The sequence below is a fragment of the Lissotriton vulgaris genome, chromosome 1_1, assembly GCF_964263255.1.
Source record: "Lissotriton vulgaris chromosome 1_1, aLisVul1.2, whole genome shotgun sequence".
NCBI lineage: Eukaryota > Metazoa > Chordata > Amphibia > Caudata > Salamandridae > Lissotriton > Lissotriton vulgaris.
The window spans coordinates 1,921,830,562-1,921,974,740 of NC_141685.1; positions in this window are offsets into that span (position 1 = coordinate 1,921,830,562).

Below are 144,179 nucleotides of genomic sequence, written 5' to 3' on the forward strand. Positions count from 1 at the left end.
TAAATCTGGGCCATGTAGCGTTGTTGTGTTTTCCTGGAAGCGTAAGCGGAGTGGCCTGGCCTGACGTATGCCAGGGCTGCACAAAGCTGTGAACAATGACTCCGGAGCTATGGGTATGGCTCAGTCGTGAACTATATGAGAAATCAACTGATTCAGGTATCTGTCTTGTAGTGCTACCATCACCGGGGTCTTAAATGCAAATGTGTCATTATGTCTGTGAAGTCTCACAACATGGCCAACATGGAAGTTATGGGGAATCACTGATCCTACTTTTATCCATAGTTCCACACATAAAAGAAGGTGGACATGACGCATTTCTTCGAATATGAATGTTTGTTGTACATTCAGTGGAGTGTGGTAGCTGTAGTAATACAGTCCTATGAAAGCTTTAGGTTGCAGTTTTTAGCACATGAAGGGCAGCTAATATATATACTTATGTGGTGATTCGGGTATACTGTAAAACCTGGTGCTGGAATTCTGTGTTCGAGCTTCAGAGTCGCATCTACATCCTGTTATTGTAGACAAATCATGTAATTTACGCGAGCCTGAAAATGTACTGTAAATACGGTGCACAAGTAAATCGCTGACATAGTTTTGGGTCAACCTTGCATTATATAAATATGCTACAATAAAAAAACTTGAGCCATAGCATACACTTATAAATTTACTATACACTTTGCTTGCAGTATTGTAATGTTCCAGTTTCTACGTTCGTATTTGTAGAATGAGCGAGAGAAAGTTATATAACCAAAGTTTTTGTTACTGCCCAAGGTAAGATTGTTGCATACACTGTTTACAGCACAATATAACGTGGTAGGGCCCAGGGGCAGAATTTTACAAACATAATGAATACATAGACACAGATAGATAGTTGAAGTTGGTACGGGCATATGCGCTTAACTCCATTTTATTACGTTGGTGTTGGTAACAAGTACAATAGTAATCATCATATCACACAAATATTCCATTATAAACGGTTTATGACTTCTGCTGTACAAAGGTAGGAGCCCTACATGTGAAATAATACACAGAAGATTCTATCGTAAAAGGTTCATAAGTTGTGGTGCACTGAGGTAGGGGAAGTTTGTGTGAAGCCTGCGATGATGCGTGGTCCAGGCAGACCGCACTTGCAACAATGTCTTTTGACTACTGAATTTTGCCTTAATAAGGCCACATGGCGTTTATTTATCGTTTATTGAGTTAGTGTTACGTCTGGTGCTCAGCGTGTGCTCACCCTGCGATGATGCGTGGTCCAAACGGGCTGCACTGGAAGCATTGTCTATTTTGTTATTCAACTAAACCTAGAACTGATATTAAAGAAGTTTTTGAAGGAAGGCTACTAAAGGAATTTTGTGTAGGTTTGAGGGGCGTTATACTTTGTTTGGTACAGCACTCTGCAAATAATGAATGAAGAGTCTATTTAATTGTGAGCTCTGATGACCGCAGTGTAGGCAGGAGGCAGCGGATAGCAAGGGCCCACAACCATGTGGCGTTGAGGAGAGGTGCACAGTATTGGTATTTTAGCGTGTGTGCAGCCAGCGATGATAACACTGAGTTAGTGGCACTTGAAGTAAGGGTCAGTGGAGCCTGCGATGATGCGTGGTCCAGGCAGTTTGCACTGGTAGCAATGTTTTTTGCCTTGTAAATTCTTTCTGAATAATGCCACGTGAAGATGACTTGTGGTGCAGTGAGTTAGTGGTACTTGAAAAACTCAGCGTGTGCGTACCCTGCGATGATTCGTGGTTCGGACGGGTCGCACTGGTACAATGTTTCTTGCTTACTGGAATGCGTCCTGTGCAATCGCCATTCCACCTGAATCGTGAGCCCTCACAATGTAGATCGAAGGCAGTACTCAGTACAGACATTGAGGAATGTTTTTTGTCACATCCTTTAACAAAATATGAGGACATTGAGTACAATTGTCTCTGCCTTAAAGAAGCAACTCTGAATTTCATGCTGTCTCTTGTGTAGATCCAAAGCTGAATTCAAGTTGTGAACCCTGCTGTCCACAGTGTAGATCGAAGGCAGTAGTCAGCACAAACATTGAGGAATGCTTTTTTGTAAGATCTTTTAACAAAATCTGAAGACATATAGTACAATTGTCTCTGCATTAAATAAACCAAGGCTGAATTTCATGCTGTCCGTAGTGTAGATCCAAAGCTGAATTCAAGTTGTGAAACCTGCTGTCCGCAGTGTAGATCGAAGGCAGTAGTCCGCACAGACATTGAGGAATGCTTTTTGTAACATCCTTTAACAAAATCTGAAGACATGTAGTACAGTTGTCTCTGCATTAAATAAAGCAAGGTTTGATTCAATGTTGTCCGTAGTGTAGATTCAAAGCTGGATTCAAGTTGTGAACCCTGCTGTCCGCAGTGTAGATCAAAGGCAGTAGTCAATACAGACATAAGTCTGCGGTGCTGTGGCGCTGAGTTCAGAATGGGCCTAAAATCAAGGAGGCACGTGGTCATGGCGGCAGCCACCTGGCAGGGTGAAGACCTTCGCTGTGCCACAGTCTTTTGTATTTGCACAAGTGAACCACGCTCATGGCGTAGCCTAATTCTTTATACTCCTACGCTGGAGTTGCATACTTTGGACCAGCCCATTCCGCTTCTGCTTCAAGGGTGGGGGACAACACAGCTACATGACCAAGATATTCCCCAGTGTCTGAGATAATATGGTTGTGTCCACTGTGCAGTACACTACATGTATCAATACTATATCTCTGTGTTAACAACAAGGACCCCCTGATATGGATCAAGATCCTGGGACAGGGTAAACAATGTATGCAAAGTAACGCTCCCAGGTACACAAACAAGATATTGGCACACTAGAATTGGCAAACAAACTATAATTAATAATAAACAACTAGTTCAATTTACGAAAATAAATTTTTAATACGATAAAGAGAAATGATAAAAATCATCAATACATTGATCAAAATCGATAAAATAACATTATATTAATACATATGTTTTCACAGTAAAAGAAGAAATATATCTTAAAAAATTAGATGGTTTCCTGTCGACGCGTTTCGACATAAAGACTATGTCTTCATCAGGACTTTACCATCATGATGCTGTGAAAGAGATTATAAAAATATTTTACTATTTGGTCTCTTGATATTAAAACAATTCAACAGAACTAGTTAACGTTTGCCACAAAATTCTATTGCCAAATAATTATCAAAAACCATGATATACCTCTTTATATTCAAATACATATACTAACGTCAAAAACCTATGTACTCTTAGTTCTCTTGGGCTGATATGAATAAAACACAAGTGTCTTTATCTTGCAGTTGCAAGTAATACAGTACAATACAAAGGTGTGATTCTTTTTTTGTTAATACAGAATGAGATTAACATTTCCTGCGTATTCATATTATTGATTACACCATTTGGTACAAAGGTCATTATATATCTGTCTTTTGTCCATAACATAAATCTTTGACATTTAATATCTCAGTTTCAGTTTGCAACAAAGAATCATGAATGTAAGATATTTTGCTAAGGGTAAAGAAATTTTAGCAGAAAAACCTACAGAGAAACAATTAGAAAAGAGAGAAAGAAGATAAAAAAAAGTAGTTCAGAGTTACTATTCTTAAGTTCTTTAAATTTTGTCACTAATAGCTAGACAAAGATTCAGCATCTTTAAACATTCATAATTCGGTACCTGTTTAGTTCAGTTCAAATGGATTTTAATATTCACTTTCCCTGCCGATTTTATACTCACTTCAAAATAGATGGTTTAATACCTAAAATTAAGAATATACCATATTATGGGGATCTATTTTCGAAGAGTTAATTTAACCTTATTGTTTGACTGTTTCATGCTCTTACCTTTCTGATATTATTTAGCCTGTCGGTATGACCTGACATATAGTTGAATATTCCAATTTCAAATTTCAAGTGGTCAACTATCTGCAAATGAAACATGTATTGTATTATTTCAAATACTTGACCCCAAATCCGATGGATTTCAGCTCTACATTCTGGCTCAAAGTACATATGGATGTTTAATATGGTAGTTCTCACCTTAATTAGATAGCTATACTTCGTCTCTAGATATCAAATTTGTTTTTGAAAGCATGGAGTGATTGAAATCCACTAGAAGACGAATCCCTATAGACAAGAAAACACCTTTTTATTAGTAATTTTTCTAATTTTCTTATATTAGTTTTTAAATATATACCGTGCACACAAACTCGGATCGTATCTTACCCTTAAATGAGAACGTTATTATTCTACGAGTTAATGCTCCGTGAGGCTTGACACAGCGGTATCTTGATATTCAGTTTTCGGATAACTCTTATCTATAGAGATAGAGCAATAGGCAATTTGAACTAAAATACACGAGGGACATTGGCTGCATGTTTTTTAGCATAGCTTGCTCTTACCTAAGACGCGTAGCTGTGTGCCATAATGGTCCAGGGACAAACTTGTAATTTGATTCTCTTTAAGAAATTAGGTAACTGTTTTGACCAATGGGAATCTTCCTTATATAAAGAGTTCCAAACAGCAGCGCGAGGTTGTTCGTTCTGAAAACCGACACGCTGAGCAGTATATCCTGACACGCCGTTTTACCTCCTGCTTACTGGTAAGGGACTGCCACGTTTCATAACTGAACCCAGTTAAACAAGGGTAATTTGATACTAATATATAGGGTTTTTCCTCTGAAATAGATGTATCGTGCGCACGGCTTTAAAACAGTGTGCAAGTCATCAATATATCCCCACACCTTCGCTGAATACGTTTAAATCAAATTACAAGTTTGTCCCTGGACCGTTATGGCACACAGCTACGCGTCTTAGGTAAGAGCAAGCTATGCTAAAAAACATGCAGCCATGCAGTTCTGTTCGTGGTGGAGAATGCCCTGTGTAGTTTCAAACTGATGTTAAGATGCAGGTGTCTTATACCTCTAACATGGCTGACACTGACCACTGCTGCTGCAGCGGGGTTTAGTGGGTGCATTCTAGTGGCTAGGGCCTGGCTGGAACCCTCCAAACAATGTATCAACTTAGCCTGCCAGCCTGCCCACAGGTAGAATGGTGGAACCTCCTAGAACCCCCTGGAACCGTCTGGAACAGGTGAGGTGACATCACCTGCCACTGCCAACTGTCAACTGGCACTGTATAAGGAAAGGAAGGTAAACTTTCCTGTCAGAGTGACTGAGGGGAAGACCTGGGGAAGAACCTACGCAGGAGGATAGGCAGTGAGGGTCAGGACAGGGACTTATGACACTGGAAGAGACAGGGCCTAGGAGCTGCCTTTCAAGTGTTGAGGTATCCTGTACCACCCCCTCTGACCGAGCCCCGTGGCAGGGAACCCCCAGGGACCACTTGAGGGGATTGGCTGAGGAGATCTAACACCAGCCACCAACTTAACCCCCTTCAAGGAAACAAGAAACCAAAGGGCGCAAGAAACATCACGCCAACAAGAAACTAAGCTTCTATTTACAAGGGCGCAAGAAACATCACGCCAAGAAGAAACTAAGCCTCTATTTACACGGGCGCAAGAAACCTAAAGCGCTAAGAAGAAATTAAATCATCACAGGACTTTTGAAGAAGCAAACAGGTATTGGTGCGGTACTGACCCTGCGTTTCCTGATGTCACCTGGGGTCTCCCTTGCTAACCTGCTACTGGGGTGTCACCTGTCCTGTATATCTAGGGCTGCCCTTGCTGACCCTGTGAAGAGCGCTGAAGTAATGGAGGGGGTTGCTGCCTTCTGAAGCGCTATATTTGCCTGAACTGCAGCACCCTGAACTGAATGTTATTAGACCTGCTGGTCTTGCCCCCACCTCGTGTGGGCCAAAGCGCTATAGCCTGCACCCTGCTGTCTGTGAAGCGCTAGAATCCTGGGCGTGATTCCTGCCTGAAGCGCTATATTCTGTGGTGCCCTTCAGCAGCGCTACCTGGAATGAACTGTCTGCCGAGCGCTACCTCTGCTGTGAATTGCTGCTATATCGTAGCGCTGTGAATCCTGAAAAGCGCTATCCCCCGGAAGCGCTGTGTCACCAAGAACTTCTGTGGCTCTAGAAGTTGCTGCCTTCTGAAGCGCTGACTCCCTGCTCCCCCAACGCTCCTTTGCTGTCCCTGTGAAGAGTGCTGAGGTACTGAAGGGGGTTGCTGCCTTGTGAAGTGCTGTACCTGCAGGGTGCTATTATCTAAACCTGATTGCCTGCTGAAGCGCTGTCCCCAGCATTGCCTTTGGCCAAGCGCTGTCATGTGAGGAACTGAGGTAGTGCCCAGGGAAGCGCTGTAATTTCACTCCAAGCGCTTTCTTGAATGTCCCATAGAAGCGCTGTAATTGTGCCTCCAAGCGCTCTCTTGTAGGCCCCAGAGAAACGCTGTATTTTTGACCTTAAGTGCTCACCTGTTGGCCCCTGTGTGCCTCTAGTGACGTGGCGGCCATTAAGTTACTGTTTATGCCTGAGGACAGGCTTGCCATTCATTAACTGTTTGGGCCCTGGTTCCGGCGTAGGCCTAAAGACATACTGAGTTCACCTGCGATGGCTTAGCCCTGCATAGGGGAGTCCAAGGCATAGTAAAATGCTCATTGAGAATGCTTTACTGAATTGCTTATTGAAATGTTCACCTTAATTAACAGAAATGTTTTACTAGTCTAAAGCAAGGCCTGTGCTTGCTTAATGAGATGTTGCTCTCTAGCAATGAGTAATGTTCTATTTATAAGTTACTTAATGAAATGCCTATGCATGATTCCTTCCCTGTAATGTTTACTCCTGATTAGGGGGATGTTACCTATGATTGGGGAAGAGTTTTGAAGTGGTTATTCCTGCTTGGAACCAGGATTATTCTGAACTATAGAGGTTTTATTACACCCCTGCCCCAGTGTTATAACCTCTACTTATTTACAGGATTACTCTTGGGTGCTGAAAGGTTTATGCCTGCTTAATGTATGAATTAGAATGTTGATTCTGGCCTGGGGGTGGAAACGCCAACAGCTGCATAATGAACTGTGCCTGCTGACTAATGAAACATTTATTCATGTTGGTTGAAAGGTGGAGCACATGCCCACAGTTATGGAGTGAGGTGCTCCTTGCTTTAAAGAAATGTTTACATTTACTAAAAGGCGTTACATGCATAAACCAAGTCTTCTAAGCTCAGGCTTGCCTGTTAAAAATGGTTATCTCTGCCTTGAAGAGTTGTTAACTGTTGATTGCTGAGTAGGGGAACGTTAATACTATAAGGATATAGTTACACTGCCTAATGAGATGCTTTATCCGCAGTGGCGTGTTTTTATTCCTGCCATAGGAGTTTCATTCCTGCCTAAGGAAATGGTTAATGAAATGTTTTACCCTCAGTGAAGTGTTTTACTTCTGCTAAACTGATCATCTCTATTGCAGGAAATGTTTTACCTGTAAGCTCCTGATTACTAGGGGGAAGGCCCTGCCTGTTCAGGCATCAGGTAATGGGGATGGTGTGTGATGCCTAAAGAAATACTTTATGCCTAATGAAAGGTGTTGTCCTCATTTGAGGCAATGTTTACTCCTGCCCAGGGAAGGGTCTCATACCCCGGCTATAACAGAGATCTACTTACACCTGCTCAATGTAGGGATTTCTACTTCCCTGATGGAATGTTGGTGTAGCCCTGATACAGTTAAACCTGCACAAGGGGATGGTTACCTAGATTGCAATGTTTTCTCCTAGTTAGTGCTGGCTAATGCAATGGTTAGCTGGGCCCAATGAGAAGTTCTCCCAAAGGGATGCCCAACCTTGTTATATGGAATAATTATTCTTAATGAAATGTTTAATTCCTATTACAGGAGGAGAGTTACGTCCACATACTTTTGTGGCAAATGAAATGTTTCATATTTAAGGAAATGTTTGAACTACACTTAACGAATTGTTTATTCCTACAGCGGGGAGATGTTTCTGCTATGGAACTGTCCCTTTGTTTACCTGAGGAAATGGATATTGGTGCTTAATGCAGTGTTCTTCTTATGACTTTGAGATGTATTCCTTTCAGGTACTGACCAAGAAGCAAGGCGTAGGTCGGGCCTGTGTCCCACTAAAAATGTATTTAACTGTTTATTGATCCAATATTTATTATTTATTGCAGAACGGTTATTTATTCATCCAATATTCATTGCAAGTCTTGAGACACATGTATTTTAAATGCATTTATGATTTCCCTGATCCTGCTCTATCTACCTGATTATTTATCTTAATACAAATCACTTGTTTTTATACAAGCTCTGGAGTGGAGTCATTTATTGCGTGCCCAGGTTTCTGTCTCAGTGTGAGTGTGTGCTGCATGATCGCTTAACACATGTGCTTTCGGATGCCTACCCGCTCGTGCCATGCTACCCTAGGGGACTGGTGATCCCAGTTCCAACACTGCTACACTCGGTTATGAAACCGAGACCCTAAACCGTGAGCTCATTGCTGTAAAGTGATGTGCTCTGGTCTTTGTAGCATATGTGTGCAAGTAGTGTTAGTAGGCATTTATACCATACAGGGAGTGGGAAGCGAACTACTGACCGCTATTGTGCGTTTATACTATACCAGAAGTGGGAAGCGAAGTACTCACGCCTACCGGTGTGAAGACTTGGGGACCAAACCAAGGTGATTGCTGTAAAGGGGATGGGCTCTGGGCGCTGTAGTATACCTGTGCAAGTAGTGTTAGTAGGTGTTTATACCATACAGGGAGTGGGAAGCGAACTACTGACCGCTACCGTGTGTTTATACTATACTGGAAGCGAAGTACTCACGCCTACCGGTGTGAAGTCTCGGGGATGAAACCAAGCTGATTGCTGTAAATTGATTGGCTCTGGGCGCTGTAGGATACTAGCCGCTGTAGTATAACTGTGTAAGTAGTGTTAGTTTGTGTTTACGGTATATAGGGAGTGGGTAGCGAACCACTTTCGCCTACTGATCTAAAGACTCGGGTATTAAACCGTGATCCTAAATCGGGAACTCATTGCTGTAAAGTGATGTGCTCTGGGAGCTGTAGTATACCCTTGGAAGTAGTGTTAGTTTGCATTTATATAATACAGGGAGTGGAAAGCGAACTACTCACCCCTACCGGTCTGAAGACTCCTGGATGAAACCATGAGCTCATTGCTGTAAAGTCATGTGCTCTGTGTAGTATTCCAGTGTAAGATATAGCAGAATGTTAGTATGTAATTCTACTAGAATTTAAGTATGTAGTGTTAGAATGTAGGGCTGTCATGAGGGGAACCTTGGGGAGTTTGTGCATGGTGCTGGAGAAGACGGTTGCCTTGCTGTCTGCTCCTGTTGGTGGGTGTTTAAGGTGTCTTATTTTCCTGCAATAAATCTACTTATCGGATCCACTGCTGTTTGCCTCTTCACTACATACATTTTGCGACGAGCGGGAGAATGTAAAAAGAAGGCAGCAGTCACCAATATTTCAAAGTTGTTTGCATTTTCTTTCAGAAGCTATTTCTACTCATCCCAGGGTTGTCGGCTCATTGAACTATGTCATCCAACCTCTGGTAGGATTTATATTTTTAGAATTTGCGCTTCCTCTGCCTCTTCACTATACTCTGGTCACTGTACTACATGTGTGTAAGTAGTGTTAGTATGCGTTTATACTAACCAATGCATCGTGGTCCTAGGGAGCGTGACCTCCCAGGCGCAGCTCAAGCAATGTCATTTATGTTTGCTATTAGAGGGTGGGTGCATGGCTTCCACTCTGTGATAGCAAATCTTGTTTGACTAGTTGAAACGAGGGGAGGAAAACCTTGTATCGCTTTAATAGAGCGGATCAGGATGGTAAAAATTGAGAAAAAAGAAAGCGGGGTCTCACTCGTTGATTTAAATGAAGCTCCTGGTGAGTAATGGTCCGTGGTTAATCCTATTATTATATTGCGGGGTCCCTGTAGGACTGGGGATGTTAATGTCACATGTAAATTTAGTGCGGAAGGGCACAGAGATGTTTCGCAGCCTAGGGGATCGCCACCTTCCCGGGTATTGTTTACTAATTGTTCGGGGGCCTTCGTGGCCAACGGAAGTCTGGGGATCGCCTCCCCCTGGGTTTTACTTAAAAATGAAGGGTGGGCCTCGCCAGTTCCTGAAGCTCGGTGGTCCTAGACAGTGCCTTATTGGTTCTGGAATTACACAGGCAGTACTCATGGTGTTATAAAGTGATACACGCATAGAACCCTTGCAGTTGTAGAATTACACAGGCTTCATTTATGTAATAGTCTATTGGTTTATACTTGGTAGGTGCACCGCAAAATTACAAATGTTTTCCTTCATAACCTCCTATAAACAGACGGTTTTCACAATAAACTGCAGACAAGTGTTGTCAGAAAAAGAAAACGTATACACTCACTTATTTATTGGGAAAAAAAATATCTTTATTAAAACAACACAAATAAATGGAAACGCAAGTTTATTAAACAACAACAGTATAACATGAAATACGTGGATGGGATTCCCCGGAAGCAGCGTACAAAACCTGAAAGACAAAAGTGAAACATAAGTATGTGTGCCATGTGGAAGAGGAAAAGAAAAGTAGTCCGTATGAAAGGAAGATAGTGAGAATGGGAGGGAGAGGGAGTGGGTGGAAGGGAGAAGGGGAGGGAGAGTCAAAAGAACAGAGGGAGGAGGAGACAGAGTGCCGGCCTACTTTACCCAGCCCTCAGTGTTTACATCCCGTCACCCGTTTGTCCAGGACACTGGAGTCCGCGAGAAAGAGTGTGGTTCAGCAAGTCCTTAAATTGAAACATATGAATGAGGCCGGAGATTACATTATTAGCTACAGGAACATCGCTTGCCTGCACCTCTGCATGCAGGGTGCTGCACCCCAGCAACTTTCCCCGCACTGTGTTCAATTGTAGGTCCTGCTCACCGAAGCTTTACTGCTCACCTGACACCACTGGTGTGTCCAATGACGTGCCGGTACCTTTGTAGGGTGAGAGAGCAGGTCTCCGGTTGGGACGGCGTCTTGGTACAACGATGAAAGGTGTCAGAATGCCAAGGGCATCATGACGGGGTAAGGACCCGCTCCGCCCATTTTGGCTCAATCAATCAATTCAGATTCTGAAAGGGGATAAATAATTTAATGGTGGAAACATATGGAGGTACAGGCCATATCACCTGAGGCAGTGTGGAAGAACTGGGACATGTGACGTAGTCTTTATCCTAGTCGCTATCCTATTTATACGTACCCAAAGTGGGCTGGGCTTGCTCATGCCAGGCCAGCGTAGGGGTATGAATAACTGTTCTGGGGATCTGGGTGTTGTTCAGTTCCTGCCTGGCCAGGAAGTGTACTTATGTGTGTTTCTTTTGCAATTATGACATCACAGAATGTGCAATTTTCATTAATGTAGCCTGTATCGGGAGGGTGGCAACTATCGCTAATGAGATGCTGTCATATGTGATCTAGGATGTGCACTCTGCCCGTGGCTGATGATACTTCTTAAAGCCACCCATACCCAGGCCTAAAGGCAGCACAATAATGTGCCCACACACACACCAGGGGCATCGTGTAGCACACATTTGTTTTTTGATGTAATGTTTGAGATGCAGGGCCATCACACGTGGAAGGCTAATGTACAGGTCATGAATATATTGAACAAGATGATCGTTGCATGTTGTGTGTAGTATAAGATATGTGTATGCAGCAAACAACTTTTCAAAAAAGCTGTTTAAGGTGAAGAGGTGTCTTTCATCAAACGATGTAGAGAGAATTACTAAAATGGGTGGAGTCGTCCAACTGTTACAATGGGAAATGTTATGAAGCAATCAAATGCTTTTTTTTAAGGTCACATGGCAATTGCACACCGAGCATGCAAGGAGGTTACACCCGGCGCGATTTTGAGAAAATGTATTTATCATAATATAAGTTTATTACAGTTAAAAATATATAAATGTTTAAAATATTTGAGATTATTGCTTGCTGTCATATACTGTTTAAAGTTTTTTAGATATACTTTTGAGACAAAAAAAAGAAGGAATGGCATACCCGGCACAACACCATACCTCTGTGACGTAACACAGGGCCTGGCAGCGTGCACTCGTCGCATACGCAACGCGCAGCGGGCGTGACCCCATACATACATGACATAACGCGTGGCTTGGTACTGCGTACCAGTTGGATACCAAAGTAGCAGCTGGGGCGACTTCTTGCGTATATGATATTATGCGGGATGCAGTGTCACATACCCGTCTGATACGAAATGCGCATCATTTCCGAGTTTAGCAATATGGGTATAGGAGTGCAGTTTTCTCAAAAAAAAACAAAAGAGAGATACATATTTTTGGGGTAAGATATAAAACATTACATAATTTTTAAAGTTAAAAAAAGAAGTATAATAAAGTTACAAAATATTTTAAAATATAATAGATAAAATATAGGCTTTATAAACATTAAAATATGAAATTAACGTTTCAAAAACCTTTGAAATTCGCTGAAAAAACCATAGGTTTCACAGAATTTATAGTTAGGAATTAGCATTTAAAAAACCTTAGAAATTCACTAAAAAGAACATAGGTTTCAGGGACGTTATAGTTGAACATTTGACTCATATAAAACAAGAGAAATTCGCCTGTTATAGTTTGTTGAGATAACTATAACACGCGCGCCCGCAAAGCACTGGTGATGACGTCACATATTACATCACTCATGACATTGTCAGTGACATCACTGATGACATCACTGAAGACATCTCAAATGACATCACTGATGACATCATCCGTGTGAAAATCTGATGCATATACTGATGCCCTAATATAAAGTTTGATACACGCACTCTAAAATACAGACTTCTATTTTTGAAACCATACACACAACAATATCAGATAGTACATACCAACCACTATTTCCTAGGTCTACACACACATTCAGTCACTTATACATGCAGTTACTCATTAATACAGTACTGTAATATGCATTCATACACCAATACATACAGTAACACTCTGCTACCTAGTCAGTCATGCAAAGAATCAATCACAAAAAATTTGGAAAATACTTGCAAGTCACACAGCAAAAGACAACAGCTTGCATAGAAGTTTGCAGTTTGCAGAAGCCATGCCTACTTAGTTTGCAAACTAGAAAGTGCTTAGAACAGCATGATATTGTTTGTGAAGGTATGTCCTCCCACTGGAAGTCCTCTAGGCCCTTACTACTAAACTGTCCCATGCTGCTGTCAAGTGAGCCCAGAGCTGCAGCTCTGTTTAATGTAATGTGGGGGCTTGCAGCCATCCTTTCTCAGTGGTGAATTTGAGCAAGTCGTTGCAGGTAAGGCCATTTAGGGCTCAAGTTCAAGTTACCTGAGATAACGATAACTTGGGGAATTTCAGCGCTTATATTAGTTTAAAGCATTTTGCTTTTAGTGACATTTTCACCTAATTATAATGTCCCTTTAGCCCTTATTTTTCTGAGGTAATATAAATGTGTTTGTGTGTGTGTGTGTGTATATATATGTATATATATATATATATATATATATATATATATATATATATATATATATATATATATATATATATATATATATATATATATATATTACCTACTGGCGGTCGCCAGTAGGTAGTTATAGTTAGGATTTTTTTCAATGTTAAATCTCAAAATTCTATTTGGAATAACTTTGGCGCCGGTTGACGAATCTGCCTGAAAATTTCCTCAAAATGGCCTTGCGGCGTTCCGGTCCCTCCCTGAAAGTTTGGGGGGAAATCGTCAAGCGGGGGCCGAGATAAAAGGGGGGTCCCAAAACGCGTTTTCCCCATGTTAATTTCCATAGGGCGGTCGATTTCACTTTTAGCCCGAACGGCTGAATGGATTTCCACCAAACTTGGCAAAATTGTAGGGACTGGTAGCCCGATGTGCCTTTGCTATGTCTCAAGATATGTGCTCCAGTGGATTTTGAGTAATTAAGGTTCAAAAAAATATATATATCTATAGCAGCGCTCCGGTACGCGCACCGGTACGCGCACCGGGCGCGCCACGCGACTTGCGCGCAGAAAGCTGATTGGCTCTGGGGTGTCTGTAAACATTCTAAACAGTCCGGAGCGGCCGCCATCTTGTGTCTCGGTAGGATCGAGACACGAGAGGTGGCCAAAACAAAGAGGGAAATGACCATAAGGGGGCAGAGTAGACCCCCCCTTGACCCCCTAGGTTTGATGTGGGGGCCATAAAAGGGCCCCGTGGGGCAAAAAAATATATATTTTTTTTTGATTTTTGCGGGGGGAGCGCCCGGTACGCGTACCGGGGAGCGTACCATGGGGAAAAAGAATGACAGTTTTAAAAGTAGCTGTTTAGAAAAAAAAATGTTTAGTTGTTTTTTTTATACATACACATACATATATATAAATGCATATGCACATATATATATGCATATATGTCTATATGTGTGCGTGTAGAGAGAGGTAGAGGTGTAGAGGTAGAGAGGTAGAGAGGTAGCGGTAGAGAGGTAGAGATTAGTAGAGAGAGAAGAAGAAAGAGGTAGAGAGGTAGAGAGTAGAGAGTGAGTAATAGAGAGTAGAGAGTGAGTAGTAGAGAGTAGTAGAGAGCAGTAGGGAGAGTAGCAGAGTGAGTAGTAGAGAGTAGTAGAGTGAATAGTAGAGTGAGTAGTAGAGAGTAGTAGAGAGTGAGTAGTAGAGAGTGAGTAGTAGAGAGTAAGTAGTAGAGTGAGTAGTAGAGAGCAGTAGAGAGTGAGTAGTAGAGAGTAGGAGAGAGTAAGTAGTAGAGAGTAGTGGAGAATATTCCAAAGTTTGGCACAGCACCACTTTCACAATGAGTCCAATCAAATCATATCACTTAGAGTACTTATTGAAGCGCTGAATCTTGGTGTATATTCAAATGCTTTTATTTTCCTTAAGTTTATGTACCACAGCCAGCCGAAACGTTTCGTTCTGTACAACAGAACTTCTTCAGGGCGTTCTTATTTCCTTCAAGTTATGTCGGTATCCCGTTGTCATATAACTAGATATTTCTTCCAAATGTTAGACGAGACATAAGTATATTCTTATTAAAAGTGACTAGGTATCAATTTTACCCACACAATTCGGGCAGACTTGAGTAATTTATAGCATCCTCAAAGTCAGTCTTTCAAAAATTCCAAAGTATAGGACATGATAATCCAAATCCAAATGTTTCTCAAGAAAAGTCATTTACAATCGTTCGGAATATCGGTGTTTGGGCAGATATGATCCAGGGACCCCCAGTATGCAAGGGGAATTAGTCCCCCCTCTGCAAACGCGCCAGTGGCCTGCATTGCAGAGAGGTGTAACAAGGGTGTGGCCTCATTATCCTTCTCTGCAATGCAGCTCCCTCACGCATACTGGAGGCTCCTGGTGGACTAGTTGACCCCAGGGACCCCCAGTATGCAAGGGGAATTAGTTCCCCCTCTGCAAACGCGGCAGTGGGCTGCGTTGCAGAGAGGTGTAACAAGGGGCATAGTCTCATTACACCTCTGCAATGCAGCCCCAGGCGCATACTGGAGGTTCCAGGTGGGCTAATTGGCCCCCAGGGGCCCCCAGTATGCAAGGGGAATTAGTTTCCCCTCTTCAAACATGCACGGGGGCTGCGTTGCAGAGAGGTGTAAAAAGGGTTGTGGCTTCATTACACCTCTCTGCAATGCAGTCCCCTGGTGCATACTGGAGATTCCTGGTGGGCTTTCAGGTCTTATATAGTTAGGAATTAGCATTAAAAAAACCTTTGAAATTCACTGAAAAAACCATAGGTTTCACACCAGTTATAGTTAGGAATTAGCATTTAAAAAACCTTTGAAATTCACTGAAAAAACCATAGGTTTCACACCAGTTATAGTTAGGAATTAGCATTTAAAAAACCTATTAAATTCACTGACAAAACCAGTTATAGTTAGCTGGAAATTTTACTGACATAAAACCATTGAAATTCCCACGTTATAGTTAGTTGGACTCACTATAACTTGCGCGCCTGCAATGCACTGCTGATGACGTCACATATTACATCACTCATGACATGGTCAGTGACATCACTCATGACATCACTGATGACACCATCCTTGTGACAGAGTGACAGACCTAATTTCAGTGTAAAGTAACGCTTGAAACACATATTCAAAAATAGAAACAAACATTTTCAAAAACATGGAGATACCCAAACCAGTAACAACAACCAATTCAGTAATTCCACCATCTATATACTCATCCACTCATTCACCAACAGTTCTATATAGTCACTCATATATATGCTCACTCATCATATGTAGTGATACACCTATACATCCTGTTACACATCAGCAGTCATCCAAAAGTTACTCACACACATACTCACACATGCACATAAACTATTGAACATCCATTTATTTGCATATACATGTATACACACACTACCACCTTACTTCTAAGGGAACTTACACATACTTACTCTCTTAAACAATCACTTATAGAAACACATACTTATTTAAACAGGAACTCCTACAATCTCTCACTATATATACTATACTCACTTATATACATCAATACTCACATATACTAGATTAAAACATATGTCGTTACTAATGAAGACACTAGTGAGACAGTCATTCACTCACTAACACACACATATACACACTCGTCCACCCATACAGTCCTGCACATATGCTGTCTTCAAAACACATACAAACAGTGAGTCAGTCACCAACCCCTGCAGCCACGTATACACAAAGAGAAACACTGATACAAACATTTAAATATTTAAACAATACTCGCTAATATATGTATTCACTAAGATACACTTAATAAGCCAGTTAACTAACCAATTTTTTTTTTAAAAAACATCCATTTACACACTTATTTAAACATTTATTCTTCCATCGACCTTTACAAATACATATATAAAACAAATTTATTTTTCAGAAAGACACACATTCACTGGATGGTGTCATCAGTGATGTCATGAGTGATGTCACTGACCATGTCATGAGTGATGTAATATGTGACGTCATCAGCAGTGCATTGCAGGCGCGCAAGTTATAGTGAGTCCAACTAACTATAACGTGGGAATTTCAATGGTTTTATGTCAGTAAAATTTCCAGCTAACTATAACTGGTTTTGTCAGTGAATTTAATAGGTTTTTTAAATGCTAATTCCTAACTATAACTGGTGTGAAACCTATGGTTTTTTCAGTGAATTTCAAAGGTTTTTTAAATGCTAATTCCTAACTATAACTGGTGTAAAACCTATGGTTTTTTCAGTGAATATATATATATACACACACACTAACAACAAGTAGAAGGAAAACAGTTGTTATAACTGTTTTCTTCCCACTGCAGCTAACATTGGGTACTGATTGGCATTTGAACAATTGAGATTGTGTTTCCTTTTCAAGAAGAGATTGTTGATAAAATATTGATGGTCTACAGATAGAACTGCAATTTTCCAATTCTTCTGCTGTGTTTTTATCAAAATTGATAAATTATCCACATTTGCCACTTAAGTTGCCATATTCCATAGATTTTCTTTTTAAAATATATTCTTTCTATCTCTAATGAATAAAAATCATACTGCTAGATAAGGTAGCAAACAATGCTGAATAATTAGATTTTTAGTTCTTCATGATTTAAATAACGCTGTGATGAGGACAGGAATGTCCCCTACATAGTAAAAAATGTGTTTTGTGCATACAACTGCAAGTGAATCTGCTACCCTTACTTTCCTTTGGTGCACCATCTACACAACTCTGTGTGTCCGCTGTAATTTACTCGGAACCTCATTGCCTGCCTCTGAGGCTGAAAGGGGAGCATCAAAAGCGTGAGTGGTGGTGATGTCATACTATTTTAAAATACTTAGCATAAGGATAGGCCTATTTTCTATTCCTTAAACGGCCCACTCAAATAAAGTTCCTCTAGTATATAATGCCCAGACCCTGCACTGATATGCCCTCATGTATGTCACTGCGTTTTAAGGGTCTGATGCCTGCTAGCAAGAACCAATGTTGGTTGTGAATGTAGGTAAGCTGTAGCCAATACGATCCATATTACATTTCCCTTGGTTCTGAAATGGGGCACATTTTAGGTGATGATACAGCCTCCTAAGACTGTGGAAGTGTACTGCCTGCATTTGTATGCTGGAGGGTGTAGCTCCTGATATAGAGGTGTGAGGGAAAATAGACAGGGCAGCATACAAAGACCTATTTAATAGCGAATTGATGATTAGTTCTTCCCAAGCACTAGCATTTGGGTGAAGGTGGGGAAATGCGGACGAGTCAGTAAATTCAGTTGTTTTATAGCAAATGTTATAAGGCTGTACTTGGGGGTCTTTTGTCTGCACTTGTGTGGAACGTCCAGACTGATGAAATCCAGGTGCAGAGGTTCACACCTATTGTGCTAGCATTGTATACTACTACTTGGACAACAAGTAGATGATGGAATGGTTAAATCAATCTCAGCCGCTGGTAATCACTCAGGGTCATGTTCCAGTCCATATTTATTTCGCCCACTAGGCCATTCTAGACATAGGCCCAACTTATGCAACTCAGTACCAACCCTGCTCCTCATAGGAACAGTTTGTCCTGGTTGCCAGGTAAAGCCCCCTCGAGAAGGAATTAGAAGCAACCCCAGACCAGTTTTATCTTAATTGGGGCTCATCTGTAGGGTGTGGCTAGAGTCCGATGGCACAGTGAGCACGGCAACTGCATCTAGGCATAACCGCCACACCTAGGGTGTTTTGTATACTCATGCTTGGAGCCAGCATCATCACCATCTACTAAGACAGACAGCCACCACCTTACACAAAATGTGTTCTACTCTGCAGAAAGAAGACAAAGTAATGAAAAGGAAACCCCCCTAAATCGGTTCCTGAACTGTAGGCAGTGGATGCACATCACCTGTCAAGAAACTCTGTGTACAAATGGGACTGAAACCTTCCCACTGCTGCCACGATAGCCAGTCTCCAAGAGGCAAGGGGATGTCATTTTGAAAGCTCAACATATTGCTGGAAAAGCTATGGGTCTTCCTGAGACCCGGGAGAGTGCCTGCGTTGTGAGAGGGGAGAAGGAGAGCGCCTTATCCATCAGAAGTCCAACCTTCATGTCCAGGAAATAAATTGACCCAAGAAGCAGCAGTTTTGCCAAGGCAGTGTCTGGAGAAAAGCTGCCTGAACCAGAGGGTTGCCCAACATTTCCACCAAAGTAGAGACTGAGTTTGTCAATGACCAGTCACTTCAGTGCCTGCTACTGCACCAGTCACAGAGGAAGACTGAGAACCTGTGCCGATTCCGTCTACACCATACCCAAGGACTTCACCCCGGCAGCCCGCATTGGAGGAAATGAATTCCCCACTGCGTGCACTGGAGCGATGTGTCCAAAGTGCCTTTGTGAAGTCTCTGCATCCTTCATTGGCAGATGTGTAAAGGAGGAGTCTGTTTGCTGAACTGAGTCTTGGTGACCATGAGGCATCTGCTCACTTGTATAGATAGCAGCTGTGCATCAGCGCTTGAAGATGCAAACGTGTGTAACAACCAGACAGCACCAATCCCTCAAGGTCATTGACTGGGATTGGTTAAACAGATCTTTTTGGGGTGGCGTTTCGAGTTATATAGGTAACTGTTAAACAGAGTTGCCGAATCAAATGTTACTCAGTGACCTGCAGGTCACAAATGAGAAGAAAACTGTTCAACTGCTGCCATAATGAGCCTGCACCAGCACTAGTTCTAAGACTTTCTGTTCTCCTGTATAGTATATCCTTTAGAACCCATAGTGAACATCCCAGTAGTGCTGCTACTACTTTATGTATCACAGTACATTTTGGTGTGATTAAAATACTATTTTCTTAAATGAAAAGCACTGAGCTGGTCATTCTCTAATAGTATCAATTGTGTTGTTGTTAACTTCTGATAGATTACCCACCATACTCTCTCCCTTCCTTGTACTGCTCACCCTCACTATCTTGAGAGAGTGTTAGGGGTGCACACGGCCCAGGTTTCAGTCCCATACCTATGGGCAACAGGACAGCAGTGGTAAATGTCTCGAACCTCCACAGTTGAGGCCCAGTAATGCCTGCTTGGACTGTGACCCCCCTCCCTCCAACAGGTTTCTGACACCCTGCCAGGTAACTCGCACCTCCATTGCCAAATAATCCTAGTGCACCTGGCAACAGAAAATCTTTGCAGATAAGTTTAGGGGCTGTTATTGTGATGATAAAACCTTTATTTCACAGATGCCAACTAATTGTTTTCCATATTTTGTATGTATACCAGGGAAATATCGGTTTTATACCATTACGTTTTGTGCAATAAAATATCCAAACGTGCCATATGAATTTCAACTACAATATTGTACACTTGTGCTTTTAGAGAACAAAACAAGGGGATAAGCCAAGGGGTTGAGATTTGTGTTGGAGTTGTGGGATTTTGATGTTGATTATGCTTTCACAAGTAAGTGTTGGTCTTTTAGAATGAGAATGATGGGATATGATTATTTGTTATGTTATTAATAATTTAGTGTTTTAGACTTTTACATGCAAAATTGATTCAGCTACTCCAGTTTAAAATAAACGGAAGAAAAATTGTAATTAAGTTGGTAGCCAAGGGGTTATAGATAATGGTGGGAGTAGGAAATAGGTAGCTTCAAAGAGCAGAAAGATTATCTAGCTAAATATACTCACAGATTAGTATAATCCAGGTACTTTTTTCTACTCTCCCTGGCATTTCTTATCAGGGTCCATTTCTTTTATCATTTCTTGATGTGCTGTCAAGTAAAAATGCAGTACCCAATGCCAAGAAGAGAAAGAGCAATAACATGAAAAATACATTAAGGGGCAAGAAGATGTGACTGCATGATTGAGGGAAAGGTATGTTGAGCTTGCTTTTATGGTGGCATTCATTTTCCTATTCTATGTCATAGGTTGTCTTGAGTCGACAACTGATGTGAGACGATATTTTTGTTACTTTTAATCAGATACACGTTTGATGAGATGCACAGATATTATGTGAAAAGCTTTATTGCAAATTTCAGCCTATTTTGGGAAGTCCAGATAGAATAGCATTATTACTTTTGAGATGTGAACCCCAGAACCAGATACAATGATCTGTGGTGTGTGTAGGATGGGTTTCTGAAGAAAGTAGTTGGAAGGATGATGTTTTCATGAATATGGATATATAAAGTAACATTGACAGGTATTTGTCAATGACCTTGCCCATTTCACCATGTGGGATCCATATAATTTGGCCAGATGCCTAAGTACTATATAACAACTTGAGCCTCTTGAGCAACATTATCAACGAAACGATTGATTCATCAAATTTGGGAATCACAATAGAGGGAAATCCCTAGAGGATTACCCCACTTTGTAGTCTACCTTTAATCATAGAATTCAAACAAAGTCATGCTCATGATGCACTAAAGCTGTTTGTTGGTGTGGATTGATGCATGAAGAAGTGTACATTTTCGAATTACATCTATTTACATTGTAGTCATGTCAGCTACAACTAGGATTTGTAATCTAATTAGTCTACTACCCTGCTACCTCAATGGTTTTGCATGGAAGTTGCTTATTGACCCTCTTAAACAAAAGACACACAAATGATGGACAGAATGTGGAACAAATCAAACATTCACACCCCAGTCAAGAGATCTGGGTTAAATCCATTGTTCTTTTGATCCCCATGCCACCCCAGTTTAGACCCAGTCATATGCAAATCAGTCTTGACCCTGCTACTCATGGGAATAGTCCAGCCTAAACTGCCAAGCCAGGTCCTCCGTGGATCACACCCAAGATTTCTGGAGCCAGTTTCGAGGTATCACCCCTCATCATCCAGGCTGGCTTGAATCCAGTTGAATAGTGAGCCTAGGACCCACGTCTGGGCATGCCTAATACACTAAGGGCGGGATAGCAAAGGCACACAAATGATCAACAGAATGCAGAACAAATCAAGCATCAACCCACCAGGCAAGAGATCTGGATTAAATCTGTTGTTATTTTGCTCACCATTCCACCCCACTTTTTTGAGTATCTGTTTCATTATTCCTGCACCTCATATCACACTACAGCCATTCTTCATTTTGCAGACTTATGTGTAAATATACCTTTGTTTATGCATTGGAACTCTATATTTTGTTGAAAATAGTGCTGTAGCACAGGCCCCTGCATTACTCGCTCTGCAGAGGGGACCTCAGCTCCTGGCAGGCCTTCAGCCAACTCTTACATGGATAGATTGTCTTTTATGAAAATTGTTGACCACTGCAGTGCTCGTTGTCCACTGTGCAGTATTTATTAAAGAATGAAAATCAAACCATTGTCGAACAGGCAATATGTGTTTGCCATTTCATCAGATTAGATTTCTGCAACATTTATGCATGATCTTCAATGTGAGTTTTTTTGTTTTCTATTGGTAAAAATAAATAACTTTTAAGTAAGATAATTATTCTGAAGAATAGTTTAGGTATTTACAGTTGTGTTGTTTGGTATTGTGTGCTTACTGTCAGAATCTGCCTCTCATGTAAAATTCCATTCATGGCATTTCAAATAATTTAGAGGATAGAAAATATCAAGTATGGCATATATTTATTTTCAAGATATGATTTATGCAGCATCACTAGAGCAGGATCAGTACAATGGCTTAGATTAGAAAAAGAGTAAATACAATAATCTGCTGTTCAAAAGCCTGCGGAAACAGTCTCTGATCCAAATTAAGCAATGCAGAGCATCAAAGCTGCTCCTCCAAAATGGTCCTTCAAAGTTAAAAATTATGTCTGACTGGAAGTTAATAACTAACATCTCTATAATAATGGATATTAAAGTTCAAAGTCCAAATCCATTCAAACAATATATGGCATCATGTCTGAGATTGTGTGGTCCAAATCCAATTGTCCTGATTCCTAAAGCAGATTCCAAAGATCAAAATAAGAGTAGGAAGGCTCCAGTGGGAACTGAAAAGTGACTCTTAGAAATACATAGATGTCAAAATGTTTAACTGTGGGGAATGTTTTCAACATTTTCAATACATTACGAAGGATGACTATATGTGGAACTTGTTCAATTAATTAGTTGATGTAGGAATGTGTATACTTTACAGGTATATGTAAGATATTTACATATAAATATTGGTCGGAAAGTATTTTAGACTGAGATCTATTTCTCTTGTTTTTTTCATACTAACATTTTTGTATATTGTGCTTAAACTGTGTTCCCCAGCATGAGTAGTATGAAACTCCAGCACGTTTGAGTGGTTTATGGACCTAGTCTGTGCAGTAGAAAACGGTTTGCATAGAAATGTCTTGCAGGATCACTTACTCAATGGCGCTGCAGCGTACGGACAGCATATAGACATTTTAGTGTCATTTTTATTTGTTAAAATATATTCTATTTTGCTAAATTCGTTATGGATTTTTCTTGTGCTGTGTTTTCACTTGGTAAATGTTTGAGTGCTGCATATATACTTTACACATTGCCTCCAAGTTAAATCTGATTGCTTTTGTGCAAAGCTACCAGAGGGTTAAGCACAGGTTAATTTAGCTGCTTTTATGGTTCACCCTCACAAGTAGTGTGTATATTACTTAAGTGGGTCTCCCTCACCTCTCAACTACTAAAACAATTTCTTACATTCCTGTATTTACAATTGTATTGAGTAGACACACCACTGCCACTGTATTTCCTGGCAGGTGGTGTTGAATCAACCTTAGAGACTGACCTTCCAGAAAAGAATCTTCTTCTTCTTCTCATATCCCTGGTAATATCTGTAAGGTTTCGTTTTAGGTTTGAACTCCTTGACTGGATCTGTTTGCATGCAACACTAATGCTATTGCTCTTTGCTCTTTCTCTTTTGCTTCCCAGCGAATAAGGCGTTAGCAGTGGACTGTATTCTTTTTTCATTATTTTGTTATTGTACACTTGGTAATACAGTCTGGGCGAAGGTACATACCCATTATTACTGATTTAAAGCCCCGTTAGAGCAAACAACTGTAAGGTCATCATTAAACCTTTGCATAAGGTCTGCCATTGTGCACCATCGCATTTCGGAGCTTTTTTTCGGAGCTATTTTTTTAAATCTAGAGTTAGAAGCAGTTTTGGGTCAAATCTGCAAATTACTCAACAGGTAATGAATTATGTGGCAAATACTGAACATGTATAACTATGCAGTGCACAGTGTGGCCACTGCATGGCTTTATTTCAATGGCCGTTCTCTTAGGTTGTAATGTAAGTGACACTCTGCTACTCAACTTCCCTGCAAAGAACATGTTATCAGACGTATTTCAGCTTTTCTCAACAGTTTTTGTGTTTTTCTCATGCAATGTATTTTTGATCTGATGAGCATTCAAATATTTATGTACAGGTACTCATGTTTGAACCTCTACATGTATGAATACTCGTGAAATGGTTGCGGTAATACAATACTTTCCAGAGTAACATATGGTGCGTGCATGTGCAATACATTATGTGAAACCATTTTGATAGGTTTTTTTGGGGGGGGGGGAGTTTTATACAGTGCAAACCAGACCCGAAGTTATCTGAGTGCTTTACATGAGCACCAGTTGTGTTACAGAGGGACACATTCATTTTGTTAGGCACGGGGAGATTAAGTGTTTTCCCCAGAATCACAGGATGTTGAGTGCCCCTTCCCAGAATCAAACCGGGTTTCCCGGCTTCGAGGTCGAACACTCTACCCGTTAGGCCAGGCAGTATCCTGTCCTCATCATGGTTGCACTGCTTGTGTAGAAGGTAAGAAAAAGAATAACTATATATAAGGTTTGCAAGAGGCATTCCTTCCTCTAAAGCCTGTTATTTTGAAAAAAACAAGTATTGACATCTAAAAAATTGCATAATTTGATGCCAGGCAAGGAGTTCCCTCACTCCGAAAATGGTCAAATCTTTACCTCGTATTTTTCTGTTTCATATGGTGACTGAGGGAGCCCAAAGTCAGCTAAGAAAAGTTTTGTTTTTGCCAATACGCTGAATAGGCTGCATGTGTGTCCTCTCGCTCCACCGTGCTCTCAGTAACATTTAGACATTTATTAATGAAGGTTGTAGCTTTAGCCTTTAAAGAATACAGCATTTTGTAAACAAAATAGTCAAATCTCTGATATAACCTTGCAAATGCCTCGTTCTCAAAGACCAGTTCGTGTTTTAAAGCAACCCTACTCCTTTTTGGGTTCCAGAGTAGCATGCTTCATCAGGGGTAGCTAGCGCTATATAAATGCAAACCCTTTCCTCCTCTATCCCTCTACTATCTTTTTCAATATAAATAACAGACTAACATATCCACTGCTCAAATTCATTTCATATTTTACTATACTAATTCACCACTAATCTTATTTGGGTTCCGGAGTAGCATGCTACTCACCGAAAAAGCGCTTTGATGCCTCCTCAGTAGTAAGCATTATATAACTGCAATTACAATTACACATATCGCCTTTGATCTCAACAAGGCAAAGTCTAGAATATTATCACCCCTCAGCAGGCCTTACATTTGATGAAAGATTGCAGTTTTCCTGTCCCAGAGATATTTGCACTTATGCATTTTCGAGGTGTAAACACTGCCCTACATAGTTCATATATTTCCTTTGCCTGATCCTTGGCCGTAGCTCTGGTTGTTGAGTTGAGGATGTCCCCCTTTAACATGAATAGTGCATCTACACTTGGAGACAGACCTAGTTTGCTATATGCAGAGAGATTGTCTTTTCCCTTATCACAAGAAACATGCAATACATGACAAGCTGTAATAAATCTTCCACACATACACACTTACAGATTCTAGATCATTTGGTTGAGCTTCTGCCATACAGATGTAGACCTATTCTTCAATTCTCTCTGCTTTATTCCCATTACAGCATATAGTCACAGTGCCACTTGAATTATGCAATTGTGCTGTAGCTGTGATTTTCGCATAACACTAACTTTGCCACATTTGCGCAATAATGCATCATCTGCTACATAATCTGCGGGTTTCAACAAACAAAAATGTATTTCTATCTCAAACAGTTCAAAAGTTACTAAAAGCACTGCTGCACGTGTTGCAGTGTAGTGAAAGGCCTTTTGCAAAGGTGAACTGGACACCTTTCTTTTGCTTATTGCTATGTTTGGCTATTAAACGGGTACTAATTTGGTGCACCCAATGCCCAGATAATAATAAGAAGTGTAAAAAGTGCAAAAGAATGAAATAATACTATTTAAAAATATGCCACATTATGCTGTATAATTGCTGCTTCTTGCTGCATAATTTACTAAACCCTGTCACATAATTTGGCCCTCTCCTGCTGCATAATACCAGTGGCCTGCATGTAGAGGAGAAGCGTGGCTTCACGGCTCAGTAACGCAATCGGTCAAGACCAGTGGCAGTCAGGTCTCGTCTGTTTTCCCCCATCATCAGATCCTCGAGACCTAAGTGGGAAGAAGACGGAAAACAGAGTTTAAGGGGACAGGAATGTGGTGGATGTTTTTATGTGTATATGTATATATACTTTTGTTTGGCACCTATTTTTTTATGCTGTCAAAAAATAAAGCTCAATGTTTTTTCTGCATCGGCGTTTCGAAGTGCACATAACAATGAGTCCAAATAAGGGATAAGGAGTAGAACAATTATTGAAAAGATTATGATGGGTAAAATTGAGGGTCGTTAACTAGTACAAAGCTGTATTGAATAGTATATCACCCCATCTGGCCAAGCCCCCCTTCCTTCTACAAAAATGTGTCTACCCCGGAAGCGCAGCGGACGAGCGCAGTGGGCGCGCCGAAGGCGCGCCTAAGGCAAGCCCGTCTGCGCCCGTCCGCGACCGGACCGCGTCCGGCGCCGGCCACGCTGCCAGTGGCCAGTCCCACCCAAGAAGGATAGTCTGGTCTAGAAGCGAACTTCTAGCATTTAACCCTGCCAATCATTGTCAGGCACCCAGGCTCGACCTTTCCACCCCGGACCTCCCCCCCTCCTGCTCACGGTGCAACAAGCCTCTGTGTGACGTTTCAGTCTCAGCAAACTCCTACAAAAAAACATTGATCAATCGCTCAGCCAACATTCCCACCTCCCCCTTCAAAGCTGGGCTACTGAACTGCAGATCCCTTCCTAAACATGCAGAAGACATCTATCTGCTGCTAGCTGACTCCGAGTGGGACGCCCTATTTCTTACCGAAACGTGGCTCAACGAAGATAACCTTGCCTCCATTGCTTTAGCTGTTCCGCTCGGTTTCACTTTAAGCCTCTCTAATAGAGAGAAAAACAGAAGAGGTGGCGGAGTGGCTCTTATCTTTAAAGATAAATACACCTTGTCCTCTTCCACTCCTACCACCCTCGCCGGCATAGAGGGGCTACACTTCTGCCTACAAATCAACCCTCAAACATCCCTAGCTGGCCTGATAATATGCAGACCCCCGGACTGTTCTCCGTCCCATACTCATGAACTTATGGACTTCATAGTCCAAAACACTCTCTCTCACCCACACTATATAGTAGTCGGTGACTTTAACGTTCATGCAGACAGATCTGATTGTCTTCTGGCTTCCCAACTTATTAACACACTTCAATCAGCAAATCTAGCCCTAATTACCTCCGGTACCACGCACCAGGCAGGTCATATGTTGGACCTCATTTTCTCTAACATACTGGACACTACAACTAAACCCCCGCTACCACTTCTATGGACAAATCATTTCCTTGTCCCCGTCCTAATCTCTTTCCCTGCTTGCTCTCGAACAACAGGGAAACGCACATATGTGCGAAGGAATTGGGATAACTTATCTACCGAGACCCCATGCCCCGCGCTCGCAGCTGCCCCCCCTTTACTATCAGCAGATGTGAACTCTGATGCAATACTACTGAATCACTGGATTAGCAGCACAGTAGACTCTATTGCTCCGCCCAAAATTGCCACTTCACGAAGAGAATCCCCGTCTGCTCCCTGGTTCTCTGCAGAACTGATAGCTGAAAAAAGCAAATGCAAAAGACTAGAACGTCAGTGGTGGGCAAGCTACTCCGAACCTGCAAAAATCTGCTACAAAAAAGCCCTGCACAGCCTTCATCACTCCATAAAAAAAGCAAAAAAACTGTTCTTTGTTTCCTCTATTCAACAAGCGGAACAACCCAGCAAAGAAATTTTTAAAATAGTTCAGTCCTTCTTCAAACCCAAGGCCATCGAAACAGAAATTATTCCCTCTAACAAACTTTGTGAGGATATCTCGGATTTCTTCGACAAAAAAATCCTGAAGGTCTATGACTCCTTCACCCCGTCTGAGCCAACAATTATGGCAGACCATGATATCATTGAGATGCCTACCCCTCCCCTAACTCTGTTCCTCCCAATCACCCACGAGGATGCATTGAAAGAACTACACAAATGCAAATCAGGAGCTCCTGATGATCCCTGCCCCCCCAAACTGTGGAAAATGATGTCAGATGCTACGGTGGGACCACTCCTACACATCTGGAACATGTCCATCGAGACTGGCATGTTCCCCGACTGCTGGAAACATGCCACTCTTCTCCCATTGAAAAAAAAACCAATGGCGCTCCCGATGATCTGAGCAATCTCCGCCCCATCTCCCTACTAGCAGCCCCGGGAAAAATGCTCGAAAAACTTATCCAACGCCAACTCAATAGTTTTATCGAAAAAAGAGGCATACTACACAAAACACAGTCTGGTTTCAGGGCCGGCTTCAGCACTGAAACTGCCCTCATTGAGGTGGCTGAGTCAATCAGGTGGTCGCTGGATTCAGGAGCATCGGCCATGCTGGTGCTCCTGGATCTATCTGCCGCCTTCGATACTGTGGATCACGGTAGAATGCTGCTCAGATTGAAGGATATTGGCTTAGAGGACAAGGCACTGACCTGGTTGCACTCCTATCTTACGAACTGCTCTCAGAAAGTAGCACTGGGCGCTTTCTCCTCTGAACCCAAACGGCTGTGGTGTGGCGTCCCGCAAGGGTCCGCACTCAGCCCGCTACTTTTTAATGTTTATCTGGCCCCTCTTTTTACCTTAATCGCCAAATGGGGGGTCAAGGCGATTTCGTATGCGGATGACATGCAACTAGTCTTCCCATACGTTGAGGTGTCAGAAGCAGCGTTTAGCAAAATAAAAGGCTGTCTTAGTGACGTAGCCAGATGGATGAACACTAACAAGCTAAAATTGAATGCTAGCAAAACCGAGGTAGTATTCTTTGGGAAAAGTACTCCACCTTCCCCTGACCTCTGGTGGCCCACCGAAATGGGTCCTGCTCCCACCCCTGGCACCAATGCAAACAAGCATTAGAAATGCAATAGGTCTCGCAGCATTAGAGTTAGTGCTTTTAGAATTGTTAATGGTTTTTTTTGTAAATCTTTAGCATGAGGGTGAGGGTGAGTGAGGGTGAGTGAGGGTGAGTGAGGGTGGGTGAGTGTGAGTGTGAGTGAGGGTGAGTGAGGGTGAGTGGGGGTGAGTGGGGGTGAGTGTGGGTGAGTGTGGGTGAGTGTGAGGGATTGAGGGTGAGGGGTTGAGGGTGAGTGAGGGTGAGGGGTTGAGGGTGAGTGAGGGTGAGGGGTTGAGGGTGAGTGAGGGTGAGGGGTTGAGGGTGAGTGAGGGTGAGGGGTTGAGGGTGAGTGAGGGTGAGGGGTTGAGGGTGAGGGGTTGAGGGTGAGTGGGGGTGAGTGAGGGTGAGGGGTTGAAGGTGAGTGAGGGTGAAGGTGAGTGTGGGTGAGTGTGGGTGAGTGTGGGTGAGTGTGGGTGAGTGTGGGTGAGTGTGGGTGAGTGTGGGTGAGTGTGGGTGAGGGATTGAGGGTGAGGGGTTGAGGGTGAGGGGTTGAGGGTGGGTGAGGGGTTGAGGGTGAGTGAGGGTGAGTGAGGGGTTGAGGGTGAGGGGTTGAGGGTGAGTGGGGGTGAGTGAGGGTGAGGGGTTGACGGTGAGTGAGGGTGAGGGGTTGAGGGTGAGTGAGGATGAGGGGTTGAGGGTGGGTGGGGGTGAGTGTGAGTGAGGGTGAGTGAGGGTGAGGGTGAGTGAGGGTGGGTGAGGGTGAGGGGTTGAGGGTGATTGAGGGTGAGGCGTTGAGGGTGAGTGAGGGTGAGGGGTTGAGGGTGAGTGAAGGTGAGGGTGAGTGAGGGTGAGGGGTTGAGGGTGAGTGAAGGTGAGGGTGAGTGAGGGTGAGGGGTTGAGGGTGAGTGAGGGTGAGTGAGGGTGAGGGGTTGAGGGTGAGTGAGGATGAGTGAGAGTGAGGGTGAGTGAGGGGTTGAGGGTGAGGGGTTGAGGGTGAGTGAGGGTGAGGGGTTGAGGGTGAGTGAGGGTGAGGTGTTGAGGGTGAGTGAGGGTGAGGGTGAGTGAGGGTGAGGATGAGGGGTTGAGGGTGAGTGAGGGTGAGGGTGAGGGTAGGTGAGGGGTTGAGGGTGAGTGAGGGTGAGTGAGGGGTTGAGGGTGAGTGAGGGGTTGAGGGTGAGTGAGGGTGAGGGTGAGTGAGGGTGAGGGTGAGTGTGGGTGAGGGTGAGTGTGGGTGAGGGTGAGTGTGGGTGAGGGTGAGTGAGGGTGAGGGTGAGTGAGGGTGAGTGAGGGTGAGGGTGAGGGATTGAGGGTGAGGGGTTGAGGGTGGGTGAGGGGTTGAGGGTGAGTGAGGGGTTGAGGGTGAGTGAGGGTGAGGGTGAGTGAGGGTGAGGGGTTGAGGGTGAGGGGGTAGGTATTTTGGGATGCGAGGTGACACCGCCACGAGACCTTGTCATAAATGCATAAAAACATATCCCTATAAAAAGAAAACAAAACACGAGATAAACAACATCCCTTAAGGAAAGTTACGTGCTGTGAGCCGCGGGGAGGGCTGTCGGAAACACCTACGGAACTGACATTTTAGAAACGCGTGGGCTGCAGGATTAGTACCTAGCACCTCTGATCACGTCCCCTGAGCAAAGGCTCATACGTACACGCTCAGCCGAATCTGGCTAAATGGATTTAATTTAACCATGCCTGCCAACTAAGTCTTAAAAAAACCAACAACAAAAACACACACTTCATCACCACCTGCCCAAGATGCCCATTTGCTACAAATACGAGGATGCTTCAAGGCTTCGGGGGAAGTTTACTTCACTAGAACCAAGGATGAATGAGCAGTTACAGATCAAAACCATTAGCTCTTAACAACGATGGCCGAAGTACTGACCTGTAGGCCCTGGTCCAACGTTGCACGTAAAGGTCCTATTTGTTTACTTACTGAAACACCGGGAAGGACCAAACTGCCAACATGCAGCAGATACTCTATTAGAAAACAAGTAAACGAAATGACAAGGTAATTGTAGAAAAAGACACTCCAGATGTGTGGGTAAACAAAATAATGTTGAATCTGAAAGGGAGATCAATCAAAGGGATGAGAATACATTCAGCTGTATAAAACGTGAAAAGTCAATAGGGCTATGTGTGATATCACTAGTAGCGAAAGCTGATGTGCCGGGACGTGCTAAGATTGTTAAAGAAAAAGAATTATTGCGTGTAGTGCGCGCAAAATATTATGCCAAAACATTATTAATCTTACCAGTTGCCTCCACGGAGAAACGGTATAGACGGAGGGTCAGTAGTGATCAGGAAGACAACGTCCTAGGAACATAAAAAGGGGTCGAACGTCTAAGACACATACAATAACTTAATGGAGGCGGCATAAACAAAGGCTGCAGAGTTACGGGTGGGCAAGGACTCCAACTTACTTAGAAAACAAGACGGACGGAAGACAGGGGAGGGGGAGGAGAAATGCGACACGGAGGGAAGGGGAGGGGGCGGAGCGGGGAGGGGGCGGAGAGGGGAGAGGTTATGCCAAAACATTATTAATCTTACCAGTTGCCAACGTGAGCAAATAAATCGTGAAATATGACGTAAGTGGAGTAAAGTGCGTGATAAAGTGTTGACTGCTCACATGTCTAAAAATGCAATAACATCCGGCAACGAAAATATAGCGCCTAATGTCTATTTGTTAATCAGAAAGAGTAGTTGTGCGTAAATCTGGGTGGAACGAAGGCCGGAGCGGTGATATGCCGTCAAAGTTGGCTAGGCGTGAGTGACACGTTCCAAAAGGTTCAATGGAGGTGAATCATGAAATATAATTTCAGGGGCACGTACTTACTCAAGGTAGAATAATTGCCTCCACGGAGAAACGGTATAGACGGAGGGTCAGTAGTGATCAGGAAGAAAACGTCCTAGGAACATAAAAAGGGGTCGAACGTCTAAGACACATACAATAACTTAATGGAGGCGGCATAAACAAAGGCTGCAGAGTTACGGGTGGGCAAGGACTCCAACTTACTTAGAAAACAAGACGGACGGACGGAAGACAGGGGAGGGGGGAGGAGAAATGCGACACGGAGGGAAGGGGAGGGGGCGGAGCGGGGAGGGGGCGGAGAGGGGAGAGGTTATGCCAAAACATTATTAATCTTACCAGTTGCCAACGTGAGCAAATAAATCGTGAAATATGACGTAAGTGGAGTAAAGTGCGTGATAAAGTGTTGACTGCTCACATGTCTAAAAATGCAATAACATCCGGCAACGAAAATATAGCGCCTAATGTCTATTTGTTAATCAGAAAGAGTAGTTGTGCGTAAATCTGGGTGGAACGAAGGCCGGAGCGGTGATATGCCGTCAACGTTGGCTAGGCGTGAGTGACACGTTCCAAAAGGTTCAATGGAGGTGAATCATGAAATATAATTTCAGGGGCACGTACTTACTCAAGGTAGAATAATTGCCTCCACGGAGAAACGGTATAGACGGAGGGTCAGTAGTGATCAGGAAGAAAACGTCCTAGGAACATAAAAAGGGGTCGAACGTCTAAGACACATACAATAACTTAATGGAGGCGGCATAAACAAAGGCTGCAGAGTTACGGGTGGGCAAGGACTCCAACTTACTTAGAAAACAAGACGGACGGACGGAAGACAGGGGAGGGGGGAGGAGAAATGCGACACGGAGGGAAGGGGAGGGGGCGGAGCGGGGAGGGGGCGGAGAGGGGAGAGGTGTGACACGGAAGAGAGGGGAGGGGGAGGAGAAATGCGACACGGCGGGAGGGGGCGGAGCGGGTAAACAAAGAAGGACGTGCTCGCGCACGCGCTTTTAAGGTCAATGCACATGCGCATAAGCTTAATGCGCATGCGCATTGACCTTAAAAGTCACGGGCACTGCAAGGAATCGCCACGATTCCTTGCAGTTAGATAAAGAGTTGATGAGCCCCTATAGTCTCGCTTGCTCGATGCGCATGCGCATCGACAGGCGAGACCTAAAAATGTGGGTGTATGGTGGGACGAGACGCTTTCCTTCTCCTCTCACATACAACAAGTCACTTCTAGCTGCCACTATAAACTCCGCAACCTCCGTAAATTCCTCTCTCTTCTACCAACTGACTGTCGAAAAACGGTGGTCCATGCGACAGTCACATCCAGACTGGATTACTCTAATGGCCTCTATCTTGGCCTCCCGAAATATCTGATACAACGCCTGCAGAGCGTGCAGAATGCGGCTGCGAGATTGATAAAACACGTGCCTTTTAAACATCATATCTCTCCGCATCTTCACAAGCTGCACTGGCTCCCAGTGGCGAGCAGAGTAAAATTCAAAGCGCTCACCCTAGCGTACAGAGCACATAAAGGGACTTGTCCCAATTATCTTAAACTCAGACTCCCCCGCTACCATCAAGAGAGACACCTGCGATCGAACTCTCAGATCCTACTGGCTGTACCACGAGCGAGAAGGGCGAGACTCGGAGGTAGATCTTTCTCGGCAGGCAATGCGAAGCTCTGGAACTCCCTCCCCTCTGCCATCCAATCTGCCTCGTCGGAAGTCAATTTTAAGAAACTCCTAAAGACTTGGCTCTTCGCTCAGAAAGCCTAGTACCTCTCCCTGCATTCCTCTCTGATGCTGCGGTTTCTTTTCAGCGCCGGGACACCTCCTCGCGAGGTAGCTGTTCGCGCTATACAAGAATCAGTATTATTATTATTATATCACCTAACATTAGGGAAAATGCAACTTAATCAAAATTATTTGATGGAGAAATTGATCTTTTTCGTTTGTTCAAATAAAATTATATCCTACGCCGACGACATGCAGCTGCTGTTTACCTACGAGAAAAATGCTGTGTTGAGGGGAGATGATATTAACAATTGCCTGTCCAAGGTGTTTTTCTGGTTCAGGCAAAACCAACTGTTATGCAACTCCGATAAGTCTGAAATCACTTGTTTCGGGCTACGGAAAATGATGAGGAATTTTCTCCCTCTCCTCTCGGTTTCTCATAGGAAAACTGTGGTTCCAGTCTTGATAACATCTAGGCTTGACTATACCAATGTTCTGTACCTCTGCTTCCATGACTACCTACTGGGACTCTTGCAGGTGGTACAGAACACAGCAGCAAAGGCCGTCCTGTTGGTTGACCTCAGAACTCATATGACTCCTCTTTTGTTGTCCCTGCACTGACATCCAGTGTGTAAAAGTGTGATTTTCAAGGCCTTGGTACTAGTCTTCAAAGCCTTTTACAATGTTGGAGCCCTTACATTAGGAGCAGAATTCAGCCCTATGCTCCTATCAGAACCCTGCGATCCTCTAACCAGAAGCTGTCGGTTGTGCCAACATTTGCACAGTCTCAGCTGAGCAGACGTTCATTCCAGGTGACTGCTTCCAAGCTTTGGAATAGCCTGCCTCCTCTCCTGAGACAGGAACAAGTTCTCCACAGCTTTAGGAGAAAGCTAAAAACCTGGCTGTTTCAATAAGAGTTGAGGCTCCAGTAGCCGCTTCCAACTGTTCTGTCAATAGGGTTAAGTCAGCGCCAGGACACTCTCAGGAGTAGCCATGTGCTTTACAAATCTTAACATAACATAAAGAAAATTGAATTCACCCCTATTCATTCAGATAAAAGGTAAAACAGGCAGGGCAAATAGATGCAGGGTATGCTGATTCTTTTTTTTTATTGCCCACATTTTTTATTAAAATATAGGTATGCAAATCAGCAGATACAGAGTATGCAAAAAAGAAAGACAAAGAGGGGGGGGGGTATGTACGGGATGGGCAGACTTGCCACCAGGTTATGTATCATATATTCCCTGGTTTAACATTCCTTTGTGCGCGATGTCCCCCCGACCGAAAGAAGAAAGGAGAGAGGGGGGGTCAGGCTTGTTCGAGATATGCATTGAGGGCTTCCCACATGCCGTTTTTGGCATTGTGTTCTTTCGAGTATTTGCCTGTGATGTTGTCCGCGCCTCTGAGGAAGGTGACCCAGTTAATCCAGTTTTTGAAGGTGGCTTTGGCAGTGTTTTTCCAGTTTGTTAATATGATTTTAACTGCCGCTGTTATTAGGATGTCAACTAGGTTTCTTTCCTCTTTGTTTTCCAGGCTGTGTGTCATGAACCCTGTGTCCAGATCAGCGAAGGTGATTGGTATGTCTTTGCCTAACACGTCATTGGCGAAGTTGTTTACCTTCTTCCAGAAGTTCCTGACTTTTTGGCATTCGAAGATGAGGTGTTCCAGGCTACCGTTCTCCTTTTCGCAGTTCCAGCATGTTCCTGTGTCTCTTATGTCTGTTTTGTGGAGCCTCGCGGGGGTCCAGTAGGCTCTGTGGAGGAGCCAAAATTTCGTTTGCGCCAGTTGTGGTGTGACTTTGTTGGTGATTGCTGATTTCCATAGTATGCTTTTTTCTTCGTCATTCAGGTGTCTTTTCGCTAGATCCTCCCAGGTGTTCATCACTTTTTTATTCAGCGTGGATTTTTGGGGGCTTAGTAGTTTGTATATTTTTGCTGTGTGGTGGCCTGTGGCATTGAGGTTGTCCATGTATTTGATTATCGTTGGTGGTGTTTTGCTTAGGTACGTCCTTGTTATGGCCGTCTTTATTTTTAGGAATGTGTACAGGTCTATATCTGGGAGGCTGTGGAGCTGTTGGAGGTTCTGAAAGGTGAGTGGGGCGTTCTTCGTTTCTAGCTGGTTTGGGGTTGTGATTCCACTCTTTATCCATAGTTCGTTGTCGAGGACTTTGGTCTGGTAGAGTATCTTCGAGTTGTGCCAGATTGACTACCAGTTTGTTCTTCTGATGCGTTGACCCATACGTTTGTCTACCTTCACAAGGGCCTCTTTGGTGTGTCTGATGATAGGGTTTAGTCTGAGGGGGTGTTTGTTTGCAGTGAGTAGTGTTATCGGGTTTAGTCCTCCCAAGATGTTCCTCTCTACCTTCAGCCACTCTGGTTCGTAGTCTTGGGTGTTTGTGATCCAGAAGAGACCTTGTTTGGCCGGGCAGGCTGTTTGGAAGTGTGTGAAGTTCATTAAGTTCAGTCCACCCAGGTTTTTTGTCAGTCTCAGTTACTGTAGGCTTATTCTTGGTCTTTTGTCTCTCCATAGGAATTTGTTCAATAATTTGTCGAGCTTCTTGTGGAAGTATTCCGTCATGGCTAGGGGGAGCATGCTGAGTGTATAGTTTACCACCGGCGTTACCATCATCTTAATTGTTTCCACCCTGCACCACCAGCTGATGTATTTGGGCGACCAGAGGTCTAGTCTCTCTTTTATTTTCTTCAAGGTTGCTTCCTCGTTGTGCTCTATGGTGTCTTTTAGGTCCCTCCCAAACAGTAGCCCTAGGTATTTGAGTGGTTTTGTTTGCCATGCTAGGCCTGATTGCCCCAGTACAGTTCTTGTGGTGTGTACGTTCATTGGCTTGCACTCAGGTTTGTCCTTGTTGAGCTTGTATCCTGAGGCGGCTGCATATTCTCCTATGGTGTCCATTAGGGCTGAGATTGATGTCTTGGGTTTTGTGGTGGTGATGAGGATGTCGTCTGCGTATGCAGCCAGTTTCACCGTCTTGTCTTTGATTGCGACGCCAGATATGTTCTTGTTGTCCCTAATCATGGCTAGCAGTGGTTCGAGTGCTAGCAGGAAAAGTCCAGGTGATAGGGGGCAGCCTTGCCTCGTGCCTCTTTCTAGTGTCAAAGCTTCTGATGTGCCCACATTCACCATGACTCTGGCTCTCGGTTTGTTATACAGGGCCATGACCATTGTCCTGTACTTAGTACCCAGGCCAAATTTCTGCATGCATGCATCTAGGAAGAGCCAGGATACTCTGTCGAAGGCCTTCTCCGCGTCCAGTGCTATCATGACCGCCTGTTCTGTACTGTGTGTTGTTTGGTTGATGAGGTAGCTGAGCAGTCGTGTGTTGTCCTGTGAAAGTCTGTTTTTGATGTAGCCCACCTGTGCGTTGTGGATAAGTGTTGGTAACACCCTGTTTAGTCTATTTGCCAGTATTTTTGCATATATTTTGCAGTCTACGTTGATGAGTGATATAGGTCTGTAGCTTTGTGGAAATTGTGGGTCTTTGCCTTCCTTGGGGATTACAATGATATTGGCTTCTGCCATAAATTCTATCATTCTGCCTCCCAGGATGCAGTGTGTGTACGTTACTGCCATGGTCGGTCTCAGTTGGCAGAGGAATCTCTTGTAGAAGGCTGCGGTGTATCCATCTGGGCCTGGGGATTTGTTTGGCTTCAGCTGGTTGACTGCTGCATCGATCTCACCGTCTGTAATGATCTCTTTGAGTGTCTCTCTTTGCTCATCTGAGAGTGTGGGCAGGTTGATTCTGCGGAGCAGGCTCTCCCCCCCATCGTCTTCTAGGCTCTTATCCGAACTGTATAGTTCTTGGTAGAACTGTCTGAAGACCTCTAGGATACCTTTGTTCCTTGTTTGTGATTTGTTGTTTTTGTCCGTTATGGCTGCGATTGCGTGTTGTCTCTGCTTTGCTTTCAGGTACGAGGCCAGTTGTTTCCCCGCTTTGTTGGCTGAGCATAGGTTTATGGCCTTGAATTTGTTTATCCAGGTGCCTGCTCTTTCGCTCAGTATTTTGTTCAGCTCGTATTTTTTCATTGTTAGGTCTGTTAAGGTGTTTTTGTCTGATAAGTTTGCGCAGAGACCTTTCTCTAGGCTTCCTATCTGATCTGCCAGATATTTTATTTTCTTGTTCCTGCCCCTGTTCATTCTGGACTTGATGTTGATGAGCTTCCCCCTGATGGTTGTGTTTAGTGCTTCCCAGGTGGTGTCATTTTCCACCTCGCCGTTGTCGTTGATGTCTAGGTATTCCTTTATGGCCTCCTCAATTTCTTTAATGTTGCTCGGGTTTTGCAGGATGTCGTCGTTTAGTCTCCATCTGCTGGCTGCATGTTCATTGTGTCTACCGCTAATTGAGAGTGTGATGTGTGCATGGTATTAACAAGTGTGAAAATGACAAAATGATGAAGTTACACTACCACAATATGTGCTGCATTGTGCCACATAGTTTGCCTTTTCTTTTCACATAATTTGCTTAGTCCTGCCACATAAACTGGCCTTCCTCTGCTGCATAATTCTAGTGGCCCTATGTATAATACAAGGCCATATCATTACCTTTCATACACACTTATGAAATCATTGATGTCTTTCTCTTTCATGTTCATCCCTGACAAGACGAACAAAAAACGATTCTGTCCTGTGAAATTAAACAGACCAAAAAGCAGTTAATATTATTTTCATTAAATATATTGGAATCAGTTTAAAGTAAGTGCTAAAAAATGCCTCTCAAATCTTGTAGAAACATGCAGTAATGCTGTGCCAATAGAATGGAAAAAATAAACTTGTTTCTCCCCACTGCTTACATTTAGGAAAATATTTTTGCTTTCAGCACTTCAAGAAGAGTTTGCTTGCTCTCCTCATTGTGCACTGCTCTCAGTCCCAAATACATGTACCAATGCAAGACTTCCTGACTTTACCAAGACTTCTTCTATGCTGTTCATTTCCTTCCAATAGATGTGTTTTCAAGGCACACATGGGTAACTTCATTTTTGCGCAACTGAATTCATATGATACAGTGTTGAGAAGGATTCTGAGGGAAGCAGCTCTAAAAGCTGGAAAGGCAATTACAGATTTGCACAGTTCCATTCTCGCGTGGCAGTTCATAAAGAATTTGGACTGTTTGTCTACACACCACATCTCCCACCTGAAAGAATAGCATGACTTCTGACACAACGCAGAATGGCAATGGGGGGCACCATCAAGTATCACTCCTGCCCCTAGGAACACTGTGTTTACAAAGACAATTTTATCACTCTTTTGGGATTTCTTATATCCAATTCTCTGTCGATCTATTTATTTCCCTAGTTGTCATTGAAGAACTATACATGAAATCGTACTAAAAGTAATGGGAAGCTGAGTTGGTAATTGCAAACAGAATGATGCTGGCACACAAATGGAAATGTTGGATGCGATATTTTTAGATAAGTAGTTGGCAAACGTTTGAAATATTGTAGTACTGGAACAAATCACAATTTTATTCCGGAATATAATTATTGAATTTTCTTGAAGAGGGTCCGGTTTCTCATAATTTATGCAAAGGAAAAGGAATGATTAGATTCCTGCATTCAAACCGCTTCTTCTATTAGTTATTAAAGGTTACCGCATATATCTTAATTGTGCTGTCCTGTTAATACACGACAGTTGGCAAAATGTAACAAGAGTTACAAGTTTCATCTGTCTGAATTCACTTGTTAAGCTCAAACATTTCAATGTTCTTATGCAATGGAAGTTTACTTATGGTTGAGGAATACTATACCAAAAGTCTGATCGCATGCTACACTCCTCACTCGTCTGTGTTTAATGTAGTAGCAATAAATATGTACAATGAAATTTTTTTATTAATTAGCTTTTACACATATCCCACATTAGTTCTAAATTTAGGAGATATCTGTGTCACAAAATATGAAGGAATGTCTCCAATGTAAAACTAAATAGAGCAAGATAGTCTAGGTTGCACAATCCAATCTCTTAACCAGGTCTGCCCTATTTACTGACGGGCATAAATCCCTCTTTAAAGTAAGCTTGGGCGGTGAACTCAGCTCCGCTCTTGGAGTTTGCAGTTTTTCCACTCCACGTTACACTGAGTTCTGAAAAACTCTGCTCGTTCGTGCTCATCAACATCAAGTTGGCAAGATAGGAAATCCACCTCACAGCAAGATTTTTCCTCATTTCCACTCATCAATGTCAAGTTGGCAAGCACGAGCAATGGAAATCAACTTCCTTGCGAGATTTCTCAATGAGGGAGGTCGGATTTTTCAATGCGAGTGGCCATGTGTGGTCGCGACCACTTGCATTGACAAACCGTTCCAGTAGAAAATCTACTTGAGCGGTACCATGCAGTGCCCGCTTGCGCTGTGCATGGTGCATGTTGCCATTCGTGCGGACTAACTCCCAGTGCTGAAAATAACTGCAAGCGCCATTTTTCTAACGCATTCTGCTGCTTGCGGAGCTACGCATATCACAGCAGTTTTTTTTGCACTTCACGGAGTTTCATGCCTAGGCTTACTTTAAAGCCTCAACCAATGACTTTTCCATTGTAAATACAAAATGTACATGGTAAATGTATATATCATGGCATTCCCTGTGGATGCACTTTTCCGAACTTTTAACAAATTAACTATTTTTGTTTTCAACAGAGTGTTTAATTTTTCTCTTTGCTCCCTTATGACCTACCTAATTTGGGGTGGTTTCTTAACACAGATATTCATAAAGTATTGGTCGGATAGGATTATTAAATTCATATCATTAATGCTATACTTTTCTGAACATGACTGTTCATCTCTGATTTTCATAAAAGGAGCAGATTTTCATAAAAGGAGAAGATTCATAAAAAGATGTGTGAAAAATAGTGGTTTGTTTCGTCCACCATATTTTAATACTCTTCTGATATTGGTCCATTGGTTTAAAAGAATATATTCTTCATGAGCTAAATTGATCATCATAGGTTTTGGAAATCAAAAGCTTACTAAAAGACATAGTAACGAATTTAGGGGCATGTTTTTTATTGCAGCAGTTCTACCAAAGAGGTTTTGGGCATCCTAACAAAGCATGGTTTACTATATTCACTGGAATGTGTTTGCTAAAAACAAAATCACAATCACTGCCAAAATAGTCATCCTCAGTATCCGTGTGTTAAAATTTCAGTAATACTAAATATTATAGTTTTTTCCCTATTATAGATTTGAGTCTTCTACTTTGGACACTGTTTAAGGAGAATACTGTATCGAATGAACAACAGCCTCATCCAATGAATCTCCTAATTAAGAAACTGAAATCCATGTAAGAATGCTACACCATCATACTGTTACAAGACAACCCTTTTGAAGGTGCATTAATCGGTGAAAAACAGCCTCCATATTCTGTAGTGGAAAACCAGCACTAGTTGTGATACAATCATCTATATACCACAAACACTGTGTAGACTTTAAATAGATTCAACAGTGCGGCTACAAGTATCCAAACTTTCATTGAGTAATATCTGGGATTTAGCTTCAATGGTCCTAAGGAAAAACTTAAACTGGTGTCATAATCCTAAGGCAGTGTTAGTTTGCACATGACCATATCAATCAAAGAATGTAACTTTTCAATTGAGATTGATGGCTTGACATATTTTACCCTTATATGTGGCACATGGTGGCATTTGCATACTTTGAGTTTAATTCACTAGAGTGGCAACTAATAACACATTTCTCAATGATATAGCAATCAGAATAATCAGCAAGAACACATCATAAATGTCAGCAGAAAAGGAAAATTAACGTATGACCAGGTAGTATCTAGAAACTCACCAGTATCTTTTAATCAGGAGATTGGAGTGCCAAATGCTTTACAAGAAGGTATCTAAGTTTTCACTGAGTCTACATTTATTTTTTATTGAGCTGATTGAGTGGTGTTCTTTCATCATTGCCCTTGTAATCTTTTTATTAGCTGCTTGGGGCATGATTGGGAGGAATTTAAAAAGCTGGTTTGTGACAAAATTAAAAGAAACACGGATTAGAATAGAGACCTCAAAGGGGGGCAAAAGAGAAGTGGGTGAGAAAAATGAGTGAGTGAGAATTGGACAAAGAGGTTGAAAGAAAACCCAGACACAAGTGAGAGTTGGGCTGACCCCAGAGACAGATTCTGACCTAGGTACAAGCTGGAGATACCAAATGGCTAAGGTAGGAAAATTCCAGGGTTCTAAAAGTGACATGTTCCAGATTGTAATTTAAAATCTGACTTCGCCATAAATTCGAATTTTTAATTCTAATTTTAGACTAAACATGAACTGGTAGCCTGTTCCCATATGGAACTTACACTGATAAAATGTAATAAGGTAACTCTAATGTTATCCTATGGTAGAAATAGACCTTGCAGTAGTGAAAAACAAATGTAAAATGTTTCAATATCAGGACAGGTAAAACTTAAAAGCACTTGTCCTACTTTTCAAATATATCGCACCCTGCCCTGTGGGCTATCCAGGGCCTACCTAGGGTGGACTTTTATGTATTAAAAACAAAGTTGTTGGCCTGCCAAAAGGGTTGACTTTGCTAGATTGAAATGGCAGTTTAAAACTGCCCATACAGAGTGCAATGCCATGTCTGAGACAAGCTTAAAGTGCAGGATGGCACAATCAGTGCTGTGGGGCACTAGTAGCATTTAATTTACAGCTGTTGGTACATGTAGTGCCACTGTACTAGGGAGTTAGGAGTATATTAAATATGCCAATAAGGGATAAATCAATGCTACCATGTTTAGGTTGGAAAGCGTAAGTACTTTAGCACTGGTTAGCAGCGGTAAAGTGTGCAAAGTCCTAAGGTTAGCAAAATAAAGATCAGAAAAAATGGATGGGGAGGCAAAATGTTTGGGGGAAGATTCCCTATGGCTGATAGGTCAAACACAGATGCCCGAGAAGGCTCAAATCATAGGAGAGGGGAGCAGTATCTGAGAAAGAAAGGTGAGAGAAAAAAAAAGAAGCAAAGGGGAGAGAGAGAAATCAGCCACTTAAAGTGAAAGAGAAGTTGGTGAGCGACAGAGAGAGGAAACTAACTCATAAAGACTAGGATGAGAGAAATATTCCAGACAAAGCTAAGAGAGAGGGACCTAAGGCAAAGCTAAGAAAGAGGGAGATATCATATAGATATATGAGAAAGCAAGTGAAACCTAAGAATAGAAACTATACAGGAGGGAGAACATCACTGCGAGATAATTAAAATAGAGAGCTTTTGTTCTCAACATTTCTCTCTCTACTATGGACTTTCTCTTAGTTTATCTGAAGCTGTGGAAGCCTTGTTAGACACAGCTTTGAACAGTTTTTGTCGCCTTAAAAAAATCAAATAAGTCAGAAATACAATCTCAGCACAATTCCAGTTCTTACCTTGGTTAAACTGATTTCCTTTAAGCATTGTCCATGTGTGAGACAAAGATGCATTTAACCTGACGATTTTCTAACCTTGATATGTGAAGTATGTCAGTAGCAACCCATTGTTCCACCACATCTAGTGAGTATTTCCGGAGTCTCTTGGTAGTTGTACTCTTTATGCCATTCAGAGTGTTTTGAAACTCATATCTCTTTTTTAGGTCTCGTCTTGGCAGCGCATGCACTGTCTCAGCGAGACCTAAAGTAATCTGTATGTTGGCTTAAACTTCATGTAATCTGTTTTTCTGCTTGCTATTGGCTTACTTGTGGTAGTGTTATTGTTATCTTCCTTTCTGTTGGCCATTTTCTAACTTCATACAGCGGTGCCTGACTACAGTTTTAGTCCGCTCTGCCTGCACTTCTTTAATTGAAGTGCAGTGTGCCACCTGGTAACTGAAGACTTTCGCTTTTGTGTATGTGTATTTTTGCCTCAGTGAGGAGCGAGGCAGTATTGTATTACATATTCTTTTGGTGTGGCGTTTTAAATTTGTGCATGTTATGGGTGGCATGGAGCCATGATAATGCTTTAGCCCTGATTTTTTCTCAGCAGAGTCAGATCTTGTTCTGTTTGGTATATCTGTGATACTTTCTCTTTTAATGTGTTATGTTAGCAGTCTGCAGCCCTCCTTTTAAAAGCGCCGGGACACTCTTTTTGAGTAGCCGCGCGCTCTACAAAAGCCATAATAACATAACATAACATAACATAACATAACATAACATAACTGCACAAAAACGTTCGGTTGTTTTAGATTAAGGAAGAAGGTTTAGGTGGACACAAACACAATGTTTACTTTTTTCCCAGTTGGCAACCACTTTGTTCCCGTGTGCATAAATGATGACTCGCCCCTTCTTAGACAGCTGGAGCTGTCTCCTCCCCCTGCGGCCTCGACACCTCCCTCACTCAGCCTTCTTACTCCTGTGCTCACTCCGGCACATCCTCTCACCTCAGCCTCTTCGCTGCCCTCCCCTGAGAGCCCTTGATGCCAGGCCAGCAATTCACAGATTCCCTTCCTCAGCCACTTTGTTCCTGTGTGCATAAATAATTCTCGCCGGCCTCAGCTTTCAGCCGCTAGCAAAGGTGGCAGTAAACACTCGAGCAGGCGAGGGGGAGTTCTCACTAGATCTCCCACAAAACACCACTCATCATAGCAAAGCAATTATTGACCTCGGGGTGTAGTGTGAGTCAGTCCTAAGTGATTGACGAGCAGTTGCCACTTGACCAACATGCATTCCAGCTGTTGCATGGCTATTCCATCAGGGCCTCTGACCCTCCGTTTGGGTTCTGCGAAGTTGCACAAGTGTGTGTGTGTGTGTTTTGCGACCTCTGTACAAAATATTTCAGCGTACATAGGTTTTTAAATTTGCCACATCCTCACAAAAATGGTGACCTTTGTGATAACTGATGTTGCAGTGGTCCTCAATGCCTCCCGTATATACCGCTGGCATCCATAACTCTGTCTGGCAGGCCTAAGGCATTCGAGAAACAAAAAACGACGTTTTGTGTGAAGCATTGCAGAGTATGTGGTCAGTAATGCTAAGCTACCCATGAAATCAGCAGCTGACTGGTGACCTATGTGTTTTCTCTGCAACCAGGTTTTCATAGAAATATCTTGTGTGATTCCCCTGGGCGTGCTGCGCCTGTGCGGGCTTTCCTGAGTAGAAAATGCGCCGACTCTGTACTTTCTGTGTACAGTAACAATTATATGATTAAATGAATTAATGTCATTATACAGAGGGATCCCCTGCATGAACAAAGGAAAGTAGAGCCAGACGCGAACCCAGATGTTCCAAAGTAACACTCAGTTGAGAGGCCTCTCAACTGAAAGGTCGAGTAGGCGATTGCACTGCACTATGTAGTAATTTTGCGGTGTGCCTGCAGGTCTTTTTAAATTAGAGGTGGACGAGCCATCGAATTAACAGCGGACCCAAGCCAGAGCTGAGCCAAGGGTGTGGCTTGCCTCTTAGAGGAGCCCATTCACGAGCTGCACCTCAAAAATATTAAGCGTGTAAATAAATCATGCTACAAACATCGAGTTAAATATGATAAGGTGCCTTCAAAATTCCAGGAAGTGTATATCTTTAACTCACTGAAGCGCTTAATCTTATTACAGATTATGTGCAGAGATATTATTGAAAGTGGAAGTTTTTAAACATGAACTGAAAAACATTCCTGCCCCCATCCAGATAAGGATGCATGCTAGTGAATTTACACGATAGTCCGCTGCCAATAGCCCTAAATGTGGCCTCAATTCTTACTTTAGAGAGCAGCATTATAGGCTGATAAACACATGAGGTTTTTGTACAGTGCATATACAGAATTCACACATTTGAAAGTGTTCCTCTTATACCCAATAATGAAACAAGCATTGAAAATGCTATAGGTCTTGCCTTTGATTAGTTAAAGCCATTTGCTTTGCTAATGGTATTGCAAAGCAAAGCAAATGGCTTTAACTTAATGAAAGGCGAGACCTATTGCATTTTAATGCTTGTTTTAGTGCATGGACAACCAGCAATAGCCACGGTTGTTTTCTATGGATGACATCGAACCTCTTCCAGAATGCTTTACAAGAACTACCAGTCTTTAAGCATTTTGATTTATCATCATACCAATAAAAGGGGCTACAGACAACTTGACACCATCTATCTGGAGTCCTTAATCTTGGTTCTCCTCTTGACATCTCTCATTGCTGTTGCATGGCTGGATTTTTCCTGCAGATGTCTTTCATTCTTGGACCGCCTCTCCTATCGACCTCAATCAGAAGCATGAGTGAATTGGTGTACACACCTTCTCCTGTCCGAAGATCCCATAATGTTCTTGCATTTGATAGGGGACCTCTCAAAACGATAAACTCTGTTTGGTTTTTCTTATTACACTGATAAATGTCTGCTTTTACGCTTGGGTACTCTAATACCAATCTGATTTAGCAGTGAATTTGGCCCATTCCCATTGGTTGACTGCTGTTTGTGCTGCACTGACCCATTTACCTATTTAGTACAAACCTGTAGGGCTCTTGTATGATCCTTTCCAGCTTGTTGCATTCTACAATATGTATTATTTCTCCTGATTCTGTGTGGATTGAATCTGTGTTTTTTGCTGCAGTCGTGCATTTTGTGATACATTGGAGGGTCAGTATATCGCAATTACTGTAACTATAAGCATTTTGTATGGCTAAATGTCATATTATGACTGGACCTTCTAAACGCCTGCACACCATGCCGCTGTTGCTCTGAAGCATGACTTACAGTAGTAACAAGCCTGATTCCTGCAGTGCTTTCCCTTCTTCACTTCCCTCTGAGGATTTGTTTCTGGACAAATCTGCTGCTCATCTGCAGTGGCCCATTTCATGGGCCTCTCCTTTTGTCCCAATAGATGTATTGCCCTTGAGGTTAGAACCTGTGTGTAGTAAATAAGTGAAAATGGAAGCGAGACTCTCTGTATTCAGCAAAATACATGGCATAAGTCAATCACAGATGATGGCATCTCAGACTAAATGATACAACCTTTAATCGCTAATTAAATACAGTGATGAGCTGTTACATGCTTTTGCGAGATGAATATGAGAACAAAATAATGCATTTAAAAAAAACAGAGGGAATGAATAAATCATACCCTACTTCTCAAAAATGATTGCATTGGGGTTGCATCCAGCTGAGCTAAGCACGTTCAAGACACACATCATCACAGCCATTATAACAAGGATTTCATTTTCCACTTCACAGAGTCTAACACATAACATTACCACTTGACTGCGTTTGTGTTCCTTCCGAACCCCTCCTATTCAAATACGAGTTCCTTCCTCTATCCAAACAGCCAAAGTCCCCAAGGTAGGCACCGGATTATAAATATGCATTACAGCACGATTGTATAACCTTTGGTATAATTGTATTTGCTTTTCTAATTATGATTATGCCTGGCTATTATCTGTGTTCGGTGTTTGCATGAACTTTAATCGGCTGCTCGACAATTGGCAGTACACAGAGTCTGATGGGATTTGAATCAGAGCGTATAGATTTATATGCTACGCTTTGCACTATGCATACTTTATAGAAATATTTATTGAGGAGAATGCTGCCCCAACCCGATTGGGCCCTTGATTGAAGGCTAGAAGTCTGCTGTGAGAATGGCTCAGATAGTAAGGGCGGATCCTCCTTTACCTCTTTCTACTTTAGAAACAGAGCTTGGGGTAGCTCCAGCCCTGCTATTCCTTGGTAAAGCCAGAGAGTAAACTGTGATAACTGCCAGGAATAGGTTGTGCCAACAGCCAACTCTGTTTGCACAGGTTCTTGAGCGGTCTGACTTCGATACCCAAATCTGCGTTTATCGGTTGGCACGCATGTACGGGTCGTGGGTATCGTTTATCTAAACAAAGGAGTAGAAATCCTGGTATTGGATAATGAGAAGGGTAACAACAAAGGGTATCTTAAAGACGGCAAGTATTATAGGCCATGTGAGAAGGACAGCTCGGCCCTCATGGGAGACCCCTGAAGATAGATTTACTCCTTACAGAGGAGTCGGGTAACGCTCACTCCTGTGAGAGACAAGGATGGAGGAAACCCCTAGATTCGGTGCAGCAGTTTCGCGCAAGAGGGGAAAATGTGAATAAGCGGGCTGTGAAGGAAGGGAGACTTTTAAAGGTTTGCTGGATATATTTGAAGAACTAGAAATAAAATACTTTCTTAGCAGCAGGAAGGTTGATGTTTGAACTGCTTTCACTTGATTTCTTATTTCTACCATCATCTTTAAAGATTATTGTATTTTCTTGACTCTCCTTTAGACTGTGGGGCATATTATCAAGGGATTTATCTCCGCTTTTTTGGCTTTAAAAGCCAAGAAAGCGGAGATAAAATTATCTCCCTATCAGCAACAGGGTGCTAACACGCAAATTTGCATGTTAGCACCCTTTTTCTCTAAGCTTCCCCTTGCATCTCTAATGAAATGCAAAGGGGGCGTTCCAGAGAAAAATAATAGGAGAAATGTTGTTAAGCGGCATTTCTCCTATTATCAAGGATTTCGCTAACCCTGTTAGTGATAAAAAAGCAGCGCTAACCGCGGTTAGCACTGCTTTTTTTACACCTGGTATTTTCCTGACTTAGCCATGATATCCTATGGAAGGTGGATATCATGGCTAAGTTTGTGAGCCCCTATTATCAAGCTAACGCCAAACTTCGAGAGATTATTGTTGGTTTTCCAGCGATAATCTCTCAATTGGCAGTTAGCGCGAGGATTTTTATCACTACTGAGATAAACCTTGCTAATAGCAAGTTTTCTCTGCGATAATTTCCGGCGATGCTTAGCGTTAAAAAATTTGTTGCTAAGCATCGTTAGCTGTAAATATCGCTAAACGTTGGTAATATGCCCCTGTATCTTTAATTGAGCCTGTAAATAAATAAAGGTAATCTATTTTGCTTATATGTTCATCGCGGCATGATAAACACAACAGTGAAAGATTTGAAGAGGCTGTTCCAACGGAACATCACGGTTTTCATCACCACGGTTATCATGCGGTGATGAATGGACATCAATGCTTTTGAACGTCTGTGAACGTTAAATGTCTGCTAGTAATGATCTATTTACTAGTTAGTAATATTATCTCTGCGCGCTACTTGTGTTGATACCAAGACATACATATGTCTCTGAATAAATGGACAACCATTGTTTCATGATTAATAATGTTAGGACATCTAACCTGGGCTTCTATTGGAATTCTAAAACGCATATTAGCAAGCCCATTATCGCCGTTTTAGCGGCAGTTTCCTGCTGCTAAAACGGCGATAATTTTAACGAGGTTCTTGCTAATATGCCCCTATATTTCTTATACTGCGCTGATGAATAGTGAAGGTGAGGTTTCAACTTCAAAGTTAAATATACATTTCCCAGGAATATTTGAATTACCTGAAGAGAATCCTAAATAGAACCGTTTCTTAGCCTTCAAGAAGACGGATAACATTTTTACTTTTTTAGGTCTTTCATTTCCACTCTTTTTTTCTCTTCAGTGTCAGGATGCCCTAACTTGTTTTGTAGCACTGTAAACATCTCTGTGTAATAGAACCACTGAGCCAGATCCATCAGTAAGAAACTTGAAAGGAAGCCAAGACCACAGTGAATCGATTAGCATGAGCATTCAGAGCTTATACATGCGAGCTATTGTTTGTTGAAAAGATGAAAATCTGTTGGCACCAGGTGGGACTAACTACATGAGGTACACAAAAAACTCCCAGAAGGCACAGTGGGCAGGGCGACATTCGAGTTCACTGGGCAGAACAGTCAGCACACATGTTTACTGTGTATAAATAGAAGATTTGCTGGTTTGGGATGATAACACTTCATGATAGTGGTGCAAGTACTTAAGTATTGATGCATTTTAGCAAATATGTGTTAAAAATTGTATTGTAAAATTATTTGTCTTCTTCCCTCTATTGTTGGCAGAAGTGCCTTCCACAAACTTTCCTCCATAGGCTCGGTCTTGCCCTATGCATTGGCTTGCCCTATGCATTGGCTCCCTTGATGCTAAACGGGCCTGGCATGAAACATTTCTGCATAGCTGCTTAAGCTACCTGCCCAGCCATGACTGCATGTTTTGGGAAATTAAGAATCTAATATTGTTAAGAGTGATTCTGTCTTCTTGGCATGCCATTAATGGTTTCCCAGTACCCTTGTACGAAGCCTAAATTGAATTTTCCTTTGGGTCATATCTCTGACATAAAGTAAGCATTCTAGTTGAAATTTGGCTCACACACTATTGAGAGCAAAACATCCTGGCACCTTAACATCCAGTCATCCTGAAATTTAGAAAAACGTATTACAATCTAGAACAACGTTTAATGTATAATGGGTTTCACTTTGGAAACTATGAATATTAAAGCTATGCCTTTAAAATTTGTTACAATTTTAAGGTTAGCAATAATGAAATCAATTAACTTGAAATCCGTAAAATGCCTGTTTGGGAAATGGGCTAAACACGTCGGACCATTTTGCCATCACACGTTGCAGGCAAACAATGATACTTATGTAAATTGGAACTTTGGCAAGAAATCAGAAAATCTTTGGAAAATGTTGTAAACGGTATTTTAGATTAATACCTCAAAAATGTCAAAGCACAATATTGGGGTTGTTCTATCAAACTGTGGCTTGTTAGCCTTTGAGGCTTCCCTTTAAAGGTGTGGTAAAAATGAACATCATGGCAATTGCCGCACATATGCTAGAAGATGTTTGCACCATTTGGTAGGAGTCTGTCTCGTCAGGCACCTTATATGTTATAAGCTAAATGGTAATGCTTTGCCTTAGTCCAACATATAAAAATGTTCTATAAATAAATTAACTGTTCACTTTACTGATTGTGTTTCTCTGTGCTAATAATAGCTAGGGTGCAAAGGAAATACCAATATCCTGTCCTATTAAGGACCTTTATTTGTTTTTGCGCCAATGGTCAGCAGCTTTACATAATTATTTGCCATGGCATGTCTCTTGGTAGGCTATTGAGGGAAGAGTCTAAGCTTTTGACGGTCCCCTCCAAAGACTATTAAGTAAATAATCACTGCCGAAAGTGTAGATTTCATAAAACTTTCGGCTGATTGTGTCCGAAAATCTGTGCTTGTGAAAAATAACCTGGTGGAAAATTGAAAAATAGTGCCCTCATGATTTGTCAACAAAAGTTCAAAGAGAAAATTCAAGCGTTCTTTGAAAGTTTCAAGTGCGTGGTTTTTATTTTTTGGTTACATCTGTGAAAAAAGGACAGCTGGCACGTGTTTCGCCCTAGTGGCCTATTGGCCGTGGGCTTTTTCAAGGCAAAAGTCAGTTGTGCGGATAGGTTGCATTCATGATGCTGTAAGACGACGGTAGTTGATATCTGCGGTCCTGGAACATATAATTTAGACTGATTTACACACGTATCATTAATTGTCTCTCTATAATGTGTGCATGATGTAAAGTACTCTGACACCCTACACTAGTAAGGGGAGCACTATATAAAAAATTAAAAACATTAGTGCCCTTCCATTTCAGTTGCTATGTAGCAGTTTCGAGATGCTCTTACAGCTTCTCGCTGCTCATATGGGTGTAACTTCTGATATTTATCTGTCTCCATGGACTTCATTGCTTGATTTTACTTGTGAGACAACATTGGTCATTGAATGTCACTCATAGCTACACTGAAACTATGAACATGTCACACATAAGCAATCTCAAACCTTGGTAGATATGCTTCAGAGAGAGTCACAGTAGTCTGACTGTCTGTCTGAATCTGACAGACTGAGACTACTACTCCTCTCCGTCCGTGTCTCCGCTCCGCAGTGCAGCCTGCAGGTAAAAAAGCACAACTGCATTGACCTGGTGCAGACCATGCAGGCAGCCTGCTGCTATGTGGATTTAATAATCAGGAGGAGGTGCCTGCGCACAGATGCATTGTCTACTCCTCCGCCGCATTTGCACGCTACTCTTCAGTTCACCCTTAGGGTGGGGCCGATGGGTGACCAATTCACGCCGCATGCGCATTGGGCCTCGCACAATTAAAAGTGCACGTGACTGCCTGCATCCCAGATAACTGAGACAGAGAGGCAGAGGCACCGTGCGCAGGCCTGACCATGCGGCCATAATTAAATTATTTCTAGCCCCCCCCCCTTGTCTGCCGCCAGCAGCAGGTGAGTTTTTCCGTCCACTCCAGTCGTCGGCAATGAATGATCAATCATGGTGGGCAGTGGTGGAACTGGGCGAGCATTGCGCGCAGTGGTGAATTTGATTGTTTTTGTGAGCAGGGCAGAGGCAGTGTGGAGCGAGGTGGCCTGAGTTGCACGCTCACAGGACCGTTGCGGGCTGTGGCTGCAGGCAATAAATCACAATTTGTAATGATTAACATTTTTGACTTGATGCGCATGCTGCATGCGGCTGGGCTGCGATTAAAGTAGGAGAACGAAGGTAATGAAGGCTGGCTGCTTCGTTCATTCTCCTACTTTAATCGCAGCCAACTGTGATTGCTAGGCTTCTTGGGGGCTGCATGGGGCAGCCAACAAAAGTAATACAGGCCCAATTAATTTTTTTGCACATACCATCAGATTGGGGCCTAATCTGATGGTATGTGCAAAAATAAATAAAACAGAGCAAACATTATTTGGGGCACGGGCGCCCCCCCAGCCTCTCACTCACAAACTGGAGGCTCTGGTGCCGTCGGTCTTGTCTCAAGAGACTCACTCTCTGACTCCACTGCGCAGCGCAGAACTGGGATGAATCATTTCCACAGACAGGACCAGGCCATGGCTGTGGAGAGATATTCCCAGAACAGGAATCATTTTCACAGGCAGGAACAGGCCGGGGCTGAGGACATGTGTTCTCGTGACGTGGATAACTTCCATGGTGAGTAGCAAGCTAGGTCGGTGGAGAGATGTTCTTCTCTGGGACCAATTCTACGGTTTCGAGGTAACTTTGAGGACATTCCTTACCTCCACCTCCACAGTCTCTTCTGAGTTTGGCTCATGGTCATTTCTTGGCTTGGCTGTAGTGGTAAAGTTGTGGCTGTGGTACATGTGTCGCTTGATATAGCAAATGCAGTTGTGTTAGTCGTCGTTGTGACTGTGCCTTGTGCCTGATATATGAGTCTGTGTGTGTGTCTGGCTATGTTAAGTCTGGCTATGTTAGATGTTGTGACAGTGGTGTCTTTGGCAGCAACAGGTGTGTGCATGCCAGAGGTGTGTGTTTTGCTGTGATGTGGTCTCTGCTGCATCCATGTGCTGTATGGTGTCCATCACTGTCCATGCTGCATGTGTCATGACTTATGTGCTTTGAATCACTATAAGTCTTTGCTGTGGGTCCCTTTGTTTCCGTGCTGTATTTACGTCTGATTGACGCATGTGTTTGACTTGTATACCACTGTGCCATCATGTGTGTTGTTTATACATATTGATAGTAAGTAATTTATTAGATCAATTTATGATCATTTACATCACCAAGTAAAAATATACTCGTAAAAATACAATCTAGCAGAAACATTTTCAGCATCATTAATTTCAAAACTACTATACAAAAATAAAAATACATTTTATACTACGTCAATATTATACAAAGAGCTATACAAAAAAGACAATTGCAGTAGTTTCCAAACTACTTAATAGCCATGAGGAGAGTGGTTCTCTTGGGTAGCTAAAACTTTACTTACTTACATATTAATATATTTCTTGGGCTATAGCCGTATCACAGTTTTTCTGGCTGTGATGTGTATGTGTGTCTGTCACAGTGTGTACACTGTCTGTCTCTGTGTGATTGCATCCGTCTGGATCTTTGTGTCTAGCTACATTGTGTGCTAAAGTGGCACCATGACTGTGTCTGTCTCTGTGTCAGTGTCTAGTTGCTTGTCTGACAGAGTTTCCATGTGTAATTAAATGCCTGATTGCCCCTTGTTTGCCTTTCTGCAGTACGCGCTCTGGGGATAGGCAAAATGGGTGACTTCTTCACTGGTGGGGCGGTAAGCAGCTGGGAAATGATTCAGGAAAGGAATCCACTCATGTCGGCAAAGGCCAAATATCAATATCACCTTGCTAGACATACATTGCAATAGCTGCTGAGGAAGAATATGCTAGAACCACAGACTATGGAGGCCCATTCAATATTAATACAGTCAGGAACACCATCTAAACTAATCATTACATTTTACACTAGAGTGCTGGAAGCGCATAAGCCGGCAATACTGAAGGTACGGCTTGACTGGCAGCAGGATCTGGGTGGGCCCATCAGTGATAAGGACTGGCAATACTGCTGCGCCAGGACCTATGCCATTTCTCTAAATGGGCGTCAGAGGCTCATACACTTCAAGTTCCTACATAGGGCTTATTAAACACCTGAAAGACAATATCGATACAGGCTGTGAGAGGATTCGAGATCCAGGAGATGTGGGGAGGAAAATGAGGGCTGTATGTATACAGCCTGGCAATGTCCCGTAATATGTGAGTTTTAGTGTAAGATATTTAGGGAATTGGGATCTATAACGGGTGAAAAAGTAGAACCTGACCCAAAGATAGCACTGTTAGGGCATGACTTAAGTATCGGGAAATCCACCCGACCTCTAATGGCTTTTGGATTATTATTGGCTAAGAGACGCATGGCTATGCGATAGGGAGGGGCCCGACTCCCAAAAATAGAAGACTGGCACACAGACATGCTCTACTGTAATACACATACTGATGCATATAATGAGCTGCTGCCTCCGAATAGCAGACTCAAAAATTGTTGGGGCCCATACCAAAGATACCTAATAAGTAAGGAAACAGGAGTGGAGAGCAGTGTGGCTGATTAGGCAAATTGATAAATGTATAGTATAGCCTCGGATGAACTCAATAAGCAATAGACATAGCATCGCTCACCTGTGGACACCCCTTTCCAAACCCACAAATGCAGACACAAAGAGGTTCCGCAGAGATGCCACCGCGTTTCTATTACACCTGCAATTGTACATGCTAAATTACACAGGAGATTAATGATTAAAATGCGACAAATGGGAATTTACTATTGTTACTCAATTGTGACGTACTGTGTCAAATATCAAATGTTATATCTGTAGCACCTGTCAAGATATGAGCTTTTTCTAATGCTTAATAACAAAAAAATCATAAAAAGATATTTGGGGATATACAAATAATTTACTAAATTGGCAGGTATGGCAACTCTAAACTATACACAATTGTCTTTTTAAGTAGATTATACGTAACTGGGGTCAGTCAGAGATCCTCAGTCATTCGAGAGCTCAAAAAAGCAGACGTCAGAAGAAGGGACATGGCAAAAAGATGGACTCCCCACAATAATTTTGCATCTATACATGGAGTTCCAGGTATTTTTCATGGTTAACTGTTTGGGTGGAAGTCTCTGGGCTTAGGTGCTACAATTGTCAGGGTCCAATTGTGTTGTGGCACATTACAAGTTGTAGAATCACATTTCATCCATTCAACATGAGTTATTTTTCATGGTTAACTGTTTGGGTGGAAGTCTCTGGACTTAGGTGCTACAAGAAGGGACATGGCAAAAAGATTGACTCGCCACAATAATTTTGCATATTTACATGGAGTTCCAGGTATTTTTCATGGTTAACTGTTTGGGTGGAAGTCTCTGGGCTTAGGTGCTACAATTGTCAGGGCCCAATTGTGTTGTGGCACATTACAAGTTGTAGAATCACATTTCATCCATTCAACAAGAGTGTTTGGTCTTGAGAAGCACAAACACATGATTTAAAAGGGACCATTGTGGTTGGTTTTACTTAAAACAATATATTTCTATCCAAACTAAACCTTTTAGCAACATTAGGATAATGAAAGTCTGAGGGAAAAGATAGTGCTAGGCTCTAACCTAAAACACGCAGTTTGAATACAGGCATAAGTAATTGTGCTATATTAGGATTGTGATTTAGGATTGTAACTTATGAAGTGTGATTAAGAAAAGGATCTCTGTGACAAAATCAGTAACCCACTGACCTACCCACATAAAATGCACTTTAGTGATCTACATGTACACGTTCTTTGCCACAGGTATATTAACCTTCTTTGCTGCTTCAGGATGGGTGAAAACTGCTACTATACAAAACGCCGATCTTGTTCCAGCAGGAACATTATTCTAAAGATACACTGTGATTTCCTTAAGAGCCTTAGGAGACCAGAAACAGCGAGCTGTTATGCAGGCTCAGTCAGGGCTGTAAAATAAATTATATTTTCAAGTCCAGTGCTATTTAAATGACAGAGCTCGGCCCGCCGCGGCACCAGCCTGAGGTGAGCAGCCAGCAGCAAAGCTTCTAAAGGCTCAGTCAGGCTGTACATTTAAATTATATTTACAAGTTGTACAAGTAACACAGACCTTAGTGAGTCACGGCCAAGACGAGTCTCCGGCCGTCTCTTTGTAATGAAGATTGTGTGTGTGCAGACAGTCTCTCTGTCCGGTCGCTGCCTGCAGCATGAGGCTGGCACCAATTAACAGCCAGCACAGGCAGCAATGTGAGCAGTGCACGCCGTCACGCACGCACGCCCCCCTCATGAGTGACTACTTCCTGTCTCCAGACTCTCCACTAACGGCAAATCAAATGTATATTATTGCAGCAACATGTGAAACCATGTCAAGTGAATTCAGCCGCCGATGAGTGACTCACGTTACTTCATGGACCGAAAATCGGCCACAGCCACAGTACCGGTCCCCTGTCAGAAAACCGGCCCCCCACCCCCTCCAGTCTACCAGGGGATTGCCCGGTGCCCGCAATTATCAGTCCGGCCTTGGGTACCAGGCCTCGCTCCGCTCACTCACCACACTCTGGCCCCGCACATTCTGGCGTCGGCCTCATGCTTGGCACTGCGTCCTTGTAGGGCGTCGTTCTCTCTGCCCTTTAATCATCGGCGAGCCTTTGGTCCTCCTCTGTCACAACTCTGTGCATTCCCAGCAAGCTGCTCAGGTGTCTACGCTGCCTCCTCTCTTTTCGCCTTGCAGGCGTTTACTTGTATGAGGTCGCCACCTCCCACACGTCACTGTCGTTAGGCCTCTGTCCTGCTCAGAACCATGCAGTCTCTGTTTAGACTGTTTTTTTCAGGCACAATTGATTCCTTGTCTTTTCCTCTTGTTTACACTTCCCTGCTGGAACATTGAGTGTGAGAATCACCAGTAATTTGCTGGACAGGGACGACGATCTCAGGAGCGCTACTAACTGGCTACCATCTTGAAGTCAGGCAAGCTCCGCTCCCATGCACAAATATGATCTACACTTGTACAAAGAACAGATTGACATTAGAGTGAACGATTTTTATTCCACTGGAAACAGTTCAGTGCATTCCACATTCTTTAAGAGGTTCATTTTTTTAGCATAGCCGTAGAAACCAATCTAAATGTCAAACTTGGGTTGAAAACCCTGTTTTGCCAAAATGTCACAGAAAAATCCTTTTAAAACCAAAGTTGCTGTTGGTTTTGTGAAACCATATGAGACATGATTGAATGTTCAGATTATGATTACCTAGAAATACCATGGTTTGCATGAAGCATAGCTGAAGTTCTCCTGGCCTAATCCCTCTACCCTGAAGGAGCCAACAGTTGTTAGTTCCAAGGGACACCATGAAAAATAAATTCCTAGGCAATATAATTAAATGATACTCCTCATTCTATATATACTAAAAATGAACTCAGTGTAACGGTCAAATTACAGAAATGCAAAATAGTTTTAATGACAAGTATTCAATGTTGTAGTTACCTTATTACATTGGTAGGTTATTAACACAATTGTACTCACAGAATTATTTTTTTCAAAACTTATTGTAAGATTTGAAAGAAAAAAAATTATATTATCAATTTATCAGGGGGTCCTTGTTACTCACATGAGAGTTAGTTCAAATGGAGCCACCACAAAATGCTTGGGTGTGGATAGGGGTTTGGAAGGGAGCAAGTAAGTCCCATGCCCTCCTCAGATTTGCTTGTGAAGGGCCCTAATGGAACATTTTTATCTTTTAAGCTGGGAGAATCACCTCAATCTTTAGAAGACAAAACACTCTTCTGGGCTCGTGAGAAAGTATGCTGGAAGGAGAGGAAGTTTGTTGATCCTTAGCAGGAGCGACTGGACTAGCTTTAGGTGAGGGATTATGAAAGAAGCGAGGTAAAGGTGAATGAATATTCCACAATGTCGCGCTTATTAGATAAGAGTGTCTGTCTTGAAATTGTCTCCATACTGAACAGCTTTAAAGGGGAAAGCCTGATACTTTCAGTTTGAATAGCTGAATTGTCTTCACCATTCGCTAGCTGTTTTACTACTTAAATTGCCATGTGTGACCTAGTCCCAGGAGAAAGCTGACTGGAACCAAGGCAGACTGAAACACTTCGATGTATGCTGCTCTGAAGTTCCTGTTTTTTTACATACCAGGTTGGGAGAGATATTGGATCTTCGGGGCTAAAGGGTTGGTTTGAGTGGTGGCCCTAGGCTTTTGTTAACCCTAGTAGTACAGAGAAGCCTGCTCTTCCCCGCGGCACTTCTCTTGTGCAACTTGAGACTAAAGAGTTTTCTGGTACATAGTATGTTGTGACATTCCAGAAGAATAACCAATGAAACAATTAAACCTGGAAATCTTGCCAGTTCCTGCAAAACTTCTCCTTTGTGTCTGGGAAGCGCAGAAGGTCCTGTGGAGGAAGAGAACGGAGACCTGATGCTGGTGCAGTGACATCCCGGTATTCAGTTTGAATTACACATTTTGCAGTGAACGTGAACTGAAGTTACGAGATGCCCTGCTGGAAGTTGATCTTGTTGAATTGTATCATAGGACATTTTTCTTAAAGCTTGGTAACATTTGGAAACTGGAAAATAAATGTACCAAACCTTGTTTATAGTTGCTGCTTGGAGAAAAGGTCGTCTTTTGAGCACTGGGAAAAAGTACCAAGCATACTTAAAAAAGATGTGACTTCAGCAGCCACCTCTTAGCAGTTTGTACACTGAGAGCTTTTTTGTAATGTTTGATGCTACAGAGGGGCTTCTCAATAGAAGTATTCAACCTTGAGAAACCCTTCTCTGGCAAAGTGCATTCTTGCTCCACGGGCAGGTTTTCAATCCACAGAGCTTGAATGTAGAGCTTTTGACCATGACTTACCTTCAGCTTTTACCCAGTCAGAGTGGTATTTTGGATTTGTTGTGCACGCAGCCGTGGTCCATGCAGGAAACAGCGGTGGGACCGTGTAAGGGGGATTTCGAAGGACGATGCAGAGGGAAAATTGATTATTTATTTAATTTTCCCTCAGCATCGTCCCTCGAAATCCCCCCCTCCCTGGCCCCACCACCCCACCACTGTTACCAGCAAGGACTGCGGCTGTGTACTTGTACCATGTGCTTTTTTCAAGGGAAATGATTGATTATTGTACTAGAACTTCTTCGCAGATCTCAGTTCACCTTTTAGGAGTTTGAGCTATGTTTTAGCTCTGAAACTGCTCACATCAAGATTGGGTTCTCTCCTTCCCATAGCCACAGCTTAGCTATCAGATTTCCTACAATTATCACATCAGCTCCATTAGAAGTTCTTTTCACAGAAAAGCGTGCAGAAAATGTACTATTACACTTGCATTACTTAAATGCAGGGAGAACAGTTTTCATTCGGTTATCTTCTCCTAACTTCTTTTCACATCAAATGTATTAGCTTTAAAATAGAAGGAAATGCATCAATACATTTTCGTATTCTGGATTATTGTCTGAGTTATTTTATTCATTTGGCCCAGTAGAATATCTATAGTTTTCTACTGCCTTTGTGACATGTACAACTATGACTTGATATCTTACTGACTGGACAGGCGAAAATATACATCAGACATTAGTTTATCAAATTGCTCAGCTAAAAAGTAATGCAGTGGTAGCATCAAGATTTAAAAAAAATTCAAGTTAAATATGATATGTAAGATATTTAAGTGAAAACTTGTAATTACCTCAAATCTAAAATTACAATCAAGACTTTATCTTTTATGCAAATTAAATATTTAGATACTTTTAGCCCATAGGTAAAACTTTACATGAAACCCACTCATTACGATACTTCCCTCTAGATAGCCAAGCTGACCAAATGTGTGTTGCTGCTGTGTATATCTGTTAGACCTGTAGCATAGTGACAAAGCACTGAAATAGTTCATGGTGCCATAACAAGGGAACTAACCATCTCCTACGAGGGTCGGTTGACTTTGTGTAAAAGAAAAAAAGTGCAAAATAGTTTAATTGTGCGCACCATGCAGCCACCAGCAGCATTGCTGTTCTCTTCATTCCATACGACAGTGTATACATGCACCAGAAGCATTCAAAGACAAAGCTTTAACATACCATGTGCAGTGTGTCTCTGCTGTGATTCTAGAAAGGATTCAAAACATGACTCCTTCTCTTTCTGTAGGGACCTGGTTAAAAACAGTTCCATTCCTTACCGGTAACTTTACCTGGTCTTTTCTTTTTTTTTTTTATTTCAACAGATTTTATTAGAAAAAAAGTTCAGGGAAAATAATCTCTAGAATTCTTCCTGAAGTCCCAAAAGTCGATCTCACTTAAGATTATTTCAACGTGGAGTAGCCATTGGCACCTTCTGTTTCTAAAAATCAGGCTGGCACAGTACTATTCTGGGCGAGGTTTGCTACTGAGTTTCACCCCAAGTTGTATCGAGCATAAATACATTATATAGATAATACCATTCATATGATTCATACTGCCCTGGAGCCTTAATAAGGGTAAAGGGAATCCAGGTATCAACTGTAGTACTGATCTCATAAACACAATTTCTGTTCTTTTCAATGTGTGCTGCTGTATTAGTCACACCCTACAGTTCAGCTCCATGCATCGCTGCTAGACAGAAACAGGGGCTGCCCTCAGTAAGAAATCACCATGCACCATTCTGCATGCATCATATAGTCCTGATTGCTGCATAATGCCACTTATAAGGTCCTGTTCCGGTTTTGCAGCTGAAGAAGGCCCCAGCGAGCAAGAAGGTATTTCTTCTTGCAGTGTCCAGAAAAGTCTGTGACCCAGACAGTCCAAATTAAAAATACACTCTAGACAGACGCCCTCGAGGGAAATTCTGCGTTTGAAATAACACCATGGATTTATAATCATGAATTTGGGTTTTAGCATTTACTGTGAATATCTTTTTGGAGCACATACCTCAAAGCTCCCCAGCAATGGCTGCATAGATGGTTCAATTAGTCTTAGTGTCACAGCATCATCTGCAAAGATCAAGCTTACAACTTGTTCACCTTGGTGCATCGAAGCTGAGGTTAGCAACATATCCACTTGCACATCATTCATTTACAAGTTGAAGACTCGAGGGGCCAGTACACAGCCCTGCTGAGCCCCCAGGTGTATTCTGGATTTCTTTTGTGGTCTCTCCTTGACCTCCACATCTGACCCTGACTACTGATTGTGTGTGCAGATGCTGGGAAGCAGTAGCAAACACTTGGAATGCCCTTTGTTTCCTAGGATTGCAATAGGTGGGTATAATCCATGAAGTCAATCGCCCTTTACAAATCAATAAAGGTCATGATCAAAGGGACAATTCTTTGCTGACCGTATTTTACACTTACCAGATATAGCCTAAAGACCTGCAGACGGTGCCTGCTCCTCGTCTGGGCCCGACATGGTGGTTGATCAATACACTATTACTACCGGCCCACTCCTGAATACGACTGAGAAAACCCTTACCATAGATCTTTTCAGCTTCATTCAACAAGATAACCGGTCATCAGTTGCAGGATTGGATCACTTGCCCGTCTGAAATATTGGTCCAATAATTGCAGAGCTCCGGAAATCCAGTAGGAAGCTACTTATTATAACTTTATTGGATGCATGAGCGAGGACTGGTGACCACGGGTGTAGCGAACTTTCACTGCTGTTTGTGTAACCAGCACACAGGCTCTTGACGTTCTGCTGTGCCGATTACATATTACTAAAAGGTGCAATCTGCTACGGTGTAATCTCTAGAGCACTAAACTTAATGGCACTAAGCAGTGTGAATGTTGTTTGTGCCAGACAAACAAAGTTGTCAAAATTGTTACTGGAAATGCCACTTTTTCTCATCATGCAATGCTTGGAAGGCTCACAGCTGCAGTGAAGGAAGGTTGATTGCATGTCAGCAGGGAAGGAAGGAAGATCTTTTTAAAGTCTGTAAGGCTTAAAGGAAGACAGGTTTGAAGGGAAATGCTGAGGACTGTGGGAAGAAGAATACTGTATCCTGAAATGCAAATCTGAATGGGAGCCTGGAAAATAAGCACTGATGACAAGACTTAACAAGAGGGTTGACTTCGACCTCCGGAGAAGAATAGATAGCTCTGAGGGAACAATGATAAATAGCCATTGACGTCAGTCTTGGAACTAGAATCTACTTTATCATTGGGAGCAAGTGTTGAGTACTACGGATGCAAACCAACATGCAACATCCAAATTCACCCTTTGCTAAAAAAAACACATGCCTGAAAAGAGACTGTCCAGAAACAGCCCAGAATCCGAAAGCCCATGAGCATAAAGAGAACCATGACAATCACCTTCAATAGGAACTTGTTAAGGTCTTTCCCTACCACCATTAGTCATCAGATGGGCTTATGAGTGGAAGGAATGACTGGTGCACTGCTTCCAATGTACATCGTTTATTGTTCTTGTAGGACCCTCCTCATATTTAGATGCTGCAAATGTAATAATGCCAATGTACGCATCCAATATCTAGCTCCATGCTCCATCCTCACCATGCCTCCCAGTCCTATGTTTTTTTTCCAATTTGAGGGATATCTTGAGACTGTAATACGGACCAGTTTCTGCTGGTCTTGCATATTAATTCAGAAAACATTGCCTGGTTTCCCTGAAGTTTACAAAGTACCCAGACTTTACGTGCCAATATTTATCTTTTTGCAGCTTGAATCTTTAGGGTGAGATAGGACAAGGCAGGCAAGGTCAGTCTATTCAAGTGTCGCAACTTGTAAGAGAGGATGCAAATGATAAGAGAATGCGGTAAGAAAGCAGTGATAAAATGCTGCTCATATCTGCATATCTTGATATAATGAAACTGTTTTTCAATCATTTCTGTTGGCCCATTTGTTATTTAAAATGTCTTTTTTTAGTCTGCATAAAGTTCAGGGCATAGCAGATAATGGACATCATATTTAGTTTGTAAGCGAAATAAGTTCAGGGTCCCAAAGTTTTTGTTGGTTGACCTCTGCTGGCTCACCCGAATACCAAGTCTATCTAGTCTTGATTTTGCCTCCTGCCTCTTTCTTCCATTACCCTACACTTTCTGTTTCTTTAATTCACTATTGCTGCCTCTTTTTCATCACTGCTATCTTTATCATGGTTTATCTATCTTTTTCTAACTTGTTTCTCTCTTTTCTTCCATTCTCTCTCATGATCTCGGAACAAATTCTGATGATGACAATTTTTCTCCACTCTCAGAAGATTGGGCCGGTGCCCAACCCTTTTAAATGTCCGCGCAAAGAAAGCGCTGGCAACACATTCCCCACAAATCTGTCAAATGCTTTCTCAACCTTGTGCAAGTGTGCTTCTGCAATTTGCTAATTAAAACAATAACTGGCACTGACCGCATACCTAAAAGCATAGAGCCTCCTTCAGGACCCATGCTACTCCAGGTAGACTTGCATTGTAATGAAAAAAAGTTTTTTAGTCTTAAATATTTCGAACTGTAGGTAGACAATTGACACCTCAATGGCACACCCACATATTGGGTGCTTTGGGGATGATGTTAACCTCAAATCATGAAGCTATATGTCGAGAAACAAGGTTTAAAACAATATCTCCGAATACAGACAATAAAGAAAGCCTGGTTCAAAAGGGAGTTCTACAGTTTTATTTAGAAAAACCACAAAGTTTTATTACAAAAAAATCAAAGGTGCTATGCAGAAATAGTAAAATGCAGATGCAGCAATAATCTAATTTAAATGCACAGAGGCATTAGTATAAAGGCTCTAAATAATAGGAACATTGCAGAGTAATAGGCAAAATCAGAACTAGACTAAGCGTCAAATGTGTTGCAAGATCAGTAAGAAATCAGACAGCATCTCTAGTAGAAGGCAAGAAGTATTAACCCCAAATTCAATAGTTTATGTAGCTAATTCTTCCATAAGAAAGCTTTGCAAATGTAAAGTCAGTATGGTTTCAGCATGGATTTACATTTTCATCAAATCATATCATAGGATTGCGAATCGTCGGACAACACTAAAACAGTAGCTCGATTGCCCTGCATGGTTTCAGAACAAACTACTTACATGACAAACAGTGAAACATGAATGAATGCAATACTGCGTGCAATTGGAAGTAGCAGGCTCTCTTTGAAAGCAGTGTCATTCAGAAATACCCAAATCCACATCTTGCTGTAGTGGTTTCAGGCAGAAATATAAACAGAGAGTAAACATGATACAAAATTCAAATTGTACGAGATGGGGATGAGGTCTGTTTGGCATAAGCCAAAAAAACACGTCTTAACAAGTTTTCTCAATTGTAATAACTTAATTGAATTCAAGTTTAGATTAATTGCTCTGAATATTATTAATAATGCGCATTTTGATTTTAACACACAAAAGCTCGGCAGTGAACAGGCTTTCATGCTGAATTAGCTATACTGCTGCTTTATCATCTCGTTAATGGTCATGGAACAAAGTACAAATAAATAAGCACGTTCACAAAAGATCAGCAAGACAGTTTTAATGTTTTTGGTATTAGAAGCACTAACCAATGAACAATGTCACAATATCTCAAATCCACAGGAGACTTCATAAAGCAAAGCAACATTCTACAATGCCTATTGTTTGTTGTTAGTCTGAGTCTGGGACTGGGTATAGAGAACAGCATTTCGTCTCTTTCCGGGAGGGCCTCTTCTTCAAGACAAGAAGGTCGCATCCCTCTACCTTCCAAAGGATGCTTTAAACATGTGGATATTTTAGGGATGCCCTGTCGCCTAAAACGCTTGAAAGAACCTGCCATAGATGCGTTTACAAATTAATGGGATTTCATCCTACCGGTGTGCGGGTCTATCGTCCTCACTCCGGTGTGATTTCTGCGTTCCATCCATGCGTTGGTAATGTATGTCGTTTATTAAGATGGCGGGTCTGCAATTATAGATATGTGTACCCTCGAGACACGGAGGTAGGGGTGGGGAACAAAGCGAAATGAGAAACGTGACGTAGACAGACGCACGCTGCAAGGGAGGAACGAGGAGAGAGCCTAAAGTACAGACAAGTGTGGCGCGTGAGCCTGTGCCTGCGAAGCTGCCTCTGCCCGCCTTTTACTTCTGTAACTCCTCTCAAGCACTTCTGAGGAAACATTGGTACCTGCGGTTGCAGCCAGGATTGCTTCCAGGAGCTATGAAGTGGCTGAAGGCTGTGCGCTCTCTCATGCCTCAGAGCCGGAGCGCTCCTTCAAGCCCATGTGACAGTCCCAGCCTCCAGCCCAAAGGGGAGATGTCAGCGAAGCAGGTGAGTCGTGTAGGCATGTCGGATGTGCGCTCCTGGGCTTTGTTTCTGCCATGTTCCATTGTCTGTAAGCTCGCTCTAGCCAGGCCACTTCGTTTCACACGTGCATCGAGTGGTCTCATTGTAGTCGGTGCAAAATGTGAGTTAGTCAAAAGTTACGGCTATTTCCCCGTCCTCGATGGTTGTTTACTTTTAACAGAGAAGTGCATTATTTTCCTCGTGAAAGCGCTGAGATGCATACATTGGTAGATGATGGCATGTGATGTTTGCATTTCTTCACGCGCTCTGGATCGAGTTGTGTGCGCGTGCAGTGTAGTGGCAGCGTCCCAGGTGGCACGTGTCTGGAGGCGGCCGATCATTCTTCTGCAGTGGGCCCGGCCCCAACTCATGAATTTTAACGCTGCTGGAGATGCATTGTGATACAGCTGAAGGCACACAAGTAATTAAAGGATTTCTTGTGCCTTTGGCTCCCCGCACTTCTCGAGGGGTCGCTGTCTTTTGACTTGACGGTGGCGTCTCGAGCATCTTAAACAATGCGCCTGTTAGACATTCCCTCAGCACCGCCAGGCTGCATACCCTGCACAGTAAAGCAGGGTTCTATGCCAAAGCACAACATATCATCTGCCAGCTCTTCCTTTATGCATGCTGTGTCACTGCATACACATTAACACAACCTTTCTGTAAGCCTACCCTGATGTATGTGTCTTCTGCACCACTAAATTCTGTTGGCACATTTCCTAAATAGGATCCCACACTGTCCCATGGCACCTGGAAAGAAAGGTTTGAAGTGACAGTGAGGTTCTCAAAGCTGGACCTGAACATCTGCAACTGCATCTGTTCTGTGGAAGCCAATCACCGCGGACATCACCATCGCTATGTAAGCTGTAAAATAACTGTAGCTGTCAAACTTGGACTTGGGATACAGGAATGGAAATCGATTTGTAGTTACCCTACTGTAAGAACATTTCCAGGTTGCTTAATAATGCAATACCAATCCTTGCATTGTTCAGAAGTTATGGACTCACTAGCAAAGCGTCTATTGCACGCTGCCATATTTAAAATAATACATAACACATTTTAATTGTCATCACCGTACAAAAATAGGTATAGAGGAGAGGTGTGGTGCAGAGGCCAGAGCAGCTGACTCTGGAGCACCGGGCTCACGGTTCGATGCCCAGCAAAGGGGGCAGCTCACTCCACCAGTGCTTAATTTGTAAACCAATACCTGCCAGGGCTCTTGTTGGAAGGCCACTGCAGCTTGCACCACACATTGCCGCTGCCAGCCGGCAATGACAATACAAACACAGCTACTAACCATCACATGCACCTGTTGTTGTCTAATACCTAAAGTAGCCAGACAGTGCCACCCTGTGACAGACCGTTATAAGCCCCTGTGCTGGCAATTGGGTGCCTGTGCTGAGCACCAGAAAGCACCAGCTCAAATTAAGCACTGCCAGCACCATGTGACTCTGGGCAATAGCTTGCTTAACCTTCCAGACGGCCCCCAGTGCCTTGAGACCCATAGGGGTGATTTGTTTGCACTTTACAAATACTGGGTTATTATTATTATTCATTTAGGAAAATATCATACTTTAATTCAAAGGTCATCCCAGTGCACTGTTCTGTGGTAATGTGTTGATTTACCATGAATCTAAATTATATGTTGATTGAGTTGGGGTGACTTTTCATGTCTAAGGCTGTCAAGCTGTAATATGATATGCCACTTAAAATAATTTGTTAGTAGGTTTTGTATTCTTGTTATTTTATTTGTTATAGTTTTTAATGCATTTGCCCCTGCTCCCATAGCCTGTGTTTTCATTTGTTGGAAGAACTTTTTGGATGTCCCCCGTTTGCTGTATTTGTCTTGCTTTTTGTTTGAGCACATTGCACCTATCCAGATTTCAAAATGCTATACAAGTGAATGTAATAAGATGAGTATAGAAAGTAAGCATATCTGGAAGATCTATCTTAACATTTGACCACACAATTGCAAAGACAAGTTTAAAAAAAATCAGTGCATGAAACAGATTAACCCCTTCGCCGCGGGGCTAATTCCCCCGCGATGTGGGGGGCAAGGGGGCTGTGCGCGCCGCCGCGGTACTCGCGATGGGCTCAGCTCGTCACGCAGCACGGGTGCGCTGTGCTCATGACGAGCTGAGCTCATCATGACCAAGCCCGTTTGATGAAATGCCCAGCACAGCAGGAGAATTATCTCTCCGTGGGTCTTCCGCAACGGTCATGACAAGCTCAGCTCGTCATGAGCACAGCGCCACTGTGCCTCATGACGAGCTGAGCTTGTAATGAGCACCTAATGGGTTAATAGCACTTCAAAGTTATTTGCAAAAGAAGGACTGGTGAAACACTTAGTGTAGCCATACCAGAAATGATGTGCGAAACATTTTACATAATAGGAACAGAAAAAACAGTGATCTAAAAACAATTAAGAGAATAAGAAAAGATTACAGTAAAGGAAGTAATGAAAACCTGTAGAAAATGTAGGAATATCTGTCTGATTATTGATAGTTATAGGAAGTTGGCTCTCTTTATAGTGTACGAAAAAGAAGTACATGGTGCACAGAGTCCAGTGGGTCCCCAATTGGCTTACAGAGGATAAAGTAGAAAATACTAACACTCTCTTTTGTGGTAGTGTGGACGAGCAAATAGGCTTATCTGAGGGTAGTGCTAAGCGTTTGTTGTATTCACAGAGGCAATAAATAAGACACACACCCAAAGAATAAATCCGAGACTAAATCAGAAAAATAACACTTATTTTTATATATGGTTCAACACCAAGAACTTCATTCAAAGCTAAGTACTGTTTTCAATAGCAATGCATACAGGTAAATAAAGCTTTTAACCCCTCCCCTGCTGATGACGGAACCGCTCCGTCATCAGCCGCGGTGGCGCTGTGCTGATGACGGAGCGGTTCCGTCATGGCCCGCCCGATGCTCCTGCGCGGCGAATTCCGCGCCTCGTGTGAGCGTTCAATTGAGCGGGCGGGGCCATGACGGAACCGCTCCGTCATAAGCACAGTGCAACCGACGCTGGTGGCGGAGCGGTTCCGTCACCAGCATGCACGCGCCGCATTTCCACCCCGCCCCCTTAGCACTGCGGCGGAATAGCCGCCGCAGTGAAGGTGTTAAACTCATACACCTTTACACACAATGCAATCCTATGAAAGGAAAAGTCAGAGATACATAAACATAGGTGCTGTCTGTTTCGCGGGTTCACATTCAGGGTTTAGAGTTGTAGTGTTCCTAGGTTCAAAGTACTACCACAAGTTCTTCTGGAACTGCTCGAGTTCTACAGGGAGTAGGGTGCTGCTTAAGTTGGTAACTGGCACATTACAGAGAAGGAGGGGCACCCAGAAACAGGCTGCACAGGGGTACTTGGTGACAAGTCTGAGAGCTCCCACATGGGAGCTTGGGTCGCAATGCGTCTCAGAGCAAAGAGGCACAGCTGGTTCATCGGGACTCGTTAGGTCAGCTGGGCTGGGAGCTCAAAGATGTTCCTCACCGTCAGGTACAAGCAGCTGGCAGGGGCAAAATGAAGGCAACTGGGCCACTTATGAAGTGGGTCTCAGTGATGCTGTTGTCCCTCAACAGATGCTTGGTTCGGGTGCAGTGGGAATTCGGACTGGACTCTCACTGTTGGTATTTGGTGAAGGGCGTCCAGTACCCCAGGGGATGGTGCTGTATGACTTCTGATGGTCTCAGTGTCTTCATACTCGGTGAGGAGATAGATCTCAGCTTCCTGAGCATGAGTACCTTTTCCTGGTCATCTGCAGCATCAGTCGGGCTGGATAGCTGCAAAGCAGTGGTCAGGACTCTGATTGTCGGCGCCTGTGGACAGCAGGAGAGTAGCTCCATTACTCCAAGGAAGACAGAAAGACAATGACTGTCTATTCAGAAGTGATATATTAAGAGGTGGGAGCATAACAACACGTTCCTTTTAAATCTCAAATCAGCAACTTTGAGGAACCCGATCTCACATGGAAATTGTAAAACCTTCCATTGCTTGACCACACACAGGTGCCCTGTTTGGCTTTCCGGATAAATAGTCCCTGTTCAGACCCCTGTTCTCATGCTCAGATGCACCTGCGCTCTTTGTTTAAAAATGTAATGTTGCAAATCTGATCTTCTCTGGCTTCCCCTATCTAACTATTTATCTTCTCTTTCCTCCGTCTAATTATTATACCCTCTTCTCTTCTTCTCTTTCTTTCTCTCTTTCCCTTCTCCTCTCTTCCTACTTCTATCTTTCTTTTCTAGCTTTCTTTTCTAACTTCCTTTCTCCCCTCCCCCCTCTTACTCCTAATTGATTTAATATTCATAGTCATTCTATATCATCTTTGTTACTTTCTTTGACTGATATATATGACTTGTTATCATTATCTTGTATGTTCTTAAAACAAAATAAAAATTTCTTAAAATGAAAAATGTAATGTTGCCTTGGTAGTTTGTTTCTGATTAAGACAATGTTGTTCTCTTGTTCATCCTAATGTTTGCAGTTGGTGGGCATTCACACTCCTTTTTGAGCCTGGAACTTTTTCAACACCACACTCTGACCCACAGCAAGAGATAGAAAAGGGAGAAGAAAATGAAGAGAAAGTTAGGGAAGCAGTGACAAAAGATCATAGGGGTGAAATAACTAGCAAGAAAACCACCTGGACCCTGTATTTTTTCACTTATACGCATTACCAACTGCCTTTAGGCACGTTTGCACTTCATAGCATGGTTGGTTTGCATACACAGCGAATAAAGTCTTCAACATATTCCCCAGTGCTCCTAACTTTACAACAAAGGATGTGAAACCTGAGAGAAATTAAGTGATATGCATGGGCTTACACGATGAGGAATCAAAATTGTAACTAGAATTCCCTTCACAGTTTCCCCCAGTTTAAAAGTTTTACCAGATACCCTGATATACATACCTCACTAGTTTGTGTGTTGCGTTACACTCACAGTGACAGACTGTACATTAGTACAGGGTGGCCAAGAAGGACCAGTTGTTATTATTTTTGGTTGGCAAGATAAAGCGGATTGCTCTAAATCTTTCACAGCACGATACAAGACTACTCGGCACTATGACACATGAGATACCGTCATCAGGCAGGCAGATAGTATGTAAACATACTAGTGAAGCGCCCTTCTGGGAGGCTCTACCCGCAGTCACGTGCTATTAGGGTGCGCTGCTAGTGTGCAGCGAGCCTAGGAGTACTTTGACATCCTGATAAATAGATCTCACCAAGCACACACCTACTTATAGCAAGAACACCTCATGAGTGATATTCTTTGCAGATATATGCACATCACCACATAGCTACAATTGGGTTAGAGTACAGGATACCCACCACTCAGCACAACTAGTGAGTTCACCCAGGTGAAGAAAGCCAATTAGTTCAACCTGATACACAGTAGCAGGGGCGGCTCTAGACTCATGGTGGCCCTGGGCAGGGAGCGTAGGTAGGGGGCCCTGGTAGAGGGGATCCAGGCGGAGCGCGGAGTCCAGTGAAATGGGGGTGGGGGGGTGTGGTCAGGGTGTTTGGAAGTGGAACAGAGCCGAAGGCCGCCAAATCCCTGCCAGGGGCCGCCACGCAAATATGTATCCATCCTCAGAGGATTATTATATTAAGGATATATATTGTTTGGTGGCCCTGTGCAGGTGCACAGCTTGCACATGCCTAAGGCTGCCCCTTACAGTAGGGTCCCGTACAAAGAGGAAATGTACCAACAATACAGAGCTGGAGATACGGAAATAATCTACTACCTGAGTCCCTTTGATTGCTTTTGTGAGGTGTCTCCTTCACCATAGGCAGAAACACATTTCCCTCTGTATGAATGTATACATTACAAAGTGTACATCTAAAGTTATAAATCTTGGGTTTAGTGAACAATTGAGTTAATAAACCTAAAGTCTGGTATAAACATATATTCACCACACTACTTTCACTCTCCATTATTAATAGGTTCAATAAGGGCTGGAAATATTTAGAGTTATATAGAATAGGGGTTCCTAGTCATTTTTCCTTTGCACATCATTTGTTAATCTAAATGAAAACGAAGCCCTAGTTTGAATTCTTTATTTTGCTCTGAAATCTAGTCCTACTGCTATCTTTTATGCACGTGCTCCAGTCAGTTCGATGACCATGAGCACGGAGAGGAATAAATGGTCTGGGCAGTGCAGATCAATTAACCATGTGCTGAGCACAGTGTCTGGGAACATGTTACCAAGTAGCAAGTACGGTACTTCTTCCCTTTTAGAATGTAAACCTAAATCCAGGGAGTTGGAGAATCACAATGTATGCACAAAATATTATAGAGGTCATTATGGAGTTCACTTCAGGTGAAACTAGCCCAAAAAATGCCCTGTAGATTCAATAAAACATAGATTCCGGGTTTTGTGACAAGAGAAAAATATATAATTTTAGCACATTATCATGAAATACTTTGTGCTGCTTGCAAAGAGACTGAAGTCAATGCACGTTATCATAATGAATACTCCTTCCTCTTAAATTCAAATGAATTATGGGAATATGGCATCAATATGCTTCAAGTCCATATTTAAATTTATAATGGGTTTGTACTGCCAAAAGGCATACCTGCATGCAGATGACAGGCGGAGTCAAGAAAAAGTCACTAGCCTTTTCATGTAATTGTGTGCTACAAGTGATCTACAACCTAGCCAGAATCCATTACTATAGAACTCCACAGGCAGCTGACCTTACATTTCAGTGCGGGCACTGTAGGATATAGTGCAGAGCTTATTTTAATACAGCATTGCAGTGGGTGAGACTTCATTGTGGAGTCTCAAATCTCAACATGGGTTAAAAAACAGGGGTCCAAAAAGAATAAAACAAACTTTGGAGTTTTCATAGAATAGAACCGAAATTCCTACAGGAGTAAATAGCCAGATGTATCAAGGGTTTACCGTTCGCACAGAGCTTATTTACAGAATTGGCTCGTTTGCGAACAGTAAAAAGCCTTTTGGGATGTATCAACCCAGAAGCCATTAGCAAAATAGGTAATCGCTTTTTCCGATTACCTAATTTGCGGATGGAGTTAGGGAATCTCAATTTGCGAATCCCTAAATGCAATGCAAGAAGCATTCTCATAATGCGACTTTGCTTTAAGGAATCGCAAATTACCACCAACTTCAAGTTGGTGGTAATTTGCAAATCCTTAGAAAAATGCACAAAATTGCATTTTTCATTAAGACATGTGACACATAAACATGCCCTTAGTGCATGTGTGTGCACCACATGTGCACACTTACCTTTTTTTGGGGGTGCATCAGGGGGGCTCATGGTCCCCTGGCACCCTTGCAATCGCATTCGCAATTTGCGATAACCTATTTGGTAATCGCAAATTGCGAATGCCTTCCAAATCATTCCTGTGGGCCTCTAGGAATGCATTCCTTAATAGTAAATCACAATTTGCGATTCGCTATTAAGGAAAATGTGGAACTCGCTATTTTGTTTGCGAAACCTACATACATTGCATTTTGCGATTCTAAAATAGCGACTCATTAAAATTCACTATTTTAGAATCGCAAAATGCAATGTTGATACATCTGGCCCATAGTCTTTGAAACTCGCCCATTAGAGGGACCTGCCTTTCACCTTTCCAAACCCCTCCCCATGACTATAAGATATTCTGAATCTCTAGTGATGTCTTTGCTCTCTACAATTCACTATTCAAATTACTTGTCCATGAGTGTGTTCTCCTTATAGAAAATGTGAAGAGGCAAACAGTCTTTGAAGAAACAGCACAAAGTCTGTTAGCCGTAGAGAGGTGGGAGTTTAGAGAAGTTAAGAATGGGTGTTCAGAGTTCTCTACAATAATGTTGATATTGTCTTCTCCCAAAGGTAGGACAATGGGTTGCATTTCATAACTTTGTGCCTGAGTCAGAATATATTTTTGGCCCCTGTTGAGAGCAAGCCTTCTACTCCCTGCCAATCCAGCAGCTCCTTTTTCTATGGAGGCTAAGTTCCATTTTATAGTAGCAAACTAGTCCCATGCATTCTCAAGCAAAACACTTATTCTAGGCAGTATGATCACATTTGCCCAGGAGGTCATAAACATCAATGAGAACCAACATTATCAATCATTAATGGTCCCAGTCAGAAATTAACATAGGTTTCTCCGGACATAATGAAAATAATGTTGAGTAGGAGGGTGGGGTAGAAGGCCAACACACATGTTGCTTGGACCCCTGTCCATGGGTGATTCTAGGGCAACGGAAAGGCTATGGAGTGCATGAGAAGAATATCTGACTGATCACTTGACCAGATCTGAGAGGCCTGTAGGATCATTCCTTGTTCCCGGCTCATACTACAAAGATAACGCAACTGACATAAACCTGGAGCAATCACTTCTCACCCACAGAGGCAGATTTTGCGCTCTTTGAAACCCCTAACTCTGAGCAATCCATGGGGGTGAATAGAGGCAGTATTTCTAACATGTATTTTTTGATTAAGAGTAGCAATTTGTGGAGGTAATTTTATGATTGGTGAGCTGATATGGACGTCTTTTTTAACACACCATATTTATGTCTTCAAAAAACCCTCCTCATAGATATTGTTAATAGGTTTCCAACAACCAAACACATTTTTCAGTCCCTGTTTTTCTTCTGGTTACAACCTTTAAACATGCCCCATTCTACCACTCTGCTTTCCATTCTACCCAGTAGCTACTTCAGAGAAGTAGCTATTATAAGGAGGCTTTCCGACATGGAATATTTATCATTCCATCAAAAAACCAAAAACTGGAGGGAGGTTTTCTGTATGCTAGTGAATTCCTTTAAAGTCTTTTCATCATAGTTATCCTCCTTAGTTGGAATATGCTAACTGAATAGCAACAGTCGTTGGTAGGAACCTCCAGCACAATTCTACATTAAAACTCTATTCCAAGATGGCTACCAAACGTTATGTTACTTTCTGAGATCAGCCCCTTCCTGACAGGTAGTTTCTGCTCGACACCCAACCCCTCGCTGTCTGTTACTGTCCAACAGTGTATAAAAAGCCTCTGATTTGAGGCACAAGTGTGTCAAAAGTCCTCTGGCTTGCTCGTGCGGTTGGATTCTACGCTCCTGCTGCAGGTCCTGCTGGCTGTAGGCTTGTCAGCTCTGCTCCACTTGGCTCAAAGACTAGTCCTATTCCAGCTCTACTCCAGCCCTGGTTTTACTCCAGTTATGTTGTAGGCCTGCCAGTTCCACATCCAGCTTTGCTCCAGTCCTGCCCATTCCCAGATCCAAAAAGCCAGTCTTGCAAAAACGTTTCCCACCGTTTAGACCCAGCACTTTTGAAGTTTTGTGTGTCCATGGTTTGTGTGCTCCTTGTGCAATCATACACTACTTTCCAAAGGGCACTCTCTCTGTAACCCATGTTACGTCTGGAACAAACAGTGTGACTTCCAGAAAACATCACTCTTTCTTCCAAGCTTCATTGACAGGGCTGAAGGATCAACCCTCTCCAATCAGGCTTCAACAACACCCTTAAAAGCCATAGCATCAACAAGAAAAATGTGCTTAAAATACATCACACATTGACACCAGCTCGCCACAAAAAATAATGTATGCTATGAACATTAAGCAGGAAAAGTTGGGCTCTGTGTTTGACACTCTTCTTTATCACCACTGCTATGTCACCTTTGAACCTCATAAGAGGGGTGGTCTTTGTACATTATTTTGGTATGTGTCTATTTTATTAATAATTTATGGAATGAGTAACAACTATTCCATTGCCTTTACCAAAAGTAAATATTCTTCTGACCCTGTAACAACATTTACGCCTGGGGTGGTATTATCTCATGGCATTGCCTTGTAGTCAACCGGAGAAATGTTGGCTGTTGTTTTAAACAACTGTGAGGTCTTTGTGCCCTAAGATTGTGAAAGGTGACATTTAGGAATGTGCTCCGGGTGACTGCAAAGGTTTTTCACAATTCACTTCTTTTATATTCTACTGTTTACCTTGGAAGTCAGAGACATGTTTTAAGTGCTCGACACATTTGTGTACTTTGCTGCTGTGTTCAGTGAAGCACTTAAAGGAAAATGGTAAAGAAACATACAAAAAGAAGACTTCTTACTTCGCTGTAGACAATCAAAATTTATCCAGCACTTGCTTCTAATAGTCTCTAACCCACTAACTAAAATATAAATACAGTATTCTAAATACAATTTGAAATTTTGCAGACTGCAATGTTTACCGGTTGTGATGATTGAAAATGCTATGCACAGTGTATATCTTAAAGAAAAACATTCTGGCAGTGGTTTAATTTTAGTTGTTGAAATCCACTTTGTGTCGAGGTACATGTTTCCCCCATGGTATTAATGTACATTTATATTAACACATTTATCAAAATATGATTGCACGCTCTATGTAGTGTGTAACATCCGAGATCCAGGGTTGGGGAAATAGGGAATAGGATATCTACTTTCTGCAAATAGCATTTCCTTTTGCAATAATGTGTTTCCACATGTGCCAGCCATATCAACGTGCATTGTGTAAATATGGTATGGATTGGTTTTCTTTAAAGCACCTCATCTTACAGGTCTATAGGTTAATTAAATATTCCAAAAATTTAATAACTGCCCGTCTAATCCTTTGTGCATACACACTTGCACCTGCTAAATTTTGGGTTAAAAGCACCATTATGGTTTAGTGGCATGTCTCAAAAGGATGATGGAGGCATGTTGCATTCTAGGATATTCGGTGTGCTAGAAAGTCTTAAAATAGAACACTGGTGGACATTGATGTCAAGAAGTTAGAATGTTTTTTAGTGCATCCAGTTGCAGACTTTTCTGTTTTTGGATTTCCGAAGAAATTCTCTGGTTAAATCCGAGTGAGTCTATGGCACCTAGAAATTAATTTAGTGTTTCTATCTATGACTGTTTACGACAATGGCAGGATGTTTATTTAACAAACACGATTTTTATTATTTTTTCCCCCGACAAATATGACTATATGTATATACTGCAGCCACTGGAAATCATTTGCAGCTGGCCATATCTGAATATTCTCAGAAAACAATTCAAGTATGTGTTCTATGCAATGAGCACCACATTGAATGTATTTTTTTTTTATGTAGATCACTTGCCTTATATGTTTGGCTGTCGAGAAGAAGCAGTACAAAATTAGAAAGGTCCTTCACAAGTCAGATATTGTTTTAAAAAGAAACTGTACTTTTACAGCCTGATAAAACAATTCATTCTTGGCTAGTGGAGTGACTATGGGTTAATAAAAGCAAACTCATAAACGCAGATGTTTGGACTGCCACTCTTGAAGAAATCAACAATAAGTTAGATGTGTATGCGAATGCCAAAGAAATTCACGAGCAACAAATTAGAAAATTTCGCTGTGACACAATTGATTATAAACTTGATGAAGTCTATTCGTGAGCGGATGTTTATGCTCAAAAAAGATCTTGGCAAAAGCAAGGCAGTACCTCCTCAGAAGAAAGCCTAGTATTGGTTTAAGACTGATTATCAGCTTTGGTTGGTTTTGGCTAGCGAGATGTATGCGCTCCTGAGTTATAGTTTGCAGGTACTGAAAAATATCTGCTTCACCCTCCCTTTTAGCATTCACCAACACGGGCTAGTTATGGTTTTTCTCGAGATCTTTCATAACCTCTTTTTACACATGCGGTGTTTTTCTTTTTTTTTTTTCTTTTTTCTTCATTCTTCACAATCCGTGGACTTGCTGACATAACACGTGGGAAGCATTTTGGCACTACTCTTAATATTTGAGCTCATGTCAGCATATGAAACTACCTACGATATTGATGTTTAGAAATGTTACTGTTATGTATATATGTGTTTCAGATTTCCTTGATGAAGGGTTATTGTTTAAAGCCCGAAATGCATTGGGAACCATTGAAATTTGATTCCGCATGCTGAATGCAAGCAGCAACATCGCAATTTATGTTGGATTTCGATCTGCTACCATTTGAAATAAATTTGTGCAGATTTTCAAAAGTGGAACCCTATGAGGACTTATTTTGAAATTTGTTTGGAATCTTGGTTTATATGATTTCTTGAGAATAACTGTAGCACTTTATAGAGTCTTTTTTGAAGATCATATTGAATTATGGTTGTACACTAATTTGTGACATTTCGTAGTGCACTGGGTCAACCTAGATACCTATCTAGGTTACTTCTTTCTTAACTTGAACCAAGTGGCCTGCAGAACCCCTTGCCTGGTGCACACAATTTTGAGTGAAAATTGTAAACATTGAATAGTTTTTTGGTTACATTATTTTTGAATTAGTTTCTAGAGTGCACACTCGCTGCGTTTTTCACTTTGCAAAAGTGGCATTTACAGACACACAATTTAAAAAACACCTTTACTAAACGATTTGTTTTTAAATTCTGAGCTCAGAGAGCCAAACTCCTACTCTTTAGCTGTTCCCAATTGAAAGTTACATTTGTACAATGTTACTGGGCAACTCCAATGATAACCTATGGGAGAGTTAGTCCTTGCAATAGGGAAAAACGAAGTTGGCAGTGTTTCAGTATCAGGACATGTAAAACACATCAGTATATGTCCTACCTTTCACAAACACTGCACCCTGACAATGGAGGCACCTTGGGCCTACCTGAGGTGTGCCTTACATGTAGTAAAAGGGAAGATTAAGGCCTGGCAAGTGGGTTCACTCGCCAGGCCTACATGGCAGTTTAAAACTGCACTCAAAGGGACTGCAATAGCAGGCCTGAGACAGGTTTACAAGACTACTCATGTGGGTGGCACAACCAGTGCTGCAGGCCCACAAATAGCATTTGATTTACAGGCCCAGGACACGCCAAGTGCACTTTACTAGGGACTTACAAGTAAATCAAACATGCCAACCACAGATAACCAATCCAAATCACATTCACACAGAGAGCATATGCATCTTAGCACTGATTAGCAGTGGTACAGTGCCCAGAATAATAAAACCAACAAAAAACAGGGTCAGAAAATTACAGGAGGAAGGCAAAAGGTTTGGGGAGAAACCTGCAAAAAAGGGCGAGACCCAACAAATATGTTTTTTCATTTTTCCAACACTTTGAAAGAATAAAGTTTTGTTTGATTTTTACTGCATTCCATTCTTTTATCTGACTATGCCACTGTGCCAGAAATGTCTATGAACACAGGCCACCATGGCATTTGAACTGATGCCTTGTGTTCTATCAAGCAGGAACTGAAATACAGGGGGGATTGCAAAGCGCATGTTTCTAAAGCAGTTTTTCATATGAAAATTAGACACTGATACAGCCAAAACGGCTTAACAGATTTGGCAGAACATTAGATCTTGGCCCAGAATGTGTGCTTTTTGAAATTTTATGTAAATCCATTCAGTCGTTTTTAAGAAATTAAAGTTCCAAATGTATGTATATTTCATGCTGCAGAGAATCTGCAGGTTTAACAGATCTCAAAATAAGCACTGACTGGGTGCTACCACATCAACAAAGGTATAGTGGCAACCATTTTATGGCTCATGGACTTAGTCCCATGTTCTACATTAAAAAAAAAAAACATAGGAGGCAAGGTAGTGACACCCTTCCCCCATAAGCCTGAAATCTGAAATTACATAATTGGTGACAACACTATGCATGGCAAGAGAGCGAGTTATTAGTGCATGCGTTACAGTTACTTGAGATAACTATAACTGGTGAGTTTCAATGGCTTTGTTTGATTAAAACTGTATGTTTTAACTGACATCTTCACTCAACTATAAGGTACCTTAACCTTTGTTTTTTCTAGAGAATTTCCATCACTTTAACTATTTTCACTGTGTGTGTGTGTGTGTGTGTGTGTGTGTGTGTGTGTGTGTGTGTGTGTATATATATATATATATATATATATATATATATATATATATATATATATATGTGTGTGTATTCCACAACGATGGTCTTGTGACAACCATGATTTGATGTGCACACCAGGAATGTTCTTTTCTGTATTTTGTCAACACGTTCCCCCTTTCTCCCCCCAAAAAAGATATATACATCTTTTTTTTTCACTGAAAATACACAAAGGTTACAGGAACATTATAGTTAGGCTCAGGTTTCACTCGTATAAAAACCAGTGAAATTCAGCCGTTATAGTTAGTGAGCTAACTATAACTCGCGCCCCTCAATGCACTGCTTATGATCTCACTTATTACATCACTCATGACATAGTCAGTGACCTCACTGATGACATCTCAATTGACATCATTTGAGGGGGCAGGCCTCTGACCAGCTCTCAGGAATCCCGCTGTGCAGGATTCCCAGGAGGTGCCAGGAGGGCTTTTTGGCCTCCAAGTTCCCTCAGAAGTAAGTACGCCAGGAGCCTTGTTTGCAGAGTGGAAGAGGCAGGGGGCATGGCCTGTGAAGACCTCTTATCAATCCCGCTGTATGGCACTTACTAGAAGTAACAGGAGGGGCAGTGGCCCCCAAGGATGTCCTTGGGGGCCAACTACCTCTCTTGTTACCTCCAGTAAGTTCCACACATCAGAATTGCTAAAAAGTTGTCAGAGCCCAAACCCCATTTCTCCACCAATCTGCAAATGCGCTTCCTGGCACACTACTAGTTTGGGGATGAAGTCCCCTTTGCTCTTGAGGGCCCTTGGGGATCAGAAAAAATAATCTTGAACTACCAATCCTGAGAAAATCTCATTAAAACAAGCGACTTGTATCATTTGGACATATATTTACAGTCAAAGTACGTAGGATCATACTTGAAACAGTAATGATATAACGAGGGAATATGTAACAGCCAGTCAGTCAGAGTTCTTACTCTTGCGAGACTCGAGTTTTCGTACGTGTGTAAAGGCTCAAGGGAAAATAGGCCTCCCGACCAATCACAGGGCTTCATTTTTGATTTTGTGCTCTTGCAAGTTGCCAAAATATACAATTATTTTTTACCCTTAAGGTCTCAAAAACAAATGAACAGACTTACACCAAATCACAAAAATCACAATTTGTGGCACAAGATCTAGCTTCCTGCCGAATTTGGTGCACTTCCGTACAACAGTTTTTTCTATAATCTGTCTTAAAGAAGTCGAAACTGCATGAAGGTCCCTCCTTTTTTTTCGGCCCTTGCTTGACAGATCACACCAAAACTTTCTAGAAAGGAGATGGAGTGGATGGAACATTTTTTTCAAAGACTTGTGACAATTTATCAAATGGGGCCAAAGTTAGTAACAAACTAAAAAACACTCTGTTTATGAAAATGCAGACCTAACTATAACTACCTACAGGTGACTGCCAGTAGGCTAGTTAAATCGAAATATATATAAATGTATATATATATGTATATGGTGGTCGCTGTTTCCCTGCAAATCCAGCCAATAAAAGGTGACGAACATACTTTGTGTGGCACCTCAATTGTGGTGTGCTCTTCATATGGATATATAGAGCGGTCGGCTCCAGATCGCAAGACGCCCCGCCGCGGATAAGCGGCTCCTGCACGTCGATGATGACGAGCGACAGAGGAACGGTATGACCATTTGACAGGGTAATACAAGCGGGGATCCAGCTTCTCCTGTCAACAGCGACCTACTAAAGATTTAAAGGAAATTTGGGGGTTACAGCGGCATACCACCATGGGTATCAAAATATCAAAGACCACAATGCAGTAGGTGTGGATACACCCACTGGGGCAGGACTAACTACTTAAACGCTGCTAGTGCGGCGGGAACACTTCTGCTGCTGCTCCCCCAGTGAGATGCCAGTGAGCAAGGAAGACCCAGCCCGAAACGCGTTTGGACATTGATTTAAAGCTGAGAAAGGGGTCGCTGTTTCCCTGCAAATCCTGCCAATAAAAGGTGACAAATATTTGCATCCAATATATTACATTTTTCTTATCGGATGAGCCTAGCAAGACAGCTAAATGTGTTCTTATGTCAAATCTAACAACTGAACAAAATGTAGGCAGACAAAAGGCAGAGGCCTGCTTCGCCTGTGATTATAAAAACATGAGAAAATTGGAGGCTAGAGCTTAACTTTCTACATCCTGTGTCTATCATACACAGATTGATCAGTGGATTCCACGTTTTGATAGATAAATTCTATGTTGATTCCAGGAGTTTGCATAAAACACTGCAGAAATCATGCTGCTTTTTGTAATACCAGTAGCATTTTTACATAATTTTCCCTATTCAACTTTCATTTGCTTTCATTCAGTGTGAATTATGAGTAGCCTCACTGGAACAAATTGGAAACTCCATTGAAACCCTTGATTAATACAATTAAAAAAATAAAACGAGTTCAAACCTAACTATTATTTGCATGCTCATTAAAGAACACAACATAGCATGTTTAATAGCATGTCTAATATATGCAACAGCTATCTTTCTATCTGTGGCCTTACTTAAGAGCAAGTGTCGTCTTGCAGAGACCCGCTGTGAATACAGCGCCACTGGTTCTTAAAATTAATCTTGTTGAAAATATTTTTAGATGAGGCCTCTGCTAACATAAGAACGTGTCTGGTACTTAAATCACATGGCGGCAGATTAGGTTTTATACCTTTAAAGTAAGATACTTTTTTTCAGAAAATACATTTTGAACGCTTCCAAATTAACTGATAACAGCCTACATACAACCCAAATGTGTGTAAACCTCTTTTTTCAAGATTTCGGTACAATGAGAATTACTATTGCCAAATTAAACAGTGTGTCTAGAACTGTAAATCTGTAATCCAGTTCGTTTAAGATAAATTCAATGTTTCGTGTGTTATCCCTTATCCTAGACTGCAACTGGATGAGAATCTTTTTTGTAAATAATTCAACAAAATATGATTCTGAAGCATCCTGGAAATGTTGCTAAAGTTCAGAATAAATCAAAGTAATGAAGCAGAGAACAATGATGAGGGGGTATTATGTAAATTGTGTTTTTATTTTGTATTTAGTGGTAGAACAGCCACGTCTGTAAAACTGAATGTGTTAATAGTGATTGCGTATCTGAGGGCGGGTGTCGTCAGTTTCTCTTGCCCTGCAGACGTTCCCGTGGTGAAACAAACACAAGGTCCTACCACCCTATGGAAGGAGGTGCCAAATGTATTTTAGTTTGCCTGAACTTGAAGCGAAGACCTTGTGCTGCATTCTCTTTTCACTTATGCAAATATTGAATCGGGCTCATTCACAAAAGCTTTTATTTGTATGGGAATTTACTTCTTTCAGCTACGCTTGCATGCCTCTGTCAATCAACCCCGAAGTGTCTGTATACCTTTTAGCAAACGTACAACGAGGACACGTTCCTTTCTGTCAGTAGGAATCGTATATACACGTTCCCTGAATATTGCTGTTTTTATCCTGTTTTAAATGTTTTGGAGGCATTTCATGAAGGCATTTAAGAGTATCTCAAATGCCTTAGTGAATATGCAGCTTTATTTTTGATTTGTAGTGTTGCTGTTTCCTGGTCTGCTTCTGTTTTCATCATGCAGCCTTTAACTTTGGCTTTTAAAATGATAATTTCAGAGTGCGCTGATACTTTTAATCCCTTGCGACAACACTGAAGATGTGGAGGTAGAACAACGATACTGTCGCTTGTGTTTGTCGGTAAATTTAGAATACTTCCATGCGCTTGCGTTCCACATTTCGGTATTAGCATGTGTCGTTTTTAGGAAACTATGGGGCATATTATCAAGGGGGTTTATCTCCGCTTTTCTGGCTTTAAAAGCCAAGAAAGCGGAGATAAAATTATCACCCTATTACCTAGCTGTCGCTAACACCAGTTAGCGACAGCTAGTAGGAGATAGAGACCATCTTGAGCCCCATTTTGCATGTTAGAGAAATGTATCACTAATGACATGCAAAGTGGGCGTGCCAAGATGTTAGCGACTGGAAACAGTCGCTAACATCGCTATCTCCTATTACCAACTTTTGGAGATATTTCTTAGCCATGTTATCCAATGGTAGGTGGATAACATGGCTATGAGCATTAGCTCGGTAATGCATGAATATCGCTGACTTTTCAGCGATATTCATGCATTGCGGCCGTTTTTTATCGCATTTGCGATAAACCTTGGTAATAACAAGGTTTATCTGCGATAAAAATCGCCGCAGGTCAGCGATACATTTTTTTCTCTAACCAAGCAATAGCGATAATTATCACTATTGCTTAGTAATATGCCCATGAAATCCTTACCTTCCATAGGAACACAAGGTGTAAAGCCTCTTATTTGTTATGAGGCATAAGGGGGCATGTGAAGTCCGTCATACCAAATGCCTTCAGTCCAGCATTTGGAGTTTTGATACATTCTTTTTGCATATGAAATTACTTTGGGATCAAAAGTTGCCCCTATAGATTTGAAGTATCTGACTATAATTCTCAAATTTAGGACACAGTTCTGGCCCCTGAAAAGGCAAAGGTTATTCTCCATGCAGTAACCATGGATGCACAACTACTGCATCCCCCTGCGAACCGCATCTCTAGACATTCATACATTTCAGTGCCTGACTGCATTCTGCTGACACACTAAAAGTAAAGACACATTGGCCCACCCAGTACCATTAAGTAGGAAAGTGTAAGTTAGAAAGACAAGGCATGATACCAGAAATATCGCCTAAATAACTAAACTGCATATTATCTCTCCTAATTATCCCTTTCAGATGAGGACTCTCAGGGAAGAAACCCTTTATCCCACTCAAGCCTCTCATGGAAGTCAGGAGTAAAACACTGCAAGCGCGTCACCGAATACCAGTGATGGATACATTTTCAAAAAACACTTTGGCAGGGTAGAGTTGTGTAAACCCATAAAGCGTCTGACTGGGACAAAAACAAGCCTGGGCACCATTTGCTGCATGCAATATTTGTGGAAATATCAGGAAAATTAACATTACAAATACGACCTCCCTGGCCATAAAACAGGCCCACAAGTTGCAAAAAAAACCAACAAAAACTGGCCACACACTAATCTGTGGGACCAGACCAATTGTGCACTGCCTGATTACCGTACCGGCCAGTATGAACCTGAAAACATACTATTTCCTCTGGTTCTCCACCCTCAGTTTGGCCAGGTAGCTAACAGATAGCTTAATGTCTTTCACCACAAGATCATACCTCCATTACATGAGGATTCTTTTCCTCAGTATGTTCTTGGTGCTTAAATCAGGAAAGAGGAGCATTTTGCCCCCCATTAGAATCTTGACCTTTTAAGTGTTTAGAATCTTGTCACAACATTCCATGGTCATCAGAGCAACAATAATGGTAATTTCTACTTCATATATAAAACTATGCATTCTCAGTTTGTTTGTTGGAGTTTTATGTAGCGCAAACTCGACCACAGGCTATGAGAGCGCTTTACATGAGCATCAGTAGCATTACAAACACATTCATTTGGTTAGGCACGGGGAGATTACGTGATTTGCCCAGAATCATAGGATGTTGAGTGTCTCTGCTGAGACTCAAACCCGGTTTCTCTGCTTCGAGGTCGATCGCTCTAGCCATTGCACACTGAATATATTGCACACAATGTGGTGCATCCTTTTAACCTCTAACTTAAGCAAATAGCCAAGCACACACTGAACATGTCTTTAAAGTCTCACATTGAACTCTCCCATGACTTCCAGCTCCCTGTTGGGTACCACATAAGTTAGCAAGACACTCAATTTTACCTCCTCCAGAGTAAAAACTTCAATCATCAATGTCCTGAAGACCATCAATTCCTGCACTGTAGAATCTGATTAAATTGACTGATGCTTAAACCTTGAGGTATCCTTCACCTTTTCATGTTCTCTCTCAATTCCCACCACCTTGACTGTCAACCCTCCCAGTTTCCTCTCCATGGCCTTCATAGGTTTGTCAATGTTCGATTACATCTTTGCCAGATCAGCACACTGTTCTGTAATGTATGCAAAAGATCTGCAGGATTCACAGACACTTCTCCTTTGCATTTCCCTGGTGTTATGCTTCTTGGCATGAATGCTTCCTCTTTGCATCATCTTTTGTGTGCCTCAATGCTTACATATTCAAGCAGTGGGAAGCAATTAAAATATGAAGATAAATCCCACAGCACAGACTCGAATGAGTATTCTTCTGCTCACTCCCTCACAAAAACAGCATCAGTGAGGGTTGAATGAAAAGAGGGGGTCTCCGTGCTCAGCTGCACTACATGTTTACAGGTCAATGTAAGAACTCATCGAGTTACATCCTCTCTCCTAGCAAGATCTCTTTAAAATTCACTATCATGGACACCATACTGAATTTGTTACATCCCTGCTCCACTCCTGTCCCTCACACCTCCAGAACCACAGTATGGGTGGGCACTGCCCAGGCCATTGTGGACTCTCAAGCCTGTCGGGGAAGGCCTCCAAAACCGCGAAGCATTGACACAACAGCCTCGGGAGGAGGAACCTGCGCTTCGCAACACCTTTCTTTAATTCTGCCAATCCCTAGAAATACTAGGATAATCTGAAAGGCAAAAGATCATGTTTATGCACAGAACTTCAAAATGCTACCCATCTTGTGCTCTAGCAGGACAGGCCTCCTCTCACTCCCTTAAAACGGAGATTAGCCTTTGAGAACTCCTTTCGTTAACACACTGAATAAGTTGATTACATTCCTGGCACAATGTTAATGCAGACCCACTGCACCTACCCCCTTCTCTGATCTGTCCAATGCCTTTGTACATTTTTGTAATGGTGAAAATAAATGACATGTTATTGCCCTTCTCCCACATTTGTATCTGTCCCATAAGTTTGTGTTTACAGGTGGAAGTGTTTCAGACTGTGTGACATAAAGTTTAATTCTTATCAATCTACAGGTTTCAGGAAGAGTTTGCTTCTTGCTGAAGATCCCATAGACAAAGAGGGAGAGAGTTCAGAAAGGGGAGGTGTCCTGATATTTAAGGTGTGTGCTCGGAAAAAAAGCAGGTTATGATTTTTGGGACCTATTCATTTTGAGGATACTCTTCACAAATTCGTGACTGCACTAATACAACATATAATCACTGTTCTAGGAGGGGCGTGGCTAGCAGCTGAAGATGGCGGACGCACTTTGCTAGTGATATGATGCCGTGCACAGAAAACCATCAACCACCCATCACCATCAGTGACCTATAGGGGTAATATTGCAGCTCCAATACTGGGGTATCTTAACAGTGTCCCTTCAGTGGCGCCCCCCCCCCCCCCCAATTAAACCGCCCTGGGCTCCGAATTGAGCCAGAGGCCCAGACAGCCCTGGTGAAGATCAGCTGTGGTGGTCTGACCTGCTACCCCCCTCCATCCTAATCTCCTTGTCATTGGGGAGGCAAGCGGGGATGCTCTCCCCACACCCGGACCTACAGAGACCAGTGGGTGCCTGAAGGGGCTCTGGTATGCATGCAGGAAGGTTGATGATGGGGGATGGAAGGCCCTAGAGATTGGCATTGAGAGCCCGATAACAGAAGACACGCCCTCTCCACAGGAGCTCCACAGAGAGGCCTTGGGCTGGCAGGTCCTGCTTCGAGTGCATCCAAGAGATTACCGGCGGAGAGTGTGGCCCAGGACTGGGCCCACTGGATTCGACCCTCATCCCGGCATGATTGGTGCTGGCTGTGAGGCCCAATGTGTTAGGTTGGTGCCGCTGTCACGGACGGGTCCAAAGGGGCAGATTCTGGCAGCTGGGGCATGGTGCAGCACCCTCCGTGAAACATGTTGAGCCACCACTGACAGACAGTACCTCCATCCTGCGTAGAGGCCAGGAGTTTACTGCAGGTGCTGTGGAGCTGATGCTGCATTGGGGAGTCCGCCACACCATGATGGAAGTGGGTGAGTGAACCTCAAAATATATATAAACTCCTGGAAGAGGGCTCCTCTGCTGCAGTCACACTAGCCTGCTCCCTTGGCTACCCTCAGAACTTTGGCCCACATTACTTATGCAGTTCTACTTTTGACTCCTTGGTTACCTAGAACAGCTAGCCATTTTCCCACACGCTTTAGGATCAATAGTGAGTGAGACTGCTGTGCAAAACTCCCACCTCCGGACATATCTGGTATAAAAGGCTGCCTGCCGGACTGGCTGTAGACACCCAGTGTATTGTCCAGCATTTCATACTTCATTTGGGGACCAATAAGCATCATGGGTCACACCAAACCAGCAAAGCATCCCAGCTTATTCGCTCGGAAGACTCTGCAACTCAGGCAACAGTAGATTGTGTCCGCCCACAAAGGCCGATCCCCCAAGGATAAGTTAGATGTCATTCTGCGGGAGTTCAGAACAGTCATAGAGCAACTAATTGGTGCACTGGGTGCAGACCTGGTTCAGCTGAGGGATGGTCACTACAGTTGATGATGTCATGACTGCTGTAAAAACCCTATCCTCATTGGCTCCCAAGTAAGCAGAGCACTCAACCAGTCTTAATGTTCTCCTTAGACAACTACAGATTTTACATGACAGGGCAGAATATGCTTAGGGGTGAGCGTGCCACAATAATGTGCATATTATTGGGATGCCCAAGAATACAGAAGTTTCCAATGCTAAATAATTTGTGGAAAACTGGTTGAAAGCTACAGTATCCCACTGGGACTGTCTGTATTGTTCACAGTGGAAAACCCCCACTGGGTTCCATCACGCCACCCACCTCTGGGAGTGCCACAGAGTACGATAGTGGCATGCATCCTTAATTTCAGAGATCATGATGTCTTACTACAAAAAGCCAACGAGAGCGCGCCGATAATGGTGGATAATGAATCTGTGTCCCTTTTCCCAGATTATACAGTAACAGGCTAACCTCTGTGATTGTCCTTCCAAGATGCCAAAAAATTACTTAGATCGGAAGCCTCACCCGTGCACTCATGTTCCCAGCCCAACTGAAAGCAGTTCATAATCAGAGCGTCCTTTTCTTCTGCACTCTGGAGGCCATGTGGAACTCGCATTACCAACATTTTTCGTACACTCGTCCGCCACCTTCACCGGCGCTTCTATCTCAGTAGGCCCGGAATACTTTGCAATGGTGTCGTCAAGGGATGTATGTCATTACAACGCGGGCTTTAACACTGCGCTACCATTACGACGCAGCCATCACAGCGCAAGTCGTTACAACGACTTGCGCTGGAGGCATTGGATTTAGGAATAGAATAATTTACTATTCCAACTCCAGCCCACGTAACAGTAGGGAAGGTGTTGGAATAGTAAATCATGCTATTCCTTAGTATATAGTGCCATCCAGCGCAAGTCGTTGTAACGACTTGCGTTGTGATTGCTGCGTCGTAATGGTAGCGCGGTGTAAAGCCTGAGTAGTAATGGCTGTTTCCCATCGAGAAGGCACTGCCAGACCGATTGCAACAGTACTGATGCCGCAACATGCTCTGGAGGGCAGGCCAGTGGCAATTGTAATGGTGTGTTCCATCTGAACAAAACAGCTATGGCCTTGCTACAGCTTCTCAGTAGACAACACATCTGACTCCAAGGCCAGTATGGTTCTGTTTTTTGGTAAAACCACAAACAGCGGATGACATACTCTGACTCTAAATATGCTCGTATTATACTCTCTCTTAATGTGACCACCTCCTAGCATTAGCCTGCACAGACGCCATGGCATACATTATTCTCCAAGAAATGCTGTCTCAACAGCTCCATGGATGGTTTGTTATTATTATTATTATAGAACTTTATTTGGATAAAAAACAACATATCCATAAAAGTACAAGTTAAGAAACATACATCAGAATAAATATGGGCCTCCAATAATATAGTACACAATTCATGGTTAAAAAATGATCAGCTAAAAACATAAATAAAGTACATGGAATAAAGTGCATAGATTTTAACATAGTTGCATAGAGTTACGAGTGCGCACTGCAGCTTTCAGAAACGATCCAACCCGGAAGGTTAATACATCATCATTTAAACCTAGCACCCTCCCATAGGCTGCTTTATAATCGATTTGTTCTAGAGTTTTAAAATACGGAATCAGAAATATTTTGGTGAGAAATAAGTAATAAGAACAAAAGAATAAAAAGTGCAGCATTGATTGTTTGTGTTGATTGTTACAGGGGCAAGGTAGAAGATCAAGATTGTTAGTAAAACCCACTGGAAATGACAACATGTATTTCATAATATCTATCCTTAGCCGAAAAAGTAAACCCCTTTCCCAGCGGCCGATGGGTTTTAACAAATATCTCGATACCGCTGGTGTCTAAGCATGTTTACAACAAGGGGTGGTGAGGGACAGAGTCTCTGAATTAAGCAGAAAGCTCTCACCCAGTCAAGAGATCAGGGCTAGATCCAACACCGTTTTTTAGCTCACTGCACCATCCCAGTTTCAGAACCTGGCTGTATGCAAATTAGTCTGTTCCTGTCCCAGTGCATGATGGGAACAGGGCAAACCAAACTACAAAAGCCAATTCTTACACTGGGAAGGAAACAAGCTCTCGGGGACCGGTTTCTGGCATTACAGCCGTCTTCGGCCCGGTTTGCTTGAATCCTGATGGTGCAATGAGCAAGGGTCTCACATCTGAGAATACCCTTCCACGCTTAGGGTGGACAAAAATATTTACAACAAGGGGTGGTGAGGGACAGAGTCTCTGAATTAAGCAGAAAGCTCTCACCCAGTCAAGAGATCAGGGCTAGATCCAACACCGTTTTTTAGCTCACTGCACCATCCCAGTTTCAGAACCTGGCTGTCTGCAAATTAGTCTGTTCCTGTCCCAGTGCATGATGGGAACAGGGCAAACCAAACTACAAAAGCCAATTCTTACACTGGGAAGGAAACAAGCTCCCGGGGACCGGTTTCTGGCATTACAGCCGTCTTCGGCCCGGTTTGCTTGAATCCTGATGGTGCAATGAGCAAGGGTCTCACATCTGAGAATACCCTTCCACGCTTAGGGTGGACAAAAATATTTACAACAAGGGGTGGTGAGGGACAGAGTCTCTGAATTAAGCAGAAAGCTCTCACCCAGTCAAGAGATCAGGGCTAGATCCAACACCGTTTTTTAGCTCACTGCACCATCCCAGTTTCAGAACCTGGCTGTATGCAAATTAGTCTGTTCCTGTCCCAGTGCATGATGGGAACAGGGCAAACCAAACTACAAAAGCCAATTCTTACACTGGGAAGGAAACAAGCTCCCGGGGACCGGTTTCTGGCATTACAGCCGTCTTCGGCCCGGTTTGCTTGAATCCTGATGGTGCAATGAGCAAGGGTCTCACATCTGAGAATACCCTTCCACGCTTAGGGTGGACAAAAATATTTACAACAAGGGGTGGTGAGGGACAGAGTCTCTGAATTAAGCAGAAAGCTCTCACCCAGTCAAGAGATCAGGGCTAGATCCAACACCGTTTTTTAGCTCACTGCACCATCCCAGTTTCAGAACCTGGCTGTATGCAAATTAGTCTGTTCCTGTCCCAGTGCATGATGGGAACAGGGCAAACCAAACTACAAAAGCCAATTCTTACACTGGGAAGGAAACAAGCTCCCGGGGACCGGTTTCTGGCATTACAGCCGTCTTCGGCCCGGTTTGCTTGAATCCTGATGGTGCAATGAGCAAGGGTCTCACATCTGAGAATACCCTTCCACGCTTAGGGTGGACAAAAATATTTACAACAAGGGGTGGTGAGGGACAGAGTCTCTGAATTAAGCAGAAAGCTCTCACCCAGTCAAGAGATCAGGGCTAGATCCAACACCGTTTTTTAGCTCACTGCACCATCCCAGTTTCAGAACCTGGCTGTATGCAAATTAGTCTGTTCCTGTCCCAGTGCATGATGGGAACAGGGCAAACCAAACTACAAAAGCCAATTCTTACACTGGGAAGGAAACAAGCTCCCGGGGACCGGTTTCTGGCATTACAGCCGTCTTCGGCCCGGTTTGCTTGAATCCTGATGGTGCAATGAGCAAGGGTCTCACATCTGAGAATACCCTTCCACGCTTAGGGTGGACAAAAATATTTACAACAAGGGGTGGTGAGGGACAGAGTCTCTGAATTAAGCAGAAAGCTCTCACCCAGTCAAGAGATCAGGGCTAGATCCAACACCGTTTTTTAGCTCACTGCACCATCCCAGTTTCAGAACCTGGCTGTATGCAAATTAGTCTGTTCCTGTCCCAGTGCATGATGGGAACAGGGCAAACCAAACTACAAAAGCCAATTCTTACACTGGGAAGGAAACAAGCTCCCGGGGACCGGTTTCTGGCATTACAGCCGTCTTCGGCCCGGTTTGCTTGAATCCTGATGGTGCAATGAGCAAGGGTCTCACATCTGAGAATACCCTTCCACGCTTAGGGTGGACAAAAATATTTACAACAAGGGGTGGTGAGGGACAGAGTCTCTGAATTAAGCAGAAAGCTCTCACCCAGTCAAGAGATCAGGGCTAGATCCAACACCGTTTTTTAGCTCACTGCACCATCCCAGTTTCAGAACCTGGCTGTATGCAAATTAGTCTGTTCCTGTCCCAGTGCATGATGGGAACAGGGCAAACCAAACTACAAAAGCCAATTCTTACACTGGGAAGGAAACAAGCTCCCGGGGACCGGTTTCTGGCATTACAGCCGTCTTCGGCCCGGTTTGCTTGAATCCTGATGGTGCAATGAGCAAGGGTCTCACATCTGAGAATACCCTTCCACGCTTAGGGTGGACAAAAATATTTACAACAAGGGGTTGTGAGGGACAGAGTCTCTGAATTAAGCAGAAAGCTCTCACCCAGTCAAGAGATCAGGGCTAGATCCAACACCGTTTTTTAGCTCACTGCACCATCCCAGTTTCAGAACCTGGCTGTATGCAAATTAGTCTGTTCCTGTCCCAGTGCATGATGGGAACAGGGCAAACCAAACTACAAAAGCCAATTCTTACACTGGGAAGGAAACAAGCTCCCGGGGACCGGTTTCTGGCATTACAGCCGTCTTCGGCCCGGTTTGCTTGAATCCTGATGGTGCAATGAGCAAGGGTCTCACATCTGAGAATACCCTTCCACGCTTAGGGTGGACAAAAATATTTACAACAAGGGGTGGTGAGGGACAGAGCCTCTGAATTAAGCAGAAAGCTCTCACCCAGTCAAGAGATCAGGGCTAGATCCAACACCGTTTTTTAGCTCACTGCACCATCCCAGTTTCAGAACCTGGCTGTATGCAAATTAGTCTGTTCCTGTCCCAGTGCATGATGGGAACAGGGCAAACCAAACTACAAAAGCCAATTCTTACACTGGGAAGGAAACAAGCTCCCGGGGACCGGTTTCTGGCATTACAGCCGTCTTCGGCCCGGTTTGCTTGAATCCTGATGGTGCAATGAGCAAGGGTCTCACATCTGAGAATACCCTTCCACGCTTAGGGTGGACAAAAATATTTACAACAAGGGGTGGTGAGGGACAGAGTCTCTGAATTAAGCAGAAAGCTCTCACCCAGTCAAGAGATCAGGGCTAGATCCAACACCGTTTTTTAGCTCACTGCACCATCCCAGTTTCAGAACCTGGCTGTATGCAAATTAGTCTGTTCCTGTCCCAGTGCATGATGGGAACAGAGCAAACCAAACTAAAAAAGCCAATTCTTACACTGGGAAGGAAACAAGCTCCCGGGGACCGGTTTCTGGCATTACAGCCGTCTTCGGCCCGGTTTGCTTGAATCCTGATGGTGCAATGAGCAAGGGTCTCACATCTGAGAATACCCTTCCACGCTTAGGGTGGACAAAAATATTTACAACAAGGGGTGGTGAGGGACAGAGTCTCTGAATTAAGCAGAAAGCTCTCACCCAGTCAAGAGATCAGGGCTAGATCCAACACCGTTTTTTAGCTCACTGCACCATCCCAGTTTCAGAACCTGGCTGTATGCAAATTAGTCTGTTCCTGTCCCAGTGCATGATGGGAACAGGGCAAACCAAACTACAAAAGCCAATTCTTACACTGGGAAGGAAACAAGCTCCCGGGGACCGGTTTCTGGCATTACAGCCGTCTTCGGCCCGGTTTGCTTGAATCCTGATGGTGCAATGAGCAAGGGTCTCACATCTGAAAATACCCTTCCACGCTTAGGGTGGACAAAAATATTTACAACAAGGGGTGGTGAGGGACAGAGTCTCTGAATTAAGCAGAAAGCTCTCACCCAGTCAAGAGATCAGGGCTAGATCCAACACCGTTTTTTAGCTCACTGCACCATCCCAGTTTCAGAACCTGGCTGTATGCAAATTAGTCTGTTCCTGTCCCAGTGCATGATGGGAACAGGGCAAACCAAACTACAAAAGCCAATTCTTACACTGGGAAGGAAACAAGCTCCCGGGGACCGGTTTCTGGCATTACAGCCGTCTTCGGCCCGGTTTGCTTGAATCCTGATGGTGCAATGAGCAAGGGTCTCACATCTGAGAATACCCTTCCACGCTTAGGGTGGACAAAAATATTTACAACAAGGGGTTGTGAGGGACAGAGTCTCTGAATTAAGCAGAAAGCTCTCACCCAGTCAAGAGATCAGGGCTAGATCCAACACCGTTTTTTAGCTCACTGCACCATCCCAGTTTCAGAACCTGGCTGTATGCAAATTAGTCTGTTCCTGTCCCAGTGCATGATGGGAACAGGGCAAACCAAACTACAAAAGCCAATTCTTACACTGGGAAGGAAACAAGCTCCCGGGGACCGGTTTCTGGCATTACAGCCGTCTTCGGCCCGGTTTGCTTGAATCCTGATGGTGCAATGAGCAAGGGTCTCACATCTGAGAATACCCTTCCACGCTTAGGGTGGACAAAAATATTTACAACAAGGGGTGGTGAGGGACAGAGCCTCTGAATTAAGCAGAAAGCTCTCACCCAGTCAAGAGATCAGGGCTAGATCCAACACCGTTTTTTAGCTCACTGCACCATCCCAGTTTCAGAACCTGGCTGTATGCAAATTAGTCTGTTCCTGTCCCAGTGCATGATGGGAACAGGGCAAACCAAACTACAAAAGCCAATTCTTACACTGGGAAGGAAACAAGCTCCCGGGGACCGGTTTCTGGCATTACAGCCGTCTTCGGCCCGGTTTGCTTGAATCCTGATGGTGCAATGAGCAAGGGTCTCACATCTGAGAATACCCTTCCACGCTTAGGGTGGACAAAAATATTTACAACAAGGGGTGGTGAGGGACAGAGTCTCTGAATTAAGCAGAAAGCTCTCACCCAGTCAAGAGATCAGGGCTAGATCCAACACCGTTTTTTAGCTCACTGCACCATCCCAGTTTCAGAACCTGGCTGTATGCAAATTAGTCTGTTCCTGTCCCAGTGCATGATGGGAACAGAGCAAACCAAACTAAAAAAGCCAATTCTTACACTGGGAAGGAAACAAGCTCCCGGGGACCGGTTTCTGGCATTACAGCCGTCTTCGGCCCGGTTTGCTTGAATCCTGATGGTGCAATGAGCAAGGGTCTCACATCTGAGAATACCCTTCCACGCTTAGGGTGGACAAAAATATTTACAACAAGGGGTGGTGAGGGACAGAGTCTCTGAATTAAGCAGAAAGCTCTCACCCAGTCAAGAGATCAGGGCTAGATCCAACACCGTTTTTTAGCTCACTGCACCATCCCAGTTTCAGAACCTGGCTGTATGCAAATTAGTCTGTTCCTGTCCCAGTGCATGATGGGAACAGGGCAAACCAAACTACAAAAGCCAATTCTTACACTGGGAAGGAAACAAGCTCCCGGGGACCGGTTTCTGGCATTACAGCCGTCTTCGGCCCGGTTTGCTTGAATCCTGATGGTGCACTCTCCCTGCTCACTGCTCCATCAGGATTCAAGCAAGCCGGGCCGAAGAAGGCTGAAATGCCAGAAACCGGTCCCTGGTAGCTTGTCTCCTTTCTGGTGAAGAATTGGCTTGGTAGTTTAGTCTGCCCTGTTCCCATGATGCACTGGGCCAGGGACAGACTGATTTGCATATAGCCAGGTTCTGAGCTGGGATGGGGCAGTGAGATAAATAACGGTGATGGATCAAGCCCTGATCTTTGGACTGGGTAAGAGTGGTCTGTTTAACTCAGACACTCTGTTCATCACCACCCCCCTTTTTGTAAATCGTTTTTGGCCACTATAGGTGTGGCAGGGTATACTCAGACATGAGTCCCTTTCTCACTGCTCCATCAGGATTCAAGCAAGCCGGGCCGAAGAAGGCTGAAATGCCAGAAACCGGTCCCTGGTAGCTTGTCTCCTTTCTGGTGAAGAATTGGCTTGGTAGTTTAGTCTGCCCTGTTCCCATGATGCACTGGGCCAGGGACAGACTGATTTGCATATAGCCAGGTTCTGAGCTGGGATGGGGCAGTGAGATAAATAACGGTGATGGATCAAGCCCTGATCTTTGGACTGGGTAAGAGTGGTCTGTTTAACTCAGACACTCTGTTCATCACCACCCCCCTTTTTGTAAATCGGTGTCTAAGCATGGGCGGATTTCGCAGATCCACGATCCGCGAATTTGCGGATTTGCGGATTCGCGGTTCTGCAAAATCTGCGAATTTGCGGATTCGCAGATTTTTTTAATTGGGGGGGTCTTCTGTGCGAGTTCAAGTGCCTCTTGTGTGTATAAATGGTCAGAGATCGATCATATCAGCAGATGAAGAGAAAGAAGCTCTTGGTCACAGGAACAGCACGAGGATTGCGCTTGTGAAAGTCAAGGACACAAAGGGCTCTATCCAGCATCACAGCTGATTTTCGACGGTAGATTTGGGAAGAAGGCACACCTGCCCAGCCTCGACGACGCTCACGATTGTTTTTGGGCTGATGAATGAGTCACTGAATTTGAGCTTCAACTAGTTCCAGCGACCATGTGTGTGTTACTATGCAATTGCCCCGAAGGGCGCAGGGGTCCCTTGAGTGAGCTGTCCATCATAGTGGGTAAATGGCGGGAAGACGGTGCACAGCCACCGCGAGTATGGCAGCGGGGCCAAACGGGCGGGGCTTCCATGCGAGTTCACATGCCTCTTGTCTGTATAAAAGGTCAGAGGCCGATCAGAGCAGCAGATCAAGAGAAAGTAGCTCCTGGTCAAGGGCGCAGGGGTCCCTTGAGTGAGCTGTCCATCCATCATCCTGGGCTGTAACTATTTTAGGATGGCGCCGGCAAGCTGCCAGCGCCATCCTAAAATAGTTACTAAATTAGTTTCATCAGGAAGCACTAATAGATAAAATAAAGCAGGTGCTCGAGCACCTGCTTAATTTTATCTATTAGTGCTTTCTGTTGAAGCTAACTTAGTAACTATTTTAGGATGGCGCTGGCAGCTTGCCGGCGCCATCCTAAAATAGTTACAACAACAACTTCAAGCTTGAAGGCTTCAACTTTTGCCCCCCGAATCCGCCGCTCGCGGATTCGCGGATATTCGGTAAATTTGCGGGAGTTCGCGGATTGCGGATTTACCGAAAATCCGCGAAATCCGCGAGCGGAACGGATTTTTCGCTCACGCTTACTGGTGTCACATTCTCGATTTCCATGTATCTAACCACTGAGGTTTTTTTACATTCAGTAGTTAGTCTAGCTTTTTTATAATTGGCATACAGGGTCTTCTGGAGGGATTTACTGCTAATGGAGCTAGAGTCTAAGGGATTTAAAAACACATGTTCCAGGTTCACACTGGCTAGGCTTTTATGAACCGCAGCCAGCCATGGTATATACAACCCCCTGTCACATATCAAACAGTCTAAAATAATCTCTCTAGTTAATGCTGCTGCAGGATTGTTCCAAATTCTCAACCAAAATAACGTAGGGCGAGCCTTAATATTATCTTTTATGTATGGAAGGTTGAGTTCGCTATAGCTTGCATACTTGGCTGAGGAAATGGGTGCACCCAGGAGTTTACGACCAAATCTGTTCTCTTCACCCTGGATGTAATCACTCAATGTGTACCCCCAGACTTCCGCACCATAGGTTGCGACTGGTATGCATTGAAGTCTATAGATCTTGAGGGTAGATGACACCAGCGCTGCACTCCTTGGTTTGGGAAACCCAAGTATGGTATTAATGGAGTTGGAGAACTTCCTCCTACAATAGACCACATGGTCATTCCACAAGCCGTTAGATGCGAATACCAAACCAAGTATGGGAAAGTGCTAGTGCTCAGTATTTGATTTGAATTTAAAACTATTGGTGAATTAAAATACTTTTTAGACCCACAAGTCATCAGAAAAGATTTTTTTAAATTAGTGCATAAATCAAGGGTGGCCATGAACTCTACAAAACCATTAACCAAAATACGTGAAGCATTTGGGGTGCGTCCCATCAGTACAGCATCATCGGCGTATAACAATGCCGGACTTTTGTTACCGTTAATAGATGGGACGTCCGGAGTCAAAGTGACCAGAGACTTACTTAAATCATTAATATATCAAATAAATATGAGGGGGGCCAAGACACAACCCTGCCTGACCCCCTTACCAACTCTGATGGCTTTGGAGACCTCACCATCCCTACTAATACGAACCCTGGCGTGTAGGTCACTGTGCAAATATGCTAAGAGCGAGACCAATGACTCCTCCAATCAATAATCTAAAAGAGTGGACCACAACCGAGATCTATTGACGAAATCGAAAAGCCAACGTGAGATCCATGAATGCGAGGAATAATGGTATTTTCTTGGCTGTATTGTATTTGCCAGTGATCAGATTGAGGTTGAGGCACTGTTCTACAGTGCCCACTTTACTCCTAAACCCCAACTGACATGGATGTAAAACCTGGCATTCTTCAGCCCACGATTTGATCCTATTGTTGAGCACTCTCCCTAAGATTTTCAAAGTATTATCGATCAGGGAGATCGGCCTATAGCAACTCGGGTGAGACCAATCCCCCTTCTTAAAAATTGGTATATAATACTGGAGGACCAGGTTTGGGGTTCAGGGGAATTTGTTAAATTATTAAAAACGTTTAAAAGTAATGGAGCCCATAAGTCTGGGTGACTCTTTATTAGATCGATAGGGAGGCCATCAGGCCCGGGTGCTTTGTGTCCCAGGCTCTGAGCGATTGCCTCCTCAACTTCAAATAGTTCAATCCGTAACCCAATAATAGGGATACGTGCCTCACAAACTGAACTCGGGTCCGGAGCAGCGTAGATCTTACTAAAGTGACTCTCCCAGGACTCGCTAGATATATTACAACTAATAGGCGACATTGTATTTCCCAGGGATCTCATACCGTTAACTGCCTTCTAAAAATCCCTACCGTTTTTTTAAGGTATTTGCCCGAACAAGATTATCCCAATGGTCTGTAATAATCTCCTCTATTCTAATCTTAATAGCTCTCTTATAGCTTATCCTAAGCGATGTCACAAGAGAGTTGTTCCTAGGTTTAATATCAAGCGCCCTTCGCAGAGCTCTGTTAGCTACAGAGCAATCAGCATTAAACCATCCATGATCTAAGTAAATTTTCTTGTTTGGCTTAGACAGTAAGGATTTAATGCCAGAACAAAGCTGGGTAAAGGCGCCAACCACCTCCCGATTACATTCTCTAAATGTCATGCAGGTGTCAATCAAGTCAGGATAAGCTCTTATCATCCTTTCAAATACTGCTCTGTTGTCTATGCCACGCCACACCAATCGGAGGTTATCAGTGGTGGTTGTTAAATCACTGGCACCGTGAGCGTGGTCATAGGTTGGTCTGTCTGAAAAACTTAAGGTCATATTTATCGGGTTATGATCCCCCTGAGATGTGGGGATTACCTCAACCTTTGTCACGTAATCTTCTAGACAAGCAGTTATGAAGATATAATCAATGGTGGAGGAAGAGCCCCTTCCTCGATAAGTGAGTTCAATATGACCGTCCTTAGAAGGCACTGCTGCTACCTCCATAGCGTTTAAAAAGTTATTAGAACTTAAGAAATTGACTAGCTGGTCCCCTCTCTTACTCAACGGACCCATGTTAGGAACTTGGGTGTCAAGATAGATACCCATTGGGATTTTAACATTGAAGTCACCACCTATACATATGCTTTTGGCTTTCCTATCACAATCAACAGTTTGTAAATTAAAAATAAATTCAAACAGTTCAATAAAGTTCATATTAGGGACAGATTTAAAATCATGATTGTAAAAATTATACAAATAAAGTGAAACCCCCGTGTGTAAATGGTAGCCTGAATCTTATTACTGTTGGTGCGCAGAGCTCTGGCGCGAGCGACCTCCTGCCCTAATGTTAATCCATGGTGAGAGGCCGCCAACAGGCCTGCCTAGTTCAGGGATGAAGGATAGGACATTAAAACATTCAAAACTCTCTATAAACAGTTCCCGAGTTGCCCAAGTCTCTTGAAACATAACAATGTCTTGGCTATTAATTAGTTCCTGCCAATCTGGTAAATTTAATTTGGATGCTAAGCCCGCAACATTCCAACTAAATATTTTAAGGGACGGGTCTGTAATCCTTGTAGTCAGGATATCCGGTTTACAAAGCTCGGGACAAGTTCCAGGGGATACTAATTCTGCTACCTCAGTTAACACTTGAGTCGTAAGTGGGAGAGTCAGTCAGTCCTGACAATCCAAATCTGATAAAGGCGCAAATCTATTAACAATTAGGACGGAATAGGGCATATTTGGGCGGGAGGCCTCAAATGGGGATTTATAGAAGTAGCTCAGTGGCAAAGCCCAGATACTGGTAGTAACATCAGTCCGATTCACATATGGTGATAATATGGCTTTTGCCACAGAAGGCCTACGAAAATTATTAACTATACAATCCCCCATTATAGATTTTTGTGATGATCCTAACCAACCCACTATCCGTGCCATGATAATGTTCTCAATCAGTGATGGCCTAAATCTTTTATGTTTGGACAACCAGTCCACACACTTACAACATAACTGCTCTCATGATTCTGTCTGGTCAGATCTTAGGGGGGGGGACGCGTGCCAGAACAACGACATAGGGGCAGGACTCGGGTGGTAGGTTTAACACCTCGGTGTTATCCCCGGTCTCTGATAGATTAGTGGAGTTGGTGGCCCCTTCTCCTGATCTATTAGAGGACATAGTGTTTTTCAAATTACCATCAATAGTTGTGTTTGTATCGACCCGCATTATGTTCCTGTTTGCCCCACTAGTCCCCACAGGTTTGAAACCAGAACGAATTTTGTTACACATAACACAATCATCTATGCCTAAATTCAAATTAGTTCGGTCATTTGGCGTTTTCTGATGAGTCCGAGTTTTATTAGAGGGTAGATTTGACAAACTTGGTTTTCCTGTGCCATTAGTTTCAGAGGTAGTGAGATCTACCCTAGGAGTAATATTGGGAATCATAGATTGAGGGCCAGGAAGGGCAGAAAACACAGCAGGCATAGACTCCCTAAGAGAAGAAACAAAAGTATCTAGAACACACTTGACACGCTCAGTAATTCTGTCCATAATTAAACTCATTGCCACTTCGCTGCTGCTACTGCCATTGTTAATTATAAAAACTTGATCAGTCTCAGTCTGAGTGCCAATAGAGCAATGGAGAGGGTTAGTGGCTGGAGCATGCACTTGGGCCTCAACTGTTGTAAGATTAGCAGTGGGGCGTATCCAGGAATTCAATGTTGTGCGGGTAGAACAAGGGCGAATGGGTTGTTTTCTCTTTGCGCTCACAATCTTGACTGGCTTCCTCTTACGTTTTGACCCGGTAGGTGCAACAGTGGTTAAAGGGGTATCTAATGCGGGGGTGTCAACGATGGCAACGTCTCCCGAGACCTCACGGGTGGCAGTTAATATATCTGAGTCGTGCACAATTGAGGTGCTAGCTTCAACTACCGAGGTCAGAGAATGAAGTGGTAACCCTAGGCCAAGAGAAAGACGCCTCTCAGTCAGTTCAATTTCGTTGCTGACAATACTGACTGCTCTTTCCAACATGGTGTCAATGCTTGTTACAGCAGGTCTGGATACCACTTGTCCAACACGTTTCCCCACCATGAGCACTTTTAACACGCAAGTCATATAAATATGGAAGTTACGGTGTCCTTGGCTCACCTATAGGAACTTGCAGCAACAATCACCAGATGAAAAGGGGGTGGCCTAGCCTCCTTCGGACTCCGACGGCATAAGACAGCCCCGTCCTTGGTCCGGGCTTCGTCCGTGCTCCGTTCCGCGCGCGTCCCGCATCGCGGTGGGAGAGGCTGGCCCCGCCTCCCCCAGGTGTGTGGCGTAGCGGTGCACTCTGGGGATTGAAGTCCCAGAGTGTGAAGATGGCGTTGGTGCGGTGTTGGCACGGCAGGCGCAACAATAACAGAGCAACCCCATGGACCCTCGTGCCACCAGGAGCAGTCCAGAGCACAGCAGCAACATGGGGGCACCACGAAACAGCAGGCAAGAGAACGGATGGATTGTATAACCTGCATTGTGGTGCGGTCGGCGTGATTACACACTTTGACCCCACTGGGGCACTCCTCCTCCTGCCTAAATATGATAGATGCTGATACACTGCTCTCCCCCTATTATGTCTTACCCTACCCCGGTTTTATCGATATTCACATTCAAAGACTCATGCTGTAACACTAAGATAGAGATTAATGAGGCATTCCATAAATATTACACCAATTTATATGCTGCTCATCCCTTCAGGACCCTGGTCGCCATCAAGGCCTTACTTGGCAAATTGCAATTGCCACAGGTGCTCGCTGCACATGTGGAACGTTTAGGTGACCCTCTGATCCCAGGTGAAATATGTCAGGCAATTATTGAGATGACCCAGAATAAAACTCCTGGGGTGGAAGGACTGCCTGTGAATTCTACGCTACATTTGCGATCTAGTTAATTCCACAATTGAAAAGACTCTACAATGCATCACTTGAAGCGGGCTCCCTTCCACCAACATCATGGCAAGCTATAGTCACATTTTCCTAAAACCATGCCACCTCCCTGAGGACCAGTCCTCTTATAGACCTCTCTCCCTACGAACAGCAGAATACAAGAAATTAAGTAGGGTATTGGCGAAACGGTTACTCCCTTTACTCCCCCAATTATTTCAGGTCAACCTATGCAGTTTTGTGCCCATGGCAAAACACCTCATTAAACATACGGTCTTTATATCAAGTCATAGATGCGGCAATGGAGCGTACAATTGAGAGGGGTAGCCTCTCATTAGACGTACAGCAAGCTTTTGACATGTTGGTTGGGGTGGAAGTACATGTTCTCAATCCTGGCAAACTTCAAACTCCCTCCTACTTTATACACTAGGTTAGGCTCTTGTACGTGAATCCTGTAGCCAGAGCAAAGACAGAATCACATATATCTTCATACTATCCGTCTCCCATGGTCACCAGACAGGAATGTCCGCAATCACCTCTGTTATTCGTATTGGCTATGGAGCCCTTGGTGCAGCGTCACCACCTGTGGGATTCAAAAGGCAAAGACACCACGTCGGTGATACTGCACCAAGGGCTCTTTGCCTAGGGAATCCCGCAGGGAACTACAATCCATGCTGTCTCCATGTACGCGGATTAAATGATTTTACATATCTGGATCTAACACCCATATTCAATATCCTTCAGTCTTTTATTGACCTGTCCATCCCTCGTTTCAACCACACTAAATCCCAGGCATTCTCATTTCAAAATAACTTTGAGTGTGACACGTTAACTTTGGGTTCTCATAATATACTGGTGGTGCATCACATGTTCAGTGATCTGGGAATCCAGATCTACAGAAGCACGGAGGACTTAATAGATGGAAACCTCATCAGAGAAATCACAGCAGTGAGATCCCAAATCAAATCCTGGAAAACATTGCCACTGTGAGTAGCGGGCCAGGTAACCCTGGCTAAAATGGTGATGTTGCAACGATAAATATTTTATTTTGCCAATTTGCCTGTGTTTTTCCCTGTGACAATTTTTAGGACACTAAATTCCTTACTAATTGAACTAATATAGGGTGCCAGTAGGTGCAGGGGCAGCCTACTCAAAATGCAATTACCACCAGTGGGGTGTGAGATGGGCCCCCTTATTTCAGGGCCTACTGCTTGGCGGGGCTGCTTCAATGGCTGTCATACTGGATGCTGGGTTACTATTTCAGCAAAATTGTTAACTCATACCACATGCTGCTGCTAGACAAACTTCATAGACTACTTTTATCAGTGGAGTCCTGGTCCATTTCGGTCCCTCTGTTTCTCTGCATTGTATTGGCCCACTGGAAATGCTCCATAAGTTATACTAATACACATCCCAATGGGTAGACTCCGCAGAAGAATATTAACGGCGTATTGCCAATACGCCCCTAATATCCTTCTGCGGAGTCTACCTACACAGCTGGGCACGCTTACAGCAAACAGCCCATCGCTCTGGGAAAGCACAGGGGTCACTACGGCGGAAGACCTATTAGCAGAGGGTACACTCCTGTTGCACCGAGAATTCATGCAGCTCCACGGCTTACCAGACTACATTTTCTACAAGCCCACATCCTACATACTGGACCCTGCAGGGACCACAACCTGCTACACACACTCTGATACAAACAATCTGTGAGAACATGGGTCATGGCGGATATCTGGTTAAGTGGCTATATTGTGCTCTACCAACCCCCTTAAATATATCTGTAGACGCCCTGAGGATTAAATGAGAGGACGATTTGGCTCGGTCCTTGCATGATAAGGAGTGGCATTTTGTCGTGGAATACCCTAGCAAGGTCTCTTGTCGATAATGTGTGAAATTCATACAATTCTCACTTCTATTCAGAGTATATCTAACTCAGTAAAGCTTCACTCAGTCTTTCCTTCAGCCGTATCAACCTCGATCCCATGCCAAAGACGCAGACCTATCACATGCAATGGGCTTGTCCTTCACTAACCTCTTATTGGACCGATATACCTACCACCCTCTCTGCACTTACTGAAGTCCCACACAGGGGTAATGACGAACAGTGTCTCCTGTGGCTATTTCCTCGACCCAAGAGTTTCAAAGTTGCAGCGCAGTTTGTGGATTTGGCGCTTCTTCTGGCAAAGCGACAATTAACCAGGCACTCGAAATCCCGAAAAGCACCCCTTGTCCTAAACTGGTATTAGGTCATATGCTGGGGGCACAGCTGAGAGTTATATGTTTACTCAGAGAGGAAGGACTACCGAGGCCTACATAAATGCCCTATTGCCTTGATCTGGGACGATTTACTGGAAACCTTTAATTTCCGAGATGACAAAGAGTAAAGATGACTTCTCACGAGACAGTGCGCATCTCCTCCCTCTCCGACCCTCTCTGGAGTGACCATGTTTTTGCCCCACTAAAATACTGAGCTGGAGATATGTTAAATACTTCTTGTGCACTTGCACCTTGACTGACAAAGACATAGGTGGGTGGGTGACACTCCCACTCAAATAGAGCACGATCCGAAGAGACGGAGTGCAGAGATTACAGTTTGGGGTTATGGGCAGGGGCGTTAGGGATTATAGTTAAGGCTTCCTGTTTGCCATTTTTACGGATTTTTACAGATAAATACAGACAGAAAACAATGTGTTTCCTGTTTGTATTCATTTTTAAAAGCGGGAAAATGCTAAAAGTGGTGCTTCTTGTGAGATACTCTCCATGCTGTTGTTTGTGAATTCTAGGCAACAGTGACCTGAGCTGAGCTTAGTTTGCTAAAACGTGACAGGTTATATAAACTCCAAAAATATACCATTTTGCAGCTACATTTATTCTTGAAACACAAAATAAATATGGATAAATACTAATAAGATGGCCAAAAAATAAATATGGATAAATACAGACGGAAATGTTTGATAACAACAACAAAAAAAACCCATAAAACCGGAAGCCCTAATTATGACGTAGTTTGCCTGTTTTGATGGCTGTCAATTGCTACCAAATGTCTGCACAGGCAGGATGTACTGCCAATGTGTTGTTTAACATGGTACATGATATTGCGAAGATTGCATATATGCTACTAAGGGTATGATACCTTCTATGTATGAACCATACTCTACTGAGATAATCAACATGCAAGTGACTGTCAATAGCAATTAAAATGCAATAAAAAGTGTTAAAAAACAAAATCCTCACTACTGTAAGTGTTTTCACTGTGCGCTATATTATATATCAATATGCACTAACAGTACTCCTTACAGTGCTCTTAAGGGTCTCTGATATAGCTCCCTTTTGTATGAAGCACTATTGAAAAAACAGTACACGACCTGGATATTCTGTCCTTTCATTGGTAAGGTATGTTGATTGGTCTTTGGCTGTAATTCTGAGGGGCCTGGAAATTCCTCTTTGATGTTCTCACTTCTGGGATTAGCCATACAGCAGGGATCAATAAATCGAGGATGCAGAAATGATACATTATTGCATTTTTTAGGATTATTGATCAATTAACAGTCCCACCTGTAATTCTTTGTACCTATCGAATCGGATTACTGCACTCTGAGAGAAGGCCTTGGTGTCTTACTTGTAGGAATTATTTGCCTCTGCGTCCGCCCCATATGTTTTCATTTGTTTTATTACATTTGTTTGTGTGTTATATTCTTTACTGAAGTGGCAGCACCCACTTCTTCAATGTCTTCCTCTTTTTTCTGTAATCTAAAAGGCCCGAGGGATGAACCCTTTGTCTTTCATCCAGCAGGCTGATGCCTCTTGAAGGTAGAGGCATACATTCAAAGAAAGTGTGGGTTCAGTGCATGGGCCACATCTGCGGGGCAGAAGGGAGCAGCGCCGAGCACCTCTGCAGGCTCTATGCCTGCCTCTCACAGATGTGTGCTATTGAGAGACGCATTTGTGTGAAAGATGAAACAAGCCAGGTGCTGGTCCAAGAAAGCGATGACGAACATTAAAGTAGTAGGTAAAAGAGAGAACAAAACCGTCAAGGCCTTTGTTGCCGTAGCTTTTTGATAGTCACGACATATCGGTGCTCCTTTGATTGCAAGAACTTCGCTTCTGTCAGAAGTTTTGGTGTATTTTTACCAGCCATTGGCCTTCAAGTGAATAGGTTCTGCATGTTTCCCGAGGATACCAACATGTGCCCTAGTAGTCCATAAGCATAAACTATGCAGTGTCGCAGAACAATCAGGGCGCAAACCTTTACACCATGCTTTATGCGTTTTTTGTGGGATTCAGTAGAGATTCATGCCCATTCATGAGGAGGAAAAACATTCATATTTGAAACTTTAATACGAACATGGTCCCTTAAATAGTGAACGAAGAACGCGTTTTCTTTATTTTTCTTGTGGCATGCTTTTTTTTAGCTTATGCCTTCTCATCTCAACATGCAGCAGCTCGCAATTCGGTCTCTAGTTGGCAGAGGTTTGGACTCTGTCCAAGTAGCGACTACAATCCTATTCAAGGTAATTCAGATATATGACGTAAATTAACCTGTGCTCACTCTCTGGAGTTTGGCACAGAGCGTCAGGCTTAATTTAAGAGGCAATGTATAAAGTATATGTGAAACACTTAAATTACAGCAACACAATGAAAAAACCACAAAAAGACTGCACACCAGTTTAGTACAATAGAGAATATTTATTGAGTAAAACAAGATCAAAACAACAAAGATCCAATACTTAGAACTTAAGATATGATTAAAGATAAAAAGTGAAAACAGTGCTTAGAAGTCACTTGTGGTCAAAAGGTTACTTTTGGTCCAGTCCAAATCCAAAGTTCAGGCTGACCCCGATGGAGGGCAGGCAGGTTACAGGACTAGACATGTCCTGCTGAAGATATACCTTTAAAGCAATGACCATCAAATAGCAGGGATAGTTCGGTATACACATGGCAGTAATATACAGATTAAGCATATATCTCATGAATACAATGTATAATTATGCGTCTCTATTTTCGTCAGTACACGTGACAGCGTTATGCCCAAAAACTTATATCACAATCATAATATAAAGTAGGCTGCACATCCCTATTTTCTTTTTTTTCTGAATAACAGCAATACAATTATCAAAAACACGGAACTGTTAAAGGAAGAATCAAAGACTGGGCAGCAGTTGGCAATATAGCATTCCCACATATCTCCTGGCTTCAAGGACAGATGTGGTGTTAACAGCTCAATTCATCTCTCATCCTCCTTACAGTGGACTTATGATGTATTAGGAAACGAAATGTTGGGCCCCGCCCCTGTGTATCCCCCATGGAACTTAGTGTAGGGGCGTTTTGGGCTGCAGGAGGACACCCTTCTCCCTCCTAATTTAAGATTTTGGGTTTCTGCCCTCTGCGGTGATTGGCCTATCTCCCTCACTGCCCATAGGCATAGGCAGTTTCTGTGCTAATTGGTGTTACCTGGACTTTTAGGGGTCCGTAGGCCACTACTCGTCTGTGTGCCTGAGGTTCCAGTCTGTAAATGAGTATCAGGTCCCACAGCCACCTGTCCTGGGGACTGTAATTTACTCAGCAATAATCCCCACATCTCCAAATCCCACTTGGCATTTTCATCTGTACGGACTATGCACAGATGTCGCTCATTGGCCATGCTCCAATCACACACAGCTGCTGTCCATTGGGCAGTATAGGGGGCATAGATTGCGTCCAGTGTATCTCTATGCGGTGTCTAACGAGTACCAGTCCTAAGTTGGCAAATTTATGTTGCATTCTGTTCCTCGTCTTTGGGGTTGTCAAAACCCCTAAAAGGCAATGCTTAATGGTTTCCTCAAACTGAATGCCAGTCTCCTCTCGACTCGAAACATCTCCATTACTCCTGACCAATACTGCCGGAGCTGAGGGCGATCTGACGTCACATGAGCAAGCTTGGCTGGCCTGGTTTCACAGCGAGGACACTCCGAGGAGCATGTCACATTGATATGCGCTAATCTGAGAGGGATCTTATATGTGCAATGCAAATAATGAAATTATGTAAGCTTGAAGCGAGCATTGCTGGCCACTCCCTGTACCTGCGCAAACGTTCTTTACCATTCACTGTCTGTGAGGGGGTGTCAGCAGATCTGTCAACCATCTATCTCGAATGCAAGAGACATCAACACTGCGGTCAGCCTTGAGTGCTCGGTATAGAAGTTAAATCAATCCTCTGTGGGTGCCAGGGTCTAGAATCGCCATCAATGTGTGGGACTCCATTGGTTCCTCAGAGAATGAAATCCATTTCTCTCGCGTAGTGCATGAGAGTTTAGCATATTGCAAAAAATGTCCTCCTGTGCTTCAGCAAATGTGAGGAATGACCCTTTACAATATAGGTCATCCACAGTGAGGCACTCCTCCCCCTTGAACCACCTTGTCAAATTCATTACGGGTTGGATAAGGCAAGAATTATGCAGTCATTGCAATGGTAGCGTTCGTGCATAGGATGCCAAACGTTGCACTAGTGTGACCACCCGTTCTCATGCTGAATTTCACAAGATTAACATTCTTACTGTGTACTGCTAGTTTGCATAGTAGATAAATATTAAATCACGGTTGGTGAGCTGCATGAGAGAAATTTCTGTTTGGATGACTAACAACTGCCTCTAATTAAATGGTGAAAAAAACAAAATAGTGCTATTTTGTAAGGCCCAGGAGCTTTAGTCAGTGGACTGGTAACCTACTGAGTTAGAACTATCCCCATGCCCAAAACAGGGGTAAGAAATCTTGGCATTAAACTGGATCAAATGCTATCCATGAAAGACCAGATCAGCGTGACCTATGGCACTTGTTTTGCCACAATGTGCCTCCTAAGAAAAGTCTTTCTCTGGCTTCCCTGCACTTCAAGAAAGACCCTAGTCAGGTACTAATAACGAGTCGCCTGGAAGATTGGAATGATCTACTAGTGGCAGTTGACACACTGCTGTCTAAACTTCAAGTTGTGCAGGACACTGCAGCTCGGCTGATCTACAACCTCCCTTCACGCTCTACCTCCACATCCATTTTGAAAACATTGCACTGGATTCCTATTAGAAAATGCATCATCTACAAGTTATGCCGCTTGACCTGTAAGGCAGTTACTATCTTGTTACCTACTTACCTATACACCAGACTTTGTTACTATCCGCCCACCAGACTGCTTAAGGATTCCTTGCATACGTTCTGCCAGGTTCTGAGGTAGATCCTTCTCATACCTTGCCCTACTTCATTGAAACAAGCTCCCTCTGTATACTCGCATTTGCCCAGACTTTTCCAAGTTCCAAAAACGTCTAAAGAGGTAATTCTTTTAACTGCACTTTACCGTTTCTGAGTAGCAAGCACCAAGATACTCCTTCAGGAGTTAGTCGCTGTGATATATTAAGTGCCATAAACCCCAATGGTTGTCACAAAAATACATGCAAAATAAAGGAGCAACCACGGTTCAAATTTTGTAAAGTCTTGTATTCTATAGTTGACAACTGCCTAAATCCCTCTGCTCAGCAGATGGTTGCGTACAAAAGTTGTTATAAGCAATATTACTAAAATATTACTGGCATTCAAGTAGTTGCTTTGTTACTAACCACTAAGTGGATGCAATGTCATTTTAAGTAATGCATTGAATCCTTCAATCAGTGATTACTGAGTTTATTAAAAAAGAAATTACAAAAATTTTGAATACTTTTATTTGTTACCAGAATCTGGCAATTGTCTTTACATCTTGCCTAATGAACTTGGCTGCTGATTCTAATTAACACATTACACCTGGAGCTCCTTACCAGCTCAATTTCGTGTGCAAGACACACCCACTGTTGAAAATTACCACACTTATGCCCAGATGCATCATCCTTTTTAGGAAGTGCAAACGGTGCGATTCGCATAAATCGGCCTTTTGCACTTCCTAAATTGGTTACTGGGATGCATCAAGCATTTTTTGGAAATCGCTTTTTTTTGCGAGTTCCAAAAAATGCGATTGCTGTTAAGGAATCGCAAATTTGCGATTCCTTAACAGCAATGCATCATCCTCAAAACATTTGCGATTTTAAAAATTGCAAATGCAAATTACCACGAAGTTGAACTTCGTGGTAATTTGCAAAAATGTTTAAAAACGCATAAAAATGCATTTTTTAAACGTGTACGTTACAGGCACACATGTCCTTAGGACATGTGTGTATGTAACTCACATGTAAAAGTGCATTTCATGGGTGCAGGGGGGGGTCCTTTGGACCCCCCTCTCCACCCTTGAAAGGCTTTGATGCATTCCGATTTGAAATTGCGAATTCGCAATTCCCATTCATTCCTATGGGCATTTCAGCCCATAGGAATGAATGGGAATATCGGATTCGCTATTTGGAACTCGCAATTTTATTGGAATTCGGTAAAAATTGCGATTTTTACCGAATTTCAATAAAATAGCGAAATTAATGATGCATTGCCATTTGCGAATCCTTAATTGCGATTCCTTATTTTTCGCAATTAAGGAATCGCAAATGACAACGTTGATGCATCTAGGGGTTAGTTCTAAGGAAATGTGTCAATCAGTTGTCAGAACATGACACCAGACTGAAACTATTTGTACCGTATAGATCTCTTTGCACGTTTTGCAGTACTTACAGATGTTCCCTTCTGGTGGTGGAAAAGTAAAACAGCATGCTAAATGGTTGAAGATGACACGGGATTTATGATTTAACATCTAACTATAACCTGACGTCCTAAAGTTTCTCACGCCAGCCAGAGCGATTTTTATTCTTGTTCTGCAAGAGTCTATTGTCAGTTTAAGACGGTTATTCTCCGAGAACACCCTCACCAAAGGGGCCCTACAGGAACACACCAAAGGCACCTTTAACATGTGCCACCTTACTCTTCAAAGAGTGTGGAACAGTCTCATGATTTGTGCCTATGAGGTTTAGGTGAACATAGGGATAGAACAATGCAATCAGAAATACAGGTAGAGGAATACAAAATGTAAGGCACATACAAAGTTGATAAATATGAAAACAGGTATTACCTAAGGTTACAAGGGAATGCCAAAAAGAGTGCTTATTGTTTGCCTTCACTACTTCATTTTACTGAGGACGTATGCTGTGAGACAAATAATAAATAGGGGCCTCATGCTGATCCTGGAACTATTAGGGGCTGTTAGTCTCAGTGAAAACAAATGATTCCCCTGCTATATGTTTACGTCTAATGGTAGCTCATGGGCTAGTTCAAAGTGAAAAAATCCAGTAAGATCCTCTCAAGTAGGTCTATTTGCATGTTGTTAGACCTCCTTAGCACAGGAATATGTTTGCGAAAAGATGGTGCCACACTCTATTGAAGCTGATAAACAATGCTTTAATTCCAGAGTAGATATCATTGTAATGCCACCAGTACCTCACACAACGAACACTGCTCCCTCTCTTTCCCAAACCACCATCCCAGAATCCCCATCCCACAACATTTTATTACAACCTTACTTACAGGAATGACAGACATCCTATCTTTGTTCCATGCATTACCATCACTGGTGTGCATCACACTTGGGGATACCTTGACCATTTGCATGGGGGCGGAAAACCTAGATTTGCCCCTTAGAACATGTCCAGGCTTCTTGATCCTGACCCAACTCCCCACTACAAAATCCCAAAGATCTGTTCTCATGCCAACTCTCAGACTTCTTTTGCACTTTTTTCTGACATTCAGCACCCCCTGAAACAAACGCATCATCAATGCAATTATGACCCTTCCATTCTTGATTAAATTAAACCTGGAACTCTAACCTGCAGTTGGACAAAGCGAGAGACCCCGTAGAGCAATTGCTGATTGTTCTCTATGCCCATAGCATGTCATCCATCAAAGACTTCCAATTTAAATTGTTGATGGTTAGAAGCTGCAACTGATCCTTCAATGCACGACTGAAGCGTTTAAACAAACCATTACGCCAAGGATGGTATAGGGAAGACCTCATTTGTTTGACATGATGGGTACCTAAAATGACTTAATTTCTTCTGGTACCAACTGTTTACCATTGTCTGTTACAATCACAGCATGGTATCCTTCCCTTACAAACACTTTGTTTAAAAACTGAACTACCGAAGTGGATGTAACACTGTTCACAAATCCACCTTCTGGCCATTTTGACATGCAATTCATGAGGACACTAGCGAACTTTGAATTTTCTCCAAAATACTTTGATAGAAGCAGCTTAATCCAGTGCTAACTTTGCCTATGGTATCAAAAGAGAGTCAACAGGGTTAATCAGGGTAAGCTGGATCACCTGGGATTCATCACTTATGACACATGGACCGTAGTCTCACACAAAGCACTCCACAGCTTTGTCTACACCAGGCCACCAAAAATCCTCTTGTACACTGTGCTTCATTGCTCTTGTTCCAACGTAACCCTCATGGGCCAACTCCAATTTTTTTTTAAGCTTGTAGGTGCTACCAGCTGCCCCAAACTTCGTAGTAGACCATATTGACATGTCAATTCGGTGGCCGCATGACCATATGGGGTAAAAATCACATATGTTACCTTAGAATAAGGCCATCCATGTACCACCCACTGCATGACTTTACTGAGAAAATTGTGTTTTTGTAACATCTCTTCATTCACTTTCTCCAATGCCCTACTCAACACATTGTAGATCAAAATAGCTAAACAGATGATTTCATTATCATCCACCACCTCGGCCATCGAAACATCTAAGGGTATTCAGGACAAAAAATCAGTAATTACATTCTTCTTCCCAGGAACATATTCAATATTATAATTGAACTCCTGCAGGCGATTTTGCCACTTGGCAATCCTGGGAGCAGCCTTAACACCACCATTTATTCTAAACAGTACAATTAATGGCTTGTGATCAGTTCTCAGAAGACAAGGGACCCCCCCGCCCCCACATTAGTGCGAAAATACAGATTTCACCTCAAAAGTACCAAAGCTCCCTTCTCAATAGTTGAGTAAGTATGTTCTACACCTCTGAGTGTTCTGAATGTGAAAGCAACCACATCCTCCTTTCTGTTTCTTCTCTTCTACATGAGGACAGCACCCGAAGTACTTGGCATCAGTAGCAATGATATACTGTCTCTCTGTTCAAACAACTTTAAGGGACCACCAATATGATGCCGGAACGTACTTTGTTAAAAGCAACTTGACACTCCTCATTCCACAAAAATGAGACACCGTTTTTAAGAGGACTAGGTTTGTCTGCAAAATGGGAAAACAATTAGAATAATACTTCACTAACCCCATGAGAGATCTCAGGTGGTCTCAGTTATTTCGTTTGGGAGCTTCCTCAGTAGCTTAAGCAACTTTACCTTGGAGCTGATACCATCCTTAGATATGTGTTGTCCAAAGTAGTCCACCCCAAACTCTTCAAATTTGCACTTGCTCCCCACCAAAGTTACTCCTTTATCCTGCAAAATGTGCAAAGCCTTGTCCAGACGCATATTATACTGCTATAGGTCTTGGCCAAAAATCAATATATCATCCTGAAAATACCCAACATCCTCACAGTCTTTAAATATCTCCTTGAAAACCTTTGGAATACTGATGAAGCAGATGCAAGTCGGAAGGTCATTTGCTTAAAACAGAATGCTCTCTCTGCAGTTACAGATGAGGTGAAGTGTCTCTACTCCTCACTCAAAACCACCTGATGGTATGCTGCTGACGTGTCTAGGGTGTGAATAAGGTGGCTCCCTCCAATGTACTTAACTTCTCCCTGATGTTGGATAAGAGCTCTCTATCCACCCAAATATTTTAGTTGAGATCATGTAAATCCACAAATAAACGTAAAACATCATCAGTCTTACTTACCAAAACCACGGGTGCAAGCCATTCTGAGCCCTTAATAGGCTCACTAACATCCAAATTACTCGATGCGTAGCTCCTTTTTTCAAAGATCGGGGTACCTTCCGCACTTTGTGCAAACAGGAGTGGGTCTGATTTTCAATATCATTATGTGCTGGAGTCCTTTCAGTTTTCCTAAATGTTCGGTAAATGCTATGGGGAATCTTTCAATTCAAAGGCTCATGGAAGAAACTCTCATTCACAAAGACATCAGCTTAGATCTGGTGAACACATAATCAGGGTGATTAGGATCAAGAATCCTGTCCAACTCTCCTTGTTTATGCCATCCTAATAAGTTTGAAACCTCCTTTGTCACAAATACCACTCAATGTGCAGTTTTCCCATCAAATTTTAATAGACCTTCAACATGCATTTTTTTCTCTATGTGTAGACATTTTTCCCTTACACGGTTGAAGTTCTTGTGGTTTGAATTTCAAGATAATATCGGGGATGTGAGAAGCTGGCCTGGTATATGATATACACTTATGTAAGTGGACACCTTGCACCAGTCCAGACAACCTTTATTGTGATTTAAGAGTTCTTAGAAAAACTTAGAAAGCTCTCTAAGTGGTAGCTGTGGAGAATAGCCTTAAGGCTTAGTCCAGAAGGAGTGTAAAGCAGCGTGTTTTAACAGAATGCAATCTTATAGAATAGATTAAGTGAAAAAGAACTGCACAAGGTATTTATAAAAATATGTGTTTATTATAATATACTCTCTAACACGTTTAGATATCTCCTACCCGGAGATATTCAAAATGCATACTATACTTTGCAAAGAAACACAGTAAATAACACGTAATACTCAGTGGGTCCCAGGGGGGGACCAAACCATATACTAAAAAAGTGGTATAAGAACCACAAATTGGGTCAAGACAATGTCAGGAGTACGTAGAAGTGCTGGGAACTCAAGGAACCACCCAAGGTGAGGAGATAAGGACCACACGGAGAGCGTGTGCAGTCTGGGAACACGATCGCCTGCTTTGTACAACTCTACGTGCAAGTCAGAGTTGCATTTTGAAAGATTAAGGACCCTTCCCAGTGGACCCTGAAGAAACCCTGTGGAAGACAGAAATTTGAAGAGTCACCTCACCAATGGATACCCTAGTACCCATGTTGCCTACCCCAGGGAAGCCGGGTGCATATGTGTGAAGTGGTGTCGGAAACTGCAGTTGAACCTAATGGAGGACTTCAGGAAAGAGCCGCTGTTGAAGAAGGAGAAAGTGTCTGGTGGAATCCCAAAATGGATTCTAGACAAGTGGTACCTGCAAGCAGAGGGGGCAGAGTCTATGTCACTCTGGGGTGACCAGGAGACTTGGAAGATGAATGCTATTCGATGCCTGGTGTTGCAGGATGGATGACAATGATGTTGACTCTGCAGCTGTGAGGACCAAGTGATGCTGAGGAGAACCAGGAGCCATCATCCCACGAAGGATGGCGAGTGCTGAGGGGTCAGTGTCCGGTGAGAGCACCAACAAGCCTTGGCAATTGCAACCAATGCTGGAATGGAAGAAGGAGCAACGTTGGGATCAGCAAGGTCCAGGGGACTCACCAACAGCAGGGGACTCAGGGCAGGCCCTGACCAATCAGGGAAGCCCAAAATAAAAAACAATGACCCTCAAGTGGGCCCACAGGCCGGAGCTACTGGAGTCAGGAGAGGACCTCAAGCAGCTCACCAAAAGGTGCAGTCCATGATGCAAAAGATGTGACGTGCCTGATGATTTTGGTCACTGAATGTGCTTGAGGTTGGGGCTACTTGGAGCCCAAAGATCTTCTTGGAAAGATATTCAACAAGCCTTTGCAACTGCAAGTTGATGTGGTGCTCAGGGGTTTTGTAATTGAAACCCCCATGATGGATACTGGCCTCAAACTTGGTGAGAGGGCAGGGCAGGCCTCAGGAGCTATGCAAAACTACCACCTCTATTGCTGAACCTTTCAGAGTCCAGAAGAGCTTAGGATCAGAAGAGCGGTTGACTTAGTTGGGGTGCCTACGAATGCAGGGGAGTGACTCCTTCCTTCCAAGGGAGATTTCTTCAAGTGTCTTTTATGCTTCACAGGCCTTGGAAGTTTCCTGTATGATGCACAGACAATGCAGCAGACTGGAAGGGAGACAAAGTCAGGCCCAAAAGAAGTCCAGCGAAGTCCAGAGTGCCCAGATGATGGAAGAGCAGTGACGTCTGATCTGAATCTTATCCCATTATGAATCTAGGGACCTACACCCAGGTTAGCACTTATGTACCCTAGGGAACGGGTTGGGAAGATTCAAGGGACCCTCCCAGGGGAGGGTCTGCACAGGGGGTAGGTTACTCCTGTGTCCTTTGTCCAGTTACATGCCAGAGTTGGAGCCAATGGCTCCCAGGACTGGTTTGAAGTTGACTATGCACAGGGACACCAAATGTGCCCCTCTTGAAGACTGAGTGGTGCTGGCAAGCACACCCACATCAATACACTAAATCCTGTCTGGGAGGTGGCCACACCTCCCTGTGACAGGATGCCTATTGTTCTGCTTTCCCCTTCTCGAGCTTGGCACAGCAGCTGGAGGGCATAATCGTATCTCTGGTTGGCAGCAACCATTTTGTTCTATCCGGGTCAAGAAGGTTGGTACCGGGAACACTGAGAGCTTAACGGAGGGCTGTTCCACTGCTTGGAATCATACATGTGTGGGAGGTATGATTCCAACATGTTTGATACCAAACATGATAGGATTTGTTGAAGCCGTTTTCGAGATGGTCATCGCGTAATTGCACAGTGCCCCTCTATATAGTATATGGCTGCTTCACTGACAACTTGGGAGAATGAACTCCGTAGGCTGCAGGGGTGTCCTGCTCATGCATGGACACCCTCTCACTTAGAACCAAACACCCTGCCTTCAGGATTTTTAAAGTCCTGCTATAGGGGTGACTTATAGGTTTTAAGTGCAGTTGCCCTAGATATAGAAAACCTATATCTTTAGTAAGTGGTGCGAGCACCAGCTTACACAGGCTGCAATGGCATGCCTGTAGTTCCATTTTGAATGGTCCCTCATGGGTGGCATAATACATGCTTCAGCCCATGGGAGACCTCTGGGGTACCTATGCCCTCGTTACCTTAGTAACATATAGTAGGGACTTGTAAGGGTACTCCAGTATAGTATCCAATCTGGGGTCTTCTTAAGTACTGAGCACAACAATTTAGGGAGAAAGCAGATAGACTGGGGTCCGTTTAGCAGGATCCCAGTCAGACTATTCAAATACAGCTTAGCACCAGGCAAAAAGTGGCAGTAACCATGCTGAAGGTTCTTCAATGTGAAAGGTGACCTTGAATCTACCATCAAACGCACATTCACGCCATTGATTACGGCGTTGCATAAAGGCACCTTCCTACAAAAAAACGTTAGTTCTCCCACTACACCTTCATGAGCGACATTCTCATTTGCTCCCTCATCCTCATCGCAGGCAAGTTCAACCCCTTCACTCACATTACTATCAACCATGGTTTAAAATCATATTGCAGTATTGCTGAGTGCGGTCTCATCCACCAGAGATACTACAGGCTTGCGCATCCTTCCACAAACCCTCGCAAAATGCCCCTTGCGATTGCATTAAAAAAATTAGACGATAATTCCAAGCAATTCTTGGCTGAATCCACGCAATTGTGACTTCCACACCCAAAGCTCATAGTAATGTCACTAATTTTGTTCCTTTGGCCTTTTAAATGGATGAATTTCTACCCGTCCTTCCGTCCATCCTTTGCTTGCAGGGCATTCACTATTTTAGAAGAGCCTAAATCACTATGCTTGGACAATTCTTTGAAGTATGCATCAGAATTCTCTACTTCCCTAGCTATGGTGATTGCTTTCCCAAAACTTGGTTCTTCAGTGGAAGGCAGTCTTTCTGGATATTTTTGCTGTGAATTTTTTCGATCTGCTGGTCATGAATGATTTTATCCTTGCACTCTCTGTAATTGACCACCAGTTGACATAAAGCTCACACAAAGTAATTAAATGAGTAGCTTTGTTGTTGGGCTCTTTGTAAGATTGTATGACTTTCCAACACTACACTCCTTGTGGGGAAAATCTTTTTTACAATAACAGAGGCATACTCAGCCACCACACCTAACGCTAACATTTCACTGACTGCCCCTTCCTGGTAATAGTTGCACCATTACTTCTTGTAAAGTTATTCTTTTTTTTAATTGATCTCTCTTCTGGGCACACATTGTGTATGAGTAATGTTCTTTCTTTTTATTGGTGAATGTTTCACCATCAATGGCATCCAAGTATACCTCAAATGGATCTTTCCATTGAACCCAATAACAAGGTGGGTGTACCAGGTGTATATAAAAATGCAGGAGATGCAGTGATACTTTCAATGCTGAAATTATACTGTAGGTGAAAAGAGCAAAAAAATAAACTGAAAAGACAGCTCAAAGCAAAATGGCCCCAGACAAATTGGCTATGAAACCAATTCATATTGTCCGCTTCAGTAACACTAAAAGTGAATCTAGTCCAAAATGGCAGGGAAAACGACACTAAATGGGAATCCAAACCAACAAGATCGTTCTGTCACTGTAAACCTGAGCCCAAACCAACATGACCGACCGACAAATTCGGGCCACGTGCCCTCTGGTGACAATGCTTACAAACATGCGCAAGATCAGTATTGACTTTGCCCACATTCAAGGTGGGTGATCGGAAAGGTAGGCATGGTTTGTTGGGCCTACCTTTGTGCTAAAGAGCCGAGTGTGGCAGGGGTGAGAGGCACCGAAGGTCAGCACAGTTGGTGAGGTGGCAGCTGTTTGATGCCACAGTGTCGAAAACACCGCCAGAAGTGGGCGTGTCGATGACCGTCCAGATTGCAGTCGCTGGATTCAGTGAGAGTGTTGAGTGCTGCATAGATCCGTTAGGGTAGCCAATGTGGAAAACTGGTGGTGAGCTGTGGCACGCTCTCATCACCAATCAAAAGATGATGCTACATTATGCTTTAATTCCTGAGTAGATATCACCGTAAAGCCAACAGTACATCACATGACTATCATAGCTCTCTCACTTTCCCCATCCCAGACCACATCATTCCATGTTCTAGCCCACATTCCAACTCGATGCCGACCGCTAAATGACCTTTAATAAAATAGAGAGTTCAAGACAATTTCTCATTAAATTTGTATCAATTTCAAGTGTTCACTTCAAATGCCTTATGCCTTTCAAATTCCTTTCATAACATAAAAGAAACAGACCTTCCCAGGTCCTGCATTGTCTCGCCTCACTTGTACTCCTGCCTCTGGCAGGAACAGGAAGCAGGCAGGCAGCTTCCCTTCCCTCCCCTAAGCCAATCACAATGCTGCAATAGCAGCGTTGTGATTTCTCGGAACACCGACCAGCCAGGTGCCTATGGGGAGGCCATTTACTCTATGTAAGCTGCATTGCAGCCTACATGGAGAAAGGGCAGAGTGTGCATGGCTGGTTTGGTAGGCCCTGGGGCCGAACAAGCAATCAGCACTCTCAGCAGTGTGTAAGCAAGTCCTCCCCTGCCCTAAGCCAATCACAATGCTGCAATGGCAGCGTTGTGATTGGTCGGGACGCCGACCAGCCAGGTGCCTATGTGGAGGACATTTTCTCCATGTAGGCTGCATTGCCCTTTTCTATGAAAATGTTCCGGTTTTCTATAGAAGAGCCAATATAGAGTGAATCCTTCTACCTCTTGTAAGAGTGAAGAGTGGTGATGTAATATTGATAAAGGTATTTCAGAATATCATTATTTTAGGTTTTGATTAATTGCCAAAGTTTAGATGTTGAAGATATTTTAAATAGTATTAAGTTACTCATATTCACTATCAACAGCTGTTCATTACAAATAAAGTAAGAATTACAGCATTTGATGGTATCATTTGAATGAGGAACACAGTTTGATAAAGAGGCTGGTTGGTTGACTTCTATAATCAGCCCTTCGTGCCATTTTTATGGATCAAGTAAATGTAGAAATTGCTTAAGGAAATCAATCAAAATAGCAGAGAAACTCCTTTCTTTTGTGCTCTATTGCATTGTTTGTGCATGATTTCAATTACACGCTGCAAGAACCTCCAATATTCTGCCTTTTTGCATCATTCCTCAACCTGCAAGCCAAGAGGCTCCCCTCTGCATGAACCTGTCCAATATATTTGTCATGTGTTTATGAAAAGATGAGCCTTGGCATGTGTAAGCACAATTCGTCCAGCTATCACCGTGGATTCAGTTTTCATTTAATCCGATCCTGACTGCCTCTTTAACTTGGTTGTCCAGTGCCAACTCTTTCCCAATCCATAAACGCATTCGTGGTCATTTCCAGTGATTGACAGGGAATCTGTCATGACTTTGACACTTCTGAAATTGGCTGAGGTGCTGGCTGACTCCAGCAGATGTGTTATTGTCAACCCAGTGGAAGCTTGGTGGAAAGGATTTCCTTGTTATACCTCAGAGTCACTGTTAAAGCCAGGGCTGTTTGACTATTAAATAGTCCCTTACACAGCCCATGAAGGAGGCGTGAGCCAGCATACTCAGTTGAAATGAGTTCAGTTTCACTGTCATCACTGGGTCTGAAATCAGTTTCAGTAGTCGCTGGGTGGCACCTTCCGAAGTATACTACTATAACTGTACGCTTCTTTTTATTCTGTGTGTGATCAGGGGTGTCATTTTGAAGCTGTGCGAGATTCTGACCACTTTTGGTCCAAAATGTGACTCGTCTGACTATCTCCCTTGAAGAGAGAGCTCCTCTTCTGTGCACATCCAGGTACTGAGGTCTCATGAATGATAGAAACGCTTCCGATGGATTTATTTTTAGACACATTTTACATAGAATTCACACAGTAATAGATGTACTTTTATAATGAATGCTTGCTGTAGACAGAGCTGTATGTTGTAGAACTAGGCTAGAAGTATATGTTACTTTTGAAAGATGCCACCTTGCACGCTGGTTCTTAATAAAACGATTTTGCTTCCCTTGAACGCTTATGTAAAGCCGAGCTCTAATGAAACTACCAATTTGTATGTATTATTCGCTCACCTAGGACTGAAATTTTTTAAGGTGACTGCTTAGATATAACTATAGGTTTTTTGAGAAAGTGTCATCAATTCAGCAATATTCAACTATTCTCCCTGGTTCATTATTTGTGGTGAAGGTATATAAATAGTTTGTGACATGTTTGAAAAAAACGTGATTTTCCTTATATGGGAGAGGGGGGGGGGAGGTAAGGTTCAACCGTAGCATGTTGAAAACTATCATTTTTTCAAAATAGATACTAGAGTCGGAAAACATGTTATAGTAAATGTTCCTAATAACATGGAATGCATATACTGCTTTCCATGCATGAACGTCCCTCTCTGATGAAGAAACATTGTAATTCCCTACAACCCCTTCTTGGGGATAACATTTTGCTGTTCGCAGTGCCAATCTGGCTGTCGCTGCTCTGGGTAGCTGCCTTGTCTGTCAATACTTAGAAATGTTACTGGGTGAACGCCATCCTGAGAAATGTCTGTAGTAGGCCATACAAAGTTTCAATTCACAACTTTGAACACAGTGGCATATCAAGACCGTTTTGGTCCTAATTTAAGCTTCAAAATGAACTCGTGTCCCAGATCGTGCAATCCAACAGCACTAACTAGGGTTCAGTTGGCCCCACACACCCCTGACCCCGTAACCACTGCACCTCCTCCACCTTTAGTATGCAATACCCATTCTAACGCCATGACTGTGCATTAATTCTATATGGCAAATGTAAATAGTAACATAGTCCGCATTTTAAGTGAAAAAAGATAGAGGTTACAGCAGTTATATAGCTCATGTCTATGGAGTGATGATGAATTAAATATGAATATTTGTTATTTATCGAGGCCGCCACCAACATTAGTAAAGAACTATTTTTAATAGTTAAAGAATTCACTTCTCCTACGTTGAGTACACCTTCCTGCTGTCACTCTGAATCCTGGGTTACCCAATTAGCAGTTTTTTTTGCTAATAAAATTAAGTCTATTCAGAACTCCTTTTCGCCCCGGTGCTGAAATAACTTCCTCTACTCCTGTTTTCTCTTCTCTGTTACCGATTGCCAAGGGTCCCTACCTTTCAGAGTTCCCTCCTCTCTCTCTTGCTGCCTCGCTGGACCTTCTTAACAAACTAAAGTCTGGCTCCCCACTGGATCCCTGTCCGGCCAAATTTTTCGCCAAAACAGAACAAGCGATTAATTCTTTCATTAACCCCGTACTTAATTAATCCCTTAGCACGGGAGTGGTTCCTTTAGCTTGGAAGCAGGCCCTTCTCCTACCGCTCCTGGAAGGAAGGAGGGAGATAGGCCGGCAGTTGGCGTGTACCAGCGGATCCAAATTAGGCTTTTTCAGAAGCGTTAGACTTTAGGACATCGGCGTTCAAGAACCTGCCCTGGCTTGGTTACGTTAAAGACTGCTCCTTCCAGATCCCTACCAGAACTTTCACTTTTAACTCTTATCCTCTATCTTAAGGTCTATCTCAGCCCAACCCTATTTAACATTTATGTGCGACCCCTGGCTGACGTAGTGGAAAATTGTGGTCTCACTCTGTTCTCCTATGCGAATGACACACAGATTATTGTCTCCCTCTCTCCCAAGGAAGATCTCAGCTCTGATACTCATAACATCTGTCTCATGAAAATGGCTGCTTGGATGAATAACATTTCTCTCAAACTAAATGGAGATAAGTCTGAAATTCTGTTGGCCGATAATCAACCTCATCTTTGAGGGTCCCCACTTCTGGCCTGACACTCTTGGCACTGCCCCTGGATGAGAAAACTCCTGATGAATCATCAAATCACCAAGGTAGCCTCCACCTGTTTCGGCATTTTTAGATGGTTAAGAAAAGTACTTTGGCTACTACTGATTTCTACTCAAACAATGGTAATACATTAATCATTGATAGGTTGGACTATGGCAACATCCTTTTTCTAGGAGCCTCTAAGGCCTCCTCACTCAGCCACCTTCAGGTAGTCCAGAAGATGGCTGCCAGATTGCTGTTCCATCTTCCTTAGCACTCCTCTGCCTTGTTCTTCTAAGAGACCTTCATTGGCTTCCAATTGAAAAGCAAGTTTATTTCAAAGCTTTGTGCTATATGCATAAGTCCCTGTAAAACTCAGGCCCACTCTACCTCAGACCCACTCTACCTCAGGCCCACTCTACCTCAGGCCCACTCTACCTCAGGCCCACTCTACCTCAGGCCCACTCTACCTCAGGCCCTCTCTACCTCAGGCCCACTCTACCTCAGGCCCTCTCTACCTCAGGCCCACTCTACCTCAGACCCACTCTACCTCAGGCCCACTCTACCTTTCAGCCATTCCCTTTGATCAAGGATTTGCAACACTTCTACAGTCCCCAGAGTTAGGAAAGCACGACAGGGTGGTCTGTCCTTTCTCTACCTGGAGCCCAAATTATGGAACTCATTATCTGCCTCTATGAGATCCTATAAGCCCTTTGATGTTTTTTTCGAAGACTTTTAAAGACTTGGTTTTTCAAATTATCACTGTTTTATCATTAAGTTTCTATTTCTCTATCTGAATTTGCCTAGCACTGGGAAACTCTGTTAGTGTAGCTATGCACTTTACAAAACTATATAATAATAATAATAATAATAATAAGTAAAAGGAAATGTTAACAAAAGGTTACTTGTTTCATTAGGGGCATTTAAAAATGTTGCATTATCATTGGTGTTTTTATAGATGTAAAGCCAAAGGTATTAGAACACTGGAAAGTTACAGGTTTCATTGAAGGCAATGCAGTGTCAGAGGGCCAAAGAAGGACAATGGATGTCTAATCCTCCAACATTTCAGTATTTATCTATGTTTCTCCCTTTTAAGTTTACATTTTATCCTAGGTTGGGGCAGTTGCCTAATAGAATTAGACTCATACAGTCTTGGCCTATACTAGTAGTGAAATACCGCCTCCGTCGTATAGACAGGACTGGGTGGAGGCCACAGGCACTCATTTTGGGGGACTGGCACTTTTTCCCCTTCATAATTTCAAAGAGCAAGAGACTGAAAAACACAAACCAGTGGGAAAAATGAGGAAGCAAAAGATGAGAAAAACTGGCCCAGGGGAGAAAGCAAGAACCTGTAACAGGTGGATAAAGGGGAAAGGAATGTCTGACAGTGGATTAAAGCGGCCCGGGGTAACATTCAGGACTATGCAGCCTTGAAATTCTGTGCACCAACATTTAATTGCACCAGCTGAACAGGGATTTGAAAACTGGCACTGATTATTTCACAAAGGAAGCACTGGTTATAAACACTCACCTCTTACTCCGTCTCGAGTCTAAAACTCGCAGATATTTCCTTTAACAACCGCTTGAGCCCTCATCATCAGGCTATAATGCTATTTCTAACTCTTTAATGACCAATTTCTTCCTTACCACTTCTGTTTCTCTTCATTTTCTTTTGGTTTTCTTCACACGTTTTACCTTTTACTTAAACTTGGTATTGACCTTGTCAGTTTTTTATTTTGTGTTTATTATTGTTTGTTGATTATTACACACAACACTTAAATATATTTTTTCAGATATTAACTTGTTGTCCTTTTGAAATACAAAAGGTGTGAGCCACGTTTGCACTCACTCAAGTTGGTTTACCTCTGAAGGCTGCTCTTTAGGGCACTCTGGGAACTCGATCACAGCTTACGTGAAGATTTTAGGCTTTCTTCCTCATAATTACTCATGTATGGGATTGATTCTAGCGTTTCACCCATCGTTTTTTTTAATCTATCTCTCCCATAGAGTTTTAGTACTTTTCCCTATGTTAATGGAATGCCAAATTATTTAAAAGTTTCACCCAGTAAAGCACATTGCCTTGCAGCCACTTCAGACAATTCTGTATAACAGCATTATTTGTCAAAATTATGTTTAAGGCTATTTGAAACTCAGGTGGTTATTAGGCGCTAGAGTTTAATCCCTCGCACTCGAAGAAACATTTTCCGGTGTATCTTTGAACTGATTTTGGACTTGTTTTCATTGACTAAATGTTCTCCTAATCAATTGTGACTTCTAACCTAATTTTATCGAACAGTGCCTGGTCCATCATGATGTTGGGCATCCATCGATTGCATGTTTGCAATCCGTCAGTACAATTAACTTTATCTGCCATGAGGTTCAGGTTTGTGTTAGACTGGGCATCCCTAGAGTGGGTTTTGCTAATAGCTCTTGTATTTTCTGATGCTGTGCTGGATTTCGTTATGCTCGCTTAGATGCTTTGGGCTCTTTGCCACTGTTGATCAGTATCAAAGGTCAAGTGCTCTCTAGGAAAATTATTATTATGATTTATTATCTGATTAATTATGAACAGTTATCTTTTTGGAAACCAGGAGCAGTTTAGAGCATTAAACTCACCAGTTTGCCCATGTTATCATCATCTGTGACTTTCATGACCATAAAGAAAAAAAACAGTGCCCAAATTGCTCAGAGGTGAAGAAAAGCAAAGCAAGAAAGACAGTGGTATGTGTAAAGATGCACTATAAATGCTTGTGTCATTCAGTACCCACTGGCCCCTATTTTGAAGGAGAAGTGATTCAATTCTCCAAATTAAAATGAGGTCAAACTGGTGAGTATCAACCAGCAGCTCCCCTGGTGACTCTTACGTGAGGTACTTTCTGACCTCTCACTCATTTTTTCATCTTTCCATTCTTTCTTTTCTTGACACAAGATGAAATGTAATGTAGTATATTGACGAATTATGAGAATTTAACAATTGGACCTGGAAGTAAATGGCATTGAGTCCATCCCGTGAGTCAAGTTTAATGGTCTAAACTGCTCCTGGTTTCCAAAAAGATAACTGTTCATAATTAATCATGTCTGTTTGGGTTTACAAGTAACTGAGTGGGGGTGACCTGATTAATAACTGCCTTATGCTAGTTTTCTGTGTATGATTATGATTTATTATACTTTATTTGCATATTTGATTTACTGGTAATTCCCTCCTAAAGTGCACTGAGTGTGCCAGGGTCTGTAAATCAAATGCTATTAGCGGGCCTGCAGCACTGCCACCCACATGAGTAGCCTTGTAAAGGTATCTCAGACCTGCCACTTCAGTGTCCGGGCACAGTTTTAAACTGCCATATTGACCTGACAAGTGCACCCACTTGTCAGGCCCTCGCCTTCCCTTTTCTTGAATGTAAGGCACCCCTCAGGGAGGCTAAGGTACCCCCATGGGCAGGGTGCAGTGTAGGTAAAAGGTAGGACATGTGCTGGTGTGTTTTACATGTCCTGAAAGGGAAATACTGCCAATTTCGTTTTTCCCTGTTGAAACATGGTTAACATGGGAGTTACATTATAACATCTCACAAGTATAATTTTACATTTGGACAATATAGAGAAATGTAGTTTAGGCTCTCTGAACTCAGAATTGAAAATGGCACTTTTAGAAAGTAGTCATTTTCTTATTTAACCATTATGGCTGCCGCTGCTGGTTTGTGTTTTGACTGTCTCGTTTTGGAGTGACAGGGGCTGGGATATATGTTCACTGTAGACAGCCACAGCAAGGGGTCGAGGTCTGCCCTGCCTTTACTGGGTGACTCAGAACTGAGACGAATAGACCTTGGCTGCATTTAGAGTAGGCATGAGCGGGAAATCCGTTACGCCCGCGGATTTTGCGGATTTTTGGGAAATCCGCAATCTGCGAATTTTGCAGATTTCCCGCAAAATCCGAAAAAAAAAATCCGCGGACGTAACGGGTTCAAAAGTTGAACCCCCACTCATGTAACTATTTTACAATGGCGCCAGCAAGCTGCCAGCGCCGTTGTAAAATAGTTACAAAGTTAGCTTGCACAGGAACAACTAGATAAAACGAAGCAGGTGCTGCTTTATTTTATCTAAGTGCTTCCTGTGCAAGCTAACTTTGTAACTATTTTACAACGGCGCTGGCAGCTTGCTGGCGCCATTGTAAAATAGTTACATCATACATGCCAACATTTCAGAAGAGCAAAGTGGGAGATTTAAAAAAAAAATCGGGAGAATGGGGCCTTGAATCGGGTTACTGGCATGTACGGGCTTCAATGCGCTCAATGGCAGGCAGAGATAGGGTGATGCACCCACCCGTGGGCTTTCCAGGGCACACACACAGCCGGCATGTCTGTTACATGAGTAGGCTGGGCACATTGTGTTTGCACGGGTTTCTGCAAGTTCGCGAGGGTTTTGTACAATTTCGCAATTTGCGAAATTGTACAAAACCCTCGCGAACTTGCAGAAACCCGTGCGAACACAAAAAAAAGAAATCCGCAAAATCCGCGAGAATTCGCGGATTTTGCGGATTTTCACAATCCGCAAATTCGCAAATCCGCAAATTCGCGGATTGCCAATCCGCAAAATCCGCCCATGCCTAATTTAGAGTGGTGAGAGGGGTTTCTCTTACACCTGAATAGGCAGTGTCTCCTCTGTACAACACTGTCTCTGCCGCCTGTAGTGATGCTGCACTAGCGAGAACAGAACTGGTTTGGACTGGGCTCACAAACCTTTGCCCCAAAGAGAACAAAGACAAAATGGGTATAAGTAGTGGACCTTAAACCCCAGAGATTTAGATCACTTCTGGACTCAAGAGGAACTTTTTGCTAAGTAGAAGAGCTCGGGAGCTGTAATGAGGAGCACTGCCCCTTTGGTGTGTGCTTTGCTGGGTTGGCCTGCAGTGGCTGCGTCTGTCAACAAAAAGGTCAAAGACTGGTACTTTGCTGAGAACCTGCTTGAAGAACAATCTCCAAGGGCTTGTCTGTGCTGACCTCCTGTTCTGAAGTCTCAGGGATACAAAGACTTCACCTCCAGAGCCATTGAACCCCACTGCTGGGAGTTCTGATCTGCCAGGGGGTGTCTATTCCAGTTTTGGGCCTCTGGAGGTTGTTCCTGCTGTTGGAAGCTGGCCGAAACTTTAAGAAAGCAAGAAAAACAACTCGGCAATGTAACCAGTTATGCCGCTACCTGCACCGAGGCCAGGGGCACCGCTCGGGAAGTGCACAACACACACTGCCGCGCCTGCACTGCGGCATGATATGTTAAACCTCCTTAAAATTATTGAACTCTCTGACACAACACCTTAGTTTTTTTCTCTTTTAGAACTTAAAACTCAATCTGATTCAATCTACAATTAACTGTTGAATGTTACAAATATAATATTTTTCATCCACCTGGTAATCTTATTATGATACCTGCCATTTTGCTTAGTAATATGTTCAATAAAACTTTCAAACTAAAAGAAATTCAGAATGTATCATAAAATATGACCGAAAATACCTAAACTAAATACAGGCGTAAACCCCAAATCCTTTTGCACCCTAGTTGCAGCTTTGAGATATAAAAGCAGCATTCATTGTAACGATCTAGTAAGATCACTTAGACTGTTAATTTGCATTTTTCATATATCTAGGTGCAATTTACAATGTACAACCCTGTCATGCTGAATCAGCCTTTCACTCATTAAGGTTGGTTAAACAAGTCATATTGAGTTGGGTTGTACATGTTTACATTGGTTGCTGGTAGCTCTACTGATGATTTGTTGTCAGTTGTGTATTTTGGAGGGACGGAAGAGGCCTTAATGTTTTGGAACAGTGGTAGGTAATAGGGAAATGGTTTAGCCCCTTGATAACACAAGTCATCTCATTATGATTGACTGCTTGTGAATTGCAATACAAAATAGTATCCCTAGCTCCAGGGCACAAGTCCTATAAAACAGAAGTGGGGGGACTAGCTAAGTTAGGCTGTATGCAAGTGACATCACAGTGCGTGAGATCACAGCACATGAGTGTATATGGCATCACAACCATGACTTTCTAGGAAGTGACATCATAAAAAATCACTCAGATCTAAAGACCTCACACATATGTTTAGCAGGTCTATCATGAGTACATTTGTACATATTACGAATATACATGCAAACACTCCTGATTTGGGCAGAAGATTCACACTTTTGTAAGCTACCCGCCCGTAGAACAATGTTGTCTTTTGTCAGCATAAAGCTTCCTTAACCTAAGGATTGAACAAACTAACTCCGCTGCCAGCCTACTCCACCAGGCTTAACATTCTATTTACAGCACATTTCCATGTCAATGCGATTTCTTTAGCTGCTTGTACTCTCCATAGGCGAGGCTGCTCTCGTATGGGAATTATGCTTACTCAGCCTTAACCACCACAAATGGGTCTGTAGAGAACACCCTCACACATTTTAGAAGATTGGGGCTAATTTTTCATCAACAGACTATGACCTTAAACATGACAGAAAGACAGTAAAGATAGAAAGGAGAAAGAGAGACAGAAAAACAGTGAAGAAGGCAGGTAAGGGGATGAAAAAAGCAAGTGTAAAGTCGCGAAAGAAAAAGGTAATGGCAACCTTGGGATTCGGCAATAGGATCCTAAGATAAAATTGGGGCTCTGAAATTATGTTTTTACAAATAACACACTGCCTGCCAAAATGTCACCTCCCCATTTACCATTTATTTAACAACAAGGGGTGGTGACAGACAGAGTTTCTGAATTAAGCAGAATACTCTCACCCAGTCAAGAGATCAGGGCTAGATCCAAAACCGTTTTTTAGCTCACTGCACCATCCCAGCTCAGAACCTGGCTATATGCAAATTAGTCTGTTCCTGTCCCAGTGCATGATGGGAACAGGGCAAACCAAACTATCAAGCCAATTCTTACACTGGGAAGGATTTGCATACAGCCAGGTTCTGAGCTGGGATGGTGCAGTGACCTAAATAACGGTGATGGATCAAGCCCTGATCTTTGGACTGGGTAAGAGTGGTCTGCTTAATTCAGACACTCTGTTCATCACCACCCCCTTTTTTGAATCGTTTTTGGCCGCTATAGGTGTGGCAGGGTATACTCAGACATGAGTCCCTTGCTCACTGCACCATCAGGATTCAAGCAAGCCGGGCCGACGACGGCTGAAATGCCAGAAACCGGTCCCCGGTAGCTTGTCTCCTCCTTTCTGGTGAAGAATTGGCTTGGTAGTTTAGTCTGCCCTGTTCCCATGATGCACTGGGCCAGGGACAGACTGATTTGCATATAGCCAGGTTCTGAGCTGGGATGGTGCAGTGAGCTAAATAACGGTGATGGATCAAGCTCTGATCTTTGGACTGGGTAAGAGTGGTCTGCTTAATTCAGACACCCTGTTCATCACCACCCCCTTTTCTGAATCACCTCCCCATTTAGCAGCAGAGATCTCTCATGTTCTTATTGTTGGCATAACTATATCTAAACTACCTTCCCATTCACTAGCGCAACCTGACAGTTCAACCTTGAATTAGTACCACCAGAATACTCACGCAAAGAATGGATTATACGCTTAACAGTACGTTAAAATAAGTGCCAGCCAACCAGTAACCAAGGAGAAGGAAGTGGTGATAAAGGTAACTCACAAGAAAATGCCACATGCAATCCCAGTCCTAACTAGAACTTTCAAGAAAATAGAGGCATTCAGAAGGACATATTGCTAGTTTTCATAGACAAACTACTCAAGTGGGGAGATGCCAGTCATCAGAATCTACGCAAGACTATGCTCGCTAGCAAGAACTTTGCCTATCCTAGACATGTTAGACTGCCAACATGGTGCACTAACCTGTGGGTTTGCCTATACACTGCAAACTCATCCTGAAGGTCCCAAACATAAGAGCATCATAACAACAAACTACCCTGTATATTGTGTCATAATACACTACATCACAAAATGTGCAGCATTGCTGCAGTAGGTAGATATGAGAAGGGCAAAAAACAGAACCACCCTTACGCCAGCAGTGTAACAACTTAGTAAAATTTAACGCAGCCATATCCAGCGCTCCTAAGTTTCCAGAACATTTAGTGATTGGAACTGGTAAATAAAGTACATAATTTCAAATGTTTTGGAAATATTTTTTGTTGTGGTGTGACAGATTTAGATACTTCTGCACAAAACTAAAATGTGTTGGCTCACGGAGGTTTATGCAAGGCTGTCCATATTTGAAAGTGAGCCAAGAATTAAAGACAAAGCATTAACCTTTAATGTAAGCAGGGGAATAAAGAGATGTCCATCTACTGGCTGAAATTAACAATGTGAAAGCAGAAAACCTAGGACCAACTTGACCAAATTGTGTGATACTAGGCAAACCTCTCTTTTGTGTTTGATAGGCTGTAATGTTGCACCATGTATAATAAGAATCTAGGCCACACATAGGACACATTTAACAGTTAGCATTCATGTGGCTTCTGCCTGGCGGCCACATTCTAACATCATGCACCAAGAATTAAAGACAAAACATCACCCTTTGATGTAAAGTAGGAAAAATAAATAGATGTCTATATAGTGGTTTAATAGCACAAAGTGAATGCCGTAAACTTGTGTGCTGCCCATTACCTCCGTATGCTAGATGGGGGCCATGGTGATTACTGAGGACTGTTGCCCTTGTGCATTGATCTATCGAGAAGAGGGCCATCACTCTGTGCATCCTGTGACCTGAAAGTGCAGTTTCCCTGTATGTGTCATTACAAAACCCCATATTCAGAAGGTGGCCAAGGCGAAATGAGAGGGCCATTACCCTGGAGCATGCAGCTGTCTTTGCTCTTCCTCCGCAGGTAATGGCTTACGTCTGCCATTACCTGCAGAGGAAGAGCTACAATTCAGCTACCCAACAATCTAGAAGGGGCCAAAACTTGCCCCAATTTTCAGGGAGGGTTACCGCATAGGAGGAGGATCATGTGGATGCCTGCCACCTCTACCATAGCATCCAGACTCATGCTCTCTGCCAGGCCACAGGGTTTGCCAGGGCATGTCGAAACTCCATTCCAGTGAGACGAGTACGATGAATACTGGGTCAGCAGGACTGAGGGCAACTTGCTGCAATGCTAATTCACTTTGACATTCTCAAAGCCGTAATGGAAATTCTAAGCCTTGAACTCACTAGCGGGCCTAGCTGTTGTGCTGCCTCACATAAATGGGGACTAACTGTGATCCTTTGACACGGAAGTAGGACTCAAGGGATGACCAATGGAAAGTGAGGGGCATATTTATGATGATTTTGCATCACCCCTGTGCCACGCAAATGGGTGCAAAGGTGGCACAAAGTCAATGTCGGATTTATCAAGCCACGCAAGGCCACCTTATGTGGCCCTGCATGGCTTTATAAATCCAGAGTAGCACAATACAGCACAAATAGGTGCGTTGCATTACTCTGCCCCAGGGAGGTGTTTCATGGGTGGACCATGGGTGTTCCCAGACATCCACCAATGGATTTTGGCATGTTCCCAAATGTATCAACAGTGGTGAACTGGAAATGCGTCAAAATGCTACGCTCCTCCTTGTTTTTTTCTCTTTCTAGGTGTGCTGCATTTTGCAGTACACATTGAAAGAGGAAAATGTCTTAGGGGATTTTTTTTTGTGCTGAAAGGTGTCTCTTCCTGCACAAAAACAATCCTACTTACAATGCAGGCACCCTTACGCCATGGTGCAAAGGTCTCTGCATTGGTGCTAAACAGCACATTGAGCACCAGTGCTAGGGAATGACAGGAATGTCCATTATATTGTTAAGTACATCCCATTCCTGCCCTTATCCCTATCATGCAGTGCAGCAAGGTAACTTGCTGTGCTGCATAATTTCTTAGTGACTACATGCCCGCTAGTGTGGCAGTCTTAAGAAGACACTGCATATTTTTTGTACACAAACTAATTGGGTGTATGTATGTGAACACTCATGCACCACTCATGTAATGCCTATCTGACAACAATAACACAAGCGAGCACAATGTGCTGTGTTGCCTGATTATTTTACAAAGTCACACAAAAGCTATCTGATGAGGCTGTTTCCTCTTTGCATGTCTGATGCAGAATTCAGCATCTATGCAAAAAGGAAACAAGGAAAACAATAAGTCTCCTCATTACGCCAGCCTCAGGTAGACTCAAGAGTTTGGTGCAAACCTATGTTTACAAGTCTTTGTAAATATGGGTTTGTGTCAAAACACATGGGTTGATTCACAGAAATACCCAAATGGGATTTGACTGGCACTGTAAATCCCAAATAGATTTTGCATCAGGGGTGTGTCAGAAAAGTGTTGTGAACCTGATGCAAAATCAACTTTTTTTTTTAACTGCCATACAGAAATATGATGGTAAATCTGTACTGCTTAGTGGGTTGCTGAATTCTGAATTTTAAAATATCTTATGTGGTAAAGGCAACTGCTGCAGAGATCTGTGTTCCCAGTAAATATGAGGGAATAATATTAATGGTGAGAACTCTGGTGGTTAATGTATTTGCTGGAGGAATGATCTGTGTTGTGTCTAGCCCCAGTTTTGACTTAAAGTAGCATAGTGATTTAATGTGTCCCCTGCAAAGCACATTGTGTAACATGTAGATAAAAGATTTTTATTTATGTAGATAGGTAAAGAGGTCACTGCTTTTAACACCGGGATCCTTTTGTTACTTGCATACTTGCAGTTAGATTGTTTTCCTTCAGTTATAGCAGAGTGAGCTATGCAGGGTGATCTGTGACTTCTACATTTTGTAAACCTCAGTGTCAACTTGTTTGATTTATTGTCAATGTAATGTGTACATATGATGTAAAGCTCTCTGACGCCCTGCATTGGGATGAGTAGAGCTATAAAAGAAATACAAAATAGTGGTATTTCAATTATTTTCCGTAAATGCTAGGACAAATCAACACATCTGACATTCTTACACTGCATGCATATCTTTTATACACAAGAGCTGAAAAAAGTCATACCGTGCCTCTCTTAAGTACCTGTGAAGTAATAACAGCTGTGAACCTTTGTTTTCCCTCCACTGCATTTGCATCTAGTTGTGAGGCTAGGATAGCTCCTAGCCAGGACAAGTGAACAAAAGAAGACCTGATGGCCCCTAAACTCGGCCTTTGTTATGGTCCCAGCTGGAATCTGATGTGCCCCGTTGCCTGCACGTTGTTGCTTGGATCAAAAGCAGACAACATGTAGGTGCTGCAGAATGTGTCCCGATGTATTAAAATTACACCGGGACAAATTCAGCATTTTTTCAGTGGGGCCCAACTTCTTTGCAGGGTGGACGGCATCCAGTCTGTGAAAATAGTGGGTGGACGCCTTCCACTCACATGTCTGTGGAAGAGAGGATCCCAGGGATGTAAAAACTGTTGCCTCACAGTTTCACGATTAAAGGATAATGATTGATTTCTATGAACATTGTGCTATGAAAACCCAATACTGTACACGGAGCAGAGGGAACAGCCCTTTCGTACAATGTTTTACATAAGCTTAGTCAGTTTTTCAAATTAACTGCAGGGCACTGATAACAAAAGTTGTTTATTTCTCAAGATGATACTTCATGATTTCGAGGTCAGATGCTTCCCAATTATTTATGGCTGCGAGAGGGATACAGATGGATATTGCTTGTGTAGTTTGTTAAGTGAGTCGTCAAGATGCAGTACGACTGATGCTACCACCGTCTCCATTTCTGCCCACTCCGGGCAATTCCCCAGTTTAATATGAAGCTTAGTTGGATGGTTTGGAAGCTTATTTGGTAGCCAAAGAAGGGGGGGTGATTGCAGTAAAGAAAACGTTTCCTCAGTTGCGCCATTCTTTGTGTACCGAAGGTAGGAAGTTTCTGAAGCATTTTCCAGTAGCTCTAGTAATGAGGAAGGGGGATGCTGTTGACGATTAAGCTTCAGCTATTCAAATGTTGGATTTGCTATTCAGTAAGAAGCGCAACATCATTATGGAACGAAACAATTTCGTTCTGAGGAAGCAACTTCCTGGGGACACTGTGGAGAATTATATGAGTGACATCAAGTTATTACTGCTTCGCTTGATTCAATCACAAGATGCTAAGAGATCAGTTAGAGGAAAAAGGGAAGAGCAAGATAGTTCAGAGAAAACTTTTGAAGGCAGAGAACTTAAGCCTGTATAAAGCATTGGAAATAGCAAAAGGTTTGTGGCGACTTCAAGGTCCATGGATCAGATTGCTTCGGAGATATGTGTGCAAGCTGTTGCTTCAGACAACACAGCGAACAAAATGGACTCTAAATAAAAGAACACTTTAGAGTTTTATAGGTGTGGTAACAAAAACCATTCAGGCAATGCTTCTTCATGTGCTGCCGTTGACAAAATGTGTGCAAAATATAAGAAGGACAAACACTTTGCTAAGGTTTGCAAATCTAAGGCAAAAAATGCTAAATCTAGGTCCAAACATGTTCTTTCTGTTGAGTGTGCTTTAGCAGGCAGTTCTGAATCTGATTTTTGAGGATGGTAATTATATTGTCATGATGATCTCCAGTTCAACCGAGGTTGAGGGTTTTATGCAAAATGAGGTACTAAAGTTAGATACCATGAGTGTCAAAAGAACAGTCTGTCAGATTTGGGGGATTCAGGAATTTCAGTTTCCATGATGGCAGGTTTGGGGTATTTTTACTCTTATTGGTCCTGAAGAGTGACATAAATTGGACAATATTGCATTGAAGTAGTAACAAATTAAACCCATTGCATATGGAGGGTAAGCCAGTGGACGTTTTGGGAGAATTTGATAGTATTTTTAGTTTTAAAGGTCATAGCACACCTGCCGTGGTTTACATAGGACAATATGGGGCTTGTTTATTAGGGTGGGTGGAGCATAAGGATCTAGACTTCATTTTGGACCCTAACAGTGCAGAGCAAGTGTTACTGAAGGATGAGTGCAAATCAGCTTAGGCAGAAGAGGTAGGAAGTTGGAAGGCATCCTTTCACAAAGCTTTTAGCAAAAGGTTGTGCAGGATCAACGGTTTTTCTCACTGCATAATTTTTAAGGAGGGGGTCCAGCCTGTAGTTCTTAAACATAGACGTGTACCTTTTGGCATGAGGAAGAAATTTAATTTGGAACTGGAATTCTTATGTCAATAAGATATCATTGAGCCAATTGAGATCTCAGTCTGGTTGGCCCCTGTGATTTTGTCCAGGAGAGATAATGGCACTCTCAGAATGGGCATAGATTTGAGGGATCTGATTGAAAGGATGTTGGTGAACAGACATCCCCTGCCAAACAGTACTGAAATGTTAGGATCTCTGAAGACAGCCACAGTTTTTTCCATAGTGGACATGTTTTCCACCTACCGTCAGATCAATTTGCACAAAGAGAGCTGCCATTTGCTATCATTTATTGCTACATCTGTTGCTTATAGTTATAAATAAGCATGGGCGAATTTTGCGAATCTCGCGTTCGCGAATTTTGCGGATTTGCGAACTCGCAATCCGCAAAATCCGCGAATTCTCGTGAATTTGCGGATTTTTTTTGTGTGTGTTTGCACGGGTTTCTGCCAGTTCGCGAGGGTTTTGTACAATTTCGCAAATTGCGAACTTACCTGTCGGGTCGCAAGTTTCGCGAACTTGTTGTTTCTACGTGTCCAGCCTGTTTGGGACACTCTTCTTCATCACTGCCACTCCCTGTCACCACTGCCACTCTCTGACTACTCATGCCACCCTCTGGCCCACCCATGCCACCCTCTGTTTCATCACAGCACCCTCTGGTTGTCCAGTCAGTGTACATTATTGTGGCAACGCAAGCACACCTTCCCTGCCTCAAGTGACCTGAATTAATTTGGGGCTGATTAATGTGTCACAGAATATTTTTTTAGCTGGCACCTGCTTCCTTAGTGCTTCCTGATTAGTGATCTTTTGCACTTGCTAAGTGCTTTCATTGTTGCAAAATTAGTTACAACACCTGCCCTGCCCCAACTGACAATAATGAATTAGGGGCTGATTAATGGATTTGAACTTCCAGCCTGGCTCCTGCTTGTCTCCCTTAGCTGTAATTCAGGACCTTTGTGGCATATGTGTAACTATTCTGAGGTTCAGAGCAGGGTCACATAATAGTTTCAACTGGCAACTGAACTCTGGAGGGGCCCCTCAGGAAGCACTACAGGAAATGGCTACTAAGGATGAGCCTGAACTTTTGAACCTGGTAAGTAGTTTCAGTTTTGCTAAGATCGTATTTCTGCAATTTTGCACTTATTCGCGGGGCGCGAACTCACGCGAACAGTGCGAGCAAAATCCGCTGCTCGCGGATTTGCGGATTTTGCGGGAGATTCGCAAATCTCGCGGATTGCGAATTTACCGAAAATCCGCAAAATCCGCGAGCGAAACGGATTTTCCGCCCATGCTTACTTATAAAGGATGCCTGTAGTAATGGCATCTAGCTTTAAATAGAATCTTGTACATAATATGTGGAATGTTTTCTTATGAACGTAGCTTGTAGACCTTTCATCATTTACTGAGTATAATGGTCATTCTTATTCTGACCCAAGCTCCAGTTGCATGTATTTATATTCGCTCGTAATTAAATACTTCAAATACCTAACTACTCGAAGACTCTTCTTTCACATTCATCTGGGATTATTACTACAATTTTTGGCGACATGGATGGTGATTTTTTTGAAGAAATTTCAACCGCGTTTGTAAAGAAACCGCAAGAGTTCGATGTAAACCGATCGTCTTTTGGACACTATTGATGCAACTTTCTTCGTTATTTCTTTTCAGAAATTGAGAGACTCTGTTCATAAGTAAAAAAAAAACTGAATGCGTTTGCATTTGTGTTGGAGAATTCGTGAACTTAACACTAATTGACTGTGTCTTTCAAGGAATTCTATTTGGATTTGTGTGAGTGCTTCCGTGAACTTCGTGCACTGGATTTGTTTTTGCCAAGAGGAACAAAGTTGATAAAATTTTTTGTCAAAGGTACGTTTTTTATAAGTTGTTTACCTTTGAAACTTTGCTCCTTAACGTTTTTCTAGCAGCGTTTCTGGTTTTAGAACGTCCTTTGTGTGGTGCGCGAAGCACCATGATGTATCAATCCTCGGCGCTCCATGGAGTATTCAGGTGACGCATCGACGTTCAAGTGACGGCTCCACATGAAGGGCAGTCTCATTACATCTTTGCGTACCTGGCGGCCATCTTTGTGCACTAAACTCCAGTTTCCATGGCAACTACACCGAGGAATTAAAAGTGTTTTCTCCACGTTATTTTCAGCATTGAAACTCTCAATGATCTAGCGGTATTTACAATTTTCATTTTTTGCTGAAGTATACATGCAACTGTTGTTTCTTGAAGGCACTGTTCATGAAGTTGTTGTTTCAAACATCCAACAAAGCTGGTGTGAAATGACTTTTGTTTTCACTTAAACATTATTCACGAAGTGGTTATTTCAGACAACTAACAACTTTATTTCAGCTAATTATCTTCCTCAAAGCTTTCAATCATGCCTTCGGATAGGAGCGCTTCGCAAGCAAATCCAACAGGGGATAAAAGCTCTTCAAATTTACAAATCAATTCACCAAAGGAATTTTTATCAGTCCCTGGAGAACCTGTTGTTGCTTGGTTGGATTGGAAAGCTTATTTTTTAAATTACATCGCGAACTTAGAGGATGTTAACGGTACATTTTCTCCTGAAAGGAAGAAGAGGATGTTGTTATATTCGCTTGGTCCGGAAGGTTTGCGCATGTTTGAAGAAATGCATACTCATGACAGAACTGAAGGAGACTTAGATGTTTTTAAAAGTGCTTTATTAGATTAGGATGACCATTTTTCTCCCTCAGTATGTATTGCTGTAACTAGACATGCTTTTTTCCACAGGAAGCAAGGGAAAAATCAATCTGTGGAGGTATTTGTCTCAGCTTTAAAAAAGTTAGCAAGGAAATGTGAATTTGCTCAACTACACGATGATCTAATCCGTGATCAAGTTGTTATGTATACAAAAAACAAAACATTGCAATATAAGTTATGGGTTGAGGGAGATAAATGTCTTAAGGATATAATTCTCCTAGTTAAAAAAGCAGAATTGTCTGATTGTTGCGCGAAAGCTACGTTATCGCATGATAACAAAATTCCAGAACAAGTAGTTGGGAAAGTTGTTGAAAAGAAAACAACATATAATAGTTATAAGACTAACAAGTATGAGAAAGGAAAAAATGATTTTCGTGATAGAAAAAAATTGGAGGATAATGAGCAAAAGAAATTTAGTAACATAATTTGTTATAGATGTGGCAGCTATTCACATGCAGCTACATTTGAAAAATGCCCTGCTAGATCTGCCAAGTGTTTGGAATGTGGTTTGGTAGGTCATTTTTCCAGAGTGTGTAACAGGAAAAATAAGAAAATACTACAGAAAAAAGTCATGTATGTTCAACACGAAGATGATACCTCTGTGTCAGAGTCAGATGATGATGATGTTCAGGTGAACTTGATTCAAAAGAAGAAGGTAGTCTTAAATATCACTTGTGACATATCATCAAAACCTTTGTGCCACATTTCATTAGGTGGTATCACTGTTCAATTAGCTGCAGATTCGGGTTCACCTTTCACTATAATACCTCAAAAAATGTGGGAGAGCCAATTTGTGGCCAAGACAGGAGAATGGTTGGAACCCAATGATGTTGCTGCAGAGGGTTATACAGGCGGGGAAATTGAAACGTTAGGGTTTAGGACTCTCATTTTTAAGTTTAAAGAAAGGCAAGCTACTGGGAAATTGTTTGTGACAAGGGTTGGCCCACCGGTTTTAGGGTGGAAAGACCAAAGGTTAATGGACATTATCCTCAATCCAAATAGTAAGGAACAGGTGTTAGTTTCATGTGAAAGCGTGGATGCCAAGAAGTGGGTAATACAAGAGTTTCCTGAGGTGTTTGAGAATCACATGGGGAAATTGAAAGGTTTCACTCATAAAATACGTTTGAGGGAGGGTGCTATTTCCGAGATTCACAAAGCTAGAAATATTCCATTTATCATCAGGGAGGAAGTCAAACAAGAGTTGGATAAAATGTTGGCAAACAAAGTTATAGAGCCTATTTAGGCTGCCGAATGGGTTTCACCATTGGTCGTAGCCCGAAAATCAAATGGTCGAGCCCGTTTGTGTGTGGACCTCAGATATCTTAACGATAACATTGTTGTTGACCAATTCCCTCTCCCTAGAATCGATGAAATGCTTTCTCTTACATGGAATGCCAAGTGGTTTTCCACTTTGGATCTCTCGTCTGACTATCACCAGGTGGTTCTGGATAAGCAGAGCAGACAATTAACTTCATTCTGTACTCCATTCAGATGTTTTAGATTTATTCGTATGCCATTTGGGTTAGCATCGGCCGCTGCAGTTTTTCTGAGGCTGATGTCGAACCTATTCAACCACATTCCTGAGGTAGTTGTCTTTCAAGACGACATTCTGATTATGGGCAAAGACAAAATTCATCATGATACTTTATTGAGGGAAGTTTTGTCCATCCTCAGAAATAATGGTTTAATTGCTGAAGGCAGCAAATGTAAATTCTCAGAAAAACATGTTACTTACCTAGGCCATGAAATTGATGGGTCAGGAATAAAACCTAAAAGCTCTTTAGTGGAAGCAATTTTGAAAGCTCCATCTCCCAAGTCGAAGGATGAGTTAAGGTCCTTTCTGGGCTTGGCAGAATTTTATGCAAAATTCGTGAATAACTTCTCAAGCAAGACATATGACATGCACATCTTAATGAAAAACAAAGTTCCTTTTTGTTGCAGTGATAATTGTCAAAGGTCTTTTGAGACCATTAAGGAGTCCATTGCACAAGCTCCTGCATTACAGGGTTTTGATCCTGCAGCTGATTCCATTGTCACTACAGATGCAAGTGATACAGGCTTGGGAGGGGTATTATCATAGATAAATAAGGAAGGCAAGGAAGTAGTGGTTGCTTTTGCGTCTCGTTCATTGTCCCCGACAGAAGAAAAATACTCTGTCATAGAAAGGGAAACACTAGCGTGTGTGTGGGCAATGGAGTATTTTAGAACATTTATTTGGGGGAAGAAATTTCTCTTACGGTCAGACCACAAACCTTTAACCAAATTACTGACTACAGAAGGTCTTTCCAGAGCATCAGCTAGAATAGCCAGGATGTCAATGAGAATCCAAGATTTTGTTTACAATGTTCAGTATGTGCCGGGAGCAAAGAATGTCATTGCTGATTTTCTCAATAGGCATTGATTGCCTCTCAAAGAAGTTGCATCTGATCCCTGGAGTGATTGGTGTGTTGCTGCTGTATTTGAAGCCGCTCCTAGTCTTTCGAAAACTATGTGGGAGCAGGAATACAAACAAGACGAGGTGTTGAGTGATGTTTCTAACAGAGTCATTCAGGGATGGTGTAAAAATGACAAACTTGATCCCAAGTTTAGACCATTTTGGGAGGTCCGAGATGAATTGGCTTTGGATGGAGATTTTTTGTGTAGATTTGGAATAATCATACCTCCTTTAGGCATGAGAGAGAAGATACTTGATTTGGGCCATGAAGGTCATCCAGGAATCTCTAGGACCAAGAAGAGTATTAAAGCGTTGTATTGGTGGCCTGGAGTTGATTTAAGCATTGAAAGACATGTTCGCAATTGTATTCAGTGTGAAACTTCAGATAAAACACAGAAAACTCTTAATCCACCTTTATCGTCATTGGAGTGTCCTAGTTTGCCGTGGCAAAGTGTTGCGTTGGATATCATGGGACCTATAACTTGGCAAGACGATGTGGTTAAGTTCATTTTGGTGCTTGTTGATTTATTTTCAAGATGGCTTGAGGTGGAGGTTGTAACCAAAGTGGATACACAGAGTGTAATTAAATTCTTAGAAATGTGTTTTTTGAGAGAGGGTTTTCCGGCATCGATTCTGACGGATAATGGTGTCCAGTTCAGATCAGATTTGATGAAAAGCTTTGTCACCAGTACAGGCATTGAGCAAAAATGTACTGCTCTGTATCATCCCAGAGGCAATTCTGTGGTGTAGAGGGTGAATAGAATGCTCAAAGGTGTATTACAGCTAGCAAAAAGAAGTAACAAGAACTGGGATGATGAATTATATAAATTAGTGTGGTCTTACAGAATTACAGAACACGACACTGTTGGTGAAAGCCCTTTTTGTTTGATGCGGGGGAGATTTCCTCATTGCAAAATCAATCCGGGGTGGATTGGTAGGAGTAGGAAGGTGGATTGGGACTCTGATAAAATCAGACAATCTATTTTGAAATCACAGGGTAAGAATAAAAAGTACTATGATGAAAAGCATGGTACTAGAGAAGTGAATATCAAAGTTGGTCAGTTGGTACGTGTTAAGTCAGCCAGGAAACAGGAAAATTGCACTCTAAGTTTTCTGAACCCAGAACAATCACTGAAGTTATGAGAAATACTGTTGAATTGGATGATGGTACGATCCATCATATGAGTCGAATTGCTTTGGCAGGGAACATCTGTATGGAAGGATTAAACAGTGGTAGTTTAAAAAGAGATTATTGGTGGTTAGATGTTGTATCTTAGTTTGAAAAGGAGGATGGTGAGGTGTCAGGTTTGGTGTTAGAAGATGTTCAGACACAAACTCGGGATGGATCAGAAACTCTTATTTCTGCGGGTTCACACAGTGGTTTGATTGCTGAAAGTCCACATTCACACAGTGATTTGGTTTGCACTCCTGACACTCTTAGCATGCATGACTCGCCACGTCGTGAGTTGTCTGACCAGCCATTTGTAGTTGGTTCTAACCCACAGGAGAATGTCATTGTAGATAAAAACTGTGTATCTGAAAAACATACCAGACACGGAAGGGAAATTGTTGTGCCTAAAAGATTTGAGGATTTTATTCGTTTTTGAGATTGTTAAGCTTGTTTACAAATATTTGTATTTTGGTTTTTTTATTATTTTCTTTTGGGTTTTTTTGTTTAAGAAGGGGGATGTGTAGTAATGGCATATAGCTTTAAATAGAATCTTGTACATAATATGTGGAATGTTTTCTTATGAACGTAGCTTGTAGACCTTTCATCAGTTACTGAGTATAATGGTCATTCTTATTCTGACCCCAGCCCCAGCTGCATGTATTTATAAACGCTCGTAATTAAATACTTCAAATACCTAACTACTCGAAGACAAAGCAGTATTTCAGAGAGTCGTGAAGGTCATGTTTACTGGGTTTCTGCATGTGAGATATTGTCAAGATTACCTTTTGGTGTATTGGGAAAAGCATGGAGTCCCTTGACAAGATGTTAGCCAAGGTTTTGTCCATTTTAACAGAAAGGAGTGTTACGTCGAAGGTAGAAAAGTGCAGGATTGGTGTGGACAAAGTTGACCATTGAGGTTACAAACTGTAGGCTTGAGGTGTGGAACCAAAGAAGGATTTGGTTAGGGCCACTTAGGAATTCCCTGCTCCACAGAATAAGGATCAGTTCCAATCATTTTTTGGGATGCTGGAGGTTTAAGCTTGGTTCCTTCCAAACAGCAGTGAAAAAACATATAACATGAGGGCTTTGATGAGGAAAAATCAGCAGTCTGGACTACAAAGCAGGAGCGGGAGTTTAAAAAAGGTCAATCGTGAATTAGGAAAGGCTATTGCTCTCCAGCCTTTTGACACAAAGGACCTATCTGCTGTGGTCAGTGATGCCAGTCAGCATGGGTTAGGTGCAATTCTGCCACAAAAAAAAAGAGAAAGATGGGAGAAAGTAGTAGCTTTCATTTCCAGATTATTTTGGGGAGGGGAATCTACGAACTCAGTAATCGAGCAACAGGCATTAGCCTGCTGGTGGGGGTTGGATTATTTCAGGAACTACTTATGGGCTTCTGAATTTGTTATCTGTATGGAACATAAGCCATTGGTGAATGTATTACCACTAAGGGGGCAAACAGGCCACTCCTCGCATAGCCAAGTGGCATTAAAGAATGATGGAGTACCAGTTGCTGACTGTTTGTCAAGATTGCCACTCAAGAATGAGGAAACGAGTGGAATGTGAAGAAGATGGCATAATCCCATCCTTGGAAGAGGCTGGTATTGGGTGCCTTTCTGTGGAAGAATGAAAAGAGGCTATGTTGGATGATGAGGTCAGGCAAGTGGTGGTTGGTATGTTGGGCAAAGGATGGATACCTTAAGATCCTGGTGCAATTGTGAACTCGTTTAAGCATGTATTCCCTGAATTAAGTATGAAGGGTGGGGTAATGAGAAGGACATATTTATTGGTGGTTCCGTTGAAAATGCAGTCCCAAATGTTGGCTTTGACTCATGATATACACATGGCATGAGAGCCATGAAGAGGTGGATCAGGGATATATCATGGTGGCCAGGAATGGATCGTGGAGTGGAACACTATGTCAGGGATTGTCTGGCTTGTGCAGTAAGTGACAAGTCCCAAGTAACTTTTCCCAGTCCAGTTGAAGCCATCCATACCTATTCTTGATTGAAGTTAGGCCTGCACATTATTGGGCCGATGTATGTTTTGAATGAACGGAATAGATATGGTTTGGTACTACTGGCCTATGGCACACATTGGCCGGAGGTAAAGTTGTGAAGTCAGCCAACACGGAATAGGTGGTGAAGTTTTTACAGTCTTTGGTCATCAGACAGGGGGCCCGGTTGAATTGGTTAACGACAATGGGTGCAGTTTATGTCCAAAGAGTTTCAGAGTTTCATGGGTCACTGGGGAATATAGCCCATTACAACATATCTTTATCATCTCCGCAGAAATGGCTTTGTGGAGCTCTGTAATGGAGTCATCAATGATAGCATTCAGTTATCTATGGCCAATGGTATGAATTGGGTGAAAGAAGTTAAAAGGTTTGTTGTGGGCAATACATACCACTCTGAGTGCGACTAACAACATTTCACCCTTTGCCCTGTTGAAAGGTAGGGTGGCAACACACAAATCTAGTTAGGCCTTGTGTGAATGATTTGAAAGAGTCGGGTGGTAAGCTGAGCAGGTGAAGGACTGTTGTGTGAAGGCTCAAGGGAAATATATATGTAAAAAAGCTAAGAAGGGGAGATTTCAAACAATTGTTAATAAAAAACAAAATTGGGTAAAAGTAAGGTTATCCACGATTGTGGCCGGATTCTCCCAGTCAATGGAAATTGTCATGGTTAAATGACGAGTGAT